At 35.5% G+C, this 142347-nt stretch overlaps 12 protein-coding genes, 1 non-coding gene and 1 pseudogene across 19 annotated transcripts; 5 read left to right on the top strand and 9 right to left on the bottom strand.

The window, feature by feature from the left end:
* Positions 1-27128: 27128 nt before the first annotated feature.
* Positions 27129-27413, bottom strand: LOC108982226 (uncharacterized mitochondrial protein AtMg00810-like). Its single transcript, XM_018953533.1, has one exon. The coding sequence runs from the start codon at positions 27411-27413 to the stop codon at positions 27129-27131; it is 285 nt and encodes a 94-aa protein (XP_018809078.1).
* A 3993-nt stretch (positions 27414-31406) lies between these two features.
* On the top strand, positions 31407-32892 carry LOC109003325 (transcription repressor MYB5-like). Of its 2 annotated transcripts, none has more exons than XM_018981417.2 (3): positions 31407-31627; positions 31747-31876; positions 32071-32892. In XM_018981417.2, the coding sequence occupies exons 1-3, from the start codon at positions 31492-31494 to the stop codon at positions 32759-32761; spliced, it is 957 nt and encodes a 318-aa protein (XP_018836962.2). In that variant the 5' UTR covers positions 31407-31491; the 3' UTR covers positions 32762-32892. The 2 variants fall into 2 exon arrangements, with proteins under 2 accessions (XP_018836962.2, XP_035549394.1); XM_035693501.1 differs by having other exon boundaries at positions 32059-32892.
* A 16818-nt stretch (positions 32893-49710) lies between these two features.
* On the bottom strand, positions 49711-50495 carry LOC109003327 (flowering-promoting factor 1-like). The gene has a single exon (XM_018981420.1). The coding sequence runs from the start codon at positions 50343-50345 to the stop codon at positions 49998-50000; it is 348 nt and encodes a 115-aa protein (XP_018836965.1). The 5' UTR covers positions 50346-50495; the 3' UTR covers positions 49711-49997.
* Positions 50496-57504: 7009 nt separating this feature from the next.
* Positions 57505-60539, bottom strand: LOC108985499. The gene is made up of 4 exons (XM_018957816.2): positions 60170-60539; positions 59222-59318; positions 58749-58808; positions 57505-57915 (listed from the first exon to the last, which is right to left on the bottom strand). Exons 1-4 carry the CDS (start codon positions 60406-60408, stop codon positions 57835-57837), a joined length of 477 nt encoding a protein of 158 aa, XP_018813361.1. The 5' UTR covers positions 60409-60539; the 3' UTR covers positions 57505-57834.
* A 3399-nt stretch (positions 60540-63938) lies between these two features.
* LOC108987636 (glycosyltransferase BC10-like) lies at positions 63939-69360 on the bottom strand. The gene is made up of 11 exons (XM_018960571.2): positions 69231-69360; positions 68491-68891; positions 67630-67728; positions 67416-67516; positions 67242-67313; positions 67010-67100; positions 66139-66219; positions 65415-65474; positions 65183-65305; positions 64672-64710; positions 63939-64213 (listed from the first exon to the last, which is right to left on the bottom strand). The coding sequence occupies exons 2-11, from the start codon at positions 68860-68862 to the stop codon at positions 64079-64081; spliced, it is 1173 nt and encodes a 390-aa protein (XP_018816116.1). The 5' UTR covers positions 68863-68891; positions 69231-69360; the 3' UTR covers positions 63939-64078.
* A 3660-nt stretch (positions 69361-73020) lies between these two features.
* Positions 73021-76975, top strand: LOC118349277 (annotated as a pseudogene).
* Positions 76976-77440: 465 nt separating this feature from the next.
* LOC118349334 lies at positions 77441-77636 on the bottom strand. Its single transcript, XR_004802307.1, has one exon. It is a non-coding gene; the product is annotated as a U2 spliceosomal RNA (small nuclear RNA).
* A 63-nt stretch (positions 77637-77699) lies between these two features.
* Positions 77700-84196, top strand: LOC108985494 (uncharacterized protein At2g24330-like). 3 transcript variants are annotated; one of them, XM_035693232.1, is made up of 8 exons: positions 77700-78079; positions 78425-78718; positions 79269-79413; positions 80463-80572; positions 81041-81464; positions 81643-81902; positions 82977-83075; positions 83817-84196. In XM_035693232.1, the coding sequence occupies exons 2-7, from the start codon at positions 78437-78439 to the stop codon at positions 82992-82994; spliced, it is 1239 nt and encodes a 412-aa protein (XP_035549125.1). In that variant the 5' UTR covers positions 77700-78079; positions 78425-78436; the 3' UTR covers positions 82995-83075; positions 83817-84196. The 3 variants fall into 3 exon arrangements, with proteins under 3 accessions (XP_035549125.1, XP_035549126.1, XP_035549127.1); XM_035693233.1 differs by lacking the exon at positions 83817-84196 and adding an exon at positions 83493-83771; XM_035693234.1 differs by lacking the exon at positions 83817-84196 and adding an exon at positions 83493-83771 and having other exon boundaries at positions 81643-82886.
* Positions 84197-85053: 857 nt separating this feature from the next.
* LOC108985495 (guanine nucleotide-binding protein subunit gamma 2-like) lies at positions 85054-86216 on the bottom strand. The gene is made up of 4 exons (XM_018957810.2): positions 85856-86216; positions 85674-85726; positions 85534-85578; positions 85054-85425 (listed from the first exon to the last, which is right to left on the bottom strand). Exons 1-4 carry the CDS (start codon positions 86042-86044, stop codon positions 85344-85346), a joined length of 369 nt encoding a protein of 122 aa, XP_018813355.1. The 5' UTR covers positions 86045-86216; the 3' UTR covers positions 85054-85343.
* Positions 86217-87697: 1481 nt separating this feature from the next.
* Positions 87698-98995, bottom strand: LOC108985498 (protein arginine N-methyltransferase 1.5-like). Of its 2 annotated transcripts, XM_018957815.2 has the most exons (23): positions 98756-98995; positions 97937-98054; positions 96938-97047; positions 96208-96297; positions 96057-96122; positions 95414-95493; positions 95225-95300; positions 95048-95134; positions 94447-94531; positions 93964-94055; positions 93822-93857; positions 93592-93660; positions 93376-93444; positions 93216-93269; positions 92962-93036; positions 91970-92062; positions 91784-91887; positions 90150-90198; positions 89981-90067; positions 89602-89707; positions 89107-89194; positions 88636-88729; positions 87698-88045 (listed from the first exon to the last, which is right to left on the bottom strand). In XM_018957815.2, exons 1-23 carry the CDS (start codon positions 98891-98893, stop codon positions 87962-87964), a joined length of 1950 nt encoding a protein of 649 aa, XP_018813360.1. In that variant the 5' UTR covers positions 98894-98995; the 3' UTR covers positions 87698-87961. The 2 variants fall into 2 exon arrangements, 1 of the variants encoding a protein (XP_018813360.1); XR_001995202.2 differs by lacking the exons at positions 87698-88045; positions 88636-88729; positions 89107-89194; positions 89602-89707 and adding an exon at positions 90772-90923 and having other exon boundaries at positions 90008-90067.
* Positions 98996-100912: 1917 nt separating this feature from the next.
* Positions 100913-104796, bottom strand: LOC108985496. The gene is made up of 4 exons (XM_018957811.2): positions 104563-104796; positions 103885-104004; positions 101917-102131; positions 100913-101422 (listed from the first exon to the last, which is right to left on the bottom strand). The coding sequence occupies exons 2-4, from the start codon at positions 103972-103974 to the stop codon at positions 101122-101124; spliced, it is 606 nt and encodes a 201-aa protein (XP_018813356.1). The 5' UTR covers positions 103975-104004; positions 104563-104796; the 3' UTR covers positions 100913-101121.
* Positions 104797-111126: 6330 nt separating this feature from the next.
* On the top strand, positions 111127-115522 carry LOC108985497 (glucan endo-1,3-beta-glucosidase 5-like). The gene is made up of 2 exons (XM_018957814.2): positions 111127-112215; positions 114259-115522. Exons 1-2 carry the CDS (start codon positions 111860-111862, stop codon positions 115373-115375), a joined length of 1473 nt encoding a protein of 490 aa, XP_018813359.1. The 5' UTR covers positions 111127-111859; the 3' UTR covers positions 115376-115522.
* A 1164-nt stretch (positions 115523-116686) lies between these two features.
* Positions 116687-126915, top strand: LOC108985493 (DDB1- and CUL4-associated factor homolog 1-like). The gene is made up of 14 exons (XM_018957805.2): positions 116687-117155; positions 117921-117999; positions 118218-118334; positions 118424-118590; positions 118713-119574; positions 119671-119768; positions 119891-120314; positions 120444-121046; positions 121166-121348; positions 121607-122173; positions 123485-123595; positions 123727-123845; positions 123959-125588; positions 126025-126915. Exons 1-14 carry the CDS (start codon positions 116917-116919, stop codon positions 126721-126723), a joined length of 5898 nt encoding a protein of 1965 aa, XP_018813350.1. The 5' UTR covers positions 116687-116916; the 3' UTR covers positions 126724-126915.
* Positions 126916-133405: 6490 nt separating this feature from the next.
* Positions 133406-138706, bottom strand: LOC118343670 (DDT domain-containing protein DDR4-like). Of its 3 annotated transcripts, none has more exons than XM_035692934.1 (12): positions 138279-138706; positions 138037-138147; positions 136879-136965; positions 136742-136779; positions 136566-136647; positions 136195-136301; positions 135961-136120; positions 135797-135889; positions 135586-135709; positions 135398-135440; positions 135045-135116; positions 133406-134215 (listed from the first exon to the last, which is right to left on the bottom strand). In XM_035692934.1, exons 1-12 carry the CDS (start codon positions 138462-138464, stop codon positions 133675-133677), a joined length of 1644 nt encoding a protein of 547 aa, XP_035548827.1. In that variant the 5' UTR covers positions 138465-138706; the 3' UTR covers positions 133406-133674. The 3 variants fall into 3 exon arrangements, with proteins under 3 accessions (XP_035548827.1, XP_035548829.1, XP_035548828.1); XM_035692936.1 differs by lacking the exon at positions 138279-138706 and adding an exon at positions 137680-137793 and having other exon boundaries at positions 138037-138131; XM_035692935.1 differs by lacking the exon at positions 135045-135116.
* Positions 138707-142347: the final 3641 nt, after the last annotated feature.

Below are 142347 nucleotides of genomic sequence, written 5' to 3'. Positions count from 1 at the left end.
TAGATTTTGTGTACCTACTAGTTTTATGCATAAGTTTTTTGTGTGTGATAGACATGCTGGTTTGTTGGGTAACCTTGGTGTAGGGAAGACTTTTGTTGTGTTGCATGAACATTTGTGGGAATATCATTTGCCTTTCAATGACGTGTTGCATGAACATTTGTGGGAATATCATTTGCCTTTCAATGGCATGTTGCATGAACGTTTGTGGAAGTATCAATTGTCATTCATCGATGTGTTACATGAATGTTTGTGGGAGTATCATTTGCCTTTCATTGACGTGTTACATGAACGTTTGTGGAAGTATCATTTGTCATTCATTAACATGTTGCATGAACGTTTGTCGGAGTATCATTTGCCATACATTGACTTCTTGCATGAACGTTTACAGGAGTATCATTTGCGTTTCAATGAGTTTGTATATATGGACTCTGTTTTGGGGCTGCCAAGGAAAGAAATAAGTAGAGATTCTATTTATATGGTTGTGGATAGATTTATAGAGTTTGCATATAATAGGACCATGCATACTACCACTTTATATTTTCCTTTCGCAATTGTTTATAGCCCTAATCCATTTACTCATTTTGATTTAATGCCTTTACCTGTTGACGACATGAGTAGCTTGGATGGATCTTTTCAAATTCTTGAACAAATTAATGATATTGCATATGAAATTAATGATAATATTACTAACGTTTTTCCCTTTGATCCAGGTGGAGATTCAAGGTTGAATCCTTTTGAGGAGAGGGGGATTGATGGGAACCAAGGTGGAGATTCGAGGTCGAATCCTTTTGAGGAGAGGGGAAATGATGGGAACCATGATGGGCCTAGTCTTAAAGATCACGGAGACAAAACAAGGATTGATGCAATCCACTTGGGACGAGTTTAGCAAGAGCTCAACATTCAAGATGAGGCTTGAAGGATGAAGATCCAATTTTGATTCATTTGATCAGCTATGGAAGATGGCAACAACAAGACTTAAAGGCTTTGGGCTCTTGAAGGGTTTCAACTTATTTAATTCATTTAAAGTACTTATTTTATTTGTTTAGAATAATTGAGTTTATTATGGGAAGCACTTAAGGGAGCTTATGCAAGGGCATGTTGGGAAAGTTATTATTTTATTGAACTAGGGTTAGGGTTACTGTAGCCGAGTTACTGTAGCTCGGCACTGTAGCCGCGGCACTGTTCATCCAGGGGTACTTTTGGAAGATGGGGGGTTTATTTTGGCTAGGGTTTCATTAGGTTTTCCTTTAAATACTCTATGTAGCCTCATTTTAATCAGATTATGAAGTTTATGAAATTTGATGAATTTATTCATTGTGAGTTGAGTTTTACTCCTCTTGTTCTTAATTGAACTTTTGAACTTATCAAAGGTAAATCACAACCTTTGTGGCGTTCCTCCTTTGTAATCTGGGTTCTTGAGACGGGTTCTTCAACGGGTCTAGATTTTAATATAATCTAGGTTCTTGAAACGAGTTCTCATCGGGTCTAGATTTTCCATCCTTGACTTGATTTTTGGCTTTCTTGGGGAGTTTTCAAATTGTCTGTGGGTTCAAGGGAATTTATTCCCGCGGGTTCATATCACTTTCTTTGACCCTATCACTCCAAAGTTGGCTTGGGTTTTCATCAGATATATACTAGTTATATAGAGAATAGGGCGCTGGATTTTGGCCATTTCTTGTTGCTATATTTGAAAGTTCCTTTGCATCCAGAAATCAACCGAGGCCTCGTAAGTGACAGAAAATGGTGGGAAATGTTATATTTTTACCGCCCAAACCCATTTTTGCAGAGCATTTTGAGTGAAAAGAAGAAGACCACTGACTGAAAAATGCCCAATCCCATTTCGATTGCAAAGCATTTAGATTGGGAGGAAGAAACTAACCATTCTACTCCTTTTTCCTCTTCCAATCCCATGTGGTTGCACTTCGACGAGGATTTTTTATTCCTCTTTTTCATGAATTTTTTTAGATTTTTATTCCTCTTTTTTTCTTCCATTTGCTAATTTCTTCTCTAATTCTTGGGTATGAGTTGTTTGTCCACTTTGTGGGTTCTAGAGAACAGAAGAGCTTTGTTGTTTCGTGCTGCTACTCGGACTTGAAGTTCTCTAGCGGATGTTCAGGTTGCCCAGCGACTTAATCGAGGAGTCCCTCTCCGGCCTTGTCGTCATCGTGGATGTCTGTGCCCTTTACGAAAGTCTACCCTAAGAAAATCACAGCAAAGAGGAAGAGTGTGGTGGAGATAAAGAGGGGCCAGAAGTAAGCCAAGATGGTGATGAAACTGGGTGCTACGAGGACGATGGTGAGAGAGAGAGTGAGAGCAAAGATGATGGGGAACTTGTACTTGAGAAGCTTTTCCGGGATCTCCATGGTTTCTTGGGTTTGGCAGAGAGAGCGAGAGAAAGAGGAGAGGTGTGTTGGAGTAGAGAAGACGAAGGGAAGGAAAGGGGTTGGCTTCATGGAGAAGCCCAACGGTGAGTGCATTTTGAGTTATCAAATGAAACAGGACGTTTCATCTCCACGTGGGCTACGGTTTTTTCAAAGATTCCCCAGGGCGGTTGTCTATAGTATTTTTCTTTCTGAAAAGCAAAATACTTTCCATGTATTGTTGATTGAAAAATTCTATACATCACCCCACACACCGCACACTATATTTTTTTTATTTTTTTCTCTTACAAAATGTGTGGTATATAAATGATGAGTAGAAGAATTCAATTAGTTTAAAAAGAATATAATAAAAAAAAATTAAAAAAAATGTAGTGTGTGGTTCGTATGGATGACTAGTAGCAAACTCATTGTTGATTAAATTAACATGGGTCTAAAATTTAAAAATTGTCATAGTATCCCCTTTTTACTTTTGTGAAAGCAAAAGTTCAAAATACAAAGTGTGCACCTATACTCTATCAAAGTGCATGTAATAGTAATAATGATCATTTTGACTTTAAATTGTATGTCATATAATGGGAAGTCCAATCAAATAAAACTAAACAGCGTGTCGATTGACTCGTAATTTAATTGGTATGCCCTCTCTTTATTCTAATAAAAGAGATAAAGGTCGTGTGTTCTGACTCACACGAAGAAGTCATCTCTTTGTAAAAATAAAAAAGAGACAAAGAAATCGTGGTTTTAATCACTAGTACAAGATAAACATTAACTCAAAAGAGAAAAGAGAGTACAAGCACTAAAGGAGGGGTGTGGTACCCTCGTTCCTTAGTAAAGTGTTCGGTGAGGATCTGCAGTGCCAGGAGTGCCAACCGGTCGGAACATCCCAAATCTTACTTGGGGCTAAAACTTGAATTCTTAAAAATTGAGCACCCGTAAAGTGAAATAAACATCCTAAACTGAAAAGCTAAAATACTAAAATACTTTTTGTGTATTGCTGATCTCACATTAACTTAGGTCTAAAATTAAAAAATGAATATAATATCCTCCTCCTACTTTTGTAAAAGTAAAAGTTCAAAATACGCACGTATAATTTATCAAAGTACATGTAATAGTGATGATGAGTGCACTTTAAATACCTAATTATTTGACTAAAATGTTAAAATGTGAATAAAAATCATAAAAATTAATTTAATTTCTTGAATTTAGTTTATATTTACTTTGGGATACTCCTAAGCACATTTTTATTTTTAATTTCATAATCCATAAAAAATAGAGCTAAAACCCAGTCAAATTCAAAGCAATTTTTGAATTAGAATAATTTCTAAGAGTTTTCAACGAAGCATGACTTCTGAATTGAGTAAGACTTTTAAGTAATAAAGATTCTTCATTTTTAATGTGGGTTGACTTTTAATGTGGATAGACGTGTGGACTTTCAGCAAAGTAAGGATGCTTCAACATAAGAAGACTTCACCGTTGGGATAACTTTCCAAAATATCAAATAAATGATAACTTCAAATAAGGTGGGTTAGAGAGTAATTCGGATCAAGAGAATAAAAATAAATCACAAAATGAAATTGCAAGAAGTCCAAGTCCAAAATGCGCTATGAGACAGTCTGATAGGAACCAATGTGGGCCTACTCTTAAGCATCCTTTGCAAGTTCCAGATGGGCTAATTACAAGATCAAGGGTCAAGAAGATCAAGGAAGCAATGCAAGGATTGGTGCAATCCACTTGGGATGAAGCTAGCAAGAGCCCAACACTCAAGATGGGTTTGAAAGAAGAAGAACCAGTTTTGATGCACTTGATTCAAGCTGTGGAAGACATGACTTAGAGATACGGCCTATTGTTATTGGAGGCTTCCAATTTGGTTAAATGATTTATTTTATTAGTTTAGAATAAGTGGGCTTAAAGATGCTTGGCTGTCTTATTTCTTATGAACTATGTTTTTGGGAAGTCCTTGTATTTTGGCCAAGGGCTTATTTGGAAAGTTACTTTTAGGAACTAGAGTTTCATCAATTTATTAGAGGGGTTAATGTAGCCGCGCGTACTGTAGCCGGTACTATTCATCAAGGGTAATTTTGGATAAAAGGGGTTTTATTTTGGCTAGGGTTTTGATTAGGTTTGGGTTTAAAAACTCTTTGTAACCTCATTTGAGGGGTTAGACAATATTAAATTTTATTTGTGAGTTGAGTTTTCTCCTCTCGTTCTTTATTGAACTTTTGAACTTATCAAAGGTAAATCACAACCTTTGTGGCGTTCCTCCTTTATAATCTGGGTTTTTGAGACGGGTTCTTTAACAGGTCTAGATTTTAATATAATCTAGGTTCTTGAAACGAGTTATCATTGGGTCTAGATTCTCCATCCTTGACTTAATTTTTGGTTTTCTTAGGAAGTTTTCAATTTGATTGTGGGTTCAAGGGAATTCATTCCCACGGGTTCATATCATTTGGTATTCAGAGCAAGGTTTCCAATAAGGTCTTATTCTATCTTTTATTTCTTGCATATTTAATTCTAGGGCTTCATTGTTCTAGGATTGATTACAAAAAAAAAAAAAAAATAGTGGTGGTTAGCAGATTTCTTCACTATTGTTAGGGTTGCTGAAATTCATTGTTCTAGGGTTTGTGTTGGCGGAAATCTCTTGTTCTAGGGGCTGCCGTATATCACTTGCCCAAGGGTTTTTGAGTTATTGTTAAGGTTTTCTCAACTGCTTATTCTTGATTGTGATCAAATCAGTTGGTGAAAAGAAAGAAAAATAAAAGAAAAAAAAATAGTAAAAAAAAAAAAAATTTCGAGATTTTTTTTCTTGAGCCTTATCATCAAAGGGGGTGATTCGAGTTGGTATCTTGTCTTATTGTTACTGTTTCATTTGTATAATTCTCTTGATTCACGTGCCATTTTTTTTCATTCCTTCCGTGTTTCTCTTGTTCTTGTTTCTTGGACCTAATTACTAGTTGGGATAAAACAAGGTTGCTTTGTCTTGATTGAGTCAATTAGTTCTTAAAGAACTTGAGTGGGAAAACTCGTGAGGTAAAATGCAAGAGAGTGTGAGACTATTATCGGAAAAAGCCAATTAAGAGTGAAACAGGAGTGGAGTGTCATTATTCGAGTGTAAACACGTGAGGGAGTGTGTGAGGTTTACTTTTTTTTTGCCACTAACATTCTTTTGTGCAGCACCTGATAATGTCTCATCGGAGTAGCGCATCACCAAGGGGGAGAGTAGATAACTCATCCTTTGTGTTGCAAGCAATGCAACAACAGTTTGAGCGGTTGAACTTAGTGTTGGGTGAAGTGAGAGATTGATATGAACCCGCGGGAATGAAATCCCTTGAACCCACAGTCAATTTGAAAACTTCCCAAGAAAGCCAAAATCAAGTCAATGATGGAGAATCTAGACCCGATGAGAACTCGTTTCAAGAACCTAGATTATATTAAAATCTAGACCCGTTGAAGAACCCGTCTCAAGAACCCAGATTACAAAGGAGGAACGCCACAAAGGTTGTGATTTACCTTGATAAGTTCAAAAGTTCAATTAAGAACAAGAGGAGTAAAACTCAACTCACAATGAATAAATTCATCAAATTTCATAAACTTCATAATCTGATTAGAATGAGGCTACATAGAGTATTTAAAGCAAAACCTAATGAAACCCTAGCCAAAATAAACCCCCATCTTCCAAAAGTGCCCCTGGATGAACAGTGCCGCGGCTACAGTGTCGTGCTACAGTACTCGGCTACAGTAACCCTAACCCTAGTTCAATAAAATAATAACTTTCCAACATGCCCTTGCATAGGCTCCCTTAAGTCCTTCTCATAATAAACTCAATTATTCTAAACTAATAAAATAAGTTCTTTAAATGAATTAAATAAGTTGAAACCCTTCAAGAGTCCAAAGCTTTTAAGTCTTGTCGTTGCCCTCTTCCGTAGCTGATCAAATGAATTAAAATTGGATCTTCATCCTTCAAGCCCCATCTTGAATGTTGGGCTCTTGCTAAACTTGTCCCAAATGGATTGCATCAATCCTTGCATTTTCTCATTGATCTTCTTGGCCCATCTGGAAGTTGCAAATGATCTTTAAGACTAGACCCATCTTGGTTCCCATCATTCCCCCTCTCCTCAAAAGGATTCGACCTCGAATCTCCACCTGGATCAAAGGGAAAATGTTAGTAACATTGAAAATAGTAGAAACATGATACTTACCTGGAAGATCCATTAGATATGCATTTTCATTAATTTGTTAAGAATTTGGAATAGTCCATCCAAGCTACTCCTGTCATCAACTAGTAAAGACTTTAAATCTGAAGGAGGAAATCGATTAAGTCTACAAACAATTTCAATTGGTGAAAATTTAGTAGTAGCATGAACACTCCAATTATATGTAAACTCAATGAATGGCAAACAATACTCCCACAAATGTTCATGAAGCACATCTAAAGTCTTCCTCGAACCAAAATGACCACTCCAATATGCAAACTCAATGAATGGCAAATGATACTCCCGGAAACGTCCATGTAACAATTCAATGAATGGCAAATGATACTCCCACAAACGTTCAAGAAACAAACCTAAATCTTTCCTTGCACCAAGGTCACCCAACAAACCAGCATGTCTATCACACCCAAGCAACTTACGCAAAAAACTAGTAGGCACACAAAATCTATTCCCTCTAAACAAGTACCAATCTAGTTTATCGAACTTACCGAACGATGCTTTCTCACTTGTTCCATACACACTAGCAAAGTCATCATCATTAGCATGCAATTCCATATCATATTCAAGTCCCAACAATCTTGCATCTAAAATGAAAACAAGAACATACTTTCCTGCTAAAGCATCAATCACAAAATTTTCCATACCTTGTGTGTATTTGAATACATGAGGAAAAGTCTCAATACAGTCCTCCCACTTAGCATGCATTTTACTCAACAACTTACCTTGTCCCTTTAAGTGTGCCAGGAACTCATGTTCTTCAAATAAAGGTCGGTTAGGAATTGTCGCACCTGGCACAAGATCAACGTAGTGCTCTATCTCCCTAATAGGTGACAATCCCCTAAACACACCTCTAGGAATCACGACCTCATATCCCTGCAACAAAGAAACAACAACACTAGGCAAATAGTTGTTAAATTCGTTAGCATAAAAGCTGGCCTTAGCATAAAAACTCACTTTTGTCTTTTTATTTCTCTCTACAATCTCTCTTTCTTTTTCCTCTTGTGTCTCCACTCTTTTTTCTTGACTCTCAACCACCTCTCTATTTTCTTTTTCTCTCTCTCTTTCTTTTGATGTTTCGGCCTCATTCTCTTTTTTCCTCTCACTCTCTTTGTTCTTTTCACTCTCTGTTTTTCTTTCACTCTCCTCTTTTTTTGAACTCTTGGCCTCACAATTGTTTTTCAACTCATTCTCTCTTTTTCTTGAGGTTTCAGCCTCACCCAAATCTTTTCCCTTTGATGGTTCGCTCTTCCCCTTTGCTACAACTTGATCATTTTTGTTCCACTTTGGTTTCCAAGGAGTACTAGAAACTGAAGTATACCTTGATGTACCCTTTCCTTTTAGCCTTCTCTCCACCGTCATAGCCATGTGCACCATGTCCTCTACCTCCTCATAATGTTGCAACTGAACTATATTGGCTATCTCCCTATTCAACCCCCTCAAAAATCTTTTCATTATGGCCTCCCGATCCTCCACTACATTAGCCCGAATCATAGCCACCTCCATCTCCTTATGGTAGTCCTCTACACTCCTAGACCCCTGTATAAGATTTTGTAATTTTTGTAGAGGTCTCTATAGTAGTGGCTAGGTACAAATCTCCGCCTCATGATAGCTTTCAACTCTCTCCATGTTTCTACAGGCCTCTCAAAATTCCTCCTCCTATTGGATACTAATTGATCCCACCAAATAATCGCATAATCAGTGAACTCAATTACAGCCAACTTCATCTTTTTCTCCTCAGAGTAATTATGACAATCAAACACCAACTCTATTCTTTTCTCCCACTCTAAATAAACTTCAGGGTCAGTTCTACCTTGGAATGATGGTATTTTCATTTTGATGCTTCCAAGGTTCTCATCTACTCTATCTCGACCCCCTGAGTTTGCCCTAAGGCCTCTTCCATGCCTCACTCTTCTATGTCTACCGAATCCAACTTCAGATGTTAGCACTTTCTCATTCTCACCATACTCTCCATTCTCATACCCATTCTTAATATTAGGCTCACGTCGCCTCCTATCTTTCTCTCCTTGCAGATTTCTAACCATTACTTCTTGATTATCCATACTATTCCTCACTTCACCTAACACCAAGTTCAACCGCTCAAACTCTTGTTGCATGGCATGCAACACAAAGGTTGAGTTATCTGCTCGCCCCCTTGGTGATGAGCTACTCCGATGAGACATTACAAGGTGCTGCACAGAAGAATGTTAGTGGTAAAAAAGAAAACCTCACACACTCCCTTACGTGTTTCAACTCGAATAATGGCACTCTACTCGTGTTTCACTCTTAATGGCTTTTTCTCGATAATAGTCTCACACTCTCTTGCCTTTTACCTCAATAGTTTTTCCACTCAAGTTCTTTCAGAACTAAATGAACTCAATCAAGACAAGGCAACCTTGTTTTATCCCAACTAGTAATTAGATTCAGGAAACAAGAACAAGAGAAACATGAAGGAATAAAAATGACACGAGAATCAATGAAGTTATACGAATGAAAGAGTAACAATAAGACAAGATACCAACTTGAGTGATGTACGCAGCAGCCCCTTTGATGATAAGGTTCAATCAACAAATTTCTTTTTTTCTCATTGTCGTAACTATATAGCAACTTTGAATATGCTACCTTCTCTTCTCTTCAACTTCTTCTTTTTTTTTTTTTTGGAATTTTCTTTTCCTTTCTTTTCTTTTCCTTTCCTTTCTTTTCTTTTCTTTTCTTTTCCTTTCTTTTCTTTTCTCTAATTCATCCACAAACAGCAATATTCAATTGTGAAAACCAACCAATTGAATTCAAACACACAAACATGGACAATGAAATAGAAAAGAATCAATGGAACGACACTCCAAGCAATTGACAAACTTAGAGATGCAGGAAACCCTAGAATTTTGAAACCCTAGGTGATGCAAATTTCAGCCAAACCCAAAACCCTAAGAATTTCGGCAGCCTACTTTTTGTTTCAATTTTTTTTTTTGGCAACCCTAGAACAATGAAGCCCTAGAATTAAATTTAAGGATACTAAAATTAAAAGATAGAATTAGACCTGATTGGAAACCTTGCTCTGAATACCAAATGATATGAACCCGCGGGAATGAAATCCCTTGAACCCACAGTCAATTTGAAAACTTCCCAAGAAAGCCAAAATCAAGTCAAGGATGGAGAATCTAGACCCGATGAGAACTCGTTTCAAGAACCTAGATTATATTAAAATCTAGACCCGTTGAAGAACCCGTCTCAAGAACCCAGATTACAAAGGAGGAACGCCACAAAGGTTGTGATTTACCTTTGATAAGTTCAAAAGTTCAATTAAGAACAAGAGGAGTAAAACTCAACTCACAATGAATAAATTCATCAAATTTCATAAACTTCATAATCTGATTAGAATGAGGCTACATAGAGTATTTAAAGCAAAACCTAATGAAACCCTAGCCAAAATAAACCCCCATCTTCCAAAAGTGCCCCTGGATGAACAGTGCCGCGGCTACAGTGCCGTGCTACAGTACTCGGCTACAGTAACCCTAACCCTAGTTCAATAAAATAATAACTTTCCCAACATGCCCTTGCATAGGCTCCCTTAAGTCCTTCTCATAATAAACTCAATTATTCTAAACTAATAAAATAAGTTCTTTAAATGAATTAAATAAGTTGAAACCCTTCAAGAGTCCAAAGCTTTTAAGTCTTGTCGTTGCCCTCTTCCGTAGCTGATCAAATGAATTAAAATTGGATCTTCATCCTTCAAGCCCCATCTTGAATGTTGGGCTCTTGCTAAACTTGTCCCAAATGGATTACATCAATCCTTGCATTTTCTCATTGATCTTCTTGGCCCATCTGGAAGTTGCAAATGATCTTTAAGACTAGACCCATCTTGGTTCCCATCATTCCCCCTCTCCTCAAAATGATTCGACCTCGAATCTCCACCTGGATCAAAGGGAAAATTGTTAGTAACATCGAAAATAGTAGAAACATGATACTTACCTGGAAGATCCATTACATATGCATTTTCATTAATTTGTTTAAGAATTTGGAATAGTCCATCCAAGCTACTCATGTCATCAACTAGTAAAGACTTTAAATCTGAAGGAGGAAATCGATCAAGTCTATAAACAATGTCAAATGGTGAAAATTTAGTAGTAGCATGAACACTCCAATTATATGTAAACTCAATGAATGGTAAACAATACTCCCACAAATGTTCATGAAGCACATCTAAAGTCTTCCTCGAACCAAAATGACCACTCCAATATGCAAACTCAATGAATGGCAAATGATACTCCCGGAAACGTCCATGTAACAATTCAATGAATGGCAAATGATACTCCCACAAACGTTCAAGAAACAAACCTAAATCTTTCCTTGCACCAAGGTCACCCAACAAACCAGCATGTCTATCACACCCAAGCAACTTACGCAAAAAACTAGTAGGCACACAAAATCTATTCCCTCTAAACAAGTACCAATCTAGTTTATCGAACTTACCGAACGATGCTTTCTCACTTGTTCCATACACACTAGCAAAGTCATCATCATTAGCATGCAATTCTATATCATATTCAAGTCCCAACAATCTTGCATCTAAAATGAAAACAAGAACATACTTTCCTGCTAAAGCATCAATCACAAAATTTTTCATACCTTGTGTGTATTTGAATACATGAGGAAAAGTCTCAATACAGTCCTCCCACTTAGCATGCATTTTACTCAACAACTTACCTTGTCCCTTTAAGTGTGCCAGGAACTCATGTTCTTCAAATAAAGGTCGGTTAGGAATTGTCGCACCTGGCACAAGATCAACGTAGTGCTCTATCTCCCTAATAGGTGACAATCCCCTAAACACACCTCTAGGAATCACGACCTCATATCCCTGCAACAAAGAAACAACAACACTAGGCAAATAGTTGTTAAATTCGTTAGCATAAAAGCTGGCCTTAGCATAAAAACTTACTTTTGTCTTTTTATTTCTCTCTACAATCTCTCTTTCTTTTTCCTCTTGTGTCTCCACTCTTTTTTCTTGACTCTCAACCACCTCTCTATTTTCTTTTTCTCTCTCTCTTTCTTTTGATGTTTCGGCCTCATTCTCTTTTTTCCTCTCACTCTCTTTGTTCTTTTCACTCTCTGTTTTTCTTTCACTCTCCTCTTTTTTTGAACTCTTGGCCTCACAATTGTTTTTCAACTCATTCTCTCTTTTTCTTGAGGTTTCAGCCTCACCCAAATCTTTTCCCTTTGATGGTTCGCTCTTCCCCTTTGCTACAACTTGATCATTTTTGTTCCACTTTGGTTTCCAAGGAGTACTAGAAACTGAAGTATACCTTGATGTACCCTTTCCTTTTAGCCTTCTCTCCACCGTCATAGCCATGTGCACCATGTCCTCTACCTCCTCATAATGTTGCAACTGAACTATATTGGCTATCTCCCTATTCAACCCCCTCAAAAATCTTTTCATTATGGCCTCCCGATCCTCCACTACATTAGCCCGAATCATAGCCACCTCCATCTCCTTATGGTAGTCCTCTACACTCCTAGACCCCTGTATAAGATTTTGTAATTTTTTGTAGAGGTCTCTATAGTAGTGGCTAGGTACAAATCTCCGCCTCATGATAGCTTTCAACTCTCTCCATGTTTCTACAGGCCTCTCAAAATTCCTCCTCCTATTGGATACTAATTGATCCCACCAAATAATCGCATAATCAGTGAACTCAATTACAGCCAACTTCATCTTTTTCTGCTCAGAGTAATTATGACAATCAAACACCAACTCTATTCTTTTCTCCCACTCTAAATAAACTTCAGGGTCAGTTCTACCTTGGAATGATGGTATTTTCATTTTGATGCTTCCAAGGTTCTCATCTACTCTATCTCGACCCCCTGAGTTTGCCCTAAGGCCTCTTCCATGCCTCACTCTTCTATGTCTACCGAATCCAACTTCAGATGTTAGCACTTTCTCATTCTCACCATACTCTCCATTCTCATACCCATTCTTAATATTAGGCTCACGTCGCCTCCTATCTTTCTCTCCTTGCAGATTTCTAACCATTACTTCTTGATTATCCATACTATTCCTCACTTCACCTAACACCAAGTTCAACCGCTCAAACTCTTGTTGCATGGCATGCAACACAAAGGTTGAGTTATCTGCTCGCCCCCTTGGAGATGAGCTACTCCGATGAGACATTACAAGGTGCTGCACAGAAGAATGTTAGTGGTAAAAAAGAAAACCTCACACACTCCCTTACGTGTTTCAACTCGAATAATGGCACTCTACTCGTGTTTCACTCTTAATGGCTTTTTCTCGATAATAGTCTCACACTCTCTTGCCTTTTACCTCAATAGTTTTTTCACTCAAATTCTTTCAGAACTAAATGAACTCAATCAAGACAAGGCAACCTCGTTTTATCCCAACTAGTAATTAGATTCAGGAAACAAGAACAAGAGAAACATGAAGGAATAAAAATGACACGAGAATCAATGAAGTTATACGAATGAAAGAGTAACAATAAGACAAGATACCAACTGATTATGCTATTATTTGGTGGGATCAATTAGTGACCAATAGGAGGAGGAATTATGAGAGGCCTATAGAGACATGGGGAGAGTTGAAAGCTCTCATGAGGCGGAGATTTGTTCCTAGCCATTACTATAGAGACCTTTACCAGAAATTACAAAATCTTACACAGGGATCTAGGAGTGTAGAGGATTACCATAAGGAGATGGAGGTGGCGATGATTCGGGCTAATGTAGAGTGGGACAGAAAGGCCACCATGGCTAGATTTTTGAGTGGTTTGAATAGGTGATGGGAACCATGATGGGCCTAGTCTTAAAGATCACGAAGACAATGCAAGGATTGATGCAATCCACTTGGGACGAGTTTAGCAAGAGCCCAACATTCAAGATGGGGCTTGAAGGATGAAGATCCAATTTTGATTCATTTGATCAGTTATGGAAGATGGCAACAACAAGACTTAAAGGCTTTGGGCTCTTGAAGGGTTACAACTTATTTAATTCATTTAAAGAACTTATTTTATTAGTTTAGAATAATTGAGTTTATTATGGGAAGCACTTAAGGGGGCCTATGCAAGGGCACGTTGGGAAAGTTATTATTTTATTGAACTAGGGTTAGGGTTACTGTAGCCGAGTTACTGTAGCGCAGCACTGTAGCCGAGGCACTGTTCATCCAGGGGCACTTTTGGAAGATGGGGGTTTATTTTGGCTAGGGTTTCATTAGGTTTTGCTTTAAATACTATATGTAGCCTCATTTTAATCAGTTTATGAAATTTATGAAATTTGATGAATTTATTCATTGTGAGTTGAGTTTTACTCCTCTTGTTCTTAATTGAACTTTTGAACTTATCAAAGGTAAATCACAACCTTTGTGGCGTTCCTCCTTTGTAATCTGGGTTCTTGAGACGGGTTCTTCAATGGGTCTAGATTTTAATATAATCTAGGTTCTTGAAACGAGTTCTCATCGGGTCTAGGTTCTCCATCCGTTGACTTGATTTTGGCTTTCTTGGGAAGTTTTCAAATTGACTGTGGGTTCAAGGGATTCCTTTCCCGCGGGTTCATATCATTTGTATCAATTGGGACATAGCCAATGTAATTGAATTGCAGCATTATGTGGAGATAGAGGACATGGTGCACATGGCTATGAAGGTGGAGAGGCAATTAAAGAGAAAAGAGACAGCAGGGTACACTTCGGTTTCTAGCACTACTTGGAAATCAAAATGGGATAGGAATGATCCAGCTAAAGCAAAGAGAAAGACCGAACCAATTAAGGGAAAAGATTGGGGAACTAGCAACAAACCCAAGGTAGAATCCCAATCTTCACGGAATAGAGATATCAAATGTTTTAAGTGTTTGGGTTCAGGGCACATTGCTTCTCAATGTCCAAATAGGAGGGTGATGATTATGCGTGACAATGGGGGGTGATGACTGAGAGTGAGGATGATAGTGATGAGGTGCCCGAGTTGGATGATGCTAGTGATGATGATGGAGTGGTATACCCTGTGACAGGTGAGTCTCTTGTTGCCAGGCATGCTCTTAATGCACACATTAAAGTGGATGATACAGAGCAACATAGAGAGAACATTTTCCATACTAGATGCCATGTCAACAATAAGGTATGTAGTATGATCATTGATGGAGGGAGTTGTACTAATGTGGCTAGCACTACTTTGGTTGAGAAATTGAATTTACCAACCTTAAAACACTCTAGACCATACAAATTGCAGTGGTTGAATAATTGTGGAGAGGTTAGGATGGATAAACAAGTGTTAGTTACTTTTTCTATTGGGAAGTATCAGGATGAGGTGCTTTGTGATGTTGTGCCTATGCATGCGGGCCATCTTTTGTTGGGGAGGCCGTGGCAGTATGATAGGAGAGTGACACATGATGGGTTCAGGAGCATGTACAGCTTTGAAAAGGAGGGCAAAACAATTAAGCTTGCTCCTTTAACTCTAAGCCAGGTCTATGAGGACCAATTGAAATTGAAAAGTGAGGTTGCTCAAAAAAGAAAGAGTGAAATTGAGAGTGATCAAAAGAGAAAGAGTGAAACTGAGAGTGATCAAAAAATAAAGAGTGAAAAAGAGATTGAGCAAAAAGGAAAGAGTGAGAGTGAAAATGAGCATAAAAGAAAGAGTGAAAAAGAAAGTAGGGAGGTGGCTGAGAGTAAAGAAAAAAGAGTGGAGCCACGAGAGAAAAAATAAAGAGAGTCTTCTGAGAGAAAAGGAAAGGCAAAAGTGAGTTTCTATGCAAGAGAGAGTGAGGTTAAGAGGGCTTTCTTCGCAGATCGCCCTATGATTTTTCTTGTTTATAAAGAGTCTTATCTTACTCTTGATGACACTAACCAGTCTCTTCCTAGTTTGGCTGTTTCTTTGTTGCAGGAGTTTGATGATGTATTCCTGAAGGAGATGCCAAATGAGTTGCCACCCACTAGAGGCATTGAGCACCAGATTGATTTTGTGCCCGGGGCTGCTATTCCAAACCGACCAGCCTATAGGAGTAATCCAGAGGAGACAAAGGAGCTTCAGAGGCAAGTTGAGGATTTGATGAGCAAGGGGTACGTGAGGGAGAGCATGAGCCCTTGTGCAGTACTAGTGCTACTAGTGCTAAAAAAGGATGGGACGTGGAGGATGTGCATTGATTGCAGGGCGGTCAACAATATTACGGTAAAGTATCGCCATCTCATTCCTAGATTGGATAATATGCTTGATGAATTGTATGGTTCATGTATTTTCAGTAAAATTGATCTTAAAAATGGGTACCATCAAATTAAAATCAAAGAGGGTGATGAATGGAAAACTGCTTTTAAGACTAAGTATGGGCTTTATGAATGGTTGGTTATGCCATTTGGACTTACAAATGCGCCCAGTACTTCCATGTGATAGGAACCAAGGTGTGCCTACTCTTAAAGATCCTTTGCAAGTTCCAGATGGGCCAATTACAAGATCAAGGGCCAAGAAGATCAAGGAAGCAATGCAAGGATTGGTGCAATCCACCTGGGATGAAGCCAGCAAGAGCCCAACACTGAAGATGGGTCTGAAAGAAGAAGAACCAGTTTTGATCCACTTTATTCAAGCTGTGGAAGACATCACTTAAAGATACGGCCTATTGTTATTGGAGGCTTCCAATTTGGTTAAATGATTTATTTTATTAGTTTAGAATAAGTGGGCTTGAAGATGCTTGGCTCACATGTCTTATTTCTTTTGAACTATGTTTTTGGGAAGGCCTTGTATTTTGGCCAAGGGCTTATTTGGAAAATTACATTTTAGGAACTAGGGTTTCATCAATTTACTGTTGGGGTTACTGTAGCCGCGCGTACTGTAGCCGGTACTGTTCATCAAGGGTAATTTTGGGTAAAAGGGGCATTATTTTGGCTAGGGTTTTGATTAGGTTTGGCTTTAAAAACTCTTTGTAGCCTCATTTGAGAGTTAGACAATATTGAATTTTATTTGTGAGTTGAGTTTTCTCCTCTTGTTCTTGATTGAACTCTTGAACTTATCAAAGGTAAATCACAACCTTTGTGGCGTTCCTCCTTTGTAATCTGGGTTCTTGAGACGGGTTCTTCAACGGGTCTAGATTTTAATATAATCTAGGTTCTTGAAACGGTTCTCATCGGGTCTAGATTCTCCATCCTTGACTTGATTTTTGGCTTTCTTGGGGAGTTTTCAAATTGATTGTGGGTTCAAGGGAATTCATTCCCACGGGTTCATATCATTTGGTATTCAGAGCAAGGTTTCCAATCAGGTCTTATTCTATCTTTTATTTCTTGCATATTTAATTCTAGGGCGTCATTCTTCTAGGATTGATTACAAAAAAAAAATAGTGGTGGTTAGCAGATTTCTTCACTATTGTTAGGGTTGCTGAAATTCATTGTTCTAGGGTTTGTGTTGGCTGAAATCTCTTGTTCTAGGGGCTGCCATATATCACTTGCCCAAGGGTTTTTGAGTTATTGTTAGGGTTTTTCTCAACTGCTTATTCTTGATTGTGATCAAATTGTGATCAAATCAGTTGGTGAAAGGAAAAGAAAAGAAAAGAAAAGAAAGGAAAAGAAAAGAAAAAAGAAAACGTGAAAAAAAAAAAAAAATCGTGAAAAAAAAAAATTCGAGATTTTTTTTCATGCGCCTTATCATCAAAGGGGGTGATTCTAGTTGGTATCTTGTCTTATTGTTACTGTTTCATTCGTATAATTTCCTTGATTCACGTGCCATTTTTTTTTTCTCCATTCCTTTCGTGTTTCTCTTGTTCTTGTTTCTTGGATCTAATTACTAGTTGGGATAAAACAAGGTTGCTTTGTCTTGATTGAGTCAATTAGTTCTTAAAGAACTTGAGTGGGAAAACTCTTGAGGTAAAAGGTAAAGAGAGTGTGAGACTATTATCGGAAAAAGCCAATTAGGAGTGAAACACGAGTGGAGTGTCGTTATTCGAGTGTAAACACGTGAGGGAGTGTGTGAGGTTTATTTTTTTTTTTGCCACTAACATTCTCTTGTGCAGCGCCTGGTAATGTCTCATCGGAGTAGCGCATCACCAAGGGGGAGAGCAGATAACTCATCCTTTGTGCTGCAAGCCATGCAACAACAGCTTGAGCGGTTGAACTTGGTGTTGGGTGAAGTGAGGGATAGGATGGATCATCAAGAAGCAGCAATTAGAAATCTACAAGGTAGGAGGGATAGGAGGCGACGTGAGCATAGAGTTGAAAATCAGTATGAGAATGAAGGAGATGGTGAGGAAGAGGAAGATTTAGCATCTGACGTTGGGTCGGGTATAAATAGAGGAGTTAGGCATGAAAGAGGACTTGAGGGGAATCTAAGGGGTCGGGATGGTGTAGATAGAGACCTTGGTAGCATCAAAATGAAAATACCATCTTTCCAAGGTAGAACTGACCCTGAGATTTATCTAGAGTGGGAGAAAAAAATAGAGTTGGTGTTTGATTGCCATAATTACTCTGAGGAGAAGAAAGTGAAGTTGGCGGTAATTGAGTTCATTGATTATGCTATTATTTGGTGGGATCAATTAGTGACCAATAGGAGAAGGAATTATGAGAGGCCTATAGAGACATGGGGAGAGTTGAAAGCTCTCATGAGGCGGAGATTTGTTCCTAGCCATTACTATAGAGACCTTTTCCAGAAATTACAAAATCTTACACAGGGGTCTAGGAGTGTGGAGGATTACCATAAGGAGATGGAGGTGGCGATGATTCGGGCTAATGTAGAGGAGGACCGAGAGGCCACCATGGCTAGATTTTTGAGTGGGTTGAATAGGGACATAGCCAATGTAATTGAATTGCAGCATTATGTGGAGATAGAGGACATGGTGCACATGGCTATGAAGGTGGAGAGGCAATTAAAGAGAAAAGGGACAGCAAGGTACACTACGGTTTCTAGCACTACTTGGAAATCAAAATGGGATAGGAATGATCCAGCTGAAGTAAAGAGAAAGACCGAACCACCTAAGGGAAAAGATGAGGGAACTAGCAACAAACCCAAGGTAGAATCCCAACCTTCACGGAATAGAGATATCAAATGTTTTAAGTGTTTGGGTTCAGGGCACATTGCTTCTCAATGTCCAAATAGGAGGGTGATGATTATGTGTGACAATGGGGAGGTGATGACTGAGAGTGAGGATGATAGTGATGAGGTGCCCGAGTTGGATGATGCTAGTGATGATGATGGAGTGGTATACCCTGTGACAGGTGAGTCTCTTGTTGCCAGGCGTGCTCTTAATGCACACATTAAGGTGGATGATGCAGAGCAACAGAGAGAGAACATTTTCCATACTAGATGCCATGTCAACAATAAGGTATGTAGTATGATCATTGATGGAGGGAGTTGTACTAATGTGGCTAGCACTACTTTGGTTGAGAAATTGAATTTACCAACCTTAAAACACTCTAGACCATACAAATTGCAGTGGTTGAATGATTGTGGAGAGGTTAGGGTGGATAAACAAGTGTTAGTTACTTTTTCTATTGGGAAGTATCAAGATGAGGTGCTTTGTGATGTTGTGCCTATGCATGCGGGCCATATTTTGTTGGGGAGGCCGTGGCAGTATGATAGGAGAGTGACACATGATGGGTTCAAGAACATGTACAGCTTTGAAAAGGAGGGCAAAACAATTAAACTTGCTCCTTTAACTCCAAGCCAGGTCTATGAAGACCAATTGAAATTGAAAAGTGAGGTTGCTCAAAAAAGAAAGAGTGAAAATGAGAGTGATCAGAAGAGAAAGAGTGAAAATGAGAGTGATCAAAAAAGGAAGAGTGAAAAAGAGATTGAGCAAAAAAGAAAGAGTAAGAGTGAATATGAGCATGAAAGAAAGAGTGAAAAAGAAAGTAGAGAGGTGGCTGAGAGTAAAGAAAAAAGAGTGGAGCCACGAGAGAAAAAAGAAAGAGAGTCTTCTGAGAGAAAAGGAAAGGCAAAAGTGAGTTTCTATGCAAGAGAGAGTGAGGTTAAGAGGGCTTTCTTCGCAGATCGCCCTATGATTTTTCTTGTCTATAAAGAGTCTTATCTTACTCTTGATGAAACTAACCAGTCTCTTCCTAGTTTGGCTATTTCTTTGTTGCAGGAGTTTGAGGATGTATTCCCGGAGGAGATGCCAAATGAGTTGCCACCCATTAGAGGCATTGAGCACCAGATTGATTTTGTGCCCGGGGCTGCTATTCCAAACCGACCAGCCTATAGGAGTAATCCAGAGGAGACAAAGGAGCTTCAGAGGCAAGTTGAGGATTTGATGAGCAAGGGGTACGTGAGGGAGAGCATGAGCCCTTGTGCAATACCAGTCCTACTAGTGCCAAAGAAGGATGGGACGTGGAGGATGTGCATTGATTGCAGGGCGGTCAACAATATCACGGTAAAGTATCGCCATCCCATTCCTAGATTGGATGATATGCTTGATGAATTGCATGGCTCATGTATTTTTAGTAAAATTGATCTTAAAAGTGGGTACCATCAAATTAGAATGAAAGAGGGTGATGAATGGAAAACTGCTTTTAAGACTAAGTATGGGCTTTATGAATGGTTGGTTATGCCATTTGGACTTACAAATGCGCCCAGTACTTTCATGAGATTAATGAACCATGTCCTACGTGCATTCATAGGCAAGTTTGTGGTTGTGTACTTTGATGATATCTTAGTGTACAGCAAGAACTTAAATGAACATATTGAGCATTTGAGATATGTGTTTGATGTGTTGAGATGTGAAAAGTTGTATGCTAATTTCAAGAAATGTGCCTTTTGCATGGAAAAAGTTGTTTTTCTTGGTTACGTTGTTAGTACAAAGGGTATTGAGGTGGATGAAGAGAAAGTCAAGGCCATCAAGGAGTGGCCAACGCCAAAAAGCATCACTGAGGTAAGAAGCTTTCATGGGTTAGCTAGCTTTTATCGGCGTTTTGTTAAAGACTTCAGCACCATTGCTGCACCACTCACTGAGGTAATTAAAAAGAATGTTGGGTTTCATTGGGGGCTAATCAAGAGAATGCTTTTGCCACTATTAAAGAAAGGTTGTGCTCTGCACCTGTGTTAGCATTACCTGATTTTAACAAAACTTTTGAGATTGAATGTGATGCCTCAGGAATAGGGATTGGAGCCGTTTTGATGCAGGATAGGCGGCCCATAGCCTTCTTCAGTGAAAAGTTAAGTGGGGCATCCCTGAAGTACCCTACTTATGATAAAGAGCTTTATGCTCTTGTTCGTGCATTAGAGACTTGGCAGCACTACCTATGGCCAAGAGAATTTGTGATCCATACCGATCACGAATCATTGAAGCATCTCAAGGGTCAAGGTAAGTTGAATAAAAGGCATGCTAGATGGATGGAATACATTGAGACCTTTCCCTATGTCATCCGTTACAAGCAAGGTAAGGAGAACATTGTTGCTGATGCTCTATCCCGGAGGTATGTACTTCTTACTTCTATGAGTGCCAAAATGCTTGGGTTTGAATACGTGAAAGACATGTATGCCGATGATGCTGATTTTTCAAATGTGTATGTGGCATGTGATAAGGCGGCATTTGGTAAGTTTTACAAGCATGATGGTTATTTGTTTAAAGAAAGCAAACTTTGTCTGCCAAATTGTTCTATGCGTGAGTTATTGGTGCGTGAGGCACATGGTGGGGGATTAATGGGACACTTTGGTGTCAAGAAAACTTTAGACATTTTGCATGAACATTTCTTTTGGCCTAAGATGAAGAGAGATGTTAACCGTATTTGTGGAAGGTGCATTACATGTAGAAAGGCCAAATCTAAGGTTTTGCCACATGGGTTGTATACACCCTTACCCGTTCCTAGTGAGCCATGGGTAGACATATCTATGGACTTTGTTTTGGGGCTGCCTAGGACCAAAAGGGGTAGAGATTCTATTTTTGTTGTTGTGGATAGATTCAGTAAGATGGCACATTTCATTCATGCCATAAAACAGATGATGCAACAAATATAGCTGACTTGTTTTTCAGGGAGATAGTGCGACTCCATGGTGTACCTAGGAGTATTGTTTCTGATAGGGATGTTAAATTCCTTAGCTACTTTTGGAAGGTGTTGTGGGGGAAATTGGGTACTAAGCTCTTATTTTCCACTACTTGTCATCCACAGACTGATGGTCAGACTGAAGTAGTTAATAGGACTTTAACTCAGCTTTTACGCACTGTTGTTCATAAGAATTTAAAAACTTGGGAGGATTGTTTGCCATTTATAGAGTTTGCATATAATAGGACGATGCATACTACTACTTCATACTCTCCTTTTGAAATTGTTTATGGATTTAATCCACTTACTCCTTTGGATTTGATGCCTTTACCTGTTGATGACAGGAGTAGTTTGGATGGACAAAAGAAGGCGGAGTTGGTGAAATCACTTCATGAGAGGGTACGGCTTCAAATTGCCCAAAAGAATGAAAGGGTTGCTTCCCAAGCCAATAAAGGACGAAGGCGTGTCATCTTTGAACCAGGAGATTGGGTTTGGGTTCACATGCGCAAAGAAAGATTCCCAGCCCATAGAAGGACTAAGTTGCATCCTCGAGGAGATGGACCTTTCCAAATTCTTGAGAAAATTAATGACAATGCATATAAAGTGGATCTTCCAGGTGAGTATAAAGTTTTGCAACTTTCAATGTTTCTGATCTTTCTCCTTTTGATGTAGGTGAAGATTCGAGGTCGAATCCTTTTGAGGAGAGGGGGAATGATAGGAACCAAGGTGGGCCTACTCTTAAAGATCCTTTGCAAGTTCCAGATGGGCCAATTACAAGATCAAGGGCCAAGAAGATCAAGGAAGCAATGTAAGGATTGGTGCAATCCACCTGGGATGAAGCCAGCAAGAGCCCAACATTGAAGATGGGTCTGAAAGAAGAAGAACCAGTTTTGATCCACTTTATTCAAGCTGTGGAAGACATGACTTAAAGATACGGCCTATTGTTATTGGAGACTTCCAATTTGGTTAAATGATTTATTTTATTAGTTTAGAATAAGTGGACTTGAAGATGCTTGACTCACATGTCTTATTTCTTTTGAACTATGTTTTTGGGAAGGCCTTGTATTTTGGCCAAGGGCTTATTTGGAAAATTACATTTTAGGAACTAGGGTTTCATCAATTTACTGTTGGGGTTACTGTAGCCGCGCGTACTGTAGCTGCTACTGTTCATCAAGGGTAATTTTGGGTAAAATGGACATTATTTTGGCTAGGGTTTTGATTAGGTTTGGCTTTAAAAACTCTTTGTAGCCTCATTTGAGATTTAGACAATATTGAATTTTATTTGTGAGTTGAGTTTTCTCCTCTTGTTCTTGATTGAACTCTTGAACTTATCAAAGGTAAATCACAACCTTTGTGGCGTTCCTCCTTTGTAATCTGGGTTCTTGAGACGGGTTCTTCAACGGGTCTAGATTTTAATATAATCTAGGTTCTTGAAACGAGTTCTCATCAGGTCTAGATTCTCCATCCTTGACTTGATTTTGGCTTTCTTGGAGAGTTTTCAAATTGATTGTGGGTTCAAGGGAATTCATTCCCACGGGTTCATATCACTAACTCCCGAGTATTTGAAGTCTGAGTTGAAGATTAGTAAGCTGGATGTAGCAAGTAGCAACTAGATTTTTGATCCCGTTATATGTCAAGTGTTTAAGTTGTTAAGTTTTAGATTATAATTTGTAATTTGTAATAACTTATGTATTATTATTATTTTTTTTTTTGGTTTTTTTTTATATAGATTAGTTTTTTTTTTTATCATTGTATTTTTTAAAATCAAGTTTTTAAAATAATTTTAGATAAAAAAAATGTACCAAATTTGAAATGGTGTCCTGTGGTGTCGGTCCGCAGCTGCAGCAAGGGAAGGAAGACGTCATTCAATTAAATCCAGACACGAAGAACGCGGCATTAACAGGACCTTTCTCCGGAGCCGACTTAACCAAACCCAAGCTAGAACCATCAAAATCAAGAGCCTGGCAGTTGTCATCAACGTCCCGGGAAATAGAAATCACGCCGACAAACTTCATTATGGACTTTAGTTCGGAGGAGTTTTTCAACGTGCTTGATTCCGATTTTGCGAAGCTCAGTGACGTTAATATAAACGAGCTGAAAAATGCGATCGAAGGCAATAGCGGCGGCACTCTTCTTAATCCTCCACTATCGCAAGAAATTACGGGAACAATTAATGGCGACTTTGGTAGTAGTAGCAGTACTGCTGAAGGCGACCAACCTAATAATAATTATAATATGGTTTCTGCTGCAGATTTATTCCAGACATTGTTTCTAGATTCAAATGATGGCTGGCAGCTTGGGGATGATATAGACATTTTGTTCTCCGACTGGCTAAAGTTGCTTACACCAAAATTTTGAGTTTTTGCATGCTAATAGCGTACTTGCCCTAAATAATTATGTTTGGCATTTAAAGGTGCTAGATTTGCGCAACTTCTTATTATATATTGTTTTGATTAGATAGGATGGAAAAAGTTATTTGCAAGCGCAGCTCTCTCCATATGTGTAAGTTGTCAATTGTACAGTGAGTTGGGATGAGATGAATTAAGGTAAAAATTGAATAAAATATTATTAAAATATTATTTTTTAATATTATTATTATTTTGAGATTTAAAAAAGTTGAATTATTTATTACATTTCGTGTGAAAATTTAATAAAATTGTAATAATAAGATAAGATGAAACACTTTTATTATCCAAACAGAATCTCTTCCCCCTCTGTAATCCCTTCTAGTAACCTTTTCCTTTTCAGTTACCTAATCCATCCCTCTTCTTGATCTGAACATTACTTGCAAAACCCCACATAATCTTGTTCTCGCAACAATTAACCATGAAACAAGCCCCTCAAGACATTGGTCTCCTCGTATCACAAATAGAAGCCCTCTCTTGGGATGATATATGTATGGTGATTTTCCCCACGAAGCCCAAAAGACCCTATCAAGCCCAGCCCAAGACAAAAAAGCCATTAACCCAACCCAAGAGGAAACTCCTCTGTACATGACCTGTAGGAGGGATGGTGCCGCAGGGGATGAGACTCGTCGATCTGAGAATCTCTCGAGTAGTGTCCAATCCTCAAATGCCCGCCCACACAGTAGACGTGATGTATGGAGAGCTATCGATCTACTGACAGAGAAAACATGAACGAACCAGGAGGAAGACAGTTTGAGAGAAGGAAATCGAATAGCCACGCCACATTAATGGCTCCACCACCCGGGCAACGCGCCACATTAATAACGCTGTCGCAGAGGCATGTCACATTAATGATGCCGTAGCAGAGCCACACCGCATTTAAAGATTCTGACACAAGGAAAGTACTGGGAACCCAGACGTCATGATAGCAGACATTATCTACTCCCCAGGTCTGTGGTATAAATAGTAGATCACAGGTACGAGAATATCTCTCTGATTTCTAGTCTCTTTTACTTATTTACTATACTCCAAAAATATTTATTAACTTTGGCATCGAAGGTTACCTAGCCCCGATGCCGCCCTCTCAAAGTCAAACTTTTTCTACCTTGTGCAGGGCTAGTTTTCGAATACCTAAGTTGTCGGAGCTTGGCCCAAAGATGTGTGAAACACGACATTAAGAGTGGTGCCGTATGTGGGATAGTAATAAATCTTGCATGTCATTCTCATGCCTGCGACAACCCGTTTCGAACAACTCAGGAGAGATATGGGAGACGCCATGGAAGCTAGGTTGAGCAGAATAACACGAAGGACGAGCTTCGCTGCCTTAAGGGGAAATTTGAGGAAATAGTAAGGAAAGTGGGTACGTAGTCAACGATAGACCATTTGCTCACGAGCATGGGCTTGCCCTATATTGAAGAAGTAATGGCGGTTCCTTTGCCACCAAAGTTTTACAATCCCTACTATGGAGATGTATGATGGAGGAAGGGACCCCATCGAGCACCTGGAAACCTTTAGGGCTCACATGACGCTACATGGCTTCCCAAGGAAAATAGCTTACAGAACATTCCAATTGATCCTGAAGGGGTTGGCCTACGTATGGTTCGGGTCACTGGCACCTGGATCTGTGGACAGCTTCGGCGAGCTAGCCAGGCTGTTCCTAACCTAGTTCATGTCCAATCGGAGGAGGCGGCGTCCGGCTACATACCTCCTCACCATCAAACAGACAAAGGATGAAAGCTTGAAGTCCTACTTAGCCAGGTTCAATAGAGAGCATATGACCACCGATGACGAAGACGTGAAAATAGCATTGGCAGCACTCTTGGGAGGAGTCTGCCCAATTTACGGCAGAGCTAGCCAGACGGACTCCCTCGACATTGCGAGAATTCATGGACTAGGCTAACAACTTTATCAACACGAAAGACACTCTTCGAGCGTTGATGGAACCACGAAAGAAGGAAGTAGAGCGCGCTGAGAGGAAGGTGAATGTCCCAACCAAGGCCAAGCCCTATGAAAAAGGGCGAGAACGAGTGAGGCACAATAAACAAAAAGGCAAGAACGAGAACAAAGGGTCCAGGACCCCAACAACAAAGGATTGACAGTTCCACCCTTTAGCGCTCATACCACCACAGCCAGCAGCGGCCTGAGAGCCATTAGAGGACCCGTCGTCCACTATGGTGTAAAGATTTCGTTGGAGCCATGAAGGATATAAGAAAATGCAAAGTAACTTCGGAAGAAAAGCGAAGGAAAACAAAGGAACAAAGAACTCAAGCAGCAGAGCAAGTGTCACATGATAAAATAAAAAAGACAGTGAGTATGATGGTTTTCCTAGCGTAGAGGAGGGTCCTTATATAGTCAGGATTGGCGCTTGCCCTCCCGAGGCGCCATAACTCTACGTATCACCATGCGTCTTCCCCAGAGAACTAGAATCACTTGATTATCGCAATCGTTGCAGAACATATCTAATAAGGAGAATTAATGACCATGAAAAATGGAGCCATAATGCAGAAATCGAAGGGGCACCCTTTAATACGAAAGTGTAATCGACATGGTGTTGCCACGTATGCAAAATGCGAACGGACCCCCGGCGTGCGACCAGGCAGGGCATAACGCTAGAGAAAATAAGAAGAATTCTTCTCGGACTAGTTCGAAAAAAATTAGCTGGGTAACTTTAAGGGATTTATTCCCACTACTCAAAGCCCGCTGGGTCTCTAGCCTTTACCTGGCCTGAGGGAGCTTAATAGTCAACAAGGCAAGTCAACCTAACAATCCGCGACCGCTTTCAGAACCTAGAGTCGAGAATAGAGTGGAACAAAAATGAAGGAAGCCTATATTAGATATATGAACCAAAGATTAAGCAGCTAGCGGGGTCAAGAAGGTTAAGTCAGACGCCAGCGGGGTGGGCCGAGAAACTTCAAAAGCATGGCTGCTCAAATGACAATTACGACGATGACCGCATTTCGAGAACGACTATCCATAGAGGATAAGCAAGTGCAGCATGGCCGGCCAGCGGGGTGGGTAAGTGATCTGTGGACCCCTTCACCATGGTTACTCAGGCCGACCACCAAAAAGAAGAAGCAAATATGAGATATGGCGAACAAGATATGTGCACTAGACAATATGTATATATATACAATCCGCTGGGCGGCAAAATGCGGCCACATGTGTTAAAAAAAAAAAGATTACAAAGAAATAAATAAAATCTCTAAGTCTTGGCAACAGGGGCACCAGTCTCAGTGGCAAAGGCAGGAGAATCAAACTTAGACAATTTGAGAGAAGCTTCCATTGGAGACAACATTGGTTTTGACTGCAATACACCACCATCTGTGTAATCAACTTCTAAGCCAAGGAAAAATGAAAGAAAACCAAGGTCTTTAACTGGAGAAGCAAGTCCCAAGCCGTGAATAAGAGTATCAATTGCAGATTGCTTGGATGAAGTGATGACTATGTCATCAACATAGACCAAAAGATAAATTTGAGGTTCATTCATTGTCTTTAGCATAGACTCATGATGTCTATATATTTTAATTTGTATATTGATGATGTGTGCATTGTGTTTTGGCCAAAGCTGCAAGTAGTTACCCCAACCCAGACGTAGCCAGTGGATACATCTCTCAGTCCTTCAGTGAAGAGTGCATCAAGTGGATATCAGACAGCCCCATCTAGTCAAGTATGATGTGAATGGAATTTCTCTTTCTTAGGTATCCTCGTTCACGTCATGTTTGGGATAACATTCTAGTTCTATCTTCTGTAGTTCTCTGGTCAATCCAGCAATATTGATGGGGTCAAGAGCTGTGATCAATTGGTCATTGACTATTTGCAGCAGCAGCCTGCAGCAAGCATGTGAGTCGTTAAATTATGCCAGATTATTTTTCAAATCATATTTCTGTTTGGTTACTTTTGCCTCATTTTACTAATGGCTAGTGCAATATGCATCTCACTAATGAGGTTTTTTTTGTTTTTGGATCTGTTCATGAATGCATTATGCAGTGGACAGGAAAAGGGAGTACATAGGGATGAACTTTCACGGCAGCTAAAATTTCCTGTGGAGAAGATCATGTAATCAATCTCTCACCCCGTCTCTATATCTTCAACAATTTCACAAGTTTTTCCCCTGATGAATATGTTATTTCCTACTCTTCTATTCCAGGGAATCTATTAGGTCTCTTGAAGAGGAGGGTTTGATATACTCCACCATCGACGAGTTTCACTACAAGTCAACTCAATGTGGTTGATACTCTTTGAGGATTGCTAGGGTTTGGTGTTAGGAGTTAGGGCCATACATAATGAGTGTCCTTTGCTGTTTTATGTTTCTTATATTTGGTCTAAAGAGTGTGTAGATAGATATATAGTTGGATGCTTTTTAATTGAGCAAAGACTCTTATATAATTGCAACCGAAAACTTTATTATTGCTATTTTCTTAAATTAATGTTGTAAATTTTTTGGGTTTTCTTCTAATGGATCATGCATTTTTTGGTGATAGAGATGCTATAATTATTCGGGAGAACGATAGATAAAAAATGAAAATTTTTATTTATTATTTTCTCAATATTCATACATCAAACAAGTAAATAATGAGAAATAATTTTATTTATTTATTTGATGTTACGTTGAAAAATAATGGTAAAAATTGTGATAAATAACATTTACCCGAAGTATTGATCCGAAAAATCTAAAGTCAAAGCCCCCGTTTGGTAGTTAAACTCATTTGAGTTCAATTCAGTTTAGTCTAATTTTAAACTAAGCCTAACATCTAAATACGCAATTCTTAAATTATTAAATTCATTTCAACTCAAAAATTCTTTATACGTGAGATCTACAATTTTTTTCAATTCAACATTTTTTTACACGTGTGACTTATAACATTTTTCAAGTTTTTATAAATACATCTAAATACATTTAAATTCATTTTAAATAAATCTAATAAAATTCACTCTCTCATCTCAATTAATTACTATTCATAAAAAAAAAAAAAAAATTGAACTCAACAAATGCAGCCTAAACGAAGGCAGAAGCAGCCGAACAACTCAAGGGCTCCGGTTTTTAACCGCCGACATCTCTATAGAATTTAAAAAAAGAAATTGAAAATCATCGATAGCTACTGTAGATGTTAAAAAAATAGGCCCAACGCGTGTTCACTGTTCACATCTGAAAGCCTTAAAATTCTAATTCTAAAACGGAGCGTCAGTCTCCATGGCCCAGCCCATTATGTTGGGTTGGGCATGAGAAGTTAAAGTAATTGTTGGGTCGATGGGCCCATATTCCTCAAACGAGAAACATATATGTGACTCACCCAAATCTGATCCACTAATATAAGCAAGCAGCATAACCAGGCCTCCTTTATCACAAAAAATAAATATGGAACAGAATTTTTTTAGAGAAGTGAACCCTTTTGAACTCCGATTTACTCCCCCAAGAACTTACTTCCAAAATGACTCGGTTTTGAGTGAAGAAAACGTGATATAAATACAAAAGGAATGATCTCTAGTGTCTCCACAGTACATGAATTGAATCTCTTCAAAACAAGTACCTAACAAAACCGTTGTTTTATTATCTCCCTCCGGAGTTTAAACAAACTTTCAAATGTCTAGCTCTAGCTCTAGCTCTAGCTCGTTTAAAGTTAGCTTTGTACAAAAAGTTTGGTGATTTCTTTTTCCTTTTATTTTGTTTTTACCAGTAGTCTAACAAACTTTCAAGTTTCCGTAGTTCGTTGAAACGTTCGCTTGGGAGAATAATAATAATAAATCATTTAGGAAGGACAGATGTGTGACAGCCATAATATCAAATTAGGATAGTCTTTTCAAACATAGTAACGTGATCAACGTACGATTTCTTTCAACAACAGTAATATGAGAAAGTCATCGATGGAGTATATACCACATCATTGTTCATCAAAATAGTATCTCATCATAAATGCTTATTAAAGGCGGAAATTCATCGAACCACCATATATACTCTAACTAATAAATAATACGGTTAAATTAATATTAATAATAATTATATTCTAATTAAATTAATATTAAAAAAATTATATTTTCAAAAGTCATTTAATGCTATTAACCAAAAATTAATATTAAACTTATCTAAAATTCTATTTAAATTTCTTATTCACTAACCAAATATCTAGCAACATACTCATTTCAATGTCAATAAAAAATCTGCACCTACATAACATCTACAAGTGGCTGGAATGAGAGATTAGTATTTTAATGTTGAGGGTTACTAGAGACACAAAGGGATCTCACACATATTGATGTGACACATTACAAGTGTGCCACGTGTTCATTTTTCCTAGCCCCTCATTTCCTCTATTTCCTTCTCTCTCCTCTCTTCTCACCAACTCGGTCTCCCAGCCATAGCAGTGCTGCCGCCTCCGCTCGTTGGCCACCATCAGTGGCCGTTCCCCCTCATCGGTGACCTCCCGACCGGACCCAGCCCCCCACAGTGCAATCCCTCTCCCTCTCCTCCTACCGAAATCGAGTCCCTCTCACACGGCTTCTCCCTCTCGCCGTTGCCAGCATCGCCGTTGTAGCCCAACTGTACCACCGCACCCAGCTCCTTGTTGGCATAAGCTTCTCCCCCAACCACCAGAGCCCTTCTCTCTCTCTCTCTCTCTCTCTCTCTCTCTCTCTCTCTCTCTCTCTCTCTCTCTCTCGGTAAAGTATCTCCCTCTCTCGATAACCTCCTTATCGACGCTCTACGCCGATGGTGTCGCTTGGACTGCCGGTGTCTTCTATCCACCATGAGGTAGTCCCCGATCACCATGGCCAGCACGGGGAACGGCCACGAGGAGATGGCATGGGGTGGGAATGGGGGAGAGGGAGAAAGAAAAAAAAAAAAACGGAAGACGTGGCACACTACCAGTGTGTGAGATTCATTTGAGAAATCCCTTTGTGTCTATAATATTTTTCTTTAATGTTTGGAGAATCAATTGTGGTTCTCCATCTTCGTCTAACCACTGTAGCAGAAATCTAAATTATTTTAGAGATGCCCAATCTAATGTGAAGTCTTTTTGACACAGATTATTTAAACTTTAGCCATCCTTCAATTTTGGCCAGGCCAATGAAGATGCTCTTACCCAATAATAAACAAAAGGAAAAATTTTACTCATCATCTCTGCAGTATATATGACTTTTTAAATTATTTTCTTTGTTAAATATGTAGTATATAAATGATGAGTAAAATAATTCAACTAGTTTAAAAAGAATAAAAAAAATTAAAATTAAAATAAATATAAATATAGTCATTCTAGAAAAATGCTTAGTTATGGTCAATTATTTCTTATAAAAATGATTATTTTTATCAAAATGAGTCTATTTTAATATAATCATTCTCGTCGCATATAATTCGTGTTATCATTTTACTTATAGTGAGATGTAAGCAGCAAGTAGCAAACTCAAACAGTAAAGAAGAAAAAGGACACACCCGTCTATAAAGATCAGACACCTTCCCAAACATTTGGTAAAAAAAAAGATAAAAAGATCAGAACCCTCCCCCAACTAGGATTACTGTTTTGTGTCACAACAAGAAACACCACGTACAAGGAAAAAAACACAGTGGTCTTGAGATGGGCAGAATTCCTCGAATCAGTTCAGAGGACGGATTAACCAAAGGAGCATGGTCTGCTCTGGAAGACGAAATCCTCGTAGATTATGTCAAAACCCATGGAGAAGGAAAATGGAGTAACCTTGCCAAACAAACAGGTACTGATTGAGAAGATCGATCCTAAAATTCCATGCATGGGTTATTTCAAGTTCCAAGGATAAACCCACTGACATATTATATATGCATGTGTACTTTTGATGGATTTCTGGTGCACTAGGGCTCAAGAGATGTGGAAAGAGTTGCAGACTTCGTTGGATGAATTACCTTAGACCAGGCATAAAGAGAGGGAACATTTCAGGAGATGAAGAAGAACTAATCATTAGGCTGCACAAGCTCTTAGGCAACAGGTACTACTACTACTTTTGTCCTTAATAGATTATACTTCCTAATTATAATCAGAATTATATTTCTGATAAATATTTATAGGGCACTGCTGCACTCATCGGTGATATTTCTTCCGTGGGAATATCATTAATTTCCCATATTTATATCAATCCAATAGTACTAGTACTGACCCAGAATTATTAAGCAATATTTGCAGATGGTCTCTGATTGCAGGGAGGCTACCAGGAAGAACGGATAATGAAATCAAGAATTACTGGAATTCCTATATAGCCAAAAAGGCCAGAGATCATCAGTTCCCATCAACAAGGTCTGTTGAGATTACTGGCAAAAAGCCAGACATTAGGGTTGATCTTCAGGGTGGGGCGGCGCTGTCCTGTGGTGTCGGTCCGCAGCTGCAGCAAGGGAAGGAAGACGTCATTCAATTAAATCCAGATCACATGAAGAACGCGGCATTAACAGGACCTTTCTCTGGCGCCGGCTTAACCAAACCCAAGCTAGAACCATCAAAATCAAGAGCCGGGCCGCTGTCATCAACGTCCGGGGAAATAGAAAACACGCCGACAAACTTCATTATGGACTTTAGTTCGGAGGAGTTTTTCAACGTGCTTGATTCCGATTTCGCGAAGCTCAGTGACGTTAATATAAACGAGCTGAAAAACACGATCGAAGGCGACAGCGGCGGCACTCTTCTTAATCCTCCACTATCGCAAGAAATTACGGGAACAATTAATGGCGGCTTTGGTAGTAGTAGCAGTACTGCTGAAGGCGACCAACCTAATAATAATTATAATATGGTTTCTTCTGCAGATTTATTCCAGCCGTTGTTTCTAGATTCAAATGATGGTTGGCAGCTTGGGGATGATATAGACATTTTGTTTTCCGACTAGCTAAAGTTGGTTACACCTAAATTTTGAGTTTTTGCATGCTAAATTCAACCTTTGTATCAGTCCATGTCTAAGATATCATCCCATCTGCTTAATTAATAGCGGACTCGCCCTAAATAATTATGTTGGACATTTAAAGGTGCTAGATTTGCGCAACTTCTTGTAAATTTACAAAATAATTTGATTGTTTTGATAAGATAGGATGGAAAAAGTGATTTGCAAGCCCGGCTGATCTCTCTCCATGTGAGTAAAGTACCGTTTGGATAGTAAGTTATGATGTGATGAATTGAAATTAAAATTGAATAAATTAATATTATTAGAATATTATTTTTTAATATTATTATTATTTTGAGATTTGAAAAAGTTGAGTTATTTATTATATTTTGTATGAAAATTTAAAAAAATTATAATGATAAAATGTAATGAGATGAAATACTTTTACTATCTAAACGGTGCCAGAGATCCCCTCTCTATAGCCCCTTCTAGTAACCTTTCCCTTTTCACTTACCTAATTCACCCCCCTTCTTGATCTGAACATTACCTGCAAAACCTCCACATAATCCTTCTCCCGTAACAATCAACAATGCTACAATAGTACTGAGAATCTAAAAATAGGATTGAGACAGTGGACAACAGATCCTTCCATCATTAAGCATAAATTTCAAGAACATTTCCAAAACATCTTTAAATCCTTTTGATAATGCTATAGATACCGATGCATCTGATCGATATCTAGCACATTTCACCTTTTTTTAATATTTAAAAATATATAAAAAAGATACAAAATGTTACATGGGATCAATCAGCATTTTTCCTTTTCCTTTTATCTTTAGGACAATGCTATAGGATTGCTTCCTAAATATGTACATCAGTGCAAATGGATTTTTTTTCTTTTTTTCTTCATTTATCTTTTAAACAATATCTTTACCCATTAAAAAAATAAAAATAAAAATTTATTAATAATCACTTTTTTAGCTATTAAAAAAAATACACAAGTAATCACATTTGGATATCAATAATACTGGTGTTCTTAAAGAAAAACATCCAATACTAATAGCTAATAAAGTTGGGCACACCTCTTATGCTATATATGTTTTGGTTGTGAGGTAATTTCAGATGATTTATAAATAATAAAAAAAAAATGAGAAAGTAATGATAAAATATTAAATATTAGTAAATAATAATAAAATATATTAAAAAAATATTAAATAGTAGTGAAAGAATTGCCCAAACACAGCTTAATCTGTAATATTTTGGGAAGTCTTTCCTTGTTTAGCTAATTTATTTTTCTTTGTTTTTATTTTTATTTTTTTGTTTCCGTGACAAGTTGTACAGAAATACAACATCAATTAATTTCTCTTGGCGGATGTAGTTGTCAGTACGATGAATTTCCGTTGTGAGAAAAAAATAAAAATAGATCAAATTGGTACTGAAATAGTTTAGACATAATTTTTTTTTTTTTGGCATCATTCACTTATAACCGGGCAATGTGGTCGCATACACAGAACAGCTCAATTCGAGAGATTTTAAATAAAAGTCTTGTAATACACACTTTCATATAATTAATATGTAATTTATTAATTTTATCATCTTATTTTAATGCTTAAAATATTTGTCTAAGTACTGTCTCCATTCGAAAACTGCCCACGCACGAATTGAGTATTTTTATAAGAAAAATTATATTTATCATCTTTATATACTATACATTATATTTATTTTTATTATTTTTTTATCAAATATGTAGTGTATTAATAATAAGAGAAAAATTCAATTAGTTAAAAAAAAATAAAACTAAAACAGATTTTAAAAAATAAAAATAAAATAAATATTATGTGTGATACGTAAATATGATAAATTTATAAAATGATAGATTTAAAAAGTAAGATGAGAATTTTTAATTTTAGATGAAGATAGTTGAAGTCGTGTCGGCCTCCACTACCTTCCGACAATTCAGTTATATTATATGTAGATGTGAACAGACATGAAAAGTGACACCTTCTAGTTTCTTGGGGTCAACTTGTTTTTTTCTAGATCTGAATGATACTTGTTTGGAAAGGGATTTCATATAAAATAAGAAATTTTTTTTTTTTTTTTTTTCCGGTTTGCGATCAATGCGTTTGAAGAGTACAGCTACATCTGCCGAAGGATGTAGTCCGAGAATTCTCCGAAAACGCAAAAATAAATTTTTTATTTTTTTTTATGTATTTTTTTAATCATTGTAAATTTTTTTAAAAAATAAAAAATTTATAGTATCATTAAAATTACTTTTTTAATCACTAAATAAAAATATAAAAAAACTCATCCGGAACACAAATTCAAGATTCAAATTCAGGTCGCAAAACATTTTTTAATATAAAAAAAAAATTTACTTTTTAGCTATTAAGACAACAAAACTGTTCATATTAGATTAGGCAAAGTGTAGCCACAGTAATTTTAGCTACAATAACTCTAAAACTAAAACCAAAACCAAATTCGATGTATACTGTGGTACCACCAAATCTTTATTTTATTATTTCCATTTGCCGTTGCTTTTAATTGAATCTCATCTTTAAGTAGTTTTTCTTGTATATGGTATGCCGAATATTTATGTAATATTATCTGCAAGTTGAATTTGCCGTTGCTTTTAATTGAATCTCATCTTTAAATAAATTAGAATGTGACTACTGATTAATATATAATAGGTAGAATGGTAAAATATGATAAAATTAAATAAATTAATAATAATTAAATATTTTTTAAAATTAATATTATTTTATTATTATATAATGAATAAATAAATAATTCAATATGGAGATTTAATGTGAATGAAATAACTTAAGTTAAATTTATCTCATATTATTTTATTATTATATAATAAAAATAAATAATCTAATATAAAAATTTAAGATGATATAGTCAAAATCAAATTAATCTCATATTAACTAAAAGTGAGGTTTGATTTTACCTAATTCATTGAGAGTGTTCTGGGGAGATGAAAAGAGATTTCATATAAAAAAAAACTTGTTTTTTTCCGGTTTGCAATGAATGCGTTCAAGAATCTTAGCAGTAGCATCCTAGCGAGGGAGATGAAAAGGGATTTCATATAAAATAAGAAAACTGTTCTTAAATAAAATTAAGAAGTGAAATGCATAACTAATTCGGAACCTTGCTAACCTCACTACAAGAAAAATGATCATTTGTAACAGATTATATGTGACGAGAATGATTATTTACAATCAAAATAAACTTATTTTGATAGAAAATAATCATTTTCGTAAGAAATATTTAGCCACAATTGATTAGTTTTCTTGTAGTGCATTCTCTATTGCTTAAGAATTAATCCTTTGTTAATAACTCACCACAAGAATATATCTTACTACTGTAATTTGACAGTAGATGTAATTTGAGTAATCCTTTATCAAACGAAGGGGGAAATGGTTTCAGTTTCGAAAGGGAAAAGGGTTTCAGGTAGAAAGGGTTTTAGATGTAATTCTAAACTGGAACTGCAAACATTTTTTGTCATGTTTAAATATATGTATGGTTAAATAGAATGATAAAAATAACAAATTATATATTAATTAAGTAGAAATATATGATGTAAGACTTCCTTGAAGAATAACTCGAAATCAAATTAGGATAGGCTAGATAATGGAGAGTCGGTGACATTTAAAGACGTGTCATGTGCATGCCATGCACTCCTTCTAACGGCAAGAAGTGGGTGAACATAATTCTCTCCCTCTCCTTTCGTAATTTTTTTAATTTCTCTTTTATTTTTTAGGGAAGACGGTCAAATTAATTGGTGTTTTGTAGTAATATTTTAGAAAGCACAGAGGGAGCCTTTTTTTTTTAGGAAAATATAGTTTTATTGCGCTTAAATGGAAAATTTACATAATTTCTTTCAAAACAATAGAAAGAATACAATCTGGTATTTCATCGACAACCAACTTGTCTTCGTGAAAATGAAAAGCAGATTTTGGTAGCCCATGAACAGCAGAGTTTACCTCCCACTTGACATGCTGACTTGACCTGATTGTATAAATAGAGTTTTTGCTCGCCCATGAGCAGCGGAGTTTGCATGCCTTCCGCTGAACTAAGAGCATTCTTATTGGTTTAGCTAAATGCATCTTTAAAATTTAGTCAATATCACACTTTTTTACATTTGTCTATTCTATTTAAATTCAATCTCCACATTGGATTAGCCATTCACTTTCTATATTTGGTGAATCAATTGTGGTTTTCTATATTTGATCAATCACTGTAGCAGAAATCTAAATTATTTTGGAGATGCTCAATCCAATATAGAGTGTTTTTGGTACAAGTTATATAAATTTTAGCCATCCTTCAATTTTGACCAAGCCAATGAGAATGCTCTAACTTGATTGTATAGACATGACAGTTTTTGCCAGCCTATGAGCAGTAGAGTTTGCCTCCTGTTTGACATGTTGAACTGATCCTGATTACTCGGGGGATCGAGAATGGTGCCCTTAAAGTGATCGATATTAGGCTTTTTTTTTAACTCAATAGTTAAGAAAATAATTTTTAGTAAATTTTTTAAAATTATTTAAAGGTGTTTAAAAGATATTTAAAAAAAATATAATTACACTTATCGGTATAATACAGGAACACCTTTCTCAATCTCCTATCATTTGTCGTGATTGTATAAACAGAGTGAACTTTTAAGTATGTGCTGAAGGAGAAAATAATGACACAATGACAGTACCAAAGAAAAAATTAACTTACTGGCTAATATTGTTGCATGGGCTCACCTTGTCATCCGGTAATATTTTGCAAGTCTTTGCAGATTTAGCTAACTTCTTTTTTCTTTCCATTATTTTTCATAGATAATTTGTAGTTGTAGGGAAAGATAGCATCAATTAATTCTCTAATTGGCGGGTCTGCCTACATTCCGACATGCATGGTGAATCTCTGTTGTAACGAAAAATATTATCAAATTGGTCATCCAACTTCTACTGAAATTAAAAATAGAGACTTCAGAAATTGTGGTCATGGTCTCTGAAATGCATATTAGCATGATTATAGAGTTAAATACGGCTACAACAACCAAGTCTTCTGATTGGTGGTATGATTAAGGCGCTACCATTCATGTTTGCAATCAGATATGTCGATTCAAAAATTATGAAGATACAACAGATAGACATGCAATACTAATGAGAAATCATGACTCTGCAAAAGTTGTGGGAAAAAGGAACTGTGGAAGTTCAGTTCACTTCTGGGAAGAAATTTATTCTTGTTAATGTTCTTCATGTCCCAGAAATAAAGAAAAATCTTATATTAGCAAATTTGCTCGTAAGAAAGGTGTCAATACCCTAATCGAGTCTGATAATGTAATTCTTTTCAAATGGGGAGTGTTTGTTGGAAAATGGGTACTCTTGTGATGGGATGTCTAAACTAAGTATTAATAAAATAAGTTCTGATTCTACTTATATTATTGAGTCTTCTACTTTGTGACATAATCGTTTGGCACATTTAACTTTTAAATCTTTAAAATTTATGTCTAAACAAAGTTTAATTCCATACAATCATGAACATTGTGCTAAATGCGAAATTTGCATTCAAGAAAAACTGACAAAGACACATTTTCCTAAAACAGATAGAAATACACAATTATTAAAACTTGTACATTCTGATATTTGTGAACTAAATGATATTTTAACTAGAGGAGGCAATATATATTTTATTACTTCTATTGATGATTTCTTAAGATATACGTATGTATACGTAATGAAAAGTAAGGATGAGACATTCAATATGTTCAAATCTTATAAGTTTGTTGTTGAAAATCAAAAGGAAAAGAAAATTAAGATACTTTATAGTGACAGAGGTGGTGAATATTTTCCTACTGAATTTTCTTTGTAATACGAGAAGAATGATATAATACATCAAACTATTGTACCCTGTACCCCACAACAAAACGGTTTAGCAGAAATAAAACAATAGGACACTAGTTGATATGTTAAATGTTATGATTTTGAATGCAAAATTATCTTTTAATTTGTGGGGAGAGACATTGCTCATGGCATGTTATTTGCATAATAGAATACCTTCTATAAAATTCAAAATTTCACCATATGAATTGTGGAAAGGTAGGAAACCAAATCTGGAATACCTAAGGGTATGAGGTTGTTTAGCCTTTTATAAAGTTCCGAGCCCAAAAGGAACAAAATTAGGTCCAAGGGCAATCAATAGTATTTTTGTAAGATATGCTAAGAATTCAAAAGCATATAGACTTTTGAATTTGGATTCTAACGTTACAGTAGAATCAAAGGATGTAGAGTTTATTGACGGTAAATTCTATAATGACTCTAAAACAGCATCAGATCCTACTCAAACACTAGAATCTGACTCTAAGGGTATGAAGGTTTACATTGACTTATTTTTTCTTAGATTTTAGAAAATAGTTGGGTTAAAAATTATAGGGGATATAGTAGATCCAAGACATAATGTTAATTAAGTTCGAGAGAGAGACAGAAAAGAAAAGGATTTTCACAAAAAATAAAATAAAATAAAATGATTGAATACGGATGGCTTCAGCTTAACTCATGGGGCAGAGGCTAAGTCAGATGGGTCGGTTTGGATACACATAAAATCATATCATTTGAGTAGTATGACTTGTTTTATCTGTGTATCCAAACGTTTAAAACCATGAGTTCATCTTGTTTTATCTCTGTACTGTACATATTTACCTTGACAATTCGAAAACCCCTTCTGACACCCATCTCACCTCCTTCACGCCTACCCTTTCCCTTCTGACACCCAGACAATTAATGTTAGGGGTGTATAGGAACCGGCCGGATCGATCGTCATCGACGCGAACCAGCCGAAATCGGTGGAGAACCGATCGGCGTGCGGTTGCAGATCCTTGAAACCGTCATCGGCTAGTTCCGTTCCATGCTTAACTAATGAAAAACTGTTGAACCGGCCGATAGGGGTTAAACATGTTTTTTCCTTATCTATGAAATGACTCTGTTTCACTCAATAAGTGAAACGACGTCGTTTTTTTACCTACCATTTTAAAAAAATAAAGAGAAACGATGTTGTTTGCTTTAAAACCCCAAACAGGGTCGTTTCAATTTAGGATTTAAAATTAATACCCTCACGTCCCCCCTCCCCCTCCTTCTTCACTAGTTCTCACTTCTCACTTCGCTGTTTATGGATCTCAGGTCTCTCTCTCACCTCTCTGATGCACAGTGGCGGCCACCCACATCCCACGCTGTTGATCTCTCATCTCTCACGTCCCGCAGTCATCTCGCCCTCTCCTTACTATCCATGGAAAGTTCTGGAACTCCGTGACTCCGCCCATGGAAAGATCTAGAACTTTGTGACTTCAGGACTCTGGTAATGATTTTTAACTTTTGTTACCTTGTTTGGTAGTTAGAATGAGATCAAAACTTTGTTTGTGGATTGTGTTTGGAGAATGGTGAATTTGGTGATGGGTGATGGGAAATCGTTTGGCTGGGAAACTGATCCCCTAACCGATGAACTGATACAGCGCCGATCGTTAAACTCCGGCCGGTGCTCTTTCTCCCCGTTGATCGGTTTCGGTCGAGAAAACCCGTAATTCTAGGTGTCTGTGCAGTTTCAGTTTTGGACTTAAACCGCACCAATACCTTCGATTTTCAGCCCTAATTAATGTCAATATGTTGCATATATGCCTTATCCCTTTTAACATATAAAATTGGGGTTTAAAATATTTATAACTATTATCCAATAATTATTAAATGATTTTTAATTATTGGTGGGGTCTACCCTTTTATCGAATCTCAAAAAGTAAAAACTATCTTATCTCATTTCATTATCCAAACACATTTTTTAACAAATCATCTCATCTCATCTTAAGTCAAAATTTTTACTATTATTTAAAATATCTCAACTCATTTTATCTGAACTGCATAATCAAACACATTTTTTAATAAACTATCTCATCTCCTTTTATCTTATCTCATTTTATTTATGAACTCAGCCTACTACTGCATGTCTTTAATATAGTTTTAATTATATTATGCGGATGGTGACTCCAAATAATATAGAGTTATGTATTTAATTTGTGTCAGATAGTGCCAAATAGATGCATATCTATATATCCAGGCTTCCAGCTGTTTGAAACAACTGATGTGAGGATAAACTAGTGTAAGAGTATTGGTAATGGTCTAGCAAAATATTAATACAAATTTAAATTTTAGTTATATTTGAGAAAAAATTTCTACATTGGACTAGTTAAAAGTCCAAAACTGCTACAGTAAATCTTGGTTCTTCTCTAAACGTAGCGAATTACTAGTTACTCTTGAAATGTATATTTTATTATTTCGTCTACTTCCTGGTCTCTCTTTCCCTCGTTCTTTCCCTTTCTTCATTCCATTTCTCTCGTTTTTCTTTTCTTTATCTCGAAACGTGCGAAACACAAAAGACCTGCGTCTTATTCGATCGTCCACGCCCTTGCCTTGCCGATGAATTGTCATCCAAACGGTTGCGCATTTCCTCCACAAATTTGTCACAAGAAAATCACGATTTGGGTATTTTTTTAAAAACTGATTTGCGAGTTGGATTTTTCCATGTGTTTTGCTTTACATGAGTTTCGATTTACTGGCTGCCTCATCAAAGTCTATTCTTCGCAGCCTCGCTCCCTTTCTGAATGTAATCTTTGGTTCTTCAAATTTGAGAAGTTAAGAAGCAGAATTTGGGTCTAGTAGTTTTTTGCTTGCAACAATTACGTTAAGCTAGGTTAGTGATCTTGTTTGATTCTTGATTCTTATAATTAATTACGAAACTTCTAGTTTTATTATATTGGGTTCAATCTAAGGACTACGATATTCAACGTGACAGACTTAATATTGAATAATAAACTTAAATAAAGTTGTCTTTTAGTATATTCATGAACTAGAGTCTAGGTTCATCTTGGAAGAAGTAATTCATGTATTTGGAGATTCATGTATTTGGAGATTCATGTATTTGGGGTATTCATGTACTTGGGTATTCATGTACTAGGGAAGTTCATGTATTAGAGTAAATGCTAGGTGAATCTACAAGCCTATAAATACCCATGTATGCATTGGCACAAAGCAAGCCACTTGAGAAGTAATTCACTTAGAGAAATTTCAGAAATAGTCTCTCATCTCTTCCCTCTAGAATAGAAGATCAGTTTTTCTCTTCCAACAAACTGGTATCAGAGCAAGTCTTTTCTAGATCCTGAAGATGGCTAACTCGACGTTTCTGTTTCAATTTCCGCATTTGACAAAGGAGAATTATGAGAATTGGTGCATTCGAATGAGGGCTTTGCTTGGATCTCAAGATGCGTGGGAGATCGTAGAGAAAGGCTATGAGGAGCCTAGAGATGAAGCTTCGTTGAGTTTTAATCAAAATGAGGCTTTGCAAAAGTTGCGGAAGAAGGACCAACAAGCTCTCAAGCTTATCCATCAATGTTTGGATGAAGCAATGTTCGAGAAAGTGGCCAATGCCACAACTTCCAAGCATGCATGGGAGATCTTACAAAACTCCTATCAAGGAGTTGATAAAGTGAAGAAGGTGCGGCTTCAAATGCTACGAGGTGAGTTCGAAGTCCTTCGTATGCAAGAATTTGAGACGATTGCAGATTATTTTTCAAAATTGTTGGCCATTGTGAATCAAATGAGGAGATATGGAGAAAAGCTAGAAGATGTCCGGGTGGTTGAGAAGATTCTTCGCTGATTGCATTCAAAGTTCGATTATATTGTGGTGGCTATCGAAGAGTCAAAAGACTTGGAGACGATGACGGTTGATCAACTTATGGGATCTCTCCAAGCCCATAAAGAGAGACTCAAGAAGAAGAAGGAAGAACCTATTGAGCAGGTTCTCGCCACAAAGCTCTCTGTAAAAGAGAAGGAAGGAGAGCATGATAGAAGTCAACGAGGAAGAGGACGCGTACATGGACAAGGAAGAGGAAGAAGAGGACGAGGACGAGGAAGAGGCGGACAAAGCAATCAAAACGCCAACCATGAAGAGAGAGGTCAATCCTCAAGAGGTCGTGGAAGAGGAAATTACTCAAGGCAGAATGGGAGACAATATGATAAGTCCAAAATCAAATGCTACAATTGTCAAAAGTATGGCCACTATGCTTCGGAATGCTGGAGTTCTCCTAGCAATACTGAAGAGAAGGCGAATCACGTTGAAAATGATGAAGTGGAGCCCACTTTGCTACTAGCCTACAAAGGAGAAGAAACTAGCAAATCGAATTTGTGGTATCTTGATAATACTGCAAGCAATCATATGTGCGGAGACAAAAGCAAGTTCGTGGAGCTTGATGAATCGGTGAGTGAGAATGTCACTTTTGGAGATTTGTCAAAAGTTCCCATCAAAGGGAAATGTACGATTCTAATTCGGTTAAAAAATGGGAGCCATCAATTTATGTCAAATGTTTATTATGTTCCAAGTATGAAAAGCAACATTTTGAGTTTAGGGCAACTCTTGGAAAAGGACTATGAGATTGAAATAAAAAATCGTAGTCCTTTTCTAAGAGATGACAAGAAAAATTTGATTGCTAAAGTGTCCATGACAAGCAACAGGATGTTTTTGCTTGATATTCAAACTGATGTGGCTAAATGCCTCAAAGCTTGTGTGAAAGATACGTCTTGGCTTTGGCATTTGAGGCTTGGGCATGTGAATTTTGGTGGATTGAAGTTGTTGGCTCAAAAGGAGATGGTGAAAGGCTTGCCGCCTATTGATCATTCTGATCAAGTTTGCGAAGGGTGTCTTGTTGGCAAACAATTCCGGAAGAGCTTTCCAAAAGAATCATTTACAAGAGCAAGTGAGCCGCTCCAACTTGTTCATACTGATGTTTGTGGACCAATCAAGCCTTATTCAATTGGTAAAAATCGATACTTCCTCCTCTTTATTGATGACTTCAATAGAAAAACATGGGTATATTTTTTAAAAGAACAATCTGAAGTGTTTGGTGTTTTCAAAAAATTCAAAACACTTGTTGAGAAACAAAATGGCTATGAGATTAAGGCTTTGAGATCAGATAGAGGGGGTGAATTTACATCTAATGAATTTAATGAATTTTGTGAAGCACATGGATTCGTCGGGCTTTGACAGTTCTGAGATCACCTCAACAAAATGGGGTGGTTGAAAGAAAGAACATAACGATTCTCAATATGGCTCGAAGCATGTTGAAGACGAAGATGATGCCTAAAGAGTTTTGGGCGGAAGCGGTTGATTGTGCTGTTTACTTATCAAACTGTTGCCCTACAAGAAGTGTAGAGAACTCAACTCCCCAGGAAGCATGGAGTGGAAAGAAGCCAAGTGTTTTCCATTTGAGAGTTTTTGGAAGTATTGGCTATGTGCATGTGCCCGATCAAGAAAGATCCAAGCTTGATGATAAAAGTAAGAAGCACATCTTCATCGGCTATGATCAAAGATCCAAAGGCTACAAGCTTTATAATCCAATCACTAAGAAGATGGTCATTAGTAGAGATGTGAAATTTGACGAAGAAGATTCGTGGGATTGGCGTGATCAAGAAAATGAAAGATATGATTTCTTTCCCTTCCCTGAAGATGAAGATCAAGGAAATGATGTACGAGAACTTATGACACCTCCTCAATTACCAATAATTCCTAGTACTCCTTCATCATCTTCTTATGAAGGAAGTTCTAGTGAAAGACAATCCCGAATGAGAAGTCTCCAAGATCTTTATGAGGTAACGGAGAATTTAAGTGATGATCTAACTCTTTTTTGTCACTTTGTCGATTGTGAACCAATAAGTTTTGAAGAAGCAGTACAGGAGAAAAGGTGGAGAATTGCCATGGATGAGGAAATCAAATCAATCAAGAAGAATGATACATGGGAATTGACGACTTTACCAGAGGGACAAAAGCCCATTGGTGTGAAGTGGGTTTCAAAGTAAAGAAGAATGCAAATGGAGAAGTAGAAAGATTCAAGGCAAGATTGGTGGCCAAGGGATATAGCCAACATCCTGATATTGATTATGGAGAAGTCTTTGCCCCCGTTGCACGATTAGAGATGATCCGGATGATTATTTCTCTTGCAGCTCAAAAGAAGTGGATGATTTATCAAATGGATGTCAAATCGGCTTTCCTGAATGGAATCCTTGAGGAAGAAGTTTATGTAGAGCAACCTCTGGGTTATGTGGTCAGAGGGCAAGAAGACAAAGTGTTGAAATTAAAGAAAGCGTTGTACAGCTTAAAACAAGCGCCAAGGGCATGGAATAGTCGAATTGACAAGTATTTTCAGGGAAATGGATTCACCAAATGCCCGCATGAATATGCACTCTATGCTAAGGTACGTGAAAGTGGAGACATTTTGCTTGTTTGCATATATGTTGATGATTTAATTTTTACTGGAAGCAATTCAAGCATGTTTGGAGAATTTAAGAAAGCTATGATGAGAGAATTTGAAATGACCGATATTGGTCTTATGTCTTATTATCTTGGCATTGAGATTAAACAAATGGAAGATGGAATTTTTATCTCTCAAGAAGGTTTTGCAAAGGAAATTCTCAAAAGATTCAAGATGGAAGATTGTCAATCCGTGAGCACCCCAGTTGAATGTGGAGCGAAATTGTCCAAGCATGAAGACGGAGAGAAGGTAGACCCCACAACATTCAAGAGTCTTGTTGGAAGTTTGAGATACTTGACTTGCACAAGACCTGATATACTTTATGGAGTTGGACTTGTTAGCCGATATATGGAGTCACCAAGCACAATGCATTTCAAAGCGGCTAAGAGGATTCTACGTTATCTAAAAGGTACTATTGATTACGGACTTCTTTATTCATTTTCTAATGAATTTAAGCTTGTAGGGTATAGTGATAGTGATTGGGCCGGAGACTTGGATGACCGGAAGAGCACTACCGGTTTTGTGTTTTATTTGGAAAATACGGCATTTACTTGGAGTTCTAAGAAGCAACCAATTGTAACGCTCTCTACATGTGAAGCTGAATATGTTGTTGCGACATCATGTGTTTGTCATGCAATTTGGTTGAGAAGGTTATTGAAGGAACTACTCATGCCACAAGAGGAAGCCACAGAGATTTTTGTTGATAACAAGTCGGCACTTGTATTGGCGAAAAATCCAGTTTTTCATGATAGAAGCAAGCATATTGATACAAGATTTCATTTTCTTCGAGAATGCATTGTCAAGAATGAAGTACAAGTCAAATTCGTGAAGACCCATGATCAAGTTGCAGATATTTTTACGAAACCTCTCAAGTATGATACTTTTAACAAGTTGCGGATGTTACTCGGAGTTACCAATAATTAAGTTTAAAGGTGGGTGTTGAATAATAAACTTAAATAAAGTTGTCTTTTAGTATATTCATGAACTAGAGTCTAGGTTCATCTTGGAAGAAGTAATTCATGTATTTGGAGATTCATGTATTTGGGGTATTCATGTACTTGGGTATTCATGTACTAGGGAAGTTCATGTATTAGAGTAAATGCTAGGTGAATCTACAAGCCTATAAATACCCATGTATGCATTGGCACAAAGCAAGCCACTTGAGAAGTAATTCACTTAGAAAAATTTCAGAAATAGTCTCTCATCTCTTCCCTCTAGAATAGAATATCAGTTTTTCTCTTCCAACACTTAATTGAGAGTTTGATATGAATGCTAATTCTGGGGAACCCTCCTCGAAATCGAAGGCCGGGTCGTTACAACCATCAGAAACTTCGTTTAAGCGTAAACGCGGAGTCTTTCAGAACGTATGTGAAAACGATCTTGCTTTGCTGGGTTTTTTTCAGAGCTTGTTTTATCCGCCTAATTCTTCTTCTTTTGGATTTTCACAGTGCAGCATATGATGTATGGTTTTGGTACTGATGACCCCAATGTAAGTAGAACTTTCATTTGTATGTCTGTGCTTGAAGACGATATACCCGTAACTGGTAATCTACTTTTGTTAATGGATACCCATAACTGGTAATCAACCGGCCGTGAGAAACTATATCTTACAACTTATTCATACGTTGTAAGATATAGTTTCTCACGGTTGATTGGTGACTTTGTGAAGTTATAATGCACTTGTTGTTTGTGATTTGGGTACAGTCTGGATTTTACTAATAATAAAAAAAGCGTAATATCTTGGATATTATAATGAACTCTGAAATTGTATTGCAAATGCAATTGTATGCATCTCATTTGTCAATTGAACGTTGCTACGTCCACAGAGAATTTCTACCGAACACTCAAAACACTTTTTTTATTTTTATTTTTTTTTTTACTTTTTCTTTCACCATTTTTTAACCTATTTAGATTTTTTTTTTTAAAAAAAATCCCATATTTATTTAAAAAAAAACTTACTTAATCATTAAGTAAAAAAATAAATTAAAAAATTTCAATAGAAATATTATGTAGGAATAGTGTTTTCCTTGTCAATTACTTGATTACTGAAATGTTCTGCACCTCAGTTGTGAGATATAGTTTCTCATGGTTGATTGGTGACCTTTTCAAGTTATAATGCACTTGCCGATTGTGATATGTGTACAGTTTGGGTTTTACTGATAAAAAAAAAGCCTAATATCTAATTGGATATTAGAATGAACTCTCTGAAATTCTATTGCAAATGCAATTGGATGCATCTCATATGTCTATCTATTACTTGACTACTGAAATGTTCTGCTGTTGTTTATGACTTTTCATTGGACAAAGTTCCTTTAGTTACTGCATTTGTTAAAGCGTTGTGTATCAAATATAATATTATTTACATTGAATTTTCTGATTATAAAGAATTAAAGGTGCAATGAGAGTACCCAAGTTAAGCAGTATTGCATTTTTTAATGTTCTAATATATATATATATAAATGGTTTTTTTATAAGTTAGTAAATGTTTATTATTCCATTATCAGCATTTGCCTTGAATCCTTCTCATGTGATAGTGATCCTTCGACGGTATTATATACATATTGCATTTCTGTACCTATCTTCTCTTGAGTTAGTATTCATATATATGCTGATTTAATACACCTTATCTTTATTCTTTACACAGGTGACCATGGTTGCAAGCACGAGTTTCATTTGCAATGTATTCTTGAATGGTATTGCCTATGAGTACTGCAATTCAAAAGCATCAAATTATCAGCTTTTTGTACTATTGATTATTAGTAATAATCAAGGGTTAGATGGTCTGGTAATGATTGTGATTGCTGGTAATGACCAAGAGTTTGGATGGTCTTGAGTTGAGATGGGAATGTTGACTCATGACTCCATAATGATAGTTGTATTGTGCCACTCTAATATAAATCAAGTGATTGCAATGAAGTCTACATTATGCGTTTTAAGGTTCTAGGTGCCATCATTGCCTCTTGTTCCTTAGATAGAGCTTTGAAATGAATTATTAGTTTATTTATGATGTTTGAAGAATTAATCAGCCCACTTACCTTTCTTGTTTGCTAAGCTCTACTAATTTTTTGTGCTCCTCGAGTATTGCTAAATTAATTCAACAAAATAACAATTATATTACAAGCCCAATATCTTACAACTAAAAAAGTTGGCAAAAGAATAAGGGTTGACAAAAATTAGTTTGTTGGTTTCAAGAATTGTTGTATAATTTTTTTTTGTTAAATGTTATTAAAATATATAATATTATATTATTATTTTAACTTTAAGATAGCTAGTCCAATATAAATTCATTTAGTCAAAAGTTAATATTATAATCAAAAATTAAGATTTAGACTAAATTTTAGATCTAGTCATTGCCAATGCTATAAGAGAAAGCTAGTTATATAGCTTTACGTCAAGGCATCTCCAGCCCACATAAATTTCATAGCTGAAACCTAATTATATATTGGGGTCGGTCAATAAGAATTCTAAATGTCGACCTACAAAAAATATTTCGTTTTCTTGAAGGAATTATTAAAGGACGTGCTTGCCACGTGTATGCCCACGTGCGCATTTCCTCCGAGAGAACAATGAAAAGTTGTTCATTTTTTTCTCACATCCCATTTGGACAAGTGTTACTCCACGCTTGGTCTGCGATAAATTGTCGCCATTGGGACTTCACGTGAAGCCCTGTTGGAAACTTGGATCTCCCTTTCCATTATGGGGACCCCAAAATTACGTCAAAGTACTCCGATCAGATAAGTATACAGTCCGCGCGCAGCGCGGGATATATGCAGAGTGAATCTATGACTGATCTCTCCCTCTCCTTCATATTCTTTTCCTTATTTCTTTAAGCTGTATTTGGAAGTGCTATTCTAGAAGGTACAAAGTGAGCTTTTGTTTGGGTAGTCATTATTATTTAATATTTTATTATTAATTTTTACATACTTTTTATTATTATTAACTACTATTAAATATTTTAATATCACTTTTATATTATTTTTTTATTATTATTCACAGATCATTTAAAATTACCTTACTATCCTAACGTAGCTTAAGCACCCAAAAATGAGAAAAAAGAAATCAATCCGACGCATTAATCACAAAACATAAAAGAAAAAAGAAAAATTTTATTTACAGTCCTGAGTGGAGGATTATGTGTGTAGTCTTATTGATGAATGAGGGTAAAAGAAAAAAAATCATTTTAAAAAATATATTATTGTAATTTTAATTTTTTTTAATATAACTATATGAGTTTGTATGAGTAATCTTCAAATGGAGGCTGTATGTAAATAAACTCAGAGCAATGCTACTTATCATTCTCATTTAGAGATTGTATGTGTAAGCCTAGTCAATTTTATTTTTAAATTTTTTTAAAATTATAATAATATCTTTATTGAAATTTTATTTAAAGAATAATTTACACAAACATTTTGAAAAATGCAAATAGATTTTCTGACCGAGAAACTCTATTAACCAGTCCTACGTATCTACTTTTAGAATTCTTTTGAAAAAAAATGCTTGTTGTCTCTTCATCAGAAACACACATGCCAGCTCGCTTGGTGACATGGCACAAACAAAAATGATGCCGTATAATTTAAAAGAGAATATTAAATTATCTGTCAAGTTGATGTGAAATCCCATGATATGCAGGAGTACTAATTAATTTATTTCTAATAACTTGATATGATACAAGGCCACGCTCATGATATGTTACAAAAGTAAAGCATTACAATGCAATGATAAGGTACATTAAACAGAGAGAGTACTACTTTTGCACTTTATTATATATAGAAAACATGAAGTGAAAGGAAGCCTAGTCGATTGGTCTGAAACCATTCGAAATTCTGGGACAAATTAACATAGGAACTACTAGAAACCATAAATGACATGACCGGCCGAAAACTAATGAGATCAGATGACATGCGTGCATGCTCACATATCTCGGACGTGGAAGATATTGGGAATTTTAACGACAATATCGTACATGTAAACGGAGTTGAACTTGGAGAATTCCCTTGGGAGAGAAATTAGGTCAATGGAAGATTGCTTGTGAAATTGGAAGAGATTAGAGTTACTTCCATAATATCTCTCCCACCCTAAACCCATCAAGATTTGCTCCAGGGTGGAGTAGGATGATACCACCTGTCCGGTTGGTAAGTGCACCAAAACCTTTCTCCTAGAACTACTTCCTTGCCCTCCATCATATGAGGACTCTGGTTGATGACTTCCAACCTGAGGTCCAAATACGCCATCTGGCCTGAAAATCCAAACCCCTGACATTTTTAATTCTGGGATGTGTTTGTAGTTTTGAGCTTCAAATTAAGCTGGAGAATAAAGGAAATAGTGGGTTGGTGAGGGAAGGAAAGGGTGAAGGTGGTATTTATAGGTGTCATATGGCAGACAAAACGAGAAGAGAATACTCAATGGGAGAGCGAGTAAGGAGTTAAAGGATGGTAATGATGTGTATGTTGGGCTTTGGTACATATAGAATTTAGATGCTGTGGGTCCAAATGGGTTTAAACATGAGGGTGCAGGGATGCTACTAGGGTTTGATTTAGGGCGCATGTAATATCTGTGGGTTTGGGGTTTGTCAATAATCTTAATGTCTTGGCAAGCTTTCATTTGCTCTTTCAATTGGGAATCTTCTGGACACTCTCTTTAAATTGGGCAAAAATTTACAAGTAGTCAATTAATAAAAAGAAGTTGTGCCCACATACAAATCACGATCAGCTGTCCACGTGAAGGGAGTGGGAGAGAATGTGAGATCTTTAATTTGTTTAGGTTCTTGAGATGTTGGGCGCATTTGCTGACTCGTGAAAGGTGCATATATATGGGTTTACTTCATGAGTTGGCTGGTACTCATCACCAGTCAGTCATTGGGATAAACCCAAAACTTTGGGCATTTTTAGTAGTCAGCTGGTTCTTTTCATGTGGATCAAATTCGTTACGTTTTTCATTTTGTGGTTCCTAAAACCGAGGTCAGGATATTTGCCCTAGACCAGAAATCCTATGCTGTACATCGATGTCCTGTGATCAATATGTCTGCCCAAATTATATAACAAAAATGATAAATATACGTAACTTTTTACAATAATGTTTTAAAAAGATTGAGGGGTATTTTTATAAAATATCTTATAAAACTAAGATCATTTTACAGAAATATCTTATTTTTCAACATGTCTTGTGAAATATATTGTGTGAGAATCATTATATACTTTTCCGAGACTAGATGATGTATTTAGTATCATCTCTTGCCGATTAATATTCCATGTTCACGTAATGGAGGAGGGTTATGCATGCATGGTAGGACGCTGATCATGGCGTTGTCAAATCAACAAAAAGGAATATAAGGGAGACTAAAAAACAATTGTTGCCGGAGTAGAGGGTTGAGATTATTGCAAGATGTCTAAATATTTCTCGGAAAAAAAAAAGAAAGAAAAGATTCTAAAATTAAGGATCATCAGCTACATTCGTGTTAAACCATTGAGGGTCTTTGAGGTAGAAAGTCTTGGTCTTTGTGGTATGCTCTTTCTAAGATCTAAAGTTCAAATTATTTTGAGTGTAAACAATTTTTAGAAACTATAGGAATGCAGATTTTTCACTTGAATTACTCTAGTATGCTATTCTCTGACGCTCAATACCAATTAAAAAAAAAGTAATACTAAGTACACAAGCTTCATATAAGCAATTTGTAAAAAAGCCTCACTAATAAAAATTAGCTTTTTATATTTTTTTAAGTGAGATTTTTTTTAATTTTTATAAAAACTTGTACCAAACTTGTCTATTTAAGACTTGTAAAAATAATTTAAAGAAAAAGATATATGCTTAGAATAATGTACATGCATCTTAGGCTGCGTTTGGATGTTGAGTTGTATTAAGTTGAGTTGAGTTTTTTTATGAATAGTAATAGTTGAGATGACGGAGTGAGTTTTGTGGGGTCCATCTAAGATGAGTTTAAATGTGTTTGGATGTTAAGATGAGTTTAGATGTATTTATGAAAAGTTGAAAAAGGTTGTAGGTCCGGTGTGTAAATAAGTGTTGAATTGAAAAATATTGTAGGTCCTACATGTAAATAGTTTTTAAGTTGAGATGAGTTTAATAATTTGAGAGTTGAGTATTTAAATGATAGACCCAGTTTAAAATTAGATTAGGCTGAATTGAGTTGATCTCAACTGAGTCTGTCAACCAAATATGGCCTTAATGATCATTAATAAAAACATGTACGACTACTGCCAGAATGCATGCCAATAATTTGTCCTTAGATCTGTTAATCTTGATGATTGGATAGTCACTTAGGCTGCGTTTGGATGTTGAGCTGAACTCAGTTAAATTGAGTTTTTTATGAATAGTAGTAAGTTGAGTAGTGGATTGAGTTATGTGGAGTCTATCTAAATTGAGTTTAAAGTGTATTTAGATGTTATGATGAGTTTAATACTTTTTACAGAAAAATTAAAAAAGAATGTGGATTTCACGTATAAAGATATTTTAAATTGAAAAATTTTGTGAATCTCACGTGTAAGAAGATTTTGAGTTTGAATAAATTTAATAATTTGATAATTAATTATTAAATTCAGATTAAAATTAAACTGAATTATTCAACCAAATTTAAGAACAAAACGTAGCCCTAATATTGTGCCCAATCAGTTCTGTGAATGGGATTTCACATCATTTTTGATAAACCAAAACATAAACTTTCTGATATCACTGTTAATTCGTGTAGATAATTGGATCCAGTACTTTAGTAGTAGTCTTAAGAGTGGTTTTGATTCAGATATGAGTTGAGATAGGTTGAGATGGTTTGTGAATAGTAGAATAAAAGTTGAATTATATATTATATTTTGTGTGAAAATTTAAAAAAATTATTTTAAAATTTGAAAAAATTGAATTATTTATTATATTTTATATGAGAATTTAAAAAAATTATAATAATAAATTAAATTAAATTAAAATAAATTGATATGAATTAAAAATACAATCGAGACCTTAATGGTCAAAAGGACCACCACATGCACTAGGTTTCAATTCTCATTAATTAGAGTCTTTCTTTTCACGTACAGCTTACAACTTCAGAATATTTTTAGGGCATAAGTATGCAATGTTGCCCACATGGCATCACATGGGCTTTCTGGTCCATATCCTTTTTTTGCTGCGTCTTGTCAAATCTATCATTAATTGCATGAAACCTTTCATAAGGAATTTTCTACATCTCATGGGGTGGCATCCATAAAGCAATTAATGCAATACTGCCATGTGAAAAATGATAATGTTATTATTTATCTATTATTATTTTTATTAAGTAACGTTAGATATAAATTTTAAATAAATAAATTTTATATAAATTTTTTTATAAAAAAATAAATCTTATTAATAAAGAATAATTTTTTTGAAACTTTTTAAGATAGAGTTTATTTTTTTATAAAGATTTGTATAGAATTTATCTATTTAAAATTTATACAAATTATTTCTTTTTTTTATTTTTTATTTTTTATTTTACTTAATAATTAAAGAAGTGACTATTAATAAAATTATATTATTTTTTAATTTTTTTTAATGATTAAAAATATTTAAAAAATATGATAAAAAAATAAATACACTATAAATTATAAAAAGATAATAACCCTATCACTAACCTGCCATATATGCCTGCACGTTTTAGTTTTGTTTTCCCCTTTCTATATATATTTTTTCTTGGTTGGAAGCACTCAGAGAGTCAGAATTTATTATTGTATAAGCATACTAACATGAGACTTCTGATACTTTCTATGTTCCGAAGAGAAAGGTTGTGATACCTCAATATTGTTCACTAAGCAATGAACTTCTTATATATATATATATATGTGCACGATCAACATGAATCATGAGACCATTTCGCTATAGAAGAATGTTACATATCAGTTATTATTCCCTCTTATACTTTATACTTGATAATTTTTTTTTATAAGACGTGGAATAGTGAATAATAACTAATAAAAATGATTTTTCTTTCACTATATATGAGCTCCATATATAAATATCCCACCAAAGGAATGGTTTAATTACAATCATGATCACACGAAACACATATTTTAAGATTATCTTTAAGTTCGATCTTATTCGAACTTAAAGGAGAACCATGACAATTTAGTGATCTGTCGTGAGCTTGAGGCGATGGGTGGTCCTCGATCCTACTTTTCGGTCCCAAAGTTAATCGTTGATCATAGTCATGATTCTATTCCCGTTCATGCATGCATGGCCAATGTTGAAATTATCCAGTTGTGGACAAAAATGCAAACTTTTTGCAAGCCTTTAGGCATTCAATCCTCAAGCATAAGGCCTGCTTATGTTTCTGTGTGTCCCTCTTTATGCATGCTACAATATTCTCCATACGACACAGATAGATCCACCAAAATCTCCTTCGGTTTCGGAATATTTATTATTGGTACGTATATTTCGCAGCTTTATCAAATCCAGATCAATTTCCAACTGGCATATATGCATATGTGATCTTGGTTTGGATAAAGATCATTCATCTGCATACATATCATTGAAAAGTTTGTGTAACTTCCTCATCATATATAGAATCATAACAAATGGATAACCATTCAAATCTGCACTCTTTCACTTCCTGGTCCTGCAGAATGGACGCCATGCGCGCAGACAACAATACATATATATATATATATATATATATATGCGTCTCGAAATTCACGCATATACATAAAATCATGACATGCATACTTGTACTAGACCCCCACACACAAATACATACATACATATATATACACACTGTCACACACACATACACGTTGTAATAGGATACTATTAATTTCCAATATATATCGGAGATTATATGCTGAACGAAGAAACAAACATTCCTATGCACGCCACTCATGTCGGCTTAATGCGCATGATGCATGGTCCACTGTCTGATCATCTAGATCTTTCTAATTTCCTTTTTCTTTAAATTTTCTCCTTGAGATCAAGTACTTAGTAGTAAGGAATTGCCGATTTAATTAATGGAAAATGATATGTGTTCCGACACATCGACAATGTGTTCTGACTATTTTTTTAATTTTTTTTATTTAATAATTAAAAAAATATTTTTTAATAATGTTATGATTATTTTAAAAAAATATATTTAAAAATTGTATGAAAAAAAAAGTTAAAAAAATGAAATACACTAATTCTCGTGTCGGTGGCAGTAGCGCTATGCACCCTTAATTAATTCCTGTTTCATTCTATTTGTGACGTTAACTTTAATTTGTTCTTTTTAAAAGAAAAATCTATTTATCATCTCAATTTTTATTATCTTTTTATTATCTTATAATGTGATATTAGATGATAAATTTATAAGTAAAATATAATAAATAATTTTTAATTACTTAATATCACATCATAAGATAATAGAAGAATAATAGAAGTTAGAATGATGAATAGTATTATTCTTCTAGAATGATCAGGATATAGCATCACCAACGGATAAAAAAATTCCAAATAAAATGGAATATTAATCCTTAAGGCCAACTCGAGACGCCCCTATGCTTATATATATTTAGATCCTGAGGTTGAGCTTTCTGCTAATATTATATTTATATATATATATATATATATATATATGATCTACAGGTACAGAATCAAATTTTGATAAGGTTTAGCGAGATGGACAGGTGTATAAGATTGTTGCATGGAGTGCTTCACCAGCTGTAATTGGCCAATTTTGTGTCGGTTTTTAAAGCAAGTTTAGAGGGTGAGATGAGAATTTTGTATTTTATTTTAGTGTTTAAAATATTATGTTTTAGTATTATTATTATTTTAGAATTTGAAAAAGTTGAATTGTTTATTATATTTTATATAGAGATTTGAAAAATGTATAATATTGATGAAATGAGATGAAAATTTTGTGTCTCATCCAACCCCAAGCCTACCCTAATGGTTTGGAACTTTGGAGTGATAAAGTTATGATAACTGTTAATCATATATATTTTGAGAAAAAAAATACTAAACGTTTCGCTCTCAGTTATCGTTGGTATTATTATTTTTTTTTTTTGTTTATTTTTGTTTGTACTTTAAGTATTTTTTAATAATATTATAATTTTTTAATATATATATATATATATTTAAAAGTGTTAAAAAATATATGAAAATAATTAGCTGAAACAAGAAAAATGATACTCTCACTACTGATTCTTACAATTCGATGTTAATGTTTAAATTTTTTATTTTATTTTTTAATTCTTCTTTTTACTTCATGATTAAGAAAATATTTTTTAATAATATTGTGATTTTTTTATTTTTTTTAAAAAAATTAAAAGTATAAAAAAATACATGTAAAAAAAGACAACAAAAAGAAGAAGAACAATTATATCTAATAGTAGTTGTAGCTGGGAGCGGTGGACGCAGTACTACCTTTTTGAGAAATGATAATTACAATCTTGAATGCGCAAGTGTCATGCAATTATTTTAAAAAAAATGAATAAATATGGAACCTATATGAAAAAATAATAATATTTTAATATTGAACCTCACTCTTTTTCAAAACGACTACATAGTACTTGTACACTTTACAACTACATGTAACATTACTAATATTTTTAACATTGAAAAATGTTATTTATCATCCTTACACTACACACTAACATGTTATTTATCATTTTTGTCTTTTTATTTAATTAAACATATATTTACACATCAATATGTGTTTAAATAAAAAGACAAAAATAACAAATCATATATTGGCTTATAGTGGAGGAGATGATAAGTTCTTCCAGTTAATTCAGTTACGCAATGCTGCCTTGCCATGCATGTTACAGTTAAGACATTGAAAAAGTGGTCCGAGTTTTCTTAATAATAGAGATGATCATTTTTACGTAGAATGTGGCCGATTCGAAAGTTTGGTTTTCCAAATTTACAAATTACTACCAATTAATTGGGTCAAAATCCTTCATGGATTTCCGAACTGGTGGATCATGATTGTGAAAATGATCGGCATAATATTATTGAGATCGCTCTCACTAGTTAGTTGCTTAAATTTATCATAATATAGGTCAGACAATTAAATTCACCTCGAATAATGAAAATTTATCAAACTTTCTTCTTTAAGAGGAGAAGAAAAGGATGAACAGGGGCGAGTAAAAGGTATTAAATCATGTTTTCCTCTCGAAGAATAACATTGAGATGAAATCAGAAGTCTGATCTGAAAGGATCATCTAAGGTGGGATCCATTAGTCAATAGGAGACCAACATAAATGAAAGAGAAAGCAGCAAAAGATCAAATAAAAATAAAATCCAAAAAATGAAAGGACTGCGTTTGAATGTTGAATTGAGTTAAATTGATATCATAAAATATTGTTAGAATATTATTTTTTAATATTATTATTATTATTTTGAGATTTGAAAAAATTGAATTGTTTATTATATTTTGTATTGAAATTTAAAAAAATTGTAAAAACAAGAACAGTCGAGAGAGAATACCCAGAAAATTAAGGTAATTTGCTACCTTCAAGCGCTAACAGAAAGGGCATTTACAACAATGACATTGCTAAATCAACCTAAATGCACCTGTATGCATAATCTCATCCTGTCAATAGGTATCCAGAATGACCATCCATGCCTAAATACCCTCGTGATCTTAAGAGTGTTGCAATTGACAAAAATCAAAAACCAAACAAACAGCATATATTAGTAGTAAAGTTTCTACCTTAAAAACGGAGTTGACACGCAGTTGATCTCAAGCACAACAACAAAATGACTGAACTGCAAACACCAAAATCCACTTGCAAATAGTTGCTCATCATTTGATCTTGTCGGTAATATCAGAGATGACTTTACCCATATTCAGAGCCTTCATTGGTGCAAACGGTCGCTTCATGTCCTGCAAAATAAAGCACAGAAATAGGCAGCTAGCTGAGAGGTTGACCAGATGTTTTCCCAGCCGATATCTAAACATCTAATAGAACTGCCTGTGGCACAAGAATGGCACGGCCACGAACATTTACCATTGTTATAAATATGATAAGAAAACTGAGAATGAATGAAGAACTCCATGCCACATACAGAACTTGGGGTCTGGAAATAGTGATAAAATGAAACGTACCTAAGGTTCTCAAGCATCATGCACCAAGCAATTGGATTAAAATACTCCATCAAAATGATTTGTGGCAACCATAATATCATCTATGTTTGCAGCTAACTCGTTAACTCATGAGAAGACAGAACAAGGTGAAGTTATGTCTTCATTAGATTTTTTGTGACGATCAGAATAAGTTGAATAACATTTAAGCTGCCAGTACCTCAACAGTGTTTAAGGAGTGTCTGAAAAATGTCAGGGAAGTTCTCAAGAATAAAATAAATTCCAAAGTTTGGGCATGTATAGTAACCTAACACGTGGGTTTTGCTTACAGTTTTGCTATAAATAAGGTAACAATACTTATAAAAAAAAGTAACACTAAAGAGGTTTTCATTCCATGAAAGATGCTAGCCCATAAATCTCATATACTCTGTTCTCGAGTATCATCCAGGGGAAATCAATTTATTCATCAGACCATTTTCAGGTTACTACATCTCTTTGTCAATACAAAATATATAACCTAAACGGCGAATAGAAATTGATGTTTTAAAGAATGCCACATGCAATTCATGATACATGTCAATATCCAAATAGAACAAATTAACTATTGAAGTTTATTTGTGCTGGAAAACATTTACCAGAAGACTGATGAATGTCTCTCCACCTTCCTCCCGTATTTCAAAGCAACCCCTTCTTGGCTGTTGAAAAGAAGAAAAATAAAAACTGAGTCAAATCACCAATCCCATAATTAAATGGCAATCAACTTCAAAAATCTGAGTCACATGGATAATTTTGAGCTATAAGGGGACCCTTTATAATTATTTGGTTTGAGAACAGTATCTCTTTAGGGAAAGAAGTTAGGTCACCTAAGGATGTACTCATGATTGACTCACTTGGAAGAGCAAGAAAGACACAGTAATGGATTGAATCGACTGAGGCAGGTTCACTAGGAATACCTTAAATTGGCCTTTTAGAAGTGCTTTCGTATTTTGAAACCAAAACTCTTACTCAGACAACAGGATGGAAGACAAAGAAGCTATTTTCATCACATTTATCCCATCTCGTAACATATAATGGTCTTATCCTAATATAATAGCATTCACTAGCATACCTTATCAGGATTGATCACCACTGTGATACCAAAAACACCTTTCTCCAAACCTTCTTTCACCTGAATAGCCCTTGTCTTGAATGAATTGCATTGTTTGCTAGGGCAAAGCAACAAATAAATTAGAAAGAACACCAACATAGGAAGTTTATTCTTCTAAGCAATAGGCTGTTATCAGTGGTATAAATCAGAAATCAATGGACAACATTTTGGGAAATATTCACCACAATGGTCAAAAACAGAAGACTTCAACTCACAATAGCGAAAAAGGGCAGGTTTACACAGAGCAATAACCTCTAACACAATCAGATTCACTCGGCCATCTACAAAGCTGAGAAAAGAAGCCAACAACCTTCAGTAAATCCATTCCCCCAAATGCCTATTACAGAAAACGCCGAAGAAAATAACAGGAGAATCATTCAAAATGCCTGTTACAACAAATTTAGCCCCGAGCTGATATTTTCCTTGTTTCATTTTGACCCAAGAACAGTCCTTGCTACACTCAAAATATAATTTTCCCTATCTGTATCCATTTTCTTAAAAGCCAAACAGAAAGACTTACCGGAAACACATCGAATTTCGATTTTTCATCATGTAAAACAAACTTAATCAAGAACTGAATAACCAATCCAATTACTACAGAAAGCCCTAATCGGTTCGCTAACAATGAAAAAACGAAACAACAAACGTAAACCCTGCCAACTCAGGTTACGCAACAACTTTGCTTACGTGAACAGAGTTTCCCCTATTTTTCTTCCTGGATAACAAAAACTCAGACACAGCCCTAAAGCTTAACTCTCTTCTTTCCCTCCTATTTGTATCAGCAACAAAAAGAGAGAGAGGGGAAGATAGAGAGAGAGAGGACGTCAAAGTTTCACTTTCCTTTGATTTATGCCTTCTATTTCATACCAAAAGAACAAAACTTTCTTTCACTTGAGTTAAGAAAATCACCAGTGCTCAATCACTATGGTCTTGGCCTTCGCCACTTCCAAACTGTCCTCCCCCTGCACTTCCTTGTTGACAGCCTTCTTTGCTTTCTTCTTCTTCGGCAACTCGGGCTGCGGCCAATCAACCACGAGTTCAGCCAAGTTTGTATTGCCCGCTCGCTTGGCCGCGCTCCGAGTCACCCTCGTTGACAACTTGGGCTTCGCTGGTTCTTCCTGCACATCTCCACGTTTCCTGGGTGCCATTGAAATCCCTCTCTCCCTCCCTGTCTCCGATCTCCCTCTCCCTCCGGCTCTTTACTCCGCTTAATGTTTGCTTAACTGTGACGCCGTGATAATTTTATCGTTTTCCCGCTAGATGAATTTAAACGGACGGTGTGGATTTCATGGCTGTTGCTGTGTACGGGTGGACAAAGTAATGTTAAAGACAGTAAAAACTGAAAAGACGAGACGGCGGCGAGCATGGGCTTCCGAATGCAAAGGAAATATTTCGGACATGAGTACTGCTACAGTTACCGCTGACTCTGATACTTGTTTTTTAACGTATTTTTTTTACTGTTATTTTTTATAAAAAAGTTTTAATACTTTTAAATATTTTTAAAAAATAAAATAAATTTATAATATTATTAAAAAATAAAATAAATTTATAATATTATTAAAAAATATTTCTTTAATCATAAAGTAAAAAAATTATTAAAATATATTTTTTTAATCACGAAATAAAATAAAAAAATAATTTTTTTTACTTGATAATTAAGAAAGTATTTTTTAATAATATTATAAAAAAAATTTAAATATTTAAAATTCTTAAAAAATTTTATATAAAAATAAAATTAAAAAAAATACGTAAAAAAAATACATTATACAGCCAGCGGTAGCCAGCGGTGGCTCTATCTTTATTCTTCGGTTATTTCGGTGACTTCTACTCAAGACCAAGTTGACTTTTGTTTTTTTCCCTCCTCAACTCCTAGCATATTGCTACCTGCTGCCAATTCAGCTTCTGCTTCGGAGAGATCAAGTACATAGGCACTAAACTCTCGTTGATATGGTCAAATCTAAATAAAGTCACTGACATGAAAATATGTTTCATAGCTCATTTGAATTATCAATTCATCTTACAGTCGCTCTTCGGAACAGACGGGCTGCTCTTTAGGGGTAAACAACCTCCAATCACAGTAAGACACGTAGATGATTTCATAAATTGTAAAATACACCATTTTCCATCTGATTACACTCCTTCCCCTTCCCTTTCACTTTCCATTTCACTTTTCAGATTTCACTCGTTCGTTCACCCCTTTCCATCATCTTCCTCCATCGCCATTCATTCCAGAGCTTTCGCCGCCGCCAACCCTTTTCCATCATCTTCCTCCATCGCCATTGATTATGTCCAGCTGTATTAAGAAATTGTAGCTTTTACAAGTAGGTTTTACAAGGAAAAGAAACTTAGAATTGTGTAAATTTTCTATGAAATATTACATCAAACACATGATGCCATAATCAAAACAAGCACTGTAAGCTTAAAATTCATCACCCAAGCACTGCCATAATCAAAACAAGCTCAAAATAATCAAGGAACTGATCGGGATGATGTTAATGGCAAAAAAATCTCAAAAATCATACCCCCAATAATCCAACTTGCAAAATATGGGGATCGCGAAATAGCCGTCGATGGGGGTCGCGAAATCAGTCGGTCGATGGGGGTCGCGAAATCAGGCCGTCAATGGGGTCGCGAAATCAGTCCGTCGATGGGGGTCGCGAAATCAGTCCGTCGATGGGGCTCCTCAAATCAGTTCGTCGCGGCTCGGCATTTGCTGGGTAAGCTTAAGGTGGAAGACGAAGGGGGACGGAACGAAGGGTGCTGGAAGACGAAGGAAACCGAAGGCGGTGAACTTCTTCTGCTGTGAACGAAATCGCTGGGAGAGGAAGAAGACGAATGGGTCTGCAGATTTCACTGGTCAATTTCGTTCGTTTCAGAGTCTTTTGTCCCTTTTGATCTTCTATTGGGTGGGTGCACGATAACTAAATTGGGTGTCTTACGTGGAGAGTTATTATTGGGGGCTGTTATGTTGGGGGGAACAGACCGACCGGCCTGAAGGTATTCCCTTCATTATAATTTTTTTAATTTTAATATCAAATATAATAAATAATTTAATTTTTAAAATTCTAAAATAATAATATTAAAAAATAATATTCTAACAATATTTTATCAACTCAATTTAATTCAATTCAATTTAACATATAAACGTATTCTTAGATTAGACAAATTCATTTAAGAATAACTTTCAATTATAGTAAATTGAAGCTTTGGTCATATTTGAATATGTACTGTAGCTCGATTAAAGTAATTGTTTATTATTATTTTGTCTCTTTCTTCTTTATTTTCTCTTTCTATCAAAGTCTGTTGTTTTTTCCTTCTTTCGTTTTTGCTTCTTTGCTCTACTCTCATGAAATAGACTGCCCGATTGAACATCACCACGTTTATGATTATTAACATCACCACGTTTATGATTATTAATATTAAATGATCATTAAAAATATGATTTTTTAATTAATAATTTAATTAAAATATAATTATTAATTAACATATAATCGATAGAATAATAAAATATGATAAAAATAAATAATTTTAAACATTTTAAAAAATATTAATTTAATATTATATAAATAATGAATAAATAATCTAATGTGGAGATTGAATGTGAATATAATAGGTAAAAACAAATTCATATCATATTAGTTAAAAATTGGATTTGACTTTGACTATTACAATGAGAATGCTCTAAGGTTTTTTATGATTTGGCTTTAAATAGTAAGATGAGATGATATGACTTTTTATGAAAGTTGAATAAAATATTGTTACAATATTATTTTTAATATTATTATTGTTTTGATATTTGAAAAAATTAAGTTATTTATTATATTTTTTGTGAGAATTTTAAAAAATTGTAATGATGAGATGAAACACTTTCGTAATGATAATAAACAATTCAATTTTTTCAAATTCTAAAATAATAATAATAATAATAAAATACTCTAACAATATTTTATCATCTCAACTCAACTCAACTCAACATTCAAACGCACTCTAAGATAAAATAAGATGAGATAACAAATTTATAAATGATAATGAAATGGTTTGTAAATAATAATAAAATAATGTAAGTTCAAGTTTTTATTAAGTTTTGAAAAAAGAAAAAAAAAATAAAAATATTATAAAGTTAAAGTAAATATTATAAAGTTAACTCAGATTTTAATTCATGCCATTTCTTATGATATTAGTTTATTTTCCTATATATGACATTTGAGTTTTTATAATTAAATAATTTTTATCCGTTTAACGGCGGTCCAAGTACTCCAACCACGACAAGCATGAGAGAAAAGATTGACTATTCGATGAAGAAACCCACAAGGGAGTGGATCTTGGCATATTTTAAGAAGAATTAAATTATAAAAAATTATAAAAAAAAATAAAATTATAATATATAGTGTGTGAAAATAAGTAGCAAATCTCATTTTTTTAATTGACCTACTAAAAGTCTTCTTTTTCTTCAATTGAGCTGCACTTTTAAAGTCTAGGTTGGATACGAAGACCAGTAGCTTTTTAATATTATTATATAGTTTTTATTTTAATTTATTTTTATTAAACTAATTGAATTGTTCTACTTATTATTCATACATCACATATTTATTATATAAAAAATAAAAAAAATATAAAAATAAAAAAAATATAATGTGTGAAGTATGGAGATGATAAATAGAATTATTAAAAACTTAATCCTGTGAAGAATCTGATCGAAATATCTGGAAGGTTGATCACCTCACAATGTTTATCCAAACATTTTTATGTGATAACAGAGGTGAGGGCTGGAATCAAATGATGCCGACCCGACCAAATAATGACACTGATGGAGGAAAGTTAAGGTGTCGAACTTGTCGGGTTGGAGAAAATGTACATCAATTTACCCAAAGTTTCAGGATGGAATTTTCTGGCAAATAAAAAACAAGGCCGCTTCTTCCCATTCCATAAGCAAGGGGTGACCATTGCTCTTTTCTGCGGTGGGAAAATGAAAACAAATGGGTCAAGATCAGGAATATGGCTTAAGGTTCCATTTACTACAATGGACATTTATACCAAAAGAAAACAAATAAGATAAAAATCTGGCCTAAATCATTATCATCTTGAACGAATAACTAAAGAAAAATGTTATTCATGTTTTTTAATCATCATCTTTTCATCGGCTCCCGCGTATTATCAAATAATTAATAGATAGATTGAAAGAATACAATCATTTAATTTCGTTTTGACAGTTAGTTAAATTGAGATGAGATGAGTTGAGATAAAAATTAAAAATTAAATAAAATATTATTGATATATTATTTTTTAATATTATTATTATTTTATAATTTAAAAAAATTATAATAATTAAAAAAGGTGAGTTGAAATATTTCTCCTATTCAAATCGCATCAAAAAATAATAAATGATGATAAATAAAACTTTTCGAAAATACCTTTTCCTCGGACGTAAACTTTATGCTCTCATCCAAAGACTGAAATGGCCAACAAGATGTCGTCAGAACAATTGCAAGAGTAATCTAAAACCTAAATTCGGCCTAGTTTGGGTACGGACGCTGCTAGGTCCACACATAAATTCCACTGAAGGTGGCCAACGGAAAGAGTAAATTTGTTTTGTTTTTTTTTCATATATTTTTTTATATCTTTAAATATATATATTTTTTAAAAAATTCATAACATCATTTAAAAATACTTCATTAATCACTAAATAGAAAAAAAAAAAATTGGTGCTGCTTTCGGTGGCTTTCATCTGTGGATTAATTATTATCCTTTAAGTACATTATTATTTATTATTTTATTATTATTATTTATATATTTTTTATTATTATTTAATATTTTATAATTATTTTTTTATTATTATTCACAGAATAGCTGAGAACCTCGTTACCTAAACACAACCACCAGGAAAATCAAGTAAAGCAGAAGAAAAAGGTATAGGACACAAACTGCAATGTTCTTCAGAAGCTCGTAAGTAACGTCTGGAGCCATATATGTTTTGGGGTGCCAGTTCTCTTCGGACCAATCAACATGTGTTACAGACCAATTTGAAATGCCAGCAGGATCAGTCATCTATAAAGAACACAGAAACTGAGTGAAGTCATGGCAATAAGAAACACCGAAGATAGTTAAATTCAGATCTAGTCTTGGTTAGAAGATCATGGTCAGATGATACACTCACATGAAATAGAGTTGCAAAGTAATGCTCGTCTGAAAAACAGTACTGCCCATCCATATTTGGCTGAGAAAGTTAAAAGCATCAACATCAAGTTGTTAGCTTGCTTGGACTCTGATCCCCTTCTACAATGACGTGTGATATCAACAACAATATGAAAACAAATACAATATAATGCAGAATACATATAATATATGCCAAGAATAAAGCTTCCACAAAGCTGTCCAAGAACATCAATGACATTATATATATAAATATATATTTATATATATATATATATATATATATCTTGATTCCAGCATTTGCATGGAAGAACGTGTTAAATTGCAGGTACTGTCCAAAGATAGACATGGAAAATTTCCATGAAAACATTGAAGGAAGTTTCCATCCACTTCTTATCTAAACCCCTAGAGCAGCATAAAAGAGAAGAAAGATGAGAAAGAGGGAAACTACTTGAAGGAAGTTTTATGTGAAAACCATCCAGGATTCTAGATTTTAGAAGTAGCCATCTCTCGTAAACGTAAGGCGGTATGCAGTAATCATCTCGAGATCATTATGTTGTTAATTTACAACATGGTTAAATTTAATGAATAAAGACTTGCCAACTTAGATCAAGTCAACAATTAGATATGCAAGGCAAAACAGGAGCAAGCCCTACAGAAGACCGGGTTCTAAATCTAACTAGAAATAGCACAAGCAAAAAAGAAAATAATGGTTGGAAATGGATTACCCTGCAGTAAAGGCTGAATTTCCTGTAGTAAAAACTGTCAGATATAACCATTACAGCATGCTGCCGCTTCAGGGAGAACCACTGCAATACAAACATGATTCACAACCAATGATTTAAGAAATTGTTAATCGTCTGTGCCATCAATTCATATATCTGATTGAAGAACCAATTTTTATGCCAAAACCAAGCCATCATAGCATGTATTCTGCATCTGTCATTGAACACGAACATAAGACCCAATCCATAAATTATAAACTTCTGTATAGATTCTCTACTGATTTTCTTGAATAAAATTGTCAGCTGCAGCTCAAGACAAGCGCTAGGGCCTAGGAACTAGTGAGTTGCAAGTCAGAACACACAACCATGATGTCAGTACACTTTGATTCTAATCTATATTCATTCGAATACTCAAATTTATGTTCAGAAAAAGAAGTATCTAAACTTTTGCCATCGTGATCATGTAAAGGGAAAAACTTGAAGTTTAGTTCCTGATCATTGCTAACTAAGCTCATTCATTATATCACGTGTGTGTGTGTCTCTCTACACAGTATATGGGAAAAATGTCAGGCCAGCCTAAATTCAAAAGCTAGCGCGGATATCCCGAATGTAAATGTCCTAAAAGGCCTTGGGAGTTCATGCAGAGTAATTCTTTTCCACAAGGGAAGTTTGCCCTTTGGGTGGGAACAGGCAATTTAAAGCTGGGTGAGTTGCTGCATTCCAAAGGTATTGATAACTATTAAATAAGGGAGCCAATTATGATAGATAATTTCGGCCATTGCTTTCAAAATAAATAATAATTCTCTTCTGCAAACAAATGAATAATAAGCTTTAAGCATCTAATCCACTTCAGTACAAATTCATAATATCATACCTGTGAAGCCTTCCGGAAATCATCTATTTTAACCTCAGGAAACATACGCTCTGAATACCTGCCTACTCCGTTTGGGCCAGGATCCAAGATGCTGGAGAGGGAGATAGACAGAGAGGGATACAAACACAATAGAGATCATTGTGATATATATTAATTCAGCAGACAGAATAGTATCAATGTTATTAACAACTGTTCAGAGGTTCCCTTTCACAAACTATTATAGATTGCTTACCAGTCAATAAAGCTGACATTTGTATATATCAGATAGTGATACACATATTGGAAGCCATGCAGGGGTATACAACTTAAAAAAGATAACAAAAGAAAAAAGGAATTAGACAAATCCAAGAAAAATATCACGCATGATTTCAAAAGGGTAGAAACACAAATCTGATAATTAAATCACCTTTCAGACAGTAGTACAAACTGCTGGTTATCAGGGTCTAGGAGTGCATTTGCCAAAAGCCTCTTCTCTGCATCAACCATGGAGATTTTTCCCCAGACCACCTGCAACAACATGGCTCAATATATCAACTTAAAGATCTGGTTTGATGAATGAAAAAATATTATTCTTATTGTACTAGTTTTATTAGTGATTTAAATAACATGGCTCCATTTACCTTCTCACTCCGAATGTCCCGGCCCTCGAAATAGGGGCTAACATGCACTGGTTTTTCATTAGATGAATGTACATAAACAGAGAATCTGCCCTCATGACCCTATGGAAAGAAATTAAACCATATTAATTTTGTTAAGGGGACAAAAACTACTTATATTACGTTGAGAAGAATATCAAGTTGCACTTGATATGCTGCAGGTAGAATTAGAAGTTCCTGCAGTCAATCTTTTAATGAATGAATGGTTGCATGCACCATCCACTTCTATGTATAATTCATCCCTCGATAAGCACATTAAACTAGTGAAATTTTAGAATTTGCAGATGTTTACCTCCTGAGGAAGTCGTTAACTGTAACCAGTCAATGCTATTACTATAGTTTCAGGCCTTTCATATACTTCAAAAGACTTCCCTTCAAGCTTAGTTTGTTTTTTGTATTTTTTTATACTTCAAGTTATAGTTGTTTGAATAATTATATACATACTTCTAGCAAAACTTTGGTTGTCTCATTCACTTTTTGGTGCCTTTTCTGTTCTATCATCACTTGATATCAACTAGAACATTCAACCAAGGATGGAAGTTCGGGTGTTTTCCCCTAGCTCGCTATAATGTCATGTCTACAGCAGAACGAGATTTAAGGATTTTCAAAATGAGAGGTTGGACTAAAACTTCAAGAAAAACTAGAGTTATTTCCATGTGAAAGAGTGTATTTTTGCAGGAAGTACTCTATAGAGAAAAAGGCAGGGAGATCCACGGGGTATATGTGATAGGATTCGAAAGCACAAACACGTGAGAAGCTATATGCATTAATTAGTGCAAGAATAAGCGAAACAAAATAATTGAAGAACACGAAACAAAGCCTTACACGGAAAAAGTTATCCCAGATCTCCTCGAAAGGTAATGAACCTGAAGCCAGAAACATGAAAGCAATTTTTGGGTTTTTTGATTGAATAGGTGGTATCTTCAAAATTTCTTTTAATACAACTTGAGCCGCAATCTGATCATGAATTAATTCCTGTGAAGGATGCTGTTCCAGCACAGCACAACCACCAGAAGAAAAGACAGAGCATGCAATTGAGTTTCTTGGTGGGTGAATATAGACACCAAGCAGAAAAATGCCCGCCAAAGAAACCAAGACAATAGTCCATGTTGAAATTCGCCTCATCATACGTAATCTCTGTCTTGACCCAGACACTGTGTCTCCTATGCTTGGGCGCATTGCAGAAACTTTCTTCATTTTATGTTGATGGGATTATAAGTTTATAACTGCATCCAAGAGCATCTTTCAAATTCTTTAGTGTACCATGGAAAGACGAATGCTTTCCAACAGCAACTTCTCCCAAAACAAGATTAAGCAGAGTAATGCAACAGCGATCCGAAGTTTCGACAAACAACTTGTAAACTGTATTACAGCTAGTACGAGGTTTTATTCATTAATTTAGTAAAATTAACAATGTATGTGCATGTCTACACGTGAAAGGATTTTCGCTGATCACAGCCGAAGGTTTAATCTTATGCAATTTCTAGATAAAATGAGTAAAAGAGAACAAAAATCACCATTCATTAAAAAAAATCTATGAAGAAAAAAGGGCAGAAAATATATACCACCCCTGCGGATCACACCTGCTTTTGCAGCGCTGGCAACCACGTACTATAACCTACTCTATCAACCCTTGAAACGCAGAGAAAGACGAAACGAAAAGAAAGATATGAAGAAAATGAAGATTTTCACACCTTTTTTTTTCCCCAATTGTTGCGTCCTCATGAATGAATTCAAGGTATGAAAATAGTTCTAATATATACACAATTATGGTGTTAACATAGATAGATTGCAAATGGTATGTTATAAAAGGAGAGAAATTGAATAATGGATTCACTTATTAAATGATGTTTCCTTGTACAGCAGAAATCTTCCTTAATGCACCTCATATTTTTAGTTGTGTACACAACCGACAATTAATGTCAACATTCAAATAGATTCCCAGAGTGCAGATAACGTGCGTCAACATTCAATTCTTTCGTTGTGCAGCAAATGTTTTTCATGCGTAGCAGATAGTGTTAACAAAGAACAGAACGGTAAAAGTATGTAATTACTGCCTAATCGTTTTTAAAATGATTGAAATTTATTATTAAAAAATTAATTTTTTTATACGAATTAAATATTTTATTTTTTATTTTTTAAAATAATTACGCGACAGTTATACAATTTACGATTATAATTATCTTTTATCTTTTATTAACTAGACACGTAAGTCCAATCTATTATTATTTTTTTTTAACCTTTTTCAAATTCAAGCTCAACTAGCTGGCCGGTTTGATTCAAAAATTACTCTAATTTATCTTATCATATTATTATAATTTTTTTAGATTTTTATACAAAATATAATAAATAATTAAACTTTTTAAAATTTTTAAAATAATAAAAAAATAAAATTATAATAATATTTTATTTTACTTTTATCTAAAATCCACTTATCTCATCTCACTATCCAAACCTCGCTTTAAAGCATTATATTAGCCAAATATTTTTTTATTTTAAAATTTAACTAATATCATCCACGTTTACACATAAATTAGTCAAAATGATTTCATATGAGTTACACTAGTTCTATCGTTATGAAATGTACTTTAAAAAGTCTATATGTATTTTTTTTATTATATTTCGCTTCCCGCGGCTCTTCTTCTTCCCTCTTTCTCCTAACTCTACCCGTTGTTGGACCAAGCCGGTTATTGATCGCGTCGTCATCATTGTCCTCGACGCCCTCAGGTACTATCAAGTATCAACCCCTCTTTGTTTCTTTCTTTTCCTTTAGATTTTAGATTTTTTTCCTTTTAGGTTTGATTTCGTCGCTCCCAGTACGTTTTTCGAAGGTCAGAATTTTTTTACTGCTTCGGTTTATCTTGCAAGACTTGAGGTTTTTATGTTTAGTTGGCTTAAAACTGTGAGTGGTTGATATTGATTGAGTGCGTGTAAATGTCAGTGTCGAAGCCATGGATGGACAAGTTACGAGTGATTCAGAAGCTGGCTTCTGAGCGAGGATCTTCGGCTAGGATTGTCAAGGCTTTAGCAGATCCACCAGGCACCAGCCTGTGTTTGCAGCGTTTGAAAGTGAGATTTTTTTTTTAACTTTTTTTTTTTTTAATGGTTTTATCATTTATGTGCCTTTTTAAATTTTTTTCTGTGCATTCATTGTTATTATTATGTTTCATGAAAGAAATATAAATAATAAAAAATAATAAAATTTTATTATTATTGAAAATATAATAACTAATCCAATGTAAATTTTAAGAGTTAAATGATTGGCTCAAAATTAAAAAATTACATATTTTTCAAATTTTGAATATTGGAATGACCAATCCAATGCCAATGTTTTATAGCATGAGAAATAATTAATTAATTTTTGATACTTTATTAAAAGAGTACTGTTATATCTACAAAAAAAATTATACAAAATAATCTCACAAATTAACGTAGTTTTATCTGATCTGTTATATCTATTTTATAACAAAAGTAATTTTACAATCTGACGAACCACATCAAATCATATCAGTTTGTAGATTCCTTTTGTATAATCACTTTGTGGCTAAAATATTTATCTTATTAAAAATAATATTAATTTTACATTACTACTATCTTGTTAGAGGGTAAATACACTAGGCCCAGATCAATATCCATTAAGTCCAAATCCTCGTCGGGGAGCTAAAGAAGATGAGAGAAAATTGATAAGGCCAGGAAAAAGAAAGAGAGAGAAAGAAAATACAATGAGAGGACAAAGAAAAGCAAGTGATAAAAAAAAGGAAGTGATGATAAAAGAGAGAGATTAAATTAGAGGAAAGCAAGTCAGACATGCAAAGTATAAGTGACATAAAATTGATTTCCTCACCTATCATTGACAGGGTCACAATAGAAGGGATCTGAGATCTGAGGGACAATGGGTAATCATAATGAGAACACATAGGTCATCTTAAACCTCAGAACAAAAGTTCTAAGATATTATATTATCCAGAAAAGAGGTATTCGACTTTCATTATACATAGAGAAATGAGAAATCATGAGAGAGTATAAAACACTCATATTATAGTAAATTTGCTCTCCAAACGATCCGTGGACATAAGTCTTGTGTTGAACTACGTAAATTTGTGTGTCTTCATCTCTATTTACATTATCCGTATTTATTTTCTATTCACTACTATGGATGTACTTGTTGGCACCATACCATTGTTGTGGACCAACATCGTGGGTTTCAGACGACATTGATCGAGGTTCAGGTCACCACTGTGAGCTAAGAATAACTATTTCTCTCATTCTGACTTGTTTTACGAGTTTTGACATTAACATATATATTTAAAATAGGGTTGTAAATTTATATTTTTCTTGACTAAATTGAGATTGAATTTATTTTTAATCTAAAAACTTTAATTAGTTGATTTAAAATAATTCTGACTTTATTTAAAAAATAAAAAATTGAATAAAATAGAAAATGAATAAAACAATTTGGATACTGCATCATTTGGGAGGCCTTTATATTACTGAGCTTTGCTAGGTAGCACCAAACCGTCGTACGACGCTGGATTTTTTTTTATTGAAAATAAAAATAAAAATAAAAATTTAAGAAAAGAATAAGGTATTTTATCTCACGAAAATTATTTTAGTCTTTAATTCGCACCATTTTATTAAAAGAATGTCTTACATGTTAGTATTGGTATGTAATTTAATATGTAAACTCGCTTACAAGAAGATTTTTTCATATTATTAATGTCTTTATTTTACTTCATTCAATCGAAGTTAGCAAACTCTTAATACAAAGTTTTCACCTAAAATAAATTAGAAAATAATTAATTTTTTATGTATTTAGAGAAAAAAAAATTATTTATCTAAAAATTACATAAAAATCTTAGATGAAAAGACTATCGGCAATTCTCTTTCGAAGCATTAAAAACTAAAATGGAGGCTTAGAGGAATATATACGTGTGTGATCCCTGGAAAAATAACCTACTCCCCATCTTACAAATTTTAGGAATATTTTTCCTTCCATTAATCCAAACATCTTTTAAATTAAAAAAATATCTCTTAATTTTTTCATCATTCAAATCAAAACATAAAAATTAATAAGCGCTATAAAATAAAATAAAAATAGGTAAATAAATTATCAAAATACTTATATTGCTCTAAGATTTTGTGATTTAAGTAATTAAAATATATCATATCATGCATTATAAATTATAAGAGCTAAAATGATTCATGAATATCGTTATTCGTTATTATTCAAAAATCCGTGTACGAAATCGATGTAAACGACCAAAATCCACGAGATAAGGCAAAAAGTCAGGTTTGACTACATGGCAAAATAAATTACAGTATTTCAATCGCCGGTGGGTCCTCTTGTCGATTTCAATGCCTACGTACGAAAAAATCTGGAACCTCTTGCCTGCAAGTTTCTCTTCAACTCTATTACCATCCTCATTCGGAGGCGTCAAGCATTCAAAACCTAAACTTCTAAAGTCTTGCTCACTTCCCTCCAACCCACCTCCTTTAGTTTCATTTCCTTATCGACACCGCCACCGCAAAACGTTGAGAATTTCGGCCTCTGTGTCGGTCTCCAACCCGGAGGTGCGGACCGGTCCCGATGATCTTGTTGCGTCTATCCTCTCCTAGGTATTTCCATTTCCATTTTCTCAGTCTGTGATTTTTATATTGTTTTTTTATGTTCCTAAACTTTCTTTGTACCCAAATGAAGAAAGCGAGAATCAGAGCCGGTTTTATGTTTAACATTGCTGCCGGTAAAATTTCAAGTATTGTGGCTGGAATATTGCTGAAATCTAACGAATTTTATCGTTTGGGTCATTGTATAAGGTATGGCAGGCTAACATTTGTCCCAGGTGGCTCTTTTATAATAAAATGTAGTATACAAGAATTTTTCCCAAGCAAATAGTAGAGGAATGGAAGTTATTGAGGACAGTTGATAGTGGTTTCCAATCTTATTTGTATATGAAATTATTTGGACTCATGTGCATGCAAATTTGAGGGTTTGAATTTATCAAGAACCATTTCGACTGAGGAAGCCTCGAGTCCTTCTTCCTAGACACTCAAAGAAACTGGATGATACATACTCCAGCTGATATGGGATGTCTATTGAAGGGCTTTAATCCTTTCTCCCCCTCTCGGCCTCTTGGGCCGTGTCATGGGCCCAGACAATAGCCTGGCCCATGAACCTTGAACCTCGACATACAGATCCACAGAGAGGATAACCACCCCAGAAACCTCGGGAGAGAGGTTATCAGTATGTTATCCTTAGTAAGTGAAGTTTCCATATCTCATGACTTGAAAAATGAAGGATTAGGCGGTTATCACGTCAAATAGAAGATGTCATAAGCTCTATTTATATCGTCCAGGCATGACCATGAGATTATCTTTTTCACACTAAGGAAATAGCCATATTATACTGACTTAGGCATCGTAGACGTTCCCACGAACCGCCAAGACCTGTCTCTCTTTGGTTGTAGGTGATCGTGTGGGAGGAGCTACGAAACACGTCCATAACATCTATTTGTGTAGATGCAAGAGTTTGGCTAGGATTAGGTGACTAAGTTGATAAATTTGTATAGCACTAGGTGACTAAGATAATAGACTTTATTTTATGTTCGATTTTCTAATTTGGATGAATGTAAAACACTTTGAGTTTATCTTAAGTTATTTTGATTTTATTTAGAGGTTGTTAGGAAGTGTTTTAGATAAGTCAAAACAGTAGAATTCAAGTTCCAAGAGTTTTGATCTTTTCCAAAGATGAGTCTAAATGGGAAATTGCTACTGTTGAGAAGATAAGTTCCAGGTGTCAGAATCCGTCAGCAGAGTTTTACTGTGACTTGGAAACTGCTTTCAGAAATATATTTAAATTGTCCTATTGATTAGGAACTGTAGAGATTTCGTCCTTGGAGATTTTGGAGTGCCATTCCAAGTGCTTAGTGTGAGAAAGAATTTTCTAGTTATTTTTCTGTCATCAAGTGTAATTGTGCTCCATGTTGGAGATTGAGTGATCGCGATTCAGCAGCTAGAGTTTCAAGAGAAAAGTCAATGTTTGAAGATCGTCAGAGATTCTGGCTGCACTAAGGTAGAGGCAAACAGGTCGTTTGTCGTGTCAAGTAAGAGAGTCAATTGAAAAAGGTTTTGTAATTGAGACTTACTTGTACTTGATTTTCAAATGATAAAATTGACTTTTCTTTTATGGGTTTGACTGCCCTGTAACGTTTTATCTTTAAAGAGTTCTTTAAAGGATTTCACTTCGTTACCAATCTTGGTGTTATGCAATTAATTTATTTTATATTATTGTTTGTTTGGTTATTAAATAATTGCATGATTAACGACTAACCAATTTGTTGAGTGAATTGGTAGATCCTTATGTTACCATACAGGGATATTTGAGTAATTTTAATTTTAATCCTGAATAACATAACCTCCCTGAAATTCTCATAGATGTCTATTTTGTCAAAATTATAGTGTTCAAAGGAGTGGAATGTGGTTGGTGTGGGTTGTGCGAAGAAATAGAGGAAATCTGTTGACATTTCTGCCACTTGTGAGAGTTTGGTTGATCCTGATTCCTGATCACAGATAGTGATGTTATTTTGATCACTTATATTAGTTCCCACAGAACACATAATTCGTACACGAAGTATGCGAATAACATGAACATTGAAGAGGAGTTGACGTGCGTGGGTATAACCATGGAAGCAATTATCGAAAATGGGATTATCAGTTCTAAAGGAAGACTTGGGTAACATGGCAAATAAGCATATCATGGCAGATAATTAATACTCAGTTATCTATGTTGTGTTGTATGTCTTTAAATTGTCAATGTGGTAGAAGTAAGGTAGGCTTCAGACTTGACTTGTATTGTGGTGGTCTCCTACCCATGGTTTATAAATACCCAACAGCTATTGAAACATAAGTTATTATATCTCTGAATTAGGTCACACAAACAGATTGAGGAGTTTTGCTGAAAAATGAAGAACATAAAGAGGTAGCTGCAGTGGTCAAAGAATTGCAGAAATATTGGCGTTAATGAGCCTGTGAAATGTCCTCTCATATTTGGTGGTAAAAATAAAACCTGTATTTCTCCTCAACCATCTGATTGATTCCTAGAGCTTCAAGTCTTCATGCATACTGGGTTGGATCCTCTTTTTCTTCATATATTAGATTAGCTTTCTTTTCTTTTTTCTTTCCAATAAAACTATTTAGTTGATAAAATAAGTTTCATGATAATATTGCCAATACTTTTGAGACAATGTATCTTGTTTCATGCAATGAACTCCAGCTGAATGGCATCTTCTTTGATTTAAAAGAAATAGGATCGAGGGCCACGTTGTGAGTTCAAGAGCTATTGGATGCTTCTGTAACTTATCAATCTTAAAACAATTAACCATTCCATTACGTTTCTATTGGTCTTCACCCATCGACAAGGTGCATGAGATATGTACAATGCTGCCTAAACAGGAAGTTTGGACCAGCTTGTAGATGTTTTCTCCTACCTGGTATTTGCAATTAGTGACTGGAGATGTCAAAATGTCCTAAATTCTTTTGACTAAATAATGGTACAATCTTTTGTTTTGTGGCCATCATTAACAGGGTACCCTCCCTGTCAGTCAAGCTACTTGGGAGTTTTGCTTCTTTGCACCTTGCTGTCACTTAACTTCTAAGTTGTTAATTATTGTCTATTCTGTTATGGGTTGATAATATAAGTTCTTTTCAGAGTGGGATGTCGTTTACTGCTCAGTTCCAACATCACCTGGGGGTGGCTACAAGGAAATGATACAGGTTGTTGAAGCACCTGAAACTGTCAGGATCAAGGTCTCCTTTTCTGCTTTTGGGTTTCTGGATGGGGAGCTCTCTTCGACAGGTAATGCCATCAACAATTTTATTGCATGCAATGAAAAAACCATGCTCTTGCACCATAGTGCGCATGTCTGAATTTAGGCAGAGGATCTTGCTCTATTAAAGTCTGGATATTCACTTTGACAAAAAAGAAGTGAATGTCTTATATAAAATAGATGTTTGTGCTGAATTTCTATCTTCAAATTTACATGGACAGGGACACTGACGGCTCTTGATGATAAATGGACGAGTTGTGTTTGAGCCACCTGAACCGAAGATAGGAGCACTGGAATTCAGATACAGCGGTCAGAGTGAGGTTAAACGTACATAGATGTCAAGATAAGGCTTGGGAAGGGCTCTATTTGTTTTCCAGAGGCGCAATTAAACTGGCCTGCCTTAAAGGCCCATCACGTGTATAACAGTTTTTCTTTCACTGCCTTAAATGTGTTATATAAGGCAGTGAAAATCAATAAATTAAAAAAGAATAAACCAAAAAAATTAAGTAAAAAAAAAAATCTGATGTGAAGAGATAATGAGTAGAAAGCTAATATCAAAATAAATGTAAACAGCGTCCATGTTTTTAAGGAATTTAACATAAAAAATATTTTTTTTTGAGAGTCTCGTAACAACTACAATATTTTAATGAGCTTTGTTACACAATCTCTACCACACTTTACACTTTTTTAAATTTTTTAAATTTTTAATATTTTTTTAAATTTTTTTTTTTTAAGTTTATTCTTTTTAAATTATTTCAAATTTTTTATTCATATAATAAATATTTAATAAAAAAAATAATAAAAATTAAAAATAATGTAAAATGTAAAAATTGTGTGAATAGTAAGAGATTGAGTAAATTTTTTATATTTTAATACCCCAACCGCTTTGTAGTGTATATCGTGTTTTCCATGGCCCCGTTCTGTGGCCTGCTAAATATTTTAACTGGGATTGGGTGGGGTGCGCCAAGCCCGTACAATAGTGCAACGCATGGGCGACGCGCAAAGACCCCAGTAGCAAGCTACAGTGATGGGCCTTTCCCCTGAAAAAATTAATTTAATATCGTGTGATCCGATGGACCACGTATCAGATATTAAACTGATAAGAACAGATACTACACTTGATCTTAGCCAAAAGGCCGAGAAAGGTATGCTTAAACTTGAGGCTTGCTTTCAATTTTATAGAAAGCCTTTGCTTCTTTCCCCTCTCATCCTTTCAATGTGGGAGCTAGAGTCGGATTAAAGTATCGTACCGACTATTATGAGTACCGATTAAAGTCTTTTTCGTAAGTTCGAAGATCGTCGCCCCGTGTCATGCTAAACGCATCCTCTGAATTTCACATTGCTCCCCCCTCCCCCAACCTCTCTCTTCCCTACGTACTCCATCGTAGATTCTCTGTCCGTACAATCCCACCGGCCTCTGCCTTTTGCTTGATCGAGGCGTTGCGTTGCGCACACGGAGTTCCTTCCTCATTTTCATCCTTTTCTCTGTTCGTGTGTGTCTGAGAGAGATCGGAAGCAGAAGAAGCGAAGGAGGTGGATTCGTGGATTGACTGACTGATCGAAGCTTCTTAGATCGACGATTACTTACGAAGGTTTCTTCTTCGACTTGTTTCTGTTGTTTTCTAGATCCGATGTGATCTGACTTTCTCTTTCTCTCTGTCCGCGGTGCATGAAGCTGCTGCTGCTTCTTTTTCTAATTAATTAGATACGCTGTTATTCTCGCTTCTCGCATTGTATAATATCATTCGCTCAAAGATTCTGTCACAATTCAACCTGTAATTTCAATATTACAATGGTTTAACTTGTATTTTTCACGATTATTTTATATTTGATCAAGAAGAAGAGTGCCTCTACATAACTATGTGTTGATACTAACTTCTTCGTGTCGATATTCTCTCTTATGGGGGTTTAATTTGTTTTCTTGTGATGTCTATTAGGGGAGGAAGGAAATGGTGGAGGACAAAGGGATTGGGGAAGTTGAAAAGGAGTCTGCGGCTGGCGGTGCTGCTACGACGACTAATAATAATAATAATGAGGTTGGGAAGAAGAAGCAGCGGGGACTTCTTTCTCGCGTTTGGAAGGGAATCTTTAGACTACATGGTGATGATTTCGAGAAGAGACTGCAGTACATTTCTAAGGAAGAAGCCGCTGTTCTCAACAGAACGAAGCGGAGATCCCGGACTTGGAGGCGGATGACCCGTAATCTTATCATATTCTCTGTCATTCTTGAGGTACTCTTTGATCTGTTGTTACTTGTTCTGATATTAAATCGGTCCCTTCTAGTTCAATCATTGCTTTGTAACATCTATTGCACTAGAAGCCTTTGTGTTTGGGACGTAAGAGGACTAAGAACCTGGCGAAAAAAAATAGTAGTTTTTATTATGATTGGCAGACATTCATGATTGCAGTACCAATTGCTAATAACTTCGGATAGCGAGTGCGTTCTTTTTCTTCGGTGTATAAGAGATGTGAATTTTCCTTATGGTTGCAAAAATTTCCTTCGCGCGTTGCTATGTTTGAAAAGTTGTCGCTCAGCTTCAATCCATGAAGGTTGGATACGAATAAGGAATATGTATATAGCTGCGTGCGGATGTGAATATGACTATTCCTGAACGGAATAGGAACCTATACACACGGTTGTTGTATACCTCGTATACTCCTTGTTGATCGATAACAAAACTTACCTCAAAAAAATGTATGGATTATAATGTTGCATGTCAAAAATTCTTCTAGCATGATAATTGCCTCCTTTTCATTCCCTTTTTATTGTCCCTTTTTCAGGTTGTTGCTGTTAGTTATGCTATAATGACAACAAGATCAATGGACTTGAACTGGAAGATGAGGGCGTTCAGTGTCTTGCCAATGTTTCTTTTGCCTGGTTTATCTTTTGTTGCTTATTCAGCATTTATAAGCTTCATAAGGATGTGTGAGCTTCTCAAACTTCATTTCCAACTTGATTTCTTAAAATTTGTATGTTCCATGCTTATTGTACATGCTAAAATCTTTGTGTTCATAATTCATTTGTCCTTCAACACCTTGCAGCCACAAGGGACTTCTCTGTGCCTAATTCGTCTTTATGGGACCCCTTTGCTACAAGTGATACTTACTTTGTTTATCTTTCCCATGTCTAAAGCCGTGTTGCCTTTTCTGTTACCTCTGCAGGGAAACTAGAATAGTAAATAGAGATAGTGGTCACGAACTTGGGAAGGACACTATGAATGGGTGTATTTTTCCAACCTTTAGTCAAATATGACCTTCTGAGTGATCATAAGACTTCACAGTTATTTCAGACTTTCCTTAAATGGAGGATTTATATGAGACACCTCGTGGAGGTCTATATACTCTCCCTGGAGGGCACACTCCTCAATATTGGCTTGAATTGTCTTCCTGTAATGTCCTTCTTTAAGGTGACAATAGTACTTTGTTTATTATGCTGGGCCTGATCTTTGGTTTAAATGCCTACTTTTGGAACCATAGTTAATGGTTCTTAACTTTTTAATTAGAAATTCATATGGCCTGTAGCTTAGGAAACCAAGGTTATCAGTGCTTCCTAGTTCCAAAAGTTCTTTACCATTTGCGCATCCTCAGTAGTCCCTTTCTTTTTTGGGGATTTGAATTTTCTAAATTATTTTCTCATAAGTTGGTAGTAGTTCTGTTACTTATCAAAACAAGTTGATAGTGGTTCTGCTTTTTACTCATTTTGGATCAATGTTTTGGATTCGGCTGATGCAAATCTCTGTATATCTGCCTAAGATTTCACTTCTCATTAATGACTCCAACATACACCTCTACACATATGTCAGTCCTATATACTACTAAAGAACTCTTGTGTAGACATCCCTCTGTCTATCTCTCTCTTTCACAGTGCTATGTAAATTGTGTTGCAAAGGGTATTGATTTCTATCTCAAAACTTGCGCCAACCTTAAATCGAGGTGGCATATTAATGTGATGATATTTTACCTGTAATTGGATAGGTGATAGGATGGACCAGAAAACTCTGGAAAGACTTCGGGCTGAAAGGCAGGCAAAAATTGATGAGCTTAAAGAGAGGACAAATTATTACACTACTCAGCAGCTTATTCAGGTTGTGATTTGGAAGCTTGTCATGTTGTTATGTTGCTTTCTTCATTCTTTGCACCTGGAACTGAGTTCCTATAGGCCTTTGAATTTTATAATAAAAAATGCGAAGCTTGAAGAGTTAGCCTTGGTACACAATTTTCCTTTCTTTAATTCGGGAGTTGAATATGTGAAGGGCCTCATTTGGTTACATAAACTATCTTATCTCATTATTACAACTTTCTTAAACTCCCACACAAATATAATAAACAATTTAATTTTTTTAAATTTCAAAATAAAAATAATATTAAAAAATAATATTTTATTCACTTTCATCTCATCTCATCTATATAATCAAAACGAGGCCTAAGATTTGCAGACATATTTGGTACGAGGACTGGATTGAGGGTCATATCACCTGTTTTCTTTTCAGTATCCACATACTTTCATATTATACCTGCTCCCGCATTACTTTTTATTTATTTTTTCTGTTCAGAGATATGACCCTGACCCAGCAGCAAAGGCAGCTGCTGCAACTGTTCTTGCATCTAAGTTAGGTGCAGATTCGGGCCTGAAGTTGTATGTGGAAGATGAGTCAAGGCTTAATGCTCCAACAGGGAAAAGCAATGATGCTGAATTTGTGCAAACTGGTGGGCTTCGAAATCGGAAACAAGTGCACACCAGTTCCAACAGTTCAGGTGGCACTTCATTGCATCATTCTGATGAGGAAACACCTCGTTCTGAGGGAACTGAGGGTCCGCAGACTTCCGAGCATAATCACCTGGTAGTTAGCCATAGTTATCCTCAGGAATCAGCCACACAGGATGGAGGATGGATTGCTCGAATTGCAGCATTACTTGTGGGTGAGGATCCAACTCAATCCTATGCACTCATTTGTGGCAACTGCCATATGCACAATGGTGAGAGGCCTGCGTCCCATATATTTTCTTACAGATATATACTCCTTTTAATCGTAGAACCAAATCAGAGTTACTTGATCATGCACACCTGCACAGACATGCACATCTCCCTTTGTTAGCTGTTTTGTCTGCAGAATGTGGTTGGCACAGAGAAATCGAATTCATGTATTTTTTACAGGACTTGCCAGGAAGGAGGATTTCCCATTCATTACCTATTACTGCCCACATTGTCATGCTCTAAACAGGCCAAAACAGTCCGAGGAGGAGCATGTTTCCGGGTCCAATACCCTCAATATCGGCTCCCTCAGAACAGGGGGCAGTGATGATGTAATCAACGATCCCAGTCCTTCTACGAGCGACAGTGGTCTGACAACTGCCAGCCCTGTAAGAGCTGGTTCAGAGATTGAGGAAATAATCGAAAGGGAAACCTCCGAGCAGGTAGGTAGTTGAAAGCCAGTGTTGGGATGGATCATGGAGCTATATCTAATTAGGGGGTCTCACCAAGAAACATTTTTTTATACTTTTTTAAGATTTAATACGTAATTACTAGTTTTGGTTGTAATCATCGAAATCGTTTGCACTACTTTTCACAAAATCTTCCAACAATTGCATGATTTGGGGGCTGTGCAGAATCAGTGAAGCCCGATTAATCCGCTAAAAATCAGATGCTACGTACAACAAAAATGTGGAAGTCATCTGGTCCGTCTTTAGACCTTTGTGTCTCCAGTGGATGACAACACGTTTCTTCCTTTGTTTGGAGGAGGTTTCTTAGTACCCATGTATGCGACAAGATCTAGAGCTCCTGTTAAAAATCCTAATCCCATTATTCCATTGGTCCATCTAAATCTTAGTGTTAGCAATTAGCAAATACAATACACTTTCACGAACTCGACCCAAAGAAAAGAATACGCAGCAAGCATAGAAGACTCTGGAAGATTTGGCTCACCTGTTTTAATAGTATTGTGAGCATTTAAGCATATCTGTAAAATCATATCAGAATGCTGGTACGATGTAAAAGTCTCGTAATGACGCTGAGCCCCTTTCTCTCTCTCCCTGAAGTCAGTCCAAACAAACGATCCCAAGAGTCTTGACTGTCTCTCTGTCTCTGACTCTGACCCCTCCCTTCTTCCCCAAGGGACTGTTCGACCTTTCCTTTTTTTTTTTTCCCGGAATAATGTTCGCATCTAATTTTATTTTCATTCCCAACACCCAAACAAAATACCAAGAAAATGAAAGGTTTCCTGCAATTTCATTCGTCGGTGAAACTCCAGGCCCCCGGCAATCGAATCATTCCATTTGCATCATCGAACTCCAGGCTTGACTCTCTCTTGGTTCCAGTTTTAAACTCCCCCCCACCCAAAACAAAAAAAACCAAGATAAAAGAAGCAGAGGTTTCTTTCGCCTTTCTCTCGTCTCTCGCATGTATCCACTATTTCTCTCTCATTTCATTTTTCATTTTAACTTTACTATGCAAAACAGTGGTTTTCAATTTGAAATTTTTATTTTTTGCAGGGTCAATCAGGTTCGTAAGATGAGCCGACCAACTACGCGAAGCAAAAACAAAAGATACAGACAAGAGGATAGTGTTGATATGACTTCTGAAATATTGAGGTACACCAAAGCATGTATAGCTTTTTATCTACAAAAAATCTACTCAACCTCCTACTATTCATATAACCTCCACACTCTATATTATTTTTAATTTTTATTATTTTTTTTATTAAATATTTATTATATAAATAATGAATAAAAAATTTAAAATAATTTAAAAAGAATAAACTCAAAAAAAAATTTAAAAAAATATTAAAAATTTAAAAAATTTTAAAAAGTGTGGAATGTGGAGTGTGGTGGAGGTTGTGTAGCAAAGCTCATCTATCTATGAGTAAACAGCAATAAGCTATTTTTGTAGTTTAGATATATACCATTAAATGCGATGTGTTCTCATCATCTAGCCAAAAAAAAAGTGCGATGTGTTATCTTAGATATATGATTGTCTTTGCAATAATATAATAAGTTAATATAATATAGGGTATGTGTGGCCAAATATACACGAGGAAGTGGCAGCTCTAGAAAGATGAGAAAGAATGATGGCAACATTTTGCTTTGGGAGAAGAAACAATTAACATAAAAACTGGGGTGGAGTACCATTTTCTCTTGCATATTTTTACATCCCATAAAGATGGAGCGAAATCATTTTATTTTTGCATAAGCCATCTTCATCTGGTTCAGGCTTTCTGTCTCTTACTTGTATCCTCTTCATACATTGATTCTAGGTATGCTTATATGCATTCCTGTCTGCTTAATGCTACTGATTCCTTTGACATAATTGATTTTCTTTGGGATGTACTAAAGGATTGTAAGTTCAGCATAATGGGGGTCCTACACTGGCCAATGATGACTACTACATGGATTGCCTTGGCCTTGTTGATGGAACTTGAACTGTGGTGTTTGGTGATAGCTATAGGGATATAAGAACAATAATGAAGCAAATTGCAAATAAGGCAGATCAAGGGAACTGTGTGGATGGAGCGTATTATATATCTAAAACATGGTATGGCTGCAAACTCTAATGCTTCCCATAATTTGCCCCCGTGATTTGCTAGCTTATTGTAATGAGTAAGCATATGACTGCCAGTTGTGAATCTTTTCTGGTCTCAAAAATCTACCGAGCAAGAGAAAAATAATTAGTTTCATATGATGCCATATGATATGGATAGAAGAAAAAAGTTTTTTTTTCTTATTCTGTGCTTCTCATAATGTATCGATCAGCTTTTTGATATTTGTAGGTTGCAACAGTAGTTAAAAAGAAAAGAAAAATCGTTGATGAAGTCGATGCAGGACTGACAGAGATTCTCAGGAACCAAGAAAGCTTGATCAGGCATAAGTTGCCCGTGAGAACGCCTAATTGAAACCGTCAGTCCTGCATCGACTGGCAGTCCTAATTGCTGGTAATTATTAGTGTCATATTAAGATTGACTGTAAGGGTATTTTTTTCCTGTGATTAAATACTGGATTTTGTTATAAGCCATTCTACATGCATGGATTCTTAACAAGTTCGGGCCTTAGATTTTGCTTTTTCAAACTCGTGTTTTTGGGTCCTAACCGTATTGGGTTTAGTTCGATGCTCACGTGGATGTTGCTGGCTTCAGCCTGCCTAACCTTGTCAATGTCGTGGCTTTAACGGTCCTTTATACATGTTTTGGTGTCTATGTGAAGGATTGGCTGATCTCTCATGTGGCATTAATGTATATCTTAAGCGTCAAATGTTACTGATCTCTCTCTCTCTCTCTCTCTCTCTCTCAACACTGATTTTACTCTTTTTTTTAGTATGGAATATATTGGACAAGCTAAAATTGTAAGTGAGGATTAATGCAGAAAGAGCTTTCGTTCATGGAAGTAGGTTTTTGATTAGGCGAGTTCTAGCATTATTGTCTATATATCCTTCTATTCCTCCAAAAAGGAAATAGAACCTAACCATTTTTTTTTATATATATATAAATAAAATAAAATAAAATAAAAAAAAGGAAGAAGAAAGGATAATAACGACGTTGCGTTTTGGGGCCAAAGAGGCATAATTTCTACGACGATATCTTGGAAAGCACAAGCTACCAGAAATTGCATAAAAGTAGAGGGCAACTACCCGAATTATGACATGAAAGTTTAAAGCTTCGTAGCATTTTGACAAGCAGAAACGTGGCCAAAGGAAATGCACCCGACATCTCAACCAATCCCCCCACCCACCAAAATAACGAAAAAGTGAGGATAGAAAGCAAAGAAAAACGACAAAACTCACCCTCTTTTTCCCTCTCTCTCCGATTCCCTGCCTACTTCAATGCTTTTGATACTTTAGCATGCTCGAGAAGGAAACTGGTAATAGCTTTAGATCCAGCGTTTGTGATTTCGGGAGTTGTGGGCTCCTCGGAACCAACGATCCCAGCTGACATCTGCTGGACCCACGGTCCTGCATCAACCCATGCACCCTTTCGTTACAACAAGTAACAGTAAACAACCTTACCTTAGTAATTAATTGCAACGGCAACGAAGACGACGACAATGGTTAATTTCTTACGACGGAAGCAGCGGATCGCGGACGGAGTCGATGCTTGAAATAAATCTGTGTCGAGGATTCGAAAATGATCAGTAATTATGATTTCTAAAAATAAAATGGTGAGCACAAGAGTGAAGAAAATCTTCATCGAGTAAACTTACTCTTTGCATACAATCGAAGAATTGCCTAAAGTCTCGAGTTGCTCCAGCTCTTCCTGCATCACAACCTTTTTATTTTTAGACTTCGTCTAATTATTTTGCGTTTCCACAGAAAAAGAAGAAGAAGACAATTGTAATGATAACATCAGTAGGATGATTTTGAAAGAAGCTGGTGAATGGATGACCTGGATCATGTTGATTTGGTTGTGGAGATTGGATATGGCAGCTGTCATCCTATGCTTCCCAAAGAAAGCAGTGTAGGAGTCTGCTTTTGCGTTAGCTTGGGGATGAAGAGGCACTCCCGGAGATGATGATTGCTGCTGTAACTGTTGTTCCTCATCTACATCCTTCATTACTGGAGCTGGCTCATCCATGAGATAGATTCTCACGGCAATGGGAAGAGAAGAGAGGAAAGGTCGATGCCAATGGTGGAGAGAGAGAGAGAGAGAGAGAGAGAGAGAGAGATAATGGGGGACCAAGTTTTGCACATATGATTAAAGGTAAAAGTGGACCAAGTCGAAGGAAAACGTACATTGAATGATGGAACATGAAAGCAATGAAAGTCATCATCTCGTATAATAATACAAAATAGAAGTTACGATATCTCAGTGAAATGCTTATCCTCAAAAATATATATTTTTTTAAAAAGGAAATTGAAATAGTCGGTCAAAAAGAAAAAACAATATGGAATTGGAAGCCACCCAATATATATATTTTTTTAGTTTACATTTTTCATTATTTAATTCATTATTTTACAAATAAAATACGTGGAATTTATCTATTTATAATTGAAAAATGTTAGTGAAACCCTTTAAACTTACCTTTCATACTTACTGTTTGATTAATTTAATTTAATTTATTTATTAATTAATTAAGAAAATAATTATTAATAAATTTATATTTTTTTAAATGATTAAATATGTTAAAAAAAAATTAAATACACTAGCCGCCAGCCCGCTAGCAGTGATGACTATTATTTCATTAAATCGAATCATTAATCGATTATTAGGAACCAGAATGGGTGCTTTGAAGTGATTACTATTATTTCATTATTATTACGTACGTACTTGTTTGTTTCTTTAATTAATTTATTTATTTGGTGTGGGGCGAGTGACGAAATGATGACACGTTATGTGATGTTGTTGAAACAGAAATCCAACTGACGAGCAGTAAGCATTAGGTTTCTGACGCAATGGATTGTGAAGTCAGACAGAATTCTAAAAACTTTGCTGGTTGCAACTATAGTTTGGTTCCAGTTCCAGTAACAGTTCCAGGATGAGATCAACGGTGGACGGATTCTCACGACATCTGGCTAGGATTGAATGGCAGATTTGGTTAATTTTTTTTCTATTCTGAGAAATTTAATGGTCTTTTTTTTTTTTTCGTGAGTTTGTATTTATCTATTTTTTTAAAAATAGTGTGTTATAATTTTATATTGACTAAATATGTGATTAATTGATAATTTATAAGCCTCTAAACACCCTTATTTGTAAGTTAAATTTTAAGGGTGAGTTTGTATTTATCTATTTTTTTTAAATAGTGTATTACAATTCCATATTGATTAAATATAAAATTGATTGATTGTTTATAAGTCTCTCCTCATCATTCTCTTATAAGCTAATTTTTAAAGATGAGTTTGCATTTATTTTTTTTATAATGCGAGTTTGTATTTATCTAATTTTTTTTATAAATAGTGTTACACATCTTTTTTTTTAATTTTTTTAAACGTCTTTTTGTACGAAAGTAAACGAAGGTACAGTAAATGTATCAGAGTTGTCTGAATCAATAACAGTATAAACAGCCATTTATGTGCTTTCTAGTTGTTGTTCCCTCTGTAACGTACGTTGTGGGCAAGATACTGTAGACAGAGACTCCATAAAAATTGTATCAGTTCAGAGAAAAAAGCCAAGGAATTCGCATAAACATGTTCTTCAAACCTAAGTCCTATTTAATTGTAATTTGTACAGAAAAGCCCTTCTTACAATATACGTTGATCCTTATGCGATAGCAGGAACAAGCATCATCCGTAGAGAAATCATAGTGTGATAGGAGTTAAAAATATTCATCAATCTAATCTCCATTGGCCATGTTTATTGGACATTGATATTGACTGAAATTTATGAAATCTAACGGGGGAGATCTCCAGTGTTATGTTACAACAAAAGCATCTGGATCTGGATGTAGTTCCACAAACCAGTTGGCAAAGCATGTTTTTCACATATATGATTATACAGAGATCCCCCGACATGAAACCTCAAAACGGCTTAACTATTGCACAACATCAAGAAACCCTAGAGGCCGACCCAGTGTGAGCGTCCATTGCTGTTGTGAATTGGAGATCGGCAAGGAGAGGTAACACACCATTCATACCAAACCTGTCTCATTCCACAAAAAACAATGTGAGTTCCCTCATTAGCTATTGTATACATTCTTTTCTGCTGAAACGTTGACTGTACTTGGGCAACAGTTTGAGACCAGCTATCATAAAAAATAAAAAAATAACTTTTTTTTAGAGGCAATCAAAAAGTTTTAGGCCCTGTTTGGATGATGAGATGAGATGAGATGATTTTAGATGAAAGTTGAATAAAATATTGTTAAAATATTATTTTTTAATATTATCATTGTTTTGAAATTTGAAAAAGTTGAATTGTTTATTATATTTTGTGTAAAAATTTAAAAAGTTATAATGATGAAATGAGTTGAGATGAGATGAGATAAAATATTTTTACCATCCAAACGGGACCTTAAGAAAAGGAGACATAGCCCAAGAACACGGGATGTATACATGAGAAGTACCTAACTAGGAAAAAATAAATTACTATGCATAACAATGAAAGCTGCCGGTTCAGTTTTCACGGTTCCACTGACATGCAACTTTTTTTTTTATCAAAATTGTTCAACTGATAAATAAGACCAGAAAAAATATCAACAATCCTAGACAGTTATGTAATACACAAGTTCAGACCTTGGTAGGGCCGCAACATCGCCAAAAATGTACTTCGAGAGCTGAACCAGGATGCACAATTACTGGTGTCCTTAGTGGAAAAAATATAGAAAACCTGAATAACATAAGGTGACAGACAACCAACAGGAATGCATTCAGAAAGGTCACCTCAGGTTCTTCAGATTAATATAATGCCTATGCTACAAACCATGAGCAGTATTTTCCCTTTTGGTCAAGTAAACTACTGTAATATCTCACGTTAATAAGTACTTATAAAAAAAAAATCTCACGTTAATAAGTGAGCTCCCCAGCACATTGTATAGCCCAGAAAGAAAACGCCAGAAGAACAATTTATTTTTTAGGGGAGGGGGCTGAATTGTATTTCATTGCTTGAAAAATCAAGGGATATCAATTTCAAGGCACTACATTAAATGAAAAATTGAGATTAAAAAGTACGTCACGCATAAAATAAAAGAGAAGCAAGAGACATACCAGCTGAACATATTTGGTGTTGCTGTTGATGGTTCAATGCCAAGATGTACGTCTTTGTATAAGGTTGCATCAAAGTAGCCAGCAAATCCTGTGATAAGGTGCATGAAAGAGGTCAATCTGAAATCTTCCATGGGTTCTTGGGGTACTATGACTTAAAAAATAATATACATGAAAGGAATAATAAGTGGTAGATTAAATGTGCAATACCCACAGGTCCCCAGGCTCAGATGGTAAAAAATGGTGGTGTGGTTAAGGATCACCTGGATTTTTATTCAACATGATTCTTACCCTATGTTATTATTTTGAAAATTTCCCAAGCTGTGGTTCAAGATCCTAGTATGAGTACCAGCCTCATATTCTAGGGAGTAAAAGGACCCCCAAAGACAAGTTCACGGGCAACATGACTTATGTGGACAATTTATCTTCAAATACAAAACAGAAAAAAAAAATAAAAAAAAATAAAAAAAAAAAAAAAAAAATCCGGCCATCATTTACCATGCAACATGGCAGATCCAGTATCGCTGGGTATCTCAAACTGAAGCTTCTTGTAACGCTGATTGCTCTGCTTAGTTGACCGATTTGGGTGAGTGAATGTAAAGACCTATGCAAGTGGAAAGAAGTTGCTGAAACCAAATAATACCAAGTAGGGAGAAGAAAAGATTGGCACATAAAATGTCAGTTATTTGAAAAAGTTAAAAGAAAATATCAATCAAATTAGTATAAAAGGCAGGTTACCCTATTCCGAGCGAACCCCAACTAATATTATCAGACAATCGTAGGCCAAATAATGTTTGCACAATAGGGTAAGTATGGGATTTACTTTTCCTTCTGTTGGAAAGTAGGTTTTATTATGTCATCTGAAATTAAAACTCACAGGTTGAGAAGCAGCAAGCCTTGCTACATTGTGCAGTTTGACAACATAAGCAGTTTCAAAGTGCACAAGATCTTTATGTGACTTAACCTGCAAAATAACCACAAAAGTTCAAATGAAATACCTGAATTGGGAAAGTGGAAATTTTAGAGTGCAAAGACGAGGGTCATACATCATTATACAGCTTTGAAGCTGTCACTGGTTGAATGAAACTTGTGTACCTGAAAGTGGCCTATTATAATTTCATAGAAGCATATGATACAAAAATATATGGTGCATCAAGAAAAATGTCTCGCCAACTGTATGGCACAACTTGTATAACCACTATCCACTGGACAAATTATGAGTGGCTACTACTCAGTTAGGGTTTACAGTGCAGATCTTTATTGGCAGTACAATGTACACACCAAGAGCAATATCATTTTCAACTATTGCCGATTCACTAATGTAGATTTTGAGTTCTTAGCTCATTGAACTCAACTTGATAGACACTATGTGATCGGTCCATCAGCTAAATTCAAATAAGAGGCTTGGGTCACAAACCAATACATCCACAAGTGTTCATCCACAAATGCCTCTTTTATCTGATCTGTACATGGATAGTTATGTCACGGTTCACATTGAGATTCTCATGAACTGAATGAAACTCATGCCAGTTGAGCACTGACCCTAACCATAGAGTGGAAAAACTGCCAATACGAAACAGAGAGAAAGAAGACTTTTATATATTATGCCAGCTAGCTTAATAATATTTTTTATCGTTTATGTAAGCATCCATGGGCACAGGAGATCACCCGCAAGTCATCAAATTGTTGCCATTAATCTATCATTATATTCAGGCCAGCCGTAAAGCAAAGCAAGCACATTTCCCATCCACATTTTCTGCAGTCCGATCAATTGATAAGATGTAAGAGCACTCCCAACGGGTTTTTTGTAAAACCCTTCTCTGTATAATTTGAAGAAAATTGTGTAAAAGTAGCGTCCAACGGATGCTTTATTTCATCTACAATTTACAATTGGCTACAATGTTACCGGTACATCTAGCGGTAACTGTTCACACTTGTAAATCAATTTTTATTATATCTCTCTCATTTATCTACTTTCACCTTTCCTACCGTGATTTAGTTTATTTCATTTCAACCCCTTTTCACACCCCATCTGTTTATTTCTTGCACTTCCCTTCCTCATAATATTTTTTTCAGATTTTCATTTTTCTTTCCTTGGGCAGTATTATTTCCCTTCAATTACTGCAAGCCCAGTATTTTTTTCCAGATTTTCATTTTTCTTTCCCTGGGCAGTCTTATTTCCCTTCCATTACTGCAAGTCCAATATTTCCCTTCAATTACTTTACGTTCTCTGTTCTTTAGAGAGTTTTGTAGAGAGACATATATAATTATTTTTTATTTTTTGAATTAATTTATATTTTGGTTTAGCTTATAAATTTGGATTAATTTAAAATAGAACGTAATTATATGACATTGTATATGGAGAGATATTGTAAATATCAAAATATATGAGGATATCATTGGTAGTTAGAGAAAATATTAGAAATGAATAAAAAAAATTAAAAAGTATAATATTTAAATAATATGAAGAAAAAATAGATAAGCTGATGTATGGTATATTGTAAAAGTCAGTATGTAAAATAGAAAAAGTGAGTTTGGGTAATGTATTTTAAAGGATAATATGAAGGATCTATTGGGAGTGCTCTAACAATCCTATATTTTTTATTTTTGATATGAGTATAACAATCCTATATTTCCTTTACAATTATAAATATTTGAGAGTTAAGCAGAATATACTTACGAAGACGGTATTGAAATCCCGTCATCTTTCAAAAACCTCTGGGCTCCATCAAGGCATTCAGGAGAAAGCTCATTGTCACCAAAAGAACCTAGCAGTTCACTAACCTAAGAACCGACAGAAGGCAAAGAAAATAAGCACCAAGGCATAAAAAGAAATAAAAATCAATTCATGGTAATGTGCCCATACCAAAATGTCAGCTTTCTCAGGAGCATCCCAGCAACGCATGTCGCTCGAAACGATGGTAACAATGTTCTCCCAGCCCTCCAGTTTGACTAAACTCTGCTCCAAAAAATGTTATAATGCTAGTAAAACAGGTGCCACATAAACGTAAGATACACTAGGCATACATAATGCTCCATTCAACCAAAATATATACAGGATCCATCATCTATTGACCTATCCAGCCAACAGTTATCTCCATTAATTAGTCTGGCCTAATTTAAATGACAAAACCATCTCAACTTGCATTGCCATCACTTTTCACCAATTCATTCTGCGCCAAATTATCTGATGCAGTTTCTCATACTTCCTAGCAATGTTACTATGAAACCTGTTAGTTCTCTATAAGCCTACTAAATGAATGATGCTCCTTTCATAGATATGTTGCTATTCCTATAAATAATTTCCCTGGAACAGTAAACAATGTTTCACACTCTCTCTACTAAAGGCTACATTGTCTTTTGATAAGAACTAAAGGCTACTTCGTCCCACTTCAATACACATGTAAAAACATACCAGAAAAGTATATAGTGCGAATCTATAGAAAAATCTAGGTTTTCTTATTGGCAAAGGTGACTCATTCCAGAAGGTTAATTAAAATCTTTATCACTAGCAAGGCATCTTATTGGCATTTTTTTCTATGGAATTCAATTGAAGGCCACAATACCAGTAATTGATTTGGTCAATCGTTACTTGACTTACTTCCACCTCGAAAAAGAAAACTGCAATATCCTACTTAACCAATAACCAAGAATTTGAATACGAAAATTAAATTGTTACACTTATTAAAAAGTTAAAGCATTGGTCTAACTTTTTTTTTTATCGGTAAAGCATTGGTCTAACTTAAAAGGGACTACAGCAGTTATAAACCATTATGATAATTGTTCACGTCTTCCCAGCATGCAATCTAAGTAGTGGCAAGGTACCACAGCTTGCAATGCAAAACATGTGTAACTCACATGTAGTGTAACAACTGCATTTGGATTTTTCTCCACAGCGTAAATTTTAAGCTTGCGCCCAGTTTCTTCAGCAGCCTATGTATGAACAGGAGGAACATAGATATAAGTTGACAAAAAATCTCACCATGCAGAATGCAGTCTAAAGATAAATAACATAGCCACAATTGAATAAGCAGAAGGATGGCAAGATATGCAGTCTAAAGACAAATAAAATAGTCATAATTGAATAAGCAGAAGGTATATGAACGAATTACCTGCAGTGATGCCCTAACAAGAGGTCCACGCCCTGCTCCTACGACCATCAATACCTGGGCAGATATAGAAGTTCAACGATGTAATGAATCGAATCACACATCCCAATTGCATTGCATTCAATAAAATACCAAGTAATCATGAAAATAAACTGTTGCTTACAGTGCTTATCATCGACGACTTTTCTTCAGGAACTCTATCTTGCAAAGCTTTACAAATTGCCCTTTCGTACTACAAATAGTAGGAGCATGAGGTATCAGTTAAAAAAAATACATCACTTTTGTCATTTTCGTGTTTTGTTGCAATCAAAACCACAAAAATGACAATCAGCATACATATGAGACAAAACAATTGCCTATCAACAAAATACAGTCATACCTGAATGTATTTCACTGCATCTTTCTCAAATGTCTCATAGGTTTGAGCCTCAAGGTTATCCATGAGAGGCTGTATACAACACCCAGCTTGTAATTACCACTAAGAATGAGTGAAAAATTACCACACATGAATGGCAGTGTAGGATTAACCATTCCCACAAGGAAAAATTTGTGATAGACAATACTACAGAAAAGGTAATACTATAAAATAGCTAGGCAGAGAAAACTTACTTGCAAGGGCGACTGTAAAAAATCCCTGTAACCAAGCTGGGGTACAGATTAAGATGTCAAAATAAAAACAACAGGGGAAAAGATTTACTATCACTTATGTAAGAGAGAGAGAGAGAGAGAGAGAGAGAGAAGAGCACACTACCTCAAATCTTTCTTGCTCAGGAAGTGGATCCATTCTTTGATAAAGGTAACCAATGTAGTCCAAATATGGCCTCAGAGGATGTCCCTGTACAACTGAATGGCAAAAAAATTTGGAACCCTTAAAATAGATATGAGCTATGGAAAATCATACATAGAAACCTTTTTTATAAGTAATAAGAAATTTTAATATTAGAAAATGTAAAAGGCGTAGCCAGATATAAAAATTTGGATAGAAACTAAAGAATGCATGACAAAAAAAATGAAGTATTACTTATATCAATAGTAGTCAACCATTGCCATACTTATCAAAAGAAAAGGCAGTCATTCATTGTCATTTTAAAAAGAAAGCAAAGAAAATACCATTGTTCTATTTCCAAGAAATAAATACTAAAACAATTGCCAACAGAATAGAGCACTACGCATTTTATTGATAGAAATAGGCATAGCCCAAGTACACCCTTATTGACCAGAGGTTGGAACTCACCATCAAAATTATTATCGTTATGATTAGCAGCTAAATCTCTACTCCCCTTTGGAAGACTGTGTACTGGTTTTCCAGATACAACTATCTGAGAAAAGATGTTTTCAAGAACAAAGATCAGTAATATTTAATGATGACAAGTACTTGTTTGATCTACTGACAGACTGCTGAATCTGACTATTAGTCTAAATTGAAATATAGACCAAAAAGGATTTAAAGTACTTCGAGGCAATCACTGAATTTCAAATAACAAGAGTGCCATCCAAATGATGATTGTTCCCATGCAACAATTATGGTGCATGTAACACCAACACCTTCTGCATCTAGAACCATGATGCCAAAAAATCCCAATTAATGCCAGTATATTCCAGAAAAGATGCAAATATGGCATGTTGAAATATGATCGGTCATCACCTAAAGCGAAAATTTATATTAGTAAATACCATGGAATGAGACATGAAAAATAAACCACTTATAGCAGTTTTTTTAATACAAAAGTTGCTTACAGCACTTTAATCTGGAGGGATGAGCAGTATACAGAATATTTAAAAAAAACTTCACAGAAACCTAAGAGTCAAGGAAGTTTGAACTATGTTCTAGATACCTGTATAGAATGGTTGAAAAACCCTATAATTAGCTTCTGGTGGCGCTTTGACAAACATGGATAACCGCGTGAATTCGTTAGAAAAGACTGGAAAAGCAATGACACTGTCACATATGAGAAGTAATAAGCAGTATGCTTAATCATTTAAAGACGCAATAATAAATGTTAACAACATACATCAGTATCTATAATAGCTGCTCTAACAGACTCTCCGAACCAGCGTCCAAGGGAGTTTGCCGAAGGTATTGAACTCCTAATGAACCAGCAAATACAATTAAATGAGGATAAAAGTGGAAAATCCAGTGCAATAACCTTTAAAATTAGTCTTATAGAAGTACTATAGATCATAGGATTTATTGAACTCACAAAACATCAAGGGCAATTGATAATTGACTGTGATGTTCACAAAGCATGCGAAATGAATTCCATAACTCCCAGGAATCAACCTGTGTGGAAGAAACAGAAAGGTAAATAAAATATAGACAACATCTTTAACATTCACACCTCGAAAACTTCCAATATCTTCAGTTCTTATAATGTTTCCACATCAAAAAGCGCATTGTTAGGTAGCAATCAACAAATTCATATTTATTTTCAACTTTTTTCACCATGCATGGATATAGTCACTAAAACCGCCAAAAAGGTACTAACAATAGCTTCATAATTCTGATGAGAGAGAGAATATTTAAGGGAAGAAAAGAAAACAAGATAGATGAGGTAGAAAAAAATTGGTTGAAAAGGAAAAAAGCTTCAAGTTCAGGCAGTGCTCATTGCACAGAATAAAAAGTTAGCTACTGTTCTCAGTCCAAACAAACCAATATAAGCACAAAGCAAGCTCTCCACAAAAGGCACCTCTCTTCACTTTCAAATACAAACAATGCCAAGAGAACACCAAGGGCAAAAATTTCATAGTCATGCTTTGAGGTCATATGGTCACGTGCTCACCAACCAGTAAAACAGAGATCTTCTAAAAGAAAATGTTTTAGTGCAATTGGAAGGGACTACTCACCAAATTAGTAGAGTTGACATCCATTGAGTCATCATCAGTTTTCAACAGAGGAATCCTTAGCCACAACTTTAAGAAGTAATAAGAACAGAGAAATTATGAGGAAATAAACTTTAAAAAAAAAAAAATTATAAACTTGGATTGCGAGTGGCACCTGCATACTGTTCAGGCCCAGCAATATCTGATTCACACACCTGGCATAATTGGCACACAATGTCCCCTTTGGAGCAGGAAGAAGGCATGCCTGAAGCAGATGAGTGAAAAATTGAAAACGTCAGCCTTCAATCACTAAGTGTGGTTGCGTGTGTGTTGTACAGACCGCACATCAAAGCATGAAACACCGTCATACATATTGCAACCACCGTAGGGTTTAATGCACATGCCTCAAACACATTTGATTACATTAGATACCCTCATACGAAGCTTCAATAAAATATTTGGCATAGACGATGTAAAGAAATTATGGCCCTCATCAACCAGCCTCTATAATTAATTCTTGTCCCGTGTCAATCAGTTTGCAAACACATGTACTTCCTCTAGCTCACAGAGTGTTTGAAAAAGCTGAAAATTTAGGACCCAAATACAGAGTTCACATATCTCCTGCATGCATTTAGTTCCACCCATAGCACAAGGAAACAATTCCGGAAGAAAAAAAACCTTCAATATGTTATTCAATTGTGGTGAGTGGTAATAAATGAAATTAAGAAAATTAGATGCCCCTTTCTGAAATTAGAAAATATTATGGAAAGAAAAAGTTAAGTGATCAAGACCTTTTGTAAAAGGTAGGAATAATTCTCAAGTCAATCATGCTCATTGAAGTGCGTCCAGAACTGAGAAAGTAGCAATCTAAAAAGGAAAAAAGAACTGATCAACAGGATGTAAACCTGGAGGGAGAGATGAGAAGCCCAAGCTATTTCTTGCTTCAAAGTGATTTCAGAATCCATTCGAAGGATCTCATCCTCTGAGTCCAAGTCAATCCATGAACTAATTTTTCCTGAATAAATGCAAAAGCTTAATTTTACAAGCTTTCCAAGGTTTACAAGCCGAATCTATACAACAAAAGACTTAACAAATTAGCATAATGAAAGAAATTAAATATCTCTATTATAACTTCCACCAATGCTATTTAACTATTTCATGGAAGAAATACACACACACACACATATATAAAGCTTAGCCTAGACATCATCAAGCATGTGATAACTAGTAACACTTCCTTAGATGACAACCAGCTGAATTGAATCATTAATTCAACAACATTCTTAATAAGGTCTCAACAAGATGGTAACTATTAATTGTAAACGACATAAGGAAAGACCAAGCCACATCTTAACTTATACTCTAAAAGGACTTAAAAAACAATCAGAGCCCATTGGAATCATTATAAAACTTAGTTCCACCAAGTAAAGAACCAATGTGAGACTTGACTTATTGCACTTTTATCACACTCAATTCGCCTCTATCATGCTTCTCCCAACCAATATGGGATTAGTGAGGGCATTACAATCTCCCCCACTCAAATCCTTAGTGTCCTCCTCCTAGCCCATGTTGCACTAATTATTCAGTTGTTACTGAGTGGGCTTTAATATCTTTTTAAAGATGTGAAGAAAGCTCAAGCCACATTAAAGTTGGCTTTAATAATTAAAAGAGTTAGGGATGAACAGCCCAAGCCACTCATTCATATGCATTCCCTTCTATCAGCCAAAATGAAAAATAACAGGCCAAAGAGTCTACATAGGCCCAATCTAGTTAGAAAATATCAACAGGCAACTCAAACAATATTAATACAACAAACATTTTCCTTTAGGAGGAGAAAGAAGATAAATGTTAAGCTGATCTTGTGGGAGACGGTAAATTTGCAAGTGATCTCAAACAGTTCATACCCACAACGTGACTACTCCAATGGGAAGGGCTCAAAACCAAGTCTGACCCAGCAAATGGCAGAACCCCAGATCCACCATGATCTCTGTCCATTAAGCTTGGCCGATAAGAAGGATCCATCTACACCAGGATGTCATATAAATGCATCTTTATTGCCAATTCAGAATCAAATCTGACAGTAATTTAAAGTTTGATTAAAGAAAAGAGTGTGCACGTGTGTGATCAAAATAATAAACTTGATTGTTAAATATTTCTAACTGTTTAGACTGGGCTACGAATTTAACAGTTTATACATGAACCAAGAAAGATTTACCGCTCATCACACACACCACTTACTATTCCTTACCCAAAGCCTCCGAGAAGTAAAAATTCATGCGAATGTAGTTAACAGCCCTATAGTGAAACTCTATGGTCCAGTAGGTTCACTATCAAGGCCACCAACAAAGCATTGGTTTAGGTGAGCTTACTGACCATTCACACATATTTACAGCCATTGAACTGCTATGTGAGTGGCTAATTGGCCACCATGACACGTATGCGAATACACAAGACCCGATAAAACAATCTACATATACATACTAATTGATCACTATGCATACGTTCATAATATATAAGCTCCATTTCCGTGTAGAGTGAGAGTGCATAAGCATACACTGAAGTGAGCAATGATTTTATCCCCGATTTTCAAATTGTTCCACGTAAGCAAAAATCGAAGTGAACAATGATATTAGCAACGCTTTTCAAGGTTTTCTTTTAGTTGTGTGGAAAATGAAAAGGAATTAAGCAAAACAATAATTTCGAGAAACAACAGTATCACTAACCAGAGGAGAGACGACGAAATCGAAGCCGCCAGAAGAAACATTGTGAGCCAAAAGCTGAGGCATGTCATCGTGGAACTCCGTCTCCACCCCACAGTACCGAGACTCGCTCTTATCCCCTGCCCTTTCCCCCAGCGGCATTTTCTTTCACCTTCAGTCACAGAGAGAGAGAGAGAGATGTCCGGGGAATCGGCCAGGTATGTGTGCGAAGACGAAAAGGGTGAGAGGGTTTTGGTAGGGTTTTTGAACCGAGATGGAAATGTTCGTGTTCTGAAAATAAATAGGAACCGTTAACTTTAATGGAAGTCCAGCCCAAATTGAAAGCCCAATTAGAAGTCCAGTCCAAGTTTCAAGTCCAACACTCCCAATCTTTAGTATTGAGAAAAAATTTATATAGACAATAAATAATATTATTATAAAACTTCCTTTACTTTAGAAAATCTTTATCCCAATTAATCAACCCCAATCTGATACTGAACTTGAAATTTTTTTGTTAATAAAAAAAAGGACGTCTTCTGCTTGCAATTTCAACTCCAAAAATTCCATTTGAAATTCTACGATTGTTCCTGATCGACTTTTTTCTTTACCAAATATATGGTATATAGACTAGGAGTAAAAAGGCTTTTCTTTGAAACCCCATGTTGCTTGTGTTGATTATCAACCGATTGTAATTTCACTTGATGGGACTTTTAGCATGTCAATCAGTCCATTGAATAAAATCGGTCGAGGACTCGAGGACGACTATAGAACATCAAACCCATAAATTTGAAAGTAATAAAGTTCATCTTTGGACCGGCAATGCTTATATTCAAAATCTATCGGCACTTAATAGAAAATTGACACGTCAGAAAATCTCATAAAAAGATGTGCACCTCATCACACAGGATCTAAAACACAAAATTCTCCCTCCCTTTCGTGATTATCTATTTCGCTCAATGAAGAGAAAAGCGACTCAAGACCAACACAATTTTCCCTTCGACGCCGACTAATTTTTGCAACCACCTCACCGCCGCACGCTGTACACACTAATAGAGAGGCTCCAGACTTGTGCGGCACAACCCACTACTACCCATTCTTGTTCTGCAAATGATAGACGTAACATCGATTTTATTTAAACAAAAAACTTACCTATGTTCTAGCCCCCGTGTCCAAGCAAATATTGAGGCAATGAGTGAAGTTTGTTTAAATGTGATTTTAACTTGTAGCTCTTTGAAACATTTCATCAAATACCTTTCCTGTGTCTCTCATTTCCATTATTGCAGCTGCCATTCATAACTCCACTAAATCCTTATTACATCACAATACTCACAGCATCAATTACAACAGGTTTCTATAAAAAATCATAACACAGTTTCAAACAAACAAGACCAAATTATTGAACTGGAAATTAGTTTTTCAAACAGTTTAAAAAACGAGGATAATAATACTTGAACTAGAAATTCCACGATTCGTAATTACGATGACTTACGAGAGAGAGAGAGAGAGAGGATGACTTACGAACAAGAGTCACATGGAGGAGGGATTGCGTGGATAGGAATCCAAGAAAGGGAGTGGGTTTCGGTCGACCGTGGCCCCTGCTCCTTGAAGGGTTTTCGACGGTGGGGCACTGCTCCTCGAAGGTTTTCCGACGATGGCCCCTGCTCCTCGAAAGCTTTATTGAGAGAGAGAGAGAGAGAGAGAGAGAGAGGACGTTACAAATCACCCGTATTTTTTTTTCTTCCTCTGAATTGCGGTTTACCATTGGGTTCATGTAGAGTCTACATGAGAGGCTACCATTCGATGCTATTGATAGAAGAGTATCGGATCTGCTTGTATGAAGATTAACTCTAAACAGAAACCTCGGCCTAAAAGTGCACCCGAAAAGCCTTTGGTTTCACCTCCTCCCTAGCAGCCAACTCCCGATGGTACTAAATGCACAGCAAAAAGCTAAACTCCTACTTGGAATCATCTATTTATCTTCCATCTTTTCAAGAAAAATTTTATTCAGAAACCTTACACCACACATCTGTTTTTATTTTCATCTTTATATTTTTTTTTCTCAATAAGTATGTGGTATAAGACTGTTGAGTAGAAGAACTTCTTTCCCAAACAGCCCCGGCTTTTAGTTTCTAAGGAGAGCAAAAATCCAATTAACAATAAGAGTAGAAGTGAGAACAAACAATCAAGAGTCCAACATGAAATAATTTTATACATACTAAAACGTAGAATCCAATCCATGGCTAAAGAGAGAACACAAAAGAAAGGACAATCATTGTGCGAACAATATTCACAACCAAACTCTAATCCCCCTCTGTTGCTGATGATCTATCATATGCATATAAAATGGAGAATCCTAAAGTCAAAGAGAGAGCCTGCACTACACAAATACTTCACACGCTGCCCTTTGCAGGTGCACGTGTATCATAATCATCTATGAAAACCTGACCCTGCTCCACGACACCATCCTTTCCTGTTTCGTCAAAGTAGTCCTCTCGAGCGTTGTCAGCAAGCATAAGAGCAACCAACCAGAATAGGGATGCATCAAGTGATAAAAAAGCACCACCACCAAGGAGACCAGTCTTGGCAGTTGGGCAATCCGTGTTGAGATTGTGATGCACATTGTGTGCAAGATGAATCTGCTCGGTGATTGTCGGCCATAATAGCAGTGTTCCAGCTAATCCAGCAGTAAATCTGTGTAATTATACCAGCACCATTTCAAAAACGAAAAATCAAATTAGCAAGAGAAGAGAGAGACTCAGTTCTATATAAAACCGCCATGGTCATGTTAAGAAACGTAAGGAAGTATGGTGGACCAAGCATAGATGTAGTAGTATTATTTAGTATGGGTCGATGTATTCAATATATATGGTTACTCTACATCGATAGGATGCTGGAAAATGATACTTCTGCTATTAAAAAATCAAATTGCGTGTCCAATATGATGAGGTACTACAGTGAGTCCCTATAGAGTCCCAAGACAATCTTTGAAAACATCTCTACCAGGATGAAGTCTACTGAAGCCTTGGCTAATAAATGATCAACTTTCACCCGCATAAATATGTTTGTGGTCATGTATGTGTAAGGATGCCAGATAAGCATGATAAATGTTTTTCTCTACAGAGGATCGGATAAAACAAGAATATAAAAAAAAATGGAAGAGCAAGAACCGAGAAAAGTATACTTACATAGCAATGTTGAAGAATACAACAAAACTGGTGCTTTTAAATAAAGCAGCTTGTGGAATAGATCTTCCTTTGTAAGGGTAAAACAGAGACAAATACCCAGCCACGGTAGTCGCAATGAGAAATACTACAGACAAATACCCCAAAGCAACAGTAGGATCAGATGGATACTTGCAGACAACAACGCCTTTCCCTGTGATTGGAGTTCCAGATGCTGGCTGCAGAGAGCAGAGAAAAAAAAAAGTAAATAAAGGTCGAAGTAACGACTCTGATTCACTTCCTTTACTAAGATATGTACTTTAACTAACAAACAAAATAGATGGAAAAATAAAATAAAACGCTGAAAGGAAGGTATGCAGACTAGAAAATAGGAAATGATAGTGAGAAAGGCAATAAAACTCAAAAACCAAATCTTGCCTACAGCTATATGCTTATACAAAAAGGAGGTCAATAAACAATGGGCATTAGAAAGATCGCATACCAGTGTTAGTGAAAGCTAGGGCAATTACAGTGAGATGAATCTCTCATCGCGCGTTGACCATGTCACTGACACTTGTGGATACTGACACTCATGTCAACACAAGTAAAATGTTTGTTTGGAATTTAGACAATGACATAGGATTATCCATCATTCATGTAAATGAAGTACTGAACTACGAGCTTTCAACATTTTTGTCAAGAAATTTGGACATGCATTTCCATGATTGTTTCACATCATGGATATTATGCATTGCAAACCTTTTGTCCTCCACCTTCACTATGAAAAGACATTTCAGAAATACTAAGTTGAAAGAAACTTTCCCGGGTGTTATTAACCTTCTCTATACAAAACTTTTGAGGCTGCTTTTTCTGTGAAGTGAGAAATGTTTATGGTGCTTTCTTTTTTTCTTTTTTTTTGGTGGGGGGGAGTTTGGATTGAAACTTGACTGTATATCACCTGGAAAAAAATCAGGTGCAAAAGCTAAGTAGATAGCTTGCATGTACAAGAAGAATTTCCAGCTTGGTGATTTCTGCGGGCTATATACAGTAATACACAATAAAACGAAAATTTATTTTTGTGGACTATAAAATCAAAGTACAAAGCCTTGAAAACTCAACTGAAACTCCAGCACTTAAATGAAACTAATCAGTTTCATTCAGAAGGAACTCTCCAGGGTATCCCTCATATCCAGTGCAGTGGCATGCGAATATGAACTCTCACATGCCCCCTACCCCCCAAAAAAGGTCTCCCTTATAAACTTAATAATATTGATGAGCTCTCCAGGAAAAAAAACTATGCTCCCCTTAGCCCTCCAAATTTTGCCGAAATTAAAAATAGCCTCCCAATTAAATGAAATTACTCAAATGATATATAACATCAAGAAAGAAAGCAAGCGACTTTTATAAATAAAGAACATGCATTTCAGTTTTTTTTTTCAACTGATAAAAGTTTTCACTTCCAATTACCACTCGATTATTAACATTTATGCTAAAAGTCAATAATTAGATGGCCATAATAAACTCATCCATTGTTTACGGAATCGCCTCTTGAAATAAGATCTTCCACCCATATTGAAGTTAGAGTTTGCTGGGTGAGTTTTAAGCTGTTTCTTGTATCCTTCTTGAAAAATAAGTACTAATTTTTTTGAATAAATTAGATAAAAGCATAAAAAAACGATTAGGAATAGTTTATTGAAATATTTAAACAAATGTTTCTTCGTACTTATATTGAACTGTAATGAATTCTTGACCAATCAAATTCTGAACGAAAAAAAAAAACAAAGGTGGAATAATCATCCTTTGCCTTGAAAGAACGACATTACTGAAACCTGGTTCCAAAACTATTTTTGAGATTGCTAACGAAATTTTACATATATTCATTTCAGGCGAAGACCAATTCATATTCCAAGCAACAAAAAAAAAAAAAAAAAAAACAACGGAGTAAAGAGCAGTGGAATAGCGGATCTTTCTATAACAGCAGCTAGTTTTTACCTTCTTGTTTTCTGCAATAACTCCAAATATGAAGGAAACGATACCACAAAATGCTACTATCGTGGCCATTAATCTCACGGAAACAGCCATTGCCCCCTCAACTGAAAGTGTACTGATTCACTGCAAACGAAAGCGTAGAGCGTTCAGTCCCACCAAAAAGGATTTCATGAAAGGGTAGTGCTACTATGCCACCCAAATTTGCGTATGCCCCTATTTTCTTTTCTTTTTTTTAAATATGTTTAAACATTTAAAAAACTATTAAATAAAAAATATTAAAAAATAAAATATTGAGACATCAAACTCAAGGGACATAGTATATTTTCATTCATGAAAAATAGAACGAATAAAGTAATGAATGAAAGTGGGATTAATAAACACGTGATGTGTTCTATGAGATATTAAAAAAAATATATTGTTTATTTGGGCTGATTATAGGAAAAATTTAAGGGCAATTAAAATATGATAGGATAGCTAATTAACAACGAAGAAAATAAAACTTTTTCTAGGTAAAACAAACCACATCCCCTCAATTGCTTTTACATCCGTTTGTATCCCCAGAAAATTATTACCATGGAAAAGTCACTCTCACCGAATCTGCTGAAACGAACAGAACTCTTGACAATTATAAGCAATAGACGTAAATTTTACGAAGATGGTGCCAGAATAAGTGGATTATACCTGAGATCGGTAAAAGCTAATCGCAAAATTGAAGAGATCGATCTCTTTTTCTCTCGTTCTGAGAGTCAGTGCATGCGGAAGACTCTTTAGAGACGGAGCTATATAGGAAATAGTTTCCTGGTTCGGGTAGTCGAGTCAGTGAAAAGTCTTCCCTCGCTGGAATCTCGCCTTATGTGATGGGGAGTGCATCTTACATTGTACCCAGCCGAGCCGGAGGATAATGATAAGGTGACTATTCTTTTTGTAATTTTTCTTTTAATTATTAAATAAAATTAAAAGAAAAATTATTTACATCAATATGTAACCGTAACACACTCTGTACTGAGTTTAATAAAAATAAATAAAAAAAACATCATGTGATGTGCTGCGATTACATGCTGAATATAGCCATTCTTTAATTAAAAAGATGATTATTAATAAAATTATATATTTTTTTAATTTTTATTAATAATTAAAAATGTTAAAAAATACTTTAAAAAATAAAAATATACTGTAAATAATAAATAAACAGTAAGAGAATAGTAATTCTATCACTAACAATCCTTATGTCAATTGCGCTTTCGTACAGTGATTAGTCACTCCCTTTGTTTTTAAAAAAAAATTATAAAAAGGATGGCAATTGTTTGAATCTGCTTTCCGGTGATATGTAACGATAGAATCCTTTACACCCGCACTCACATTTCAATTTTATTTTATTATTATCATATTTATCATAATTAAATGTTAAAAAAATATTTAATAATAATAAATTTATCATATTTTATATAATAAAATAAAAATAAAATAATAGTATAGTGTAGTATATAAAATTTTCCTATTAAATATTCTTAAAATGTTTTAATTTCACGAATTAATTTAGAAAAACAAATTAGGTATATATTACTATTATATTTATTACAATTAGATGATAACAAATTATTTAATAATAATAAATTTGTCACGTCTTATATAATAAAATAAAAATAAGATGACAGTACGGTATATAGAATTTTTCAATTAAATATTTTTAGAATGTTCTAATTTCACGAATTATTTTAGAAAAACAATTTAGGTATACTTGGAACCCACAACAAATATTTTTATATTTTTATAATGGACATAGTCTTTTAAACAAATTGAATAAGCTTGCATAGTACTGTATTTAATATTAATCCAGTATGATTTGTTCAATGCTTATTTTTCTCTGACTGTAGATTTAAATATATATATATATATAAATTCTAAGGAATGTTGGAAAAGGAGTTTATGTTTTATTTTCAGAGCATAAATCATAATGTATGTGACTAATATAAATTAAACAAATTAAAAAACAAAAAATGCTAAATGTATTTAAGACAAAACTTACTTCTCTATGTATAAGTTATAATTTATTAATATATTGAAAATCATGAAATTTGAAATCTAAAATTTAGAATCAAGAAAAAAACTAATAAAATAAATATTATAAATAAAAGTGTAAGTAAAATTATAAATATATGTAGCATTACTTGATTAAAAAAAATATTAATAGCAAAATAATCGATATTATAAGAAGGATTTTTGTTCAATGTGACGTTGAGATGCAAAAAAAAAACAGTAACATAATCATCATGCCGTTGGAAGACACTAGAAAGTGAACCAGAGGGCAGATAATATGATGATTGTTGACGAGTTGTTAAGAATATTAATGATAACAATAGTAGAAAATAATTAAGGGCCGGTACTAGCATTGTCAAGAATGTAATTATGTAGGCCGATGGCGATCTCAAGTTCATTTGTCGTTGATTAACAATCCAACTCGAGGCAGATTGATAAGATTACCCAGCTTCTACCTCCAGATTCGCAACAGCCGCCTAGGCCCGAGAGATATATAGTATAAACTTACTTGAGTTTTATCAAGTAAGTTTACGCATTAATTTATGTATTAATATTATTGTCTTTATATTTTAAATTTAAATTAATATTATTTTTAATAAAATTTATTTTCTGACTAATTATATTAAATGGATGCGCATATTTGTGTGCAGAATCGTTTACAATTAGATTTTTCTAACTTACAATTTTTTTATTTTAAGTATTTTTCTATATGAAAATTTTTAAAATTTTTATTGTTAATAATCATGATATTTTTTTATTTTAAGTTAAGATTGTTCATCTCGACCGGAAGCTGGATAACCATGATATTACTAAAATTCACATGTCATGTCTATCTTTTATTTATATATATTATTTAGTTAATTGAGATTTTATACGATTTACTATTTAAAACGCATTCAACAATTTGAATAATAAAAACTCATTCGATATGTGGTATATTGTATTGACTTCAATAAGCATGAAATACAATGGAATGTACTTGTTATCTCTATTGCTCTTTGAAGTATAAAAATATTTTGATCAACAAATTGTAAGAAATGCTAATCCTTAAAAGAATCATTGTACTATTATAGCAAAAGATCCTATGAATTTTGTAGAAGATCGAGATTAGTCACAAGAACTTCACTACACCTCTAATTATAGAGAAGAATCATAAGATGTTGATAGATACAGGTTGATATATTAGTTGTTGTAGTCTATTATTATTACGAGTAATGCTAATTATCATTCATTTTATCATTATTTTATCATATTTTATTATGTGATACTAAATGATTTGAGATTATTTATTATATTTTACTTGTAAGTTTATCATTTAATGTCGCATCAAATGATGATGATAAAGAGGATAATAATTGAATTTTTCCTATTATTATATATATGGACGTTATCATTAATATTATATCATCAAATTGTTTTGAAAAAATAACCAAACTTTATTATCAAGTTTGTGTACAAAGCACATATAGTAAGAGTTTACGTAACATAATTTGACTTAAAATACAAATTTTAAGATTTGGATCATACAGATCAAATATTGCAATTTAAATGATATATATTGTGTGCTCCACTTGAGAACATAGTAACTCTTGTCAATAACTAAAGATTTCAACCCGTCGAGAGTTACATACATATTCACTGGCTTCCTGATAACTTATGTTTCATTTGGATAGTGAGATAAGATGAAATGAGTTTATATGAAAATTAAAAGTTAAATAAAATATTATTAAAATATTATTTTTTAATATTGTTATTATTTTGAGATTTGAAAATTTTAAATTATTTTATATATTTTACGTGATAATTTGAAAATGTTGTAATGATGAAATTAAATTATTTGAAATGATATGAAACTATTTCTATATCCAAATAGGACATTGATCCAGATCTTGCCATGTCACTTTTTAATATATAGAATAACAAAAACTATATATCAAAGCCACTGAATTTTGGTAACAAGGAGACAGACATCATTTTCAAGCATTACATTCGATAATCAGATATCTTCTGTTGTGTCTCGGCCATTTGCTAATTTCATTACCCCGTTTGCTAATTTGATGGCCCCAGTTCCATGTAATCGAAATCTAGGTCAACCAAAACTGGCAACGATACGACTAATATTAAGAGTATCCTCTTAGTCAAAGTTAAATAATATTTTTTATAAATGTAAAAAAAATTTAATTTTTAACTATTTCATTAACATAAATATCCACATTAAAATAGTTATTTTTTATTATATAATAATAAAATAATATAAGATAAATTAGGTTTTGACTATTCACATCAAATCTCTATATTAAATTATCTATTTATTCATTATATAGTAATGAGTAATTAATAATTTCAAAATTATTTATTTATTTTAATTAGTAATTTATTTAATTTTATTATATTTTACTATTCTACTTATTATATATTAATTAGTAATCATATTATAATTAATTAAATTAATATATCACTAACTCAAATTAATATATAAATACATTAACCCAGCCCCCCAAGACATGAACTCATGCACATGAACCTAGCTATTGTGATAAAATATGTGATAGAAAGAAATAGAGAGATAAATAATTGATAAAATATATATTTTGTATATGTACAGTAACTTTTAAATTTGAAAATTATTTTAAAAATAACTATAAATTTGAAAATTATTTTAAAAGTAACTATAGCTAAATTTCAATTATTTGGCTAATTCACTTTGATCACATTTTGTGCTCTAATAGTTAAATACTCAATAGATTTAACTAATCTATTGAGGATGCCCTAATTGAATCAATGATATACATAATAAAAATTAATAATTATATTTTGAATGCTGACTTTATACCACACATAATTCACATAACATAATTTAATTTAGAATATAATTTTTAAAATTTGAATTTTACAAATTAAATTATGTTATGTGAATGATATATTGTATAAAAATATTAAAAAAATACTACATCCACAAAGATATATTTACTATTATTTTCAATTAAAAAATATATGATGATATGTACTATATTTTTCAAAGAAATATACAAAAAGTAAACTCACATACTCACATGGTTTCATATGATATTTTAGATTTACTTTACATTAAAAGTAATTTTATAGTCTAATATACTGCATCAAGTCATATAAATTTATAAATTTACTTCTATAAAATATATTTGTGGTTAAAATATTTATCTTATTTTATTATAAAGTTATAATATCATAGACATCATAATTTTGTTTTTCAATGCCATTCATTTGGATAGTAGAGTCTTCTGAAATCACTCAACTATTATTTATTATTTTATTATTATTTTTCACTATTATTCATACTATTTAATATTTTATCATTATTTTTTTTATTAGTATTTACAAATATTTTGACATTACCTAACTACCCAAACCAAACTAAAGCCACGTACAAACCTCTCCATCCAGAAGAATCGATAGTTTCTGCCTCACTCGCGTGCCTTTCCAACTCAGGCGATGGGCAAATATATATATATATATATATATATATATATTGTGAACTTTTTTTTAAAAAAAAAAAAGTAAAAAGAGTACGACACCTCTTAATCTTTAACCCCCACTTTAGAGGAAAACCTTCAAATAAATAAAGAATTCTATCCCAAGAAATAAAAAACCAACCTCACCCAAAATATAAGAACCTAAGCAAAAAACTTATACAATCACTAGCTACCACCGAAGAAGGCCAAAAACAGTGCAACTTTTGACCTTTACTTGTGCGATTTACACGACATAAAAGAGTGTAACTTTTGATCCGTCAGCCGTCACCGTAATCCAAAAGACAGCGACAAAGGTATTCCTTTCCACGTGTAGAAAATATTTGTAAGAATAAAAAAGTAATGTTATTCGTTATTTTAATTTTTATTATTTTTTTATTATTTTATAATATATTATTAAGTGATTAAAAATTATTTATTATATTTTATATGTAAAAATAAGAGAATGATAAAAAAAAGATTGAATGAATTTTTTTGAACAAAAAAAAAATAGTAATATAAGAAAAGAAAATTCTATACATCATACTACCATCTCATTTTTATTTCACTATACAAGATGTGATATATTTATCATTATTTAATGATCAATTATTAGATAATCTTTATCATCTAATGATAATATAAACATCACATCTTATATAATAAGATAAAAATAAAATTATAATATGATTTATACCATTACTCAAAAGATAATATTAAACTTTATTTGGTTCAATTATGGTACATATATTGAGGGATTTGCTTTGAATTCAGTTCTGAACTTGTTAGACAGAAATACCCACTAAGGAATAAAATAGAAGTACAAGACCCGATACGAGATATACAAGTCCACTAAGGAATTAAATTATTATTATTTTTATAAGTTGAAAAGAATGGAGGTGATTACCGTGATTATCCTTTTCTCTGCTTTTCTTCGTTCACATTGGAGAATTTGGAGAATGGAGTTATGGAGGAAGACAGCGACCTCAAGTCCTAGGAAATGTCTAGAATATCCTCATGGGTATTGCAATCAGCAGATTCAGCATTCATCACAGAAGAGAAAGTCCTCTTGGTTAACGAGTTTTTGTGCAGTGCGCCTATCAAATCAATATTCACGGGAGAGAGGTGACAAGCTGACAGCGCTAAAATAGATGAAAAAAAAGCTTTGTTGGTGGAATCTGTTTATCCATCACGCAAGAATATAATAAAACTTTATTCTTTTATAATAATACTTAATGGGTAATTTTATAATATAAAAAATAGAATAATATTAAATATAAATTTCAGATAAATAAGCTCCATATCATTTATAAAAAAATAAGTTATACTAATAAAGAGTAGTTCTTTTCACCTATTTAAGATTAGGTTCACTTTTTTAGAGTATTAATATTGATCTATATATATACATAATTATTTATTTTGAGACAAAATAATAATAATATTAAATATATATAATGGACGTGAATGTGCATGTGAATGTTTATTGTGTTATTAAAGGATGGTAAAAAAGAAAAGATGGTGAGAGAAAAAGTAAGAAGAGAGAGAAATAATGATTAAAATATATTTTATAGAATGAATAGTAATTATTTAAATTTAAATAAGTACTGTTTATAATTAACTGAATATTTAAATATATATATATAACTAAATATAGAAGATTTTAAGATTATATTATATAAATATGACTTTATATATACATGTGTATAGACCAATATAGATGTTTTATCAAGAGTTTGCATCCAGCTTATCTATTTTGATCTGTACAACTCATTTCTCAAAAAATATGCCTCCCTTCCAAGTTCAAACCTCTTTCTCTCTCTACTCTCCAGTCCTTTTTGGTTATGGTCGGAGTTGCCAGTGTTGGTGTTGAGGCATGGCAGCTCTCTCTTTCGTTTCTTTGCAGAATAGTTGATAGCTTTTACTTTAGTAATGTATGGTTACAGTCAGTTAATTTTGAGGCATGGGTGGGAGTTCTCTGTTTCGCTTCCGATCAGAATAGTACATATATAGCTTTTGAATACGTGCTTTCATATTTAGATGAATTTATTTATTTTGTCTTTCAATCCTCCCTTTCTGTTTCTGCTTTACTGAACTTCTTTCCCAACCACAAAACCCCCCCGGGGTTTCCTTGTTGATTACTCTCGTATTTGGTTGAAAATTTCTGTTTTTGGATAAGTTATTTGAGTTGAAAACTTTTTTTTTATTGGACATCAAGAATTAAACCCCTCTCAACAAAGATGCTGCTGCTTTGGCATAGATTCTGTCTGCCTTGTTCCCTAGCTTTCTCTCCCTCTCTGACTAGTTGCTGGATAAAACCAACTTCGATTTCAAGACCCATGTATTAAAGCCAATCCTTTGCTTTAAACTCAACATCTACTCATCATACCCATATAGTTTTGAGTTGTTTCAACAGCCTCCAACGGCAATCGGCATCGTATCCTGATAAAGGCAGTATGAGGTTGTTGAAAGGCGTGGGTTTAGCTGGGGTTCTTATCGCCATGTTGTTGCTATTCACTGTGTTTTTTATGGGTTCAGTTAGTGGAATTGGAGTTAACTGGGGAACCCAGTTAACACACCCTCTGCCAGCTGCAACGGTGGTGAAGATGCTGAAGGACAATGGTTTTCAGAAAGTGAAGCTCTTTGATGCTGATTCCTCAATATTGAACGCTCTGAGGAATTCAGGGATTCAGGTGATGGTTGGTATTCCTAATGACATGCTTAATACTTTGGCTGATAGTGTGCAAGCAGCTGAGAATTGGGTTGCCAAGAATGTTTCGGCGCACGTCTCTTCCAACGGGGTAGACATCAGGTAACTTTGAAACCAACTCCAGCTGTGACAAAGTTGAAGTTCTTATGATTTTATTAGTTATTTACATCGAACAGATCAACCTGGTATGATGGCTGTGATACGATGAATCTTATCACCCATGGCTACTTATTGGGGCAAACCACATGATATTCATGAAAAATCCTGAATTCCAATTGAAGAAGAATTTCAATTCGAGAACAAACAAAGGTTGCATATTTAACTAAATTCGTGTGCTTTGGTATGATTGCTAAAACTTGCACCTCTGAATACAGTGGAATAACAGTGAACATCTTCACTGAGAATCTGAGATAGAACTTCCCCTTGTATGTCTCTTTCTGAGTTCTATATTTTAATTTTTTTTCCCAGAAACCAAACAAACAGTTGAGCACACGTACTTTACAGCTATTGGCCATACTAGCCAACTCATTCACTCATAAGATTCCCTACTAAACGTGGAGCGCATTCTTCTTCATTTTAATATTTTATAATGTTTGTCGATTATCCTGCGCAGCAATTATATTAGTTTTTCATGTTTGCTGACGATAAATTTTGGTATGGTGAAAACTTTTTTTTTTTTGATGTTGGAACCTCTCCGAGGCAAGGCCTTCGGATCTACCCTTATAAAGTAAATTTTGATTTTTTTTTTAATTTTTAATTTTTTTTTAGTTAGGAACCTCTCCAAAGTGAAACTTTCGGATCCATTTTTATAAAGTAAAGTCTGATCTCGTGGACCGCATATTTGAAAATTTTTCTATATGAAATTGATTAAATCGTTTCATCCAGGATCCATTTTTATAAAGTAAAGTCTGATCTCGTGGACCGCATATTTAAAAATTTTTCTATACGAAATTGATTAAATCATTCCATCCAGATCTATTTTTATAAAGTAAAGTCTGATTTCGTGGACCGCATATTTAAAAATTTTTCTATACGAAATTGATTAAATCGTTTCATCCAAAAATGTGAGATGCGGCTCTAAATCATTATTTGCACTTGAACCTGTGACCATGGTCAACCCTTCTTTATTGAAAGAAAATTACGTAGACTTGCCGGACAAGTAGGCAATGAAGGACTGACTGGGTTGGCCCACCTTCTGTTGCATAACTTCACACAATTTCTTTTTATTTGCACGCTAGTTCTTGTGTGGTTCTTTATTCTGAAATGTAGATCATCTTTGATTCTTATTGCCCCTTAGTTTTTCTTGTTAAAAAAATAACTAAATTAGTTTCGATCTCCTTTTTCACATTAAACTATCATTAGGTATTCCATCTACTGATGGAATTTCACTTACTGTTTGAAGAAGATTTAAGTACCTTTATTTTGCATCTCAACGCGGTGACAACGCCTTTTTCTAGGATGTTTACACTTAGTCAAAAAATTAGAAGTGTAAATTTAAACTGAAAAATTAGATCGGACCAAATCGAACCGAGTTGGTTGGTCTGATTTTAAACTGGTCCGGTCCAAACCAGTTCCTATATTATAAAAACCGGCTAGACCCGATCTGGTTTCGGTTCTATAGTTTTTGGGACCGGACTAGTTGAAAAAAATATATATAAAAATTAATTTTATATATTATACAAAATATTTTATATATATAAGTTTTATATATAATATATAATTATATATTAAATTTTTATATATAATTATATATCATATATAAAATAATTTCATATTATAATTTATAATATATAATTCATATATAAGTCTTGCTTAACAGTGTTATGAAATGTTAATCATAACACTGTTAAGCAAGACTGCAACTTCAGTATCCTTTAGCCTAATGTAGTAGATAATGTATGCTCCAGATACTTTTTATAAAACTCTGGATAAAACTTTGGATAAAAGCATACTGATGAGAATACATCTTGCGAACAGAGTAGTTTCCCAGACAACATTTACTAAACTGTAAAAAGCATGAGAAAGGTTGGAGGCAAACCCATCTGGTTATCTTCGTTCAGTGGTTCTTATATCTGCTCGTCTTGTTTTATTTAGTGTGCAGTCTATATTTCCTGTTAAATTTACCTCCCATATATTCTCTGCAAGGTATGTTGCAGTTGGAAACGAACCATTCTTGGAAACGTATAATGGAACCTTCGAAGGAATAACTCTTCCTGCTCTTCAAAATATCCAGGCAGCCCTTATAAAAGCTGGTTTGAGCAATCAGATTAAAGTCACTGTACCCCTAAATGGTGATGTATACGAGAGTTCAACAAACATACCTTCTCAGGGTGATTTTCGTGCAAACATCCGCGATACCATGGTGCAAATCGTTAAGTTCTTGAATGATAATGGATCTCCTTTTACTGTCAACATCTACCCCTTTATCAGCCTCTATGATAATCCCAGTTTTCCTGCTGACTATGCCTTCTTTGATGGCTATTCATCTCCCGTAAATGATGATGGAAGAATATATCAAGACATGTTTAGTGCGAACTATGATACCCTTGTATGGACCTTGCAGAAAATTGGATATGGAAACATGTCCATAATAGTTGGAGAAATTGGTTGGCCCACTGATGGAGATCAAAACGCAAATATACAATCTGGCCAGAAGTTCAACCAAGGTTTCATGTCCCGGTATAATGCCGGGCAGGGGACACCAATGAGATCCGGTCCCCTAGATGCTTACTTATTCAGTCTTATAGATGAAGATGCCAAAAGCATTCAGCCAGGTAATTTTGAACGCCACTGGGGGCTGTTTTACTTCGATGGAGCACCCAAATACCAGCTTAGCCTTACAGCCGGCTCGAACAGTTTGGTTGGAGCAAGTAATGTACAATATCTGGCCCAGCAATGGTGTGTCATGTCCCCCTCGGCTAGTCTTGATGATCCACAGGTTGCACTTAGTGTCAGTTACGCTTGTGCAAAAGCCGATTGTACAAGCCTTGGATATGGCACTTCATGTGGACATTTGGATGCTCGAGGGAATATCTCCTATGCATTTAACAGTTACTATCAGATGCAGAATCAGGTTGCGAGTGCCTGCAAGTTCCCAAACCTTTCAATTCTCACACAAACAGACCCGTCGGACGGAGATTGCAAATTTAGGATCATGATCAATACGCCTACAGTTGCAGGGGAGTTGAGTGGAGTTGGATCACTTCAACAGCCTGTTGGTTTGTTGCTGTTTTTGTTCTTGCTTATCTTTCCAATTTTGTGAGTTTGCTGCTATGTATAGTACAATACTGTCTTCATTTATTTTTCATTATATGTATATGTTGAAAACCATCCGACCATTTGGTCCATGTATACATGTAGCAAACCAAATATATATTGCATTTCAAAGTCAGGCTTGCCCTTTTGTTTACATGCTCAGATGATCTAAATATCTCACTTAGCCTCGTTTGTTTTCACATATAAGATAGGATAAGTTGAGATAAAAATTAAAAGTTAAATAAAATATTGTTAGAATATATTTTTTTAATATTATTTTTGTCTTGAGATTTGAAAAAGTTAAATTGTTTATTTTATTTTGTGTGGAAATTTAAGAAAGTTGTAATGATTAGATGAAATGAGAATGGTTGTGAAAACAAACGCCTTAAACTTGAAGATCCTTCTTTCATTTTATTATGCATAAACCAATCAGTAATTAGTACCAATGATTTTGAATAGCATACACGTATAATGGCATGTTAGAATTATCAAAATATTCAAATTTTTTACATTAAATAATATTTTTTTTTTCACTCGAAAGATTGTACTTGACAGTGGGAACTCAAAAAAAATTTGTTTTGCAACAATGCGATACAAAACGATCTTGAGAATTCAAATAAATTTGCCAACTTTTTTTTATTAGCACCACCAACTCCCCACCCATCAAATTAGATCTAATGAAACTTCTTTAATCTGATTTATTAGATTATTATCTATTCATTGAACATGTGAAAAACACTTTTTTTTTAGCAATCAATTACTCTTAAGGTATGTAACTTGATCGACATAACTCCCAAGACCCCAGTCTCTAAAATGGAAGTTTGGAGTTCGAAATCTCCATCCCCCAATAAAAAAAAAAAAAATGTTAGAAGCATACCCTATTAATAAAAGAACACATCAGAACTTTTTACATAAAATATATGTCACAATTTAATGTACATAATTAGAAAAAATATATTCGAAAAAACTCCGTTCATCCAATAAAACATATTTAAACTGCTAAACAGGTCTGATTTTCCAAATAAAAAATCTGATTCGAAACCCCCTACATCCTTATAAAAAAAACTGTTAAACGGGCCGACGCACAATCGAGGTGCATGATACTTGGTCCAGTAATTACAATAACGGGCTTACGCTTCCTAGGAGTTAAAACTTAAAGGCTGGGGCTCCTAGGGCTACATACCTTAACCGGGTCGGTTCTTTCACGAACTTTCCGATTCCCTTCTCTCTCTCTCTCTCTCTCTCTCTCTCTCTATCTCTCTCTATATATAATTATTAACCAAACGCACACCTCGACGCGTCCCTCTTTTCATTTGTTTTCTCACATTTTGTTGGTTTCTCTCAGTTTGAAGCTCTGCAACTCCCAAACTTCAAAACCAAAGAAGCTAAAACTGGCGCTCGCACGCACATAATTTTGTTATCATAATTTCATACCAATTAGCCTCCAAATTCCTTTCATTCCAATTGCCATTTCTTCGTATATAGATTCCGATACACACACACACACACATATATATATATATAGCAATCATCTCTATCTGATTGTATATGGACGTGACCATGGACGACCGAGAGAACCAAACGCAAGCCGAAGCTCTGGCTCCTGCCGCGGAATCTCAGCCTCAGTCTCAGGGAGAAGAAGACGGAGAAGAACAAGCAAGGAACGAAGACGACAAGTTGATCGCGAATGCTCAGAAGCTGATGGAGAAGATCACTTCTTCTCCTGAAAACCCTAGTCCCTTCGTCCTCCATGCCCTTGCCTCCATCCTCGAAACACAGGAATCCCGGTATGGCCCCACCCATTTCTTTTTTAGTCAGTTCTATTTGGCTGTACTATGCTATCAAAGGTTTTGGATTAAATTCCGAGGCGTCAAACGATAGATGTGGATTTTGGGGTTAGTGATATATTATTTTGAGGTTATGAGTGTGTATTTATGCGTGACATTTTTATATCAATACGCAATTAGGATCATTTAAATGTTAATTTCTTTTCTAATCGCGTCCCTTTGGTGGGTTATGATAAATCTTAAGGTTTTGAGTTTCCGGAGGTGTAGTTCTATTGATCCAATGGTCCGCTAACATTATATTTGTTCAAAAATCGGAAAAAAAAAGTGTTTGTCAGTGACTTTACGCGTGTTTTTTTGGTTGGCTGAGGGATGTTGGTGAAGTTCTTGAATGTGTTCTTATTTAAGATTTGAAAGTGTAAAGCAATTGCCTTTCGATTCACTTAGCTCATAACTATTTTCTTGAATTGTGGTTTTTATGAAATTCTTTTGGTTTATAACATAGCATATCACCTTTATTTTGTTGTATACTTACTCTATAGTGTATACTTGGTTGTGCCCCTTTTCGCCTTCGATAAAAATTGCTTTACAGATAAAAAAGTTTTATAGGTTAGCAAGTTTGTTTCTTATGTACTGTGTATTACAAGGAGAAAAAAATTTATCGTGAATTGGTTTGCTCCTTTAGCACTTTCTCCTATTCCCACATCGTTGTTTGGTTCTTGATAAGTTCTGAACTTTGTTCTTTGCTTCTGTCTGTATTGAGAGCAGTTACATGGAAGAGCATGATCCTTCCTCCAATAGTGGCCGTTCTTCACATAACATTGGACGGCTGGGAAACTTAATCCGGGTAATTAATATTGCCTGCTTGAACTTGATTTATTGTTGTTTTTTGGTTAAATTACTGTTATTTCTCTCTCCATTCTTCTTGCAACCCCCCTTCCCCTGGGCTGTGCGCCTTTGCAACTCCATTCAGATTCATAATCAACACGAAGAGATTCTTGCGCTTCTGATCCCCCTTTTTTTGGGGAAAACATGCTTATTTAAAATCTTCTCTCTTGTCCTCAGGAAAATGATGATTTCTTCGAATTGATATCTTCAAAGTTTTTATCAGAAACAAGATACCCAACCCCCATCCAGGCAGCTGCTGCTAGGCTTCTTTTAAGCTGCTCACTGACTTGGACTGTAAGATTGTTGTTTTATTGCATCTACTTTGCTTGATTATCTAATTGTTTAAGTTGTGATAAATATAAATTCAATGAGATGTCATGCAGTATCCTCACGTTTTTGAAGAAGCCGTCTTAGAGAACATAAAAAATTGGGTGATTGATGACACTGCCAGATTTCCTGGTGAACATCACAATTGCAAGAGCAAGAAGGCCTCAAATTATGAAATGTTGAAGAGCTATTCTACCGGACTTCTTGCTGTTTGTTTGGAAAGGTATGCACCAGGAGTAAATGGCTTATGCATATTTTTTAGTTTGCATTATATTACATACCAGTTTGCATCACGTCAAATAATATAGTCTAATGTAATGTCCTACATTTTTGGGCTGATTTCAGTGGTGGTCAAGTAGTCGAAGATGTCTTGACATCCGGATTGTCTGCCAAGCTTATGCGCTATCTTCGTGTGCGTGTACTTGGAGAGACAAGTAGCCAGAAAGATGCTACTCATTTAACAGAGGGCAAGATTGTAACTGGTTCTACTTGTACAAGAGATAGAGACGAGGGTAGGGGTAGGGTTCGGCAGGCTCTGGAAACAACTTATTTAGATGATCTGAGGATAGCAGATGAGAGATCCTTAGATGGACAAAGTCTTGAAAGGGATCAGGATAGAAGCATTGTACGACAAGGAGATGGAGAAGAGTGCTGGGTGAATGATAGAGAACCACCTGATGCATTGGGTGAAAGGGTTGATGCCTGTGAGGTAGATGCTGATGGGGAGGTAAGAAGGCAAAGTCAAGAATTACGTGATGGGAAGGCAAAATTGTGGGATTTTGATGACAATGGCCGAGATGATTCCTCAAGGCGCAGAGTGAATCGTGGATCAGCAAGATCCAGATGCAAGGGAAGGGTTAATGAAGGTGGTCCAGAGAATGAACAGGTGTTAACCTCACCAGGATCTGGTAGTCGATTGGGACAGGGGCGGAGTACAAAAGATAGGAGTTTTTCAAAACATTTAGATGTGAAAAAAGATGCTAGAAAGACTTTTGGCAGGATCACATCTGATGTTTTAGCTGTCGAAAGAGATGAAAATGATGACTGCTTCCAGGAATGTAGAGTTGGAAGTAAAGATATCTCTGATATGGTAAAGAAAGCAGTTATAGCTGCCGAAGCTGAAGCAAGAGCAGCCAATGCACCTGAAGAAGCTATCAAAGCAGCAGGTGATGCTGCTGCTGAAGTTGTCAAAAGTGCAGCTTTTGAGGTATGCAGCATACTCTCTATTTCTTTCATTTGGCTTATATTATATGGAGTAATGGAGTCTTTTACTTCTTAATGCTTTGTTACTCTATATGTTAAGGAATTTAAAAGCACAAGTGATGAAGAAGCTGCCGTTTTGGCTGCTTCTAGAGCTGCATCCACTGTTATTGACGCTTCTAATTCAATTGAAGTTTCAAGGTATGTACTTTCGTATCTAAGCATGTAATACAAATATTGAATAACAATGTGCTGCTTATGAATGCTAGCATCATTTGTTAGTTTGACAATAGTCTAATAATACTTCCATGTGATGATTTCAGGAGTTCTAGTAGCATCAATGATGAGACAATGAATCCACGCTGTACAGAGACAGAAACTAATGAGGATGTTGAAGAATATTTCATCCTGGATTCTGAATCTCTTGCACAGCTGAGAGAAAAATACTGTATTCAGTGCCTTGAAATACTTGGAGAATATGTTGAAGTTCTTGGGCCTGTACTTCATGAAAAGGGTGTCGATGTCTGCCTTTCACTATTTCAACGGAGTTCCAGACAGAATGAGGGATCAAAAGTTGCCATTCTTTTGACTGATGTAATGAAGCTAATCTGTGCATTGGCTGCTCACCGAAAATTTGCTGCTCTTTTTGTGGATCGGGGTGGCATGCAGAAACTGCTTGCTGTCCCTAGAGATGCTCAAACCTTCTTTGGTCTTTCTTCTTGCTTATTTACAATTGGTTCTCTCCAGGTAATGGCTTGTTACATCTGATTGCTTCAAACTCTTTTTTTGTTTTTTTGTTTCACTAATATTTTCTCATCAGAATCTCATTTGCCTTGTCAGTCCATTGGGATCTTACTTTTTTAGAAAACCTTTCAGGGAATAATGGAACGTGTGTGTGCTCTTCCCTCAGATGTTATTCACCAGTTGGTTGAGTTAGCTATCCAACTTCTTGAGTGCACTCAGGACCTAGCTAGAAAAAATGCCGCCTTGTTTTTTGCTGCCACATTTGTCTTCCGAGCAGTTCTTGATGCCTTTGATGCTCAGGATGGTTTACACAAATTACTGGGCCTTTTAAATGATGCAGCCTCAGTTAGATCAGGAGTAAATACTGGAGCATTAGGCTTTTCCAGTTCAGGATCCTTTCGAAATGATCGTTCGCCTGCAGAAGTACTGACATCATCAGAGAAACAGATAGCTTATCACACCTGCGTTGCTTTGCGGCAATATTTTAGAGCTCACCTTCTTTTGCTTGTGGATTCTATCCGTCCAAATAAAAACAATCGAAGTACAGCCCGGAATACTCCAAGTGTAAGGGCAGCCTACAAGCCACTTGACATCAGTAATGAAGCTATGGATGCAGTGTTTCTGCAGTTACAAAAGGATCGAAAGCTGGGTCCAGCATTTGTAAGAACTCGCTGGCCTGTGGTTGAGAAGTTCTTAAGCTCTAATGGGCATATTACCTTGTTGGAATTGTGTCAGGTATTATATATTCAATTTTTAACTTTTCTCTCTTGTTTTTATATATTCAATTTTTAACTTTTCTCTCTTGTTTTTACTTCTTTCATTCTCCTGTCATATTTGGTTTTTGTTGTATGTAGGCCCCACCCATTGAGCGCTATTTGCATGATTTGCTTCAGTATGCATTGGGTGTTTTGCACATTGTTACACTGGTACCCAACAGCCGCAAGATGATTGTAAATGCCACATTAAGCAACAATCGTGTTGGTATAGCGGTCATTTTGGATGCAGCAAATAGTGCTAGTAGTTATGTGGACCCAGAGGTAGACATATTCAACCATTTTTCTATTGTTTTTATTATTCTTCTGTAACATTTGTCGATGCTGGTTTCTTCTTCCTAGCTAGGTGTTTTCTCTTGTATACACAACACCCTATGTAGTTGGCTACGCCTATATTAATAAAATTTTACTTATAAAAAAAACATTCGTCAATGCTGGAAGCAGATTCTGGCAATATTATCATACCTGTTTTTCATTCACTACCATATCATATTTTCTAATTGTTCACTTGTACCTTTGCAGATCATCCAACCAGCCCTAAATGTGTTAGTCAATCTTGTTTGTCCACCACCGGCAATCAGCAATAAACCACCTTTACTTGCACAAGGTCAGCATTCTGTTTCTTCTCAAACCCCATATGGTCATGCGATGGAGAATAGAGATAGAAACACAGAACGCAATATCTCAGATAGAGCTGTTAGTATGCCCAGCCAGAGTGATTCAAGAGAGCGGAATGGGGAATCTAGTGTGGCAGATAGGCTAAATGCCACCGGAGTTGGTACACAGTTCATCGGTAGCACTTCACAAACTCCTGTTGCCACAGCCACTTCAGGACTTGTTGGAGATCGTAGAATATCTTTAGGTGCTGGAGCAGGTTGCGCGGGCCTTGCTACACAGTTGGAACTAGGGTATCGTCAAGCAAGAGAGGCTGTACGTGCCAACAATGGGATAAAGGTTCTTCTTCATCTCCTCCAGCCACGCATATATTCACCTCCTGCTGCTCTTGATTGTCTCCGTGCCCTCTCTTGCCGAGTTCTGCTTGGTCTAGCCAGAGATGATACAATTGCACATATATTGACAAAGCTTCAGGTGAATGACTCTTTCAAATAAGTACTAGTAATAGCTTTACGTAAAATGAATAATCTTTTTACCACAAGTATAACATTCGAACTCAATCAGTTGAACCAATCCTAGGCTGCTTCAGTTCATACCCAGTTTTATACTATTTCAGCATACAAGAAAATAGGTGGCGGTCAATGCCGTAGTCATCATTCACTGTTTTCAGAGATGAGTTCATTTTTGGACTTGCATTGCTTCACTCAACCAACGAGGCAATATACTTATGAAAGCTAATCACGTTGGTGGCCCTGTGCCAATATTTTACTGTATTTTATGGAACATAAGCATGTTATACCCAAATGGTTTGCTCAATATTTACTTCTGGTTGCAAAAGGGAGAAGAAAACTGGGATCAGTATTACTAGAGTCTTCAAGGCAAGGAAAACGTAAATTTGTATTTGTTTATCTATTTTTTCTCTCACTCCCCTGTTTGACCTGGTATCAAATGGTTGCAAGGAAACATTAGTTGTTTATTTGATAGTTCCATGTAGTTTGGTTGATGTGTTCCTGATGCATAATTTTGATGCAGCCTGTAGTTACCTATTTAAGCTTCGTAACACTTTCCACATGGCAAAAAATTGAAAACAAATGGTGTAATTTCATTTTGCATCCTCAAACTACCTCCGTTTTTTCAAATTGCATTTCAAACTACCAAAATTAACAAGTTGGCCACCTCAAAATACCAATTTCCTTCGATTTGCATCCCACTGTCCATTTGACAGGTTAGTTCTGACCTAACGTAGAGCCACTAAGTGATTTGTCTAAAAAGGCCTTGCTGCAAAGTTAAAAGTACATTTTACCTTTAATTTAAAACAAAAACAACTGAAAAATTAATAAAAAAAACTTCTAAAAAATTGCCAGATGGTGGACACCAGTTGTCCAGGGCACTCATGGGCCATGCAGTGGCTGGCCATCACCCGGCATTTTATTTATCTATTTTTATTATTATTATTATTATTATTAAACTTCAGCAGAGACAGTTCACTGAAAATTTTCAGGATTTTGTCATCTAATGCGATAATGGGAGGGATGGTGCATTTTGGGGTAGTGAATTGTTGGTATTTGTAGTTTGGTGTGAAATTTGAAAATTGGGTGATAGTTTGGGGACGCAAAATTAAATTGTTAAAAAACAAAACAATGTTATACTTTGCCAAATTCAAAAAGTTTGCTGTGTTTCTGATTTTAAGTCATAAGTTCCTGGGTATGTTAATTACTCTGGGAGATTTGCTTATAAGTGGGCATAAATCATCACTGTGTTAATAAGTGCAAGTTGGTGTTCTAGGTTGGAAAAAAGCTATCAGAACTAATTCGAGATTCAGGCGGCCAAACATCTGGAACTGAGCAAGGCAGGTGGCAAGTCGAGCTTTCCCAGGCCGCAATTGAACTGATAGCAGTAAGTATCCTCCTCCCCCCCTAGAAGAAAAAAACTCAAGCTGACTAGAGGTACCTAGAGGTCAGGAGTTCAAGTTGAATTTCCTTGTAAGCAAGCGAAAAAATGTTGAACATTAGAATTCTCTTTGGCAGATTGTGACAAATTCAGGCCGTGCAAGTACGCTAGCAGCTACTGATGCCGCCACCCCTACTTTGAGGCGCATAGAAAGAGCAGCTATAGCTGCTGCTACGCCTATTACTTACCATTCCAGGTAGTTTTAGATTTTTTGTTCAGTGTGATTGTCTATATTAACTATCAACTTCTTTCTACTAATTTTCACCTTTTGACTGTCTGTCTTGTGGTCTATGCATATGAAACTCCCAGGGAACTTTTACTTCTAATCCATGAACACCTACAGGCATCTGGTTTGGGTGCAACTGCTACGGCACTGTTGAAAGAGGCCCAGTTGACTCCTCTGCCGTCCTTGGCAGCCCCATCATCTCTTGCTCACCAAACCTCCACCCTAGAAGCTCCCTATACTCGACTCCAATGGCCCTCTGGTCGAGCCCCTTGTGGATTTCTCACTAAGAAATCTAAATTTAGCGCATGGGATGAGGACACAAGCTTGAAGTTTGATTCAAATGTAACTTCTTCAAAGAAAAAACTATTAGCTTTCTCACCTAGTTTTGGTTTGCACTCAAGAAATCAGTTGCAATTCCATGATTCCCAGTCAGTATCTGCCAGGAAAGTCTTCAGTTCTTCAAAACAATCTTCTGCTCATGCAATTGCAGCAGAAACTCAATCAGAGTCCTTCACAAAACCTAATCTTGATACAGAATCCCTATGTAAGACTCCTATTATATTGCCAATGAAGCGAAAATTATCAGAGTTGAAGGATGTTGGGTCGATTTCGTTCTCCGGAAGGCGACTCCACACAGGCGAGCAAGGACCTCAGTCTCCAGTTTGTCCTACACCCAGTAGTCTTCGTAAAAGCAATCTACTGACTGATAATATTGGACTTTCTACACCAACTTCTAACCTTAGAGATCAGCATTGGCAATCAACGCCAATTGGTGGCTTGGCAGGTTATATGGATGAAAACCATTACGGTAACCCCCATATAGGTCAGGTGACACCATCCTCACAACTTGAGCTTTTAAATGATCCCCAGCCCAGCAGCACAGAGAGGTTAACTCTAGACTCTCTTGTTGTTCAATATCTGAAGCACCAGCATCGCCAATGCCCTGCCCCTATAACCACTCTTCCACCACTCTCTCTCTTGCATCCACATGTCTGTCCTGAACCTAAACGAAGCCTTGATGCCCCATCAAATGTAACAGCTCGACTTGGTACACGTGAGTTTAGAAGTATATATGGTGGGGTACATGGAAATCGAAGAGATCGCCAATTTGTTTATAGTAGATTTAGACCTTGGAGAACTTGTCGGGATGATGCTGGTGCACTTTTGACATGCATTGATTTTCTTGGGGACTCTTCCCGTCTTGCAGTTGGCAGCCACTCTGGAGAGCTCAAAATTTTTGACTCTAACAGTAACAACGTGCTGGAGAGCTGCACGAGCCATCAGTCTCCTTTGACATTTGTTGAATCCTATCTTTCTGGTGAGACACAGCTGCTGCTTTCGTCGAGCTCCCAGGATGTAAGGTTGTGGGATGCATCTTCAATCTCAGGTGGACCAATGCATCCATTTGAAGGGTGTAAGGCTGCAAGGTTTAGCAACTCTGGAAGCATTTTTGCAGCCTTGACAGTAGAGCCCTCTCCACGAGAAATTCTCCTCTACAATATCCAGACCTGCCAGTTGGAATCAAAGCTATCAGACACGTCTGCAAGTTCTACAGGCCGGGGGCATATATATTCTCTCATACACTTCAGCCCTTCAGATGCTATGCTGCTATGGAACGGGGTCTTGTGGGATCGGCGGGTTTCTGGTCATGTTCATCGCTTTGATCAATTTACAGATTATGGAGGTGGCGGCTTTCATCCAGCTGGGAATGAGGTATGTAGAGCCCTTGTTCTTATTTGATCATCATCATATGATTGAGAACCTGTTGAACTCTTCATCACTACAGAAAAATCGTCTTCCATTCCTTTTATCTACGTTATCCTATGTTCAATATATGAGGGAAAAAAATAAAGACAAGATTCTCTAAAAACATTTGAATGATCAATACTAAATATTTTTTGCCTTTGAACAATTGGGTTTGTTTTAAACCCAAATCCGAGCACTTGGCTTTTCTTTTTACTTATGATTGTTTTCATTCAAGTATGTACGTTATGCAGGGAGGATAAGTTAGTCATAAAAGACCACTTCCTGCTTTTTAAAAATACAATACTGTTTGCATGAAGTTCTGTTCACATCCACGTAGTTTTGGAAACTGTTCCCCTCCTCCGTTCCGTGATTCTTCTCAAATACAGAATTTTCATTTTGACAGGTAATTATAAACTCGGAGGTTTGGGATCTCCGGAAGTTTAGGCTCCTCCGAAGTGTACCTTCATTAGACCAAACGATGGTAACATTTAATGCACGTGGAGATGTAATTTATGCAATACTTCGGAGAAATCTTGAGGATGTAATGTCAGCAGTTCACACACGACGAGTCAAGCATCCTCTCTTTGCTGCTTTTCGCACAGTGGATGCAGTCAACTACTCTGACATTTCCACTATGCCCGTAGATCGTTGTGTCCTTGACTTTGCAAAAGAGCCGACAGATTCCTTTGTAGGGTTGATTACGATGGATGACCAAGATGAGATGTACTCTTCAGCTAGGATTTATGAAATTGGACGTCGAAGGCCAACAGATGACGATTCTGATCCTGATGACGCCGAGAGTGAGGAGGATGATGAGGATGATGATGATGATGATGCTGATGTGGACTCGTTACTGGGCCCAGATCTTGATGGGGATGGTGATAGTGATGCTGATGATATGAGTAATGATGATTATGATGATAGTGTTGGTGACCTTGATGATGATGATGACGATGACGACGATGGAGATTTCATGCTGGAAGGGGGAACGGGATTACTGGAGATTGTGAACGAGGGTGATGAGGATGAGGATGATAGCGAATTGGTTGAATCATTTAGTAGCGATGGGGATGATTTTATGGGGAACGTTTTTGGTTATTAAACGTTACGTAATTCTTAGATTTATTTTAAATTATGGCCCAGATTTTGTAATTATGCTGATAGAAGTTTTTACTTTTGACCGCAAGTGTAGAGCTGAAAACCAGCAGCAGTATCCAAGTCCACTATGTGAGAATTGAAATTATACGCTCGAACCAGAAAGTCACCGAAAATAGTTAGTTTTTTATTTTTTTCACCGAAGTGATCTTCTGGTTCTACCTGTTATGAATTCCGATGCCAAATACCGTGTGAGAGAGAACAATAATAATAGCATAGGATGGATGAGGGCGTTCAATCAATTTGTTTCCTGCAAAGGTGGAAACTGTTATACGGCAGCTCAAGAACGCGGATGACTACTAGGGAGTCCTAAAGTGCATTTGGGTGTCGGCTTGAAGAGGGAGACGAAGGGCACGATACATGAAGGAAAATAAACAAAGGTCAATTTCGGGTGGGCCTTTGGGCCGGATACATTTCAATAGAATTTCCATTATACAAGATTTATGATCAAATGTTCAAGGAGTAAGGGCCTAGCCCATAGTAGTTATGTGAGCCCATTTATGAGGGACTGTTATCTGTCATTTGCGTTGCTAGGTAGCTTTATCTTTATCTCAAGTTAGTTACAGATTTACAGCATATAGCGTCTGTGTATGGAGGTGTCTCCACTTATCAAAAGAATCAATACAAACAGAATACACTTTGTTTCATTCTCTGGAGGCTCTCACCCTCGAAGTGAGCAATTTTCCTTTATCTGAATCTCGGCTTATAACAGTTGGTATCTAGAGCTAGGCTATCCTTGGCTGATTCATCCTCAATGGCAGAAGGCACTAGAATGAACCAGTTGGCAGAAGGTTTGAATGGACTGAAGAACTCCACAGAATCTCAGTTTAAGACCTTAGAGACAGAGATGCTGGCACTAAAGAGGCAATCTGATGCGGTGGTCCGGCAGCTGGCAACATTGACTTTAGAGCTGCAGAAAAAGAATGTTGAACAACATGAAGATTCATCATCAAGAAACCATCACAGAAGGGAGGACACAGGGGAGAACATTGGTGAGTTAATTCCAAGGTCAGTAAGGTTGAAATTTCCCTCTTTCCATGGGGATGATCCCATAGGTTGGCTCTACAAAGCCAATCAGTTTTTTCTTATTTTATAACACACTACCCAACCAGAAACTCAGATTGGCCTCCTTTCACATGGAAGGTAGGGCAATGGTTTGGTTTCAAGATATGGAAACTTCAAGATCTATAGAGGACTGGGAAGGATTTGTTAGGGCATTCCTCATTAGGTTTGGTCCTAGCACATACGATGACCCTATGGAGGCTTTGACCAAACTAAGACAAACCGGGTCAGTAGAGGAGTATAAGGCAGAGTTTGAAAATTTGTCTAATAGGCTGCATAGATTGTCGGATTCACACAAACTAAGCTGTTTTTTGAGTGGATTAAAAGATGAAATTAGACTGTCAGTTAAAATGTTCAACCCATCTGATCTTTTAACAGCCTTTAGCTTGGCTAAAATTCAAGAAGAACTTGGGAGAGTGGGTAAAAAAGTTTTCAGAAACCCTTCAACAGGGATGGGTGAATCTAGTCATTTTAAAGGAAGTGGAAATCAAGCTGGACAGAATGTTAGTAAGGCTATAGTGCCCGTGCAAAAAATTAACTCAAGTCAAATGAAGGAGAGAAGAGAGCGAGGACTGTGTTATTATTGTGATTCCAAATGGAATCCGGGGCACAAGTGTAAGAGCCCCAAATTATTCCTCATAGAAGAGGTGGAGGATGATGAAGAAAAGAAAGTAGAGGAAGAGGTAGTAAACTTAGTAGAGGAAGGAAAAGAGCTGTTAGAAGTTAATGATGTAGGCATGAAACCTGAGATATCTTTACATGCCTTAATTGGATCCAATAACCCGAAAACTATGAGAGTGAAGGGTAAGTTGGCTGGTTAGTGGGTAGTTATTCTGATTGACTCAGGTAGCACTCACAATTTCATTGATACCACAGTAGCAAAAAAATCTCGGTTGACAGTTTGCAAGGAAGATACAGTGAAAGTAAGAGTGGCTAATGGTGAACAGTTATTATGTGAGGGCAGAAGCAAGGGAATCCAAATTAAGATCCAAGAAAATTCATTTACTATGGATTTTTTCTTACTGGAACTAGTAGGGTGTGATGTTGTTTTGGGTGTACATTGGCTACAAACTATAGGCACTATTTCATGGAACTTTGAAAAACTTACCATGCAATTTAACCACCACGGGCATAATGTTGTGTTGCAGGGAATAATGTCCACACAGCTGCTGGAGGAGAGTTCCTGTAGCAAAATCAGCAAGTTAGAAAAGAAATGAGTAATACTACAACTAATCAATGAGCCAGAGATCATCCATAGTGTGCAGAAATGTCCCAAGAATGTGCAGAAAATGATTGATCAATTTCTTGATGTTTTCAAGGAACCCAAGGGATTACCACCATGTAGAGAGCAAGATCATTCAATCAACTTACTGCCAGGAGCACAGCTTGTGTCAGTAAGACCCTACAGGTATCCTTTCTTCCAAAAAGATGAAATTGAGAGAATCATTAAGGAGCTTCTGAATTCTGGGGTGATTCGCCCCAGTCAAAGCCCTTATTCATCCCCTGTTTTGCTGGTAAGAAAGGCCGATGGCACGTGGAGAATGTGTGTGGATTATAGGGCCTTGAACCAAGTAACCATAAAGGATAAATTTCTCATTCCTGTAGTGGAGGAGTTGTTGGATGAATTAAGTGGGTCTAAGGTTTTTTCTAAACTAGATTTGAGATCCGGTTACCATCAGATCAGGGTGAAACCTGATGATGTACACAAGACAGCCTTCCGAACCCACGAGGGCCATTACGAATTTTTGGTTATGCCATTTGGGTTGACTAACGCCCCACCCACTTTTCAGAATCTGATGAATGAAGTATTTAGACCTTTTTTAAGGAGGTTTGTGCTGGTGTTTTTTGACGACATTCTAATCTATAGCAAAGATGAGGAGGAGCATCTATAGCACTTACAATTAACCTTAGAAACTTTAAGGAAGCACCAACTATTTGCTAAAGAGTCTAAATGTTGTTTTGCATGCTTGGAGGTGGGATATTTGGGTCATTTAATCTCAGCCCAGGGAGTTAGAACCAACCCTGAAAAACTGAGGGCCATGGTAGAATGGCCTCAACCTAAATCTATTAAGTCTTTGAGCGGCTTTCTCTGGTTGACAGGGTACTATAGAAGGTTTATAAAAAATTATGGAGTGTTGGCTGCCCCATTGACAGCTTTATTAAAGAAAGATAATTTTAAATGGGGGGATGCTGCAGATGAGGCATTTTTTAGACTGAAACAGGCTGTAAGCAGCCCACCAGTGCTGGCCCTTCCAGATTTCAGCAAAACATTCGTGATAGAGTGTGATGCTTCAGGCAAAGGGGTTGGGGCTGTACTCATGCAAGGTGGCCAGCCCATATCTTTTTTCAGTCAAGCACTCAAAGGTAGGGCACTCTCCCTATCTACTTATGAAAAAGAATTATATGCATTGGTCACAGCTATTCAAAAATGGAGGCCATACCTTTTAGGCAGATCCTTTGTGGTAAGGACTGATCATCATAGTCTGAAATACCTCTTGGACCAGAAAATTGGTACTCCCATGCAGCAAAAGTGGTTAAGTAAGATACTTGGGTATGATTTTGTAGTGGAATTCAAAAGAGGAATAGAGAATAGGGTGGCTGATGCTCTGTCTTGGCAAATGGAAGAAGATGAAGTTTTTGTGGCCTTGCTGTCCGTGCCTAGCTTGGAATGGTTGGAAGATATTCAACAAGGCTATACGAGGGATTCTAAGGCATTGGAGTTGCTATCTAAGTGTGAGGAGGGTCAAGCACCTCAACACTATTCTATGAGGGAAGGAGTGTTGTATTATAAAGGGAGGATTTATGTGGCTGAAGATATCTCACTTAAGAATAAACTCCTGGAATTTTTGCATGGGAGCTCATGGGGGGGTCACTCTGGAATGGATAAAACCATTCACAGGGTAAAAAGGGAATTCTACTGGCCTAAGATGAAGAATGAAGTAAGGGCATTTATCAAAGGATGCCAAACATGTCAGCAGCAGAAGACATATCATAATTTCCCCAATGGTCTACTACAGCCTCTTCCCATTCCATTACAACCATGGACTCACATTACCATGGACTTCATCGAAGGGTTGCCTAACTCCAGTGGCTTCAGTATTCTATGGGTAGTGGTTGATCGCCTAACTAAATATAGCCACTTTGTACCCTTGAGTCATCCCTACACGGCTAAGTCAGTGGCCCAGCTATTTGTGAAGCACATACTCAAACTGCATGGGTTACCATAGTCAATAGTATCTGATCGAGACAGCACTTTCACGAGTACTTTCTGGAGGGAATTATTTAAAGTGCAGGGGGTCAAATTAGAATTTAGCACAGCCTATCACCCACAGACAGATGGGCAATCCGAAGCTGTGAACAAAAGCTTAGAAACCTATTTGAGGTGTTTTGTAGGTGATCGACCAAAGGACTGGGTCAAGTGGGTACCCTTGGCAGAATGGTGGTACAACACCACTCAACACACTTTTACCAAGCTCACTCCATTTGAAGCCTTATACGGGTATAAACACTTGAAGTTAACTTCATACATTCCAGGAACCACACAAGCAGAGGAGGTTGAAATAGAATTGAAAGACAGAAATCTCATCATCCAACTTCTTCGTTACAATTTAAGCAAGGCTCAAGAGAGAATGGTCAAATACTCAAATTTAAAAAGGAAAGATCGAAAGTTTACCGTGGGCGACTGGGTATTTCTGAGATTACAACCTTACCGACAGGTTTCAGTAGCCCAACGCCATGATTTGAAGCTTGCTCCTCGCTTCTATGGTCCGTTTCAGGTAGAGGCTAGAGTGAGCGAAGTCGCGTACAAGCTGAAACTGCCCGACACATCTCACATCCACCCCGTATTCCACATTTCTCAGCTTAAGAAAAGAGTTGGAGAGCAAAACTTGGTATCAACCATTTTACCCCCAGTGAATCAGCGTGGAATTCTTCAACCCGAACCGGTAGAGATCTTGAATCGACGGATTCGACCCGTAAACAACCGGCCAGTGGTGGAAATTTTAGTAAAATGGCAAGGGCAAGGCAAAGAGGATGCTACTTGGGAAAATTACTACAAGTTGAAGGAATCATTTCCACACCTTGCAGGCAAGGTGTTTTAAGGGGGGAAATCTGTTATACGGTAGCTCAAGAACGCGGATGACTACCAGGGAGTCCTAAAGTGCATTTGGGTGTTGGCTTGAAGAGGGAGACGAAGGGCACGATACATGAAGGAAAATAAACAAAGGTCAATTTCGGGTGGGCCTTTGGGCCGGATACATTTCAGTAGAATTTCCATTATACAAGATTTATGATCAAATGTTCAAGGAGTAAGGGCCTGGCCCATAGTAGTTATGTGAGCCCATTTATAAGGGACTGTTATCTGTCATTTGCGTTGCTAGGTAGCTTTATCTTTATCTCAAGTTAGTTACAGATTTACAGCATATAGCGTCTGTGTATGGAGGTGTCTCCACTTATCAAAAGAAATCAATACAAACAGAATACACTTTGTTTCATTCTCTGGAGGCTCTCACCCTCGAAGTGAGCAATTTTCCTTTATCTGAATCTCAGCTTATAACAGAAACCATCCGAAGACATTTCTACAGTAATAGTCCTCTCCCCCCCTCCTCTCTGTTCAATGTTGCAATATGTTTGAATGAAGTTCGCAGGAATTACAAGTAGAGTAGTATTATTTGAAGATCTTTATACTAGACGAAATCTAGATTTTACATATCATAATTTGATATGAAAGATTCAAATTTTAAACTAACATCATGGTATTTCAGTCAGACTTAATCGCGTTTGGATTTAGAGATAGATAAGTTAAGATGATTTGTAAATAATATAATAAAATATTGTTAAAATATTATTTTTTAATATTATTATTGTTTTAGATTTAAAAATGTTGAATTATTTATTATATTTTGTGTAAGAATTTGAAAAAGTTGTAATGATGTGATGAGATGAGATGAATTGAGGTGAGTTTCCAATCCAAACTGAGGCTTATTAAAAATAACTTTACAATCTGACGAATTATATGAAGTCACGTTAGTTTGTAGAATTGTTTTTGTATAATATCTTTGTGGTTAAAATATTTCTTTAATAATTAAGGTTTATTATATTCTCAAGTCAGTATGTAGTGTACATCATTTACATTCTCAATTGATAAGATTTTATTTGTAAGATTAATTCAAATTTTAAAATTTATTTTTTAAATTAAATTATATCATATAAACACTTTATTAAAAATACATTGATTTAAAAATAAAATTTCCTTATAAAAAATATTGTGCCTATTTCATTACTCAACAAACTATAGGTCGGACTAGGCTTCAAAGTACCTTTTAGTTTCAATATTTTTTCAAAAGCTCGATTTGAGGGATAAATAATTTGATTTGAAATATATTTTTATGACAATTTTTTTTTTTTTTTTTTTTTTGAGTTGGAAGATAAGGGTTTCGAACTCCATATTTCTATTTTGGAAACTAGTAGTTATGTCAATCAAGCCAATGTGCTCAGTTTGATAGTTCTTTTTATTTTTTATGAAAATCTTACTAAAAATTATAGAAATAAGAGAAACAAGTTGGAGGATGTATAAAGCGGTCTGATTGATCTCCAAACTAAAGACCTTGTATGGACCATCTTTCTTTCAAGCATTTAAAAAGCAGCAAAAATCTTGGAAGTCAGGCTGCAGAGTAAAAATTCCAAGATGCAAGGTTGTGGGGGAGAGAGAACACGTACGTTAGCATTACCCTCACTTTCACAAAACGTGTTGTTTCAAAATTCCCCTCCATAATGCAAACTTCCTGTTCCTGGAATATCATCTTTAGGTCTGATAATATTTCAAGTCTTTTTCGGCTCACTGACTTCCTTCTTCAGAGTTCTGGGTCAGTAGTGTCTGGGGAAAAGCATTCATCTCCTGACACTCCCTAGTATTTCCTGGTACATTTTCATCATCTGAATCGGGTATAACAATAGAGTCAAGGGCAGAATTACGGGTGGGTCTTTGTCTCAACCTATTCTTTGTACCCAAGCCTCTGTTGCTCACGTCAGCATGCGCTGTGGCTCCGGTCAGTCTCGTCTCCTCAAGCTTCTGGGTACAGAAATCATTAGCCTTCTGAGAATCAAGTGTTGCACGATTCCTGTCCGGTTCAGAATATCCCAAGTCACAACAACCATCATCATCAATATCAACTTTTTTTCCATAATAATCCTCATCCTCATTCTCATCGTCAATACCAACTTCTTGAAGCACGTCACTTTCGATGTCACTATCCATGGAGTCGCCTCTTTCACAAGAATTGTCTTTTGAGCCCGTGTACATTTCTTGGCCCCCGTTCCTTGTTCCATGCTCAGCACCGTCCCTTTCTGGACTTTGCTCAAGACTAGCTTTCCCCTCTCTGAATCATCACAATTAAGAAAGATCAATCCCTCTCATATAATGGAATTTGCAAGCGAATCAAGTAGGAAAAGATAGTTCTGTTACAGAGCATCTTAACTCCAAGCATATTTATGAAGCAAAAGAGCAATAGAAACATCTTTAGTAATAGATAATATTCATGAAGCATAAGACACAAAAAATGCAATGAAAACAAGTGCCTTGTCATTTATGAATCCTTTTATTTTGGGGGAGTTATCTCCAAAAATGTAATGTTTACATGATAGGGTGTTTCTTTTCATGCTCTACTTGGCGAGGGGGAACAAACCAAGATGCAAGTAAACAGTTTCATGTTTACCTGCACTGCTATTTTTATCATCGAAACCCAGTAGTCTCGATGCAACTGAATCTAGCCTAACAATCCATAACCCTTGCCCTTTTTGTTTATTAATTCTCCCTTCGTGCATCATCAATGGAAAAATATAAAGATTTAATTAAAATAAATTTCATGACATGGGACACTGGCTGATGCAGCATTAATCATTAGCTTTCGTATCCAGCCATATATCCTCATAGATTGATCTTGGAAGTCTCTGTTGGACTAGGATCAGTTCTTTATATATATATATATATATATATATAAGTAATACTAGGATCAGTTCTACAGATACGTGTCTCCTAACTAATGAAGGGGATGGTAAATTTATCCATGGGACCAATCATGTGTGTGTGTCCATATCCATCAGCCAGCCAAATATAGGAGCAATTCAGCCCTATCATGACATGGCAACCATTAGCAAACATGTCCAGTAGACTACGAAATTTTTACAATGTGTTCTCTGACAGCATACCTTTGACAAGTTTTAGTGCCATTTAAGAGGGTCACAGGATCTGTCTTCAACATGTCCAATTTCTTGTGTCCACTATAAAAGGGAAGGTGGAAACTTTGCCAACACGATCAGATGTAGCCAGGAAGAAAACCTAGCAACTTGTCTTTTTCTCATGTAATGAACTAAAAGTCCTAGCTGACTGGGGAAAAAAACTTTGCACAAAAAAGAATGGTCTTGCTTCAAAAAAAAAAAAAGTTCACAAAAAAAAGTTTGCAAAGAACCACCTCATCGCGTCAAACTATATCAATAGCAGGGCATAGCTAACAATGTAAATAATTAATCTATAAATGTGATAGTAAAGTTCCTTCTCTTACTTTGTTAGTTGTATAGCCTCATCAATGGCCCGATCATATTCATCTGCAGGATATTTCCAAAATCGAAAGCATTCCATTAGTACAAAAAAGAAATTAAATTCAAGGAAAATATTCAAACAAAAGACATCTGAAAAAACCTCATCAAGAACAGCATAATGTAAGCAACAATAACTAAATTTACATCGTACCAAATGTGTAGCTGATAGGATTTCGAGTCCGACAAGAACGAGTCATTCCAGCAACATGAGGAGTACTAAAACTATTCAGGAGCATATCTTGCCTTTGCTTTCGTTTGAGTGCCCTTTCTTTATTCTGTGTAATATAATAACAAATCTAGTCATAATCAACATGAAGAACAAATGACTACACAAGCTTTAAACTGGTGGAAATTTACTTTACCTTCTGAAGTTTCTCGAGAACGGGAATTGCATCAGTTTCAATTGTCTTACCAACATCAACTTCTGCTATGACTTTGCTACATGAGAGTTCATCCTGATATTGCCAGCAATAGACAAAGTGAATTAAGGGCCTCAGCCCATGACAAACAAAAAATTCAGGCTTACCACAACTTTACAAAATTCCTCAAGATTGGTTGCAATAGTTTCCCATTGAAAACTGATAGCTGGTGGGGTTAAACATCGTTTACCATTAGAATTCCTCTTTGACTGATACATATTTACTTCCCTGTATAATCTATGACCAATAGTTTTGTTCCCATCGTACCTACCATGAACATGGTAAGAACTATCAATACCAATCATTATAATAATTATGTATAATTCATAATTAAAACTTACCAATAGGAAGTCCCACTTCCATCTCCTCCTATTTTATCTTTGCGAAAACAAGACATTTGATTTCCTTGTTTTAAAGCATCATTTATGTAAGAGAGTACATCTTGTTGCTGTGAACAAAAAAGATGGGTTATGAAAATACATCCAACATACTTTTCATTAAAAAATCTCCTTAACCAGAAAGGAAAAAAGAAAAGAAAGGAAAAGTGGTGGCAAATTGAAAGTAAAAGTATATTGTAAAGAGAAAAGGAAATAAAAAACCATTTGTTTGAAAACAACAGAAAAGGTTACAGAATCACTAGTTAGAAAGCATGCAGAATAATCGTAAATGATTTAGAGAAAAAATAAAAATAAGCAAAGGCAGGATGTATCACATCAGCTCGGACTTCACAAAGTGCCTTCAAGATCAATAAACGATCTGTTGGATCAAGTTCTTTGTATCTGGATATCTCCTCCCTGCACAAGAAATAGCAGAAAAATACTTTGACCTCAGAAAGTGGCATCAGATAAACATCATCAAATTAAGCATGAGAAATGCATGATTAAATACCCCTTAGCTGCCATTAATGGAACTTTCCCTTCAGCTACCTGCAGCAAGAAAAAAGAAAGGGTCCAAATTGTTAGGTCATCCTCTTTATAAAGGGGATAAGAATGGTACACAAAAGCATGATTGCTGTGTCAACTTACCCATGGCCACCACATAGCAAGTTTCTTACAAAGTGCAGTCACCCATGCATCAGAACCATTCAATACTTTACTTACAGGTGGTATTCCCTGGAAAGAATTCGGGCCATGTAAATGAGATTAAAGGGATGGAAAATCTGAAGAACTCTGTGAAAAATTGAGAAGTGTCCAAGTTTGCTATAGATAATAGAGAACTTGAAACCAAAACCGGACTTCTTTTAATAAGTAATCAAACCTAGAGTGTTTTGGTTCTTGTCACATTTGGAATTAGCTACAACTTATTATTTTCTATATAGCAATATATCCCACAAAAAAAACTACCATCCACATCCTGCTCAAACTATTCATCTTGCATCATAGTTTATGAAGAGTAAGAATCATCTTAAAACAGACTACTTCTCTTAAACAATTAGCGTTATACTTCATTGGCTTGCCCCAGTGTTATTACTATGTTGAGTACGTATCAACATAAATCCAAGCCAAAAAGAAAACGTTATATCATAAAACCAGATTCATTACAGCCTTACAGGTGTTAAGAATTCAATGAAAGGAGAGAATGAACAAAATGTATTGAATGAATTGAATTACAAAGCTTTACAAGGCATTTATATCAGCCTCTAACAGAAAGCTAATTACGTAATAGAATGACTAACTTAACTAACTTTCTAACTAACTCTTCTTCTCTGTTACAATACTGTGTTTGACTTTTGACTTTAGTTCCATATTTTCGATGTGTGAAGCTATACTCCAAAAAGAAAACGTTATATCATAAAACCAGATTCATTACAGGATATCTCAAAATACCTTCCGTCGTCTGTACTATATACAATTTGTCCAAGGCATTGGTTGTCCTAATTTCCATCAATACTTACCACCGCCATGAATTCCAAATCACGCGAATTTCATGATCCCACTCAACTGGTTCGAGAAGGAAAAAAAAGGAAGTCACGCTAAGAAAGAGGAACCCAAACAACATCTTCTCTTTCATCTTATGAAACTGATAGCGATATGAATACCATCAGATAAGCAAGCAGATGTTTCACTCAGCGCAGATAAGCAATAGTAGAGATGCCATCTATTTCAATGATAGTTCTGACAATAATGAATCTTCCAGCAATGAAGCTAATATAGACATGCATGATAGTAAAAATAATGGAGAACCTTCAAAAGCGCAATGTGAAGCTGAGCGTTTGATCTGTTAGTCTTGATTAAACCCATCTCAATCTCTTCCGCTGAGAGTTTCAGATCACTTCCAATCACTGGCTCAAAAACCTGTCAACAGAGTCACGTTCAGTTGTCCTCTCTCTCTACCTATAAAGTCCTCCATTCTCTCTCTCACTCTCAAAGTCAGAAATAACGTACAATTTTAATTACAATTTATGAGGAGAAGGAGGTGATCTTACGCTGAGGAAATTGAAAACGGAGGCTAGTTCCCATCGTCCACGTAGTTTTGCAACCTCCGATTCGAAACGAGAATCGTCCAGAACTAGGACTGGCTGGTCCGCGCTTCCTTCTTTCGCCACTGGGAGAACATCTTTCCCGACGGCCTCGCTCTTCGTCGAAGCACGGGTCCGGCGACCGCTAATCATGGTAGCTTTTAAAAAGCGAAGCTGGAGGGGGAACGATAATTGTGCAATACCGGATTGATGGAGAGAGGGAGCTGAAGGATTCGTGCCGTGCAAGTTTTCTGGAGGATTTTCCCGCCTAAATCAGTTTCACCTCGGGTTGAGATAGCGGTTAAAGTTGGGTTAGATTTCTAGAATTCTAGGGTTAATTTCAGAGGCCGCCATGTCGTCTTTTCAGCTCAGTTTCCTTTCCCTCTCTCAATCAATCCGTGCCGTTTTGAAGTTACTCTACTACCACTACTCGGACGGAGGTTAAAAAAAACTTTTTTTTTTTAAACTTGCATTTGTATCCCTACCTATCATCCGCTTTTTCAATTGGCGACTATCAAAATTGCAATTTTCATATATTTAAACCATTGTAATTTTAAGAATTTATATCTCGACCGGTATCTGGCTCTTTGAGATTGTGCTACAAATTCTATTTTCATCCATGTTTACAATCAGATATACAACAATATATGAATTACAAGACTGACGATTTAAATCGTATTTTATCAATTTTTATGGTTTAATTGAATAAATGATAGTCGAGGGTGAAAATATAATTTCTTCAAAGTTTCCATTGAGAAATTATGTCCTACTCTTTGGATTAGTTTGAGGTATGAGATGAGATGAAAATTTTATTAATAATATTAAAATAATTTATAAATAGTAGTAAGATAATTTGAATTGAATATTTTTTAGATTTTAGAAAATGAGAAAGAAAGATAAAGTTGAATAAAAAATATTATAAAGTTACAAATATTGTTAAAACATAGTTTTATAATATTATTTTTGTTTGTGGATTTGAAAAGGTTGAATTATTTTTTATTTAAAAATTTAAAAAATTTGTAATGATTAGTTTAAAAATTTTGTATTTGAATTATGTTTGAGAAGAAAATGATATGAGAATTGTAGGATGAGATCTATTTCTAAACAAGTCCGTTCTTTGATCCAATTATATTTTAAGACCTAGTTTTGTTTTTTGTTTATATATACACACACACACAAAGGCATTATATCTTCAACTATATATATATATATAAAGGCATTATATTCTTAAACTATATATATATATATAAAGGCATTATGCTCTTAGAGATGAGAGCAATGATTGTTCACTTCCTTCGGTATCTTCATTAGATGGACTTCACTTTGCAACGGTTAAACCGATGTTAAGGCAACAACAACATCCAATACAATTCTTCCATGTAAGCAAGTCCACACAAAAGCCATATAAGATCAATATACTAGATCAAATCAAGATTTTAGCAGAAAACACAACCACAACATCTTTCGAGTTTTCGACCCTCACAAACTTTAGACTGCCACTGCAAGTTCCGTTGCCCACCGCCGTGTTTTGCGTCACCAACGTGTTCTGTCGCCACCATCACAATAGGCACCTATTTTGTCGTTGCCTGTTCCGCCAATCACTAAATAACAGGCATGGAGTTTTTTTTTTTTTTTTTTCAACTCTCGCTCTTTTCTTCTCCCAGGCCATCTCTCCCTACCTGCCATCCAACTTTTCATTCATTTCCAAACTCTCTTTCTCAAGTCAAATACAGAGCTACGAGCTTTTTTATCAAATGCAAAAGCACAACCTAGCCTTTGTCTCGTCTAAGCCACCACCCTAGCCAAATCATATTGCTGTCCCATTGCAGCCTGCAAATGGAACTCAAGGAAGCACTGCTTCTACTAGAACAGATCGTTATTTGGTTGAGGAATTAGGATTTAACGTAGAGTAAGAGAATGGCGGTCTGTGAGTTATTTTCTCTTCGGTGGGTTTCATGCGAGAGGATGAAGAGACAAGGGAGAGGGGGTTGTGGAGTTTCGCATAGGATCGACTGCGGCGACTTTGATCGAGTGAGGAGGGTCACAATTTCTGTCTTGGAGAGGAGTGGGTGGAGAGGGGGGTGAGTTTCATGCGAGAGGATGGGAGACGGAGGAGAGGGGAGAGAGGGGGAGGGGGTGTGGGGTTTCACGTAGGGTGCATGCGCATGAGAATTAAAATGAGGAGTCTATTTGTCAACAGCCCATTGGAGGGCTGTTATTTGAAATTTATTAGACCGATTGATCTAAAGTTATTCTCTTATTAGATGGCTCTTATAGCATCATACATGGTTTTTATTATTGTGCCTGTCCATACATGGATGTTGGTGTGCTAACATTTTCTTAAAAGAATTTAAGAGCTTTTGTATAGGAGAAATAACCTATTATATTTCACGATGAATCTAAGATTTAGTTTGTTTTTACAATTATTCTCAACTTAACTCATTTGTAAAAACATACGAGACCTAAATGAGTTCCAATTATAAGATTAACTAATATTAAGTATAAATTCATACGTGGCTTAAAATTCATACGTATTCAAATTTTCTCTTGTCAAGTTACGAGAAAAATGGATAGAAAGGTGCAAAAAGGAAAGGTCTTATGACAATTTTTATTATTTTGATGTCTACTGTATAATTCATTTTCTTTTACTGTTCCCTAACTTAAGTAACACTATAACTTTTGCATCACGGGCTTCAAATTGATAGATATTTTGAGTATTTTTAGATTGGCCTAGATAGCATGGTTAATGGTTAAATACAAATTAACTAATAAAATTGATCTCTTTTAATTATTTTAAGTTTTTAAGACAAATTATGATTTCACATATAAGAACAAAGGTCATGAATTCAAAACTTTGATTCCATGTTTTATCTATTTAATTATATTTTTTAGATATTAAACTTATTTATTGAGAATGAATTTAGCTCATACGTAATAAAAATATTTAAATATAAAATAAATAATAAAATCTATCTATTTTACGCATGGTAAACTTTTGGGACCAAGCTTTAAGAAAATATGCAGAGAAAATGCCATCACAACGCACAATTAGAATTGCAAGAAGCGCCGAATCATGTCATCACATCAAGTTGCTCATATAATATCTGAAATTGACACCAGAAAAAAAATATAGAAAAAGAAAAGGAAATTAGTCATAACGTGTGCGCACAAATACAAGCTCGCGCGTCTCGTTTGTCGACACGTTGACTTTCAAGGTTTTACAAAAGGCAACTTGAGAATGGGAGCTAAAACGTGGGCCATTGAGTAGATTTTTTGATTGGATTTGGACGTGACTCCACAGTTATTATGTCATAAACAGTGCGCATAGCTCAAAATCAACCTAATGTCAACGTCCCTATACAACATGTCCAATAGCTATTGGACCTTCCACCGCCCTATTATTTTTATTTATTTATTTATTTTTATTATTATCCTTTTTCTTACTATTTTTTTTTTTAAGAAAAATGTCAACTTATGTTCGAATGCCATGGAAAAGCAATAAAAATTAGGAGTTTGAATCCTAAATGCAAGTGATTTGATTCCAAATATAGAACGCAGTGTACCCAACAGTTGATCAATCATAGGAGAGCTTGGAAAAAAACTGATTGATACCTGAAACAAAGAAGGGATAAAAAAAAAAAAACCATCTTGGCAACTGGCAAGAACTCAGTCCCCTCCTAACCCACAAAAAAAGCTAGTTTCATACTTGTGGAAAGGGGAAAAAAGGAAAGATTATTTAATATCTGAAAAAAGAAAAAATAACCATGCCAATTGTTTTTAGCTCAGAAAAAGATCTCAATTATTTTAGGGCTCGTTTGGATACAAATATAAGACCATCTCATCTCATTTAATTTAATTTTAACTAATAATCTCATTATTATTTACAAACTATCTCATCTCATCTCATCTCACTATTCAAACGGGCTCCTTAATTTGCGTATAATATGTTTAGCCACACCATGAAAGGTCAAGAGTAGACAGAATATGAGACGAGTTGATGACAAATATAAGAGAATCCATCGTTCCAACTACTACA

The sequence above is a fragment of the Juglans regia genome, chromosome 8, assembly GCF_001411555.2.
Source record: "Juglans regia cultivar Chandler chromosome 8, Walnut 2.0, whole genome shotgun sequence".
NCBI lineage: Eukaryota > Viridiplantae > Streptophyta > Magnoliopsida > Fagales > Juglandaceae > Juglans > Juglans regia.
The sequence above is the reverse complement of the archived record's forward strand: the minus strand, read 5'-3'. Positions and strand labels throughout refer to the sequence as shown.

Excerpts from the sequence above, each read along its gene's own strand:
- LOC108985495 (XM_018957810.2), bottom strand. The coding sequence starts at position 86,044 with ATGGATGAGCCAGCTCCAGTAATGAAGGATGTAGATGAGGAACAACAG. Across the intron at positions 85,727-85,855 it reads ACCAAATCAACATGATCCAG|GAAGAGCTGGAGCAACTCGA; the intron begins GTCATCCATTCA and ends GTTGTGATGCAG. Across the intron at positions 85,426-85,533 it reads CGCGATCCGCTGCTTCCGTC|GACCGTGGGTCCAGCAGATG; the intron begins GTAAGAAATTAA and ends GGGTTGATGCAG.
- LOC108985496 (XM_018957811.2), bottom strand. The coding sequence starts at position 103,974 with ATGGCTGTTTCCGTGAGATTAATGGCCACGATAGTAGCATTTTGTGGT. Across the intron at positions 102,132-103,884 it reads TTATTGCAGAAAACAAGAAG|CCAGCATCTGGAACTCCAAT; the intron begins GTAAAAACTAGC and ends TGCTCTCTGCAG. Across the intron at positions 101,423-101,916 it reads GTATTCTTCAACATTGCTAT|ATTTACTGCTGGATTAGCTG; the intron begins GTAAGTATACTT and ends ATAATTACACAG.
- LOC108985498 (XM_018957815.2), bottom strand. The coding sequence starts at position 98,893 with ATGCCGCTGGGGGAAAGGGCAGGGGATAAGAGCGAGTCTCGGTACTGT. Across the intron at positions 90,199-91,783 it reads GGGATTTCAATACCGTCTTC|GTACACAAGTTTCATTCAAC; the intron begins GTAAGTATATTC and ends GGCCACTTTCAG. Across the intron at positions 89,708-89,980 it reads GGCTTGCTGCTTCTCAACCT|GTCTTTACATTCACTCACCC; the intron begins GTGAGTTTTAAT and ends CCACTTGCATAG.
- LOC108985494 (XM_035693232.1), top strand. The coding sequence starts at position 78,437 with ATGGTGGAGGACAAAGGGATTGGGGAAGTTGAAAAGGAGTCTGCGGCT. Across the intron at positions 78,719-79,268 it reads TATTCTCTGTCATTCTTGAG|GTTGTTGCTGTTAGTTATGC; the intron begins GTACTCTTTGAT and ends TCCCTTTTTCAG. Across the intron at positions 81,465-81,642 it reads CAACTGCCATATGCACAATG|GACTTGCCAGGAAGGAGGAT; the intron begins GTGAGAGGCCTG and ends TATTTTTTACAG.
- LOC108985499 (XM_018957816.2), bottom strand. The coding sequence starts at position 60,408 with ATGGCACCCAGGAAACGTGGAGATGTGCAGGAAGAACCAGCGAAGCCC. Across the intron at positions 58,809-59,221 it reads TGGTGATCAATCCTGATAAG|CCAAGAAGGGGTTGCTTTGA; the intron begins GTATGCTAGTGA and ends TCTTTTCAACAG. Across the intron at positions 57,916-58,748 it reads AGACATTCATCAGTCTTCTG|GACATGAAGCGACCGTTTGC; the intron begins GTAAATGTTTTC and ends TTTATTTTGCAG.
- LOC108987636 (XM_018960571.2), bottom strand. The coding sequence starts at position 68,862 with ATGAAGAAAGTTTCTGCAATGCGCCCAAGCATAGGAGACACAGTGTCT. Across the intron at positions 67,314-67,415 it reads TTTGTACTACTGTCTGAAAG|TTGTATACCCCTGCATGGCT; the intron begins GTGATTTAATTA and ends ATCTTTTTTAAG. Across the intron at positions 66,220-67,009 it reads ATTTCCGGAAGGCTTCACAG|TGGTTCTCCCTGAAGCGGCA; the intron begins GTATGATATTAT and ends TTTGTATTGCAG.
- LOC108985493 (XM_018957805.2), top strand. The coding sequence starts at position 116,917 with ATGGACGTGACCATGGACGACCGAGAGAACCAAACGCAAGCCGAAGCT. Across the intron at positions 123,846-123,958 it reads CCTATTACTTACCATTCCAG|GGAACTTTTACTTCTAATCC; the intron begins GTAGTTTTAGAT and ends TGAAACTCCCAG. Across the intron at positions 125,589-126,024 it reads TTCATCCAGCTGGGAATGAG|GTAATTATAAACTCGGAGGT; the intron begins GTATGTAGAGCC and ends TCATTTTGACAG.
- LOC118343670 (XM_035692934.1), bottom strand. The coding sequence starts at position 138,464 with ATGATTAGCGGTCGCCGGACCCGTGCTTCGACGAAGAGCGAGGCCGTC. Across the intron at positions 136,121-136,194 it reads GGAAGTGGGACTTCCTATTG|GTACGATGGGAACAAAACTA; the intron begins GTAAGTTTTAAT and ends TGTTCATGGTAG. Across the intron at positions 135,890-135,960 it reads AGGAATTTTGTAAAGTTGTG|GATGAACTCTCATGTAGCAA; the intron begins GTAAGCCTGAAT and ends TGGCAATATCAG.
- LOC108982226 (XM_018953533.1), bottom strand. The coding sequence starts at position 27,413 with ATGAATGAACCTCAAATTTATCTTTTGGTCTATGTTGATGACATAGTC.
- LOC109003327 (XM_018981420.1), bottom strand. The coding sequence starts at position 50,345 with ATGTCAGGGGTTTGGATTTTCAGGCCAGATGGCGTATTTGGACCTCAG.
- LOC108985497 (XM_018957814.2), top strand. The coding sequence starts at position 111,860 with ATGAGGTTGTTGAAAGGCGTGGGTTTAGCTGGGGTTCTTATCGCCATG. Across the intron at positions 112,216-114,258 it reads TCCAACGGGGTAGACATCAG|GTATGTTGCAGTTGGAAACG; the intron begins GTAACTTTGAAA and ends ATTCTCTGCAAG.
- LOC109003325 (XM_035693501.1), top strand. The coding sequence starts at position 31,492 with ATGGGCAGAATTCCTCGAATCAGTTCAGAGGACGGATTAACCAAAGGA. Across the intron at positions 31,628-31,746 it reads TAACCTTGCCAAACAAACAG|GGCTCAAGAGATGTGGAAAG; the intron begins GTACTGATTGAG and ends CTGGTGCACTAG. Across the intron at positions 31,877-32,058 it reads CACAAGCTCTTAGGCAACAG|CAATATTTGCAGATGGTCTC; the intron begins GTACTACTACTA and ends AGAATTATTAAG.